Here is a 106,713-nt window from a genome sequence, read left to right as displayed (position 1 = left end):
CAGGCCATAGTAATACATAATAAGAGTAATTTACATGTGCCTGTCAGTTATTGGCAACAACCAGTCACCATATAATGAAACTGTAACTACTTAGGCCATGTTTCATTCACCAAGAGATTTAAAGTTATTACACAATGATGTCTTTCATATACAGTAGCTGGTGTTAGTTATCACTGCCTAAATAAACTAACATGTATTTTTTTTTCTAATGTGAAAATAATTCCCCCTTTTTTTCTCGTACGTGACTGTGTAGCTGGACTCCACCTCTTCTCTTGAATAATAAATAAACGCTCCTTACTCTACAGGCCAGCACATGACCCAAGCAAGACAATGACTAAACATTAAAACAATCACAGTGACACAAAGCGTGTCTCCGTGAAATGCAGAGTCAAACAAATGAGGTTGTGTGCTGAGTCACAAGCGTTCCTGACACGGCTGATGGCAACAGCTCAGCTCTGAAGGAGTTAACGGGACTCTTGGCTGTTATAGTGAAAGTTTTTGTGTGTTTTCTCTGCAGCTTACTCAAGTTTATGATACACGATAAGTAGAAAGGACGTTTGTTTCGTTTTTACTCAGTGCCGTTTCCAGCAATCTCAGATCCAGTTTTCAGAAAGTATGAGGAAGATGTTGAGTATAAAGTAGAAGTGGGCCAGTCGTAGTAGAGGCGGTGACATCCTCCACATACTGGATCCTCACCTTTAAATACAGAGGAGCCCTTTGGCATCAATGAGGAACTGAGTTTGTCACATTTCCTGTCAGGTTGTCGGATATTTATAGCTGCCCTTTTGTTCCTTGTAACTTTAAGATAAGTTTGTTTTGTCCCTGATGTGATGTTTGCCCTCTGACATGGACGAGTTACTTGGTTTGTCCCGTTTCCTCCGGCTTGTCACCTTTGACAGACACCTTTTGTGCTTTTAACCCTGTAGCTTTAAGACAGATTTATGCTCCTGTGTTTCTGACATGGGGCTGTAAGGTGGAGCGGTGGTTAGCACTGTTGCCTCACAGCTAGAAGGTTGCCGGTGAGGACACCCAGGATCTTTCTGTGTGGAGTTTATATGTCCTCCCCGTGCAGCGTGGGTTCTCCGGCTTCCTCCCAAAAAAACATGTTGAAGTTAGTTGGTGATTCTAAATTGTCCGTAGGTGTGAATGCCAGTGTGCTTGTAAGTGTAGCCCTGTGATAGACTGGTGACCTGAGTCAGCTGGGATGGACTCCAGCCCCCCTGTGACCCTAGTGAGGATTAAGCAGTGTTTAGATGATGGATGGATGTTTCTGACATGGTTTTATTGGCGTGACATTTGAACACTGACTGTGGTAACATCCTGTCCTGGATTTATCATCCAGTAGATCAGAAATCTTGTTTAACCAATTATGCAACAGCAACTATACATCTGATTTGACTTAAATATATCTTTTCCCTTCTGTATTTTTTTTCTTCAAAACTTTAATCAGTGCAGTACAGCAGGTCTGCATTTCACCAAACCCAACATGCTGTTTCCTTCCAAGCAACTGTGCATTACACACCAGCGGGCGTCTGGATGTATGGGCGGAGGGGGCACCTTGCAGCTGCATTTCTGAGAGATCTGCGGAAATATGACTGACCTCAGATGTCTCCGCGAGGAAATATAAAATGCAAAAGAGGTGCCAAAAGTGAAGGCAGCACAATCAGACCACTGTGCGAGGAAGCCTCAGGGGGGAGTTCACTTGGCCACTCAATTTAGTAACATCTGTGAAATCAAGTTCTCCTAAATAAGAGGAGGCTCGCCAGCAACAAACGCGTCTTTGTGTTTTAATTAAAGAGCAGGAGAATCCAGCCACTGGAGCGAATGGCGATGCAGATGCAGCGGAGCATCTTCAGCATAATGGTGCCCTCTAATGTATGGTAAGCATACTGCCTGCTGTGGATCAGGCTGCTATTTTAAGCACAATACAAAGCTCCTCAAATCTTTTCCTGGGAGACTATAATTACGTTCTAGGACTTCACATCTGCAGTCAAGGACTTTCCATGAGTTCCCATGATAACACAAACTAGTGGCCAGAATATTTATTTGCACGTCTGGTTTCATGAGATGAAAACCACGGATCAAACCAAGGATACGGAACGACACTCCCGTTGCTGGTCCTCCCTATTTAATAACTTCATGTTCCTTTAAATCTAAGATGTAAATATTTCAAAACATCTGTCTCGTATTCATCTAACAGCAGTTTCGCACAAATGGAAGCCAACATGTGATTCAAGAGGCTGAGTATCAAACTATATTTATTGTATACAGTATAGGGACAACAAATAATGTACAAATAAAAAACAAAACAAAACTGTGGAACATCTGCCAATGTCGCCGTGCAAAATCTAAAATGTTAATTTTTAAAATGCAGGTGGACATTCTTATGCAAGAAAATTTCTACCAACACACAAGCATTAAACAAAGAATAAGTTGAGAATGCTTGGATAGATTTTTTTACAAACTTATTCAAATTGGCAACACAGCATGTATACGTATAGACCGACTGAAATATTGAACCTTAGATGAGGCTGTTTCTGGAGACATTAGGTGTTTTTCTACAGTCCTGAAAAGGTACAAACAAGTCAATTTACATGTTCGGCCCCCTGTTTAATAATATCAACCACTGAGTTACAGCAACCTTTACATCTACATTTTTATATTAACCAAACATTTTTTTATAAAAGAACCATTTCCATGGAAGATTTTTGGTCCAAAAACCTTACCACAGTTTATTAACCATTCAGGTAAATCTGCTTTGAGGGTAACAGTATTGAGGTAAATCATCCATATAGATCTTTCCAAGCACAAGCATTGTTGAAGGTAAATTGGGCATGGACCCCCTCAAAATATATCGAATGGTCCTTTGAAAAGAAAAAAGAAAAAAAAAAACCTACAAGTTACATAAGAAACATGTTGTAATGTCTTTCCCATGTGTAGACAGATAACCACCGTCAGCATCCTGGTTTAAAATCGTTATGCCCGTTGTGACTTTTAATGCTTACAACAATCTGGAAAACTTAAACAAAATAAACATTAAATTGGCATGTAATCCAGCTCATGATTAATGAGACATGCAAGAGGTCATCTCAACATCACAAGACCACGGTGGAGGTTGTTTTTTTTTTTTTCATTACAAACCATATCTGATTTGAGACGTTTCCCTGCCTTGGACAATTTCAGAATCATCCATTAATGTGAATAAAACATGTTTAAAAAGTTACCCTGCATCTCAAAGTCAAGATTTGGCCCGCAATGAAAACCTTTGTTTTGTTGTAAATCGTCGTTACATTTAGCCAAGCACAGTGAAAGAAAAGAGAAAAGAAAATGAAGTGTTAAGGAGAAACAGAAATAAACAAATACAACATGAGAAAAAATGGTGTCGATGTTCTTCCCAGACGCAACATCCCCCTTAAGAATGGACTCCTCCTGTCTGTTGCTGAAATACATCAATAGTGTCCTCATCCTCCATCTCCAGCTGCGATTAAGAAAAATAAAACTCACATTATTCATTCTCAGAGCACAGAAAAAAAAAAAAAAGAAAACAAAACAAATAGCATTTTTTCTGTAATGTTTAGTTTGTGTTCGTTTTAAGCAGGGTTTGTATTAAGTCCTACTAATAGTTTGGGACCAACTGAAATTGTTCCACCTGAAGAGAACTGACAGCTACTGAAAGTACATTTGATTTTTTTTTCTTCCTGCTAGTTTTGCATGTAAAAATCAGCATGACTGCTGGTGTATGTAGGCACATTTCTTAAATGGCTTTGAGTGCTGAATTAAAAAAAGACAAGACATTATATTTCTCAAAGAAGGCAGTCAAAGCATTGTGGGATAAAATAACCAGCAGTAGGATTGAAACAATTAACTTCATATAAAACCTGTTTAACCTTCTTAGACTTGTGTGTTTTAAATACACCGATCCACAAAAAAGCCGATGGAGGTTGACAGATGACATCTAACATGACGACACGAGCATCTGTTTCCTTTATCACCAGTTGCTTCGTTAGCTGAACGTGTGCAAGAGGGGCACAAATGAAAACGGCGACCACAGCCACAGGGGGAGGGTGAAAGATAACTTTTAAGCTCAAGAGTTTAAAAAAATACAAATAAATCTGGCACGTTGTGGGCTCTAAATCAAAGTGGAAGTACATTCGATTTTCCGGTGAGACTGAAATCATCGTACTATTAGATAGTCCCAAACTATCCTCATTCAAACATGACTTATTCATACCATTATTCTACCATATTTGTACCATTTATTTTGTCGTCGATTGGAGCAAGCAGCTGCCTCCGTATACCCAGTGATGTCTTTAATGATGCATTCGCAACCTAACAGGTCAACAGCAGTTACGATGCGGCTACGTGCTGAACTCAAGTTACATCAGAGGTCATAAATTTCTATTTTTAACAAAGTCCATTTCACAGCATTCCAGCGCTCGCAACGGCAAACAACCAGCATGACTGACAGCGAGATGCTGGTCTTCTTACGGCAAGCAGAATGTGTATATTTACAAAATAAGGACAGCTTTACTGTATACATCAACACAATAAAGGAGGACAAACAACAGATGCATGATTGAGGCTGTCACGTAGTATTGTAAGCCACTCAGATATACTACGCACAAGTACATCAACTTTACATGAATCCTACAGTCGAATTTGTTTACTCATGTGGTCTGACAACGTTCACCTTGTGTGGGAGCGAAACAAAGTCATCTGTTAGTTGCGTGTAGTCTGAGTTTTGTAGTTTGAAAAGTTATTTCTAAATTAAGAGCAGAATTAAAGCTGAATGGCCATGTTTAATTCCACTTGGAACATGATGGACTATGCACTCCACAAACACATAAATGTAATCACTACTGTGTCGTGTTTCACCAACCTGTGCAGGTGTGTCTGTTTCATTAATTGGCTGTCCATCGAACCTAAACCTTATCTGACGAATTGACAAACCCTGTAGAAGAACAGAAAAAGAATCCAGTTAACGAGACACAAATTATATACATTAGCTCAAATCAAACACCATCATAATGTTAACAATGAGCTCAAAAGTCCACCATCAGCACAGAGAATGTGTAGCTTCTATTTCAACTTGCCTGTCTTTCGCAGTACGCCTTCATTAGTTTGCTGAGCGGAGTGTGCCTCTTGATTTTGAACTGTACGACCGAGCCATCCTGACCAGCTACCTTGAGGTTAATGTGGTCGTTCTCCGTCTTCACTCCCTCCTGCAACAAATCAGCAGAAGCATCACACATGTGCTGTGCCAAAGAAAAATCAAAATAATTCGTCTGCCAAAGTCTGATTGTGAGCTACATATTCAAGCAGTTTAAATCCATCTACAGCTACTGTTATCTGGATCAGTCCTAACCTGGAAATGCACAGAAGCTTGGCCGCGGTAATCACAAAAGTGTGTTTTTATCAAACTTTAACATTTCTTGTAAATGAATCATCACGACAAAATAACTGTGTGTGGTTAAAGTGTAATATGTCATGACATTTATGTTGAATATAGGCAGAATAAGAGTGATTGTTTCTGATGTTTAGGTTGTATGTGTTTGGTATATCTAATATCCTTCTAAAGACTTTATTTAAATGATTTATGGATGGGTTTTATAGAAGAAATAAGGAAATTATCTGGTTTTTCTAATATCATATGGGCTATTAGCTTTGAAATATCTCTCAATAGTGGAATCAAGTAATTTTTAAGCACCAATAATATTTCTGTCTCATTGTAGGGTCACTTTTTAGCAAGAGGAAACCTGCACTATATGAGCTGAACTGGTCCTTTAAATCTAATCCACCCGGTAAAAACAACTGGATTGATTAAAATCCAGCGCACAGGGCAGGTAACACAGAGCAGAGCCGTGAGGATAATTGCTCCCACGGAAGGCAATCAGTTTTTTGCAGACGATCACTTTTTGGCAGAAGCCCGGTAACCGGTAGTGTAGCATTAATTAGTTAAATACAACAGCAGCTAACTCAAGTTAGCTCCTAAGCAGAGTAATTAGCGCACTGTGGAGGCAGGGTTCTCCATCCAAAACACCTCAAACATACACAGTCCTTTAGGTTCTCCCAGTGGTTAGCTTCGCAAGCTAGTCCAGTGTTAAACTGGCGCAGAAAGCCACAATGGCGCAAATGATAGAAAAACACAAATCATTCATTTCACAGGCAATCTGTGATGCCGACATTAGCCAACACAGTTTAAGTGAAGGGTAAATCGTTGGATAGTGACAGCAGATATCGGTTATCTACAATAAATACAGACATACAACTGTGCGCCTAAAGCCAAAATATCCGCAAATCGTTCCACCTTTGTTTCCGTCTCCCCGCTCAAATGGGGAGCCTGTAGCCTGGGAGCAGGGCTAGCTTAGCACGCCGGGCTAACGTTAACTTGCAACTGACATCATTGGCGCCTAAAGGTGGACACGAACGAGGCGTGCGTCGGTCCAAACGCGGTACTGACCTTTGGCTTTTCTTCAGACATTCTGCGGTGTTCTCAGGTGTTTGTTGGTAACGTGGAGGCAGGCTGTGGATGGTGAAGCGGGTTACCAGCTCCTCCGGCTCTCTCGTTTGGAGGAGGAGCGCGCACCGAAATTTAAAATGTAATTCGACCAAAACGGTCACGTGTTCCACTTTTCCTCGGGGTCGCGGATTCGTGAGCGCGTAAGATAATTTGCGCGCTCCCGCGAGATAGGTCAAACAAAAGGGCCCTTCTGCTGAGCAACCCATTAGTGCAGGCCTCAAAGGCTTTGCATCCAACTAATGAACCAAATAGGTGGTTAATTAATTCACTGCTTGCTTTTATCTTACTATAATAAAAAACTGGTATATTATATGGTCAACTTGATACTCCAGGTCCACATGCAACTCTTGCAAAGTCAAATAATTTTGGGGGTAAGCCTCATAAAATAATACAAATGTTTCATATAGCTACGCCTGTACGCTTGCAGCTATATTCACAAATAGAGGACTTAAAAAAAAACAGGTTTGTGTTCTATGAAGTTACATTTGCAACATACAGCCTTCACTGTATGTTGAAAAAAAACAAAAAATAAATACACTGTCATGTATTAGATGTGACCAGACTGTTTTTAATGACCTGCCCTGTGGACATGCCCTGAAATCCAACTATTCTTAATCAAAGAGTCAGAGTGATGCTGTGGATGTCCCTGGTTTGCACCCTGTAGAGGACTGCAGCATGTCAGAGGTTTGTGTCACTGAAGAACTGGGCCAAAAAGCCATGATGACTAAACAACAAAATAATGTGAGGAACTGAAAGTTTCAGATTCAGGAAGGGTTGCTTCACATGAAGGGTGTGAAACAGCTCGAAAAGTGCTTCCACAATAGCAATGAGGCGGAAACACACTGATGATATTGATTTTAATGTAGGTTTTACCGTTTATTAACTTCTCAATTTCTTGTTTTTATGTGTTTTTCTTCTTTCTATCTGAAAGTGTGAAACTGCCCTCTGTACCTGTGTTTGTGTAGGATGGGGATAACAAATTGTGGAGGATGTGAATTTGGAAATTCAGTTACAATTATAGGCTGAAGTATTTGGTGAAAAAATAAGAAAAAACAAAACTTCGCTTTTTGAAATTGATGATCACTTGTTTTTAATGGCTACAGAAAATTCAGTCGATCCACACGTAGTTTCAGTGCACACATTTCTTTTATCCAACACAGTTATGAAACTAATTCTGATATTTATCAAAAGCTAAAACTGGAAAAAAGTAAAAATTTGTTACATGAACAATTTATATAAAAAAAGAAATACATGTTGATCTTTAGACGTCCATGACAGTAAAATAGTGTGCATTGCAAATGTAGTATAAAAGTGAATCTGCTGGTTATAAAAGAAGCATCAGAAGCACTGTTTGTTCAAAATAAAACTAAATGTTTGCATGTCATGGTGGACAATGTCTTCATCCTGATGTTGTTTTGCGTGTGGACAGAAAACAATGTCGGGTTAAAAGTCCAGTTAAGGCTGAAAAAAATATTAATCCTGAAAACCAAAGAGAGCTGCGTGTTGTCTTAAGTTTTTTTTTTTTTGCAAACACTGTCGCATCGAAATCAATCCAGATAATCACAGTTTATCAGAAGCTATTTGTACGCTGTGTCTCGCTGTTACTGGCATCAATAAGATCATTTGAAGGAACCGTCGCTGAGATTCTTCCTAATGATCGTCCATACGGGCGTACGGATTATCCTTTGCCAGACCTGAAAAGAACAATGGAGAAAAAAAATACTGTCATCAATATCACTGAGAGGAATGTAAATTATTCAGATGAGTTGAAATGTTTGCGTACATTTTGAAATGCGGGTTAAAGGCAAGTAACATAGTTCCAAAATCCAAGTTTATGACGGATCACTGAGGTAAATACAACTACTGGATTTAGCTCTGTTTCCATTACAGTAGTTTTTCTTATATAGATATATTTATATGTTTACAGTATCTGCCTCACAAGCTCTTCTGTGTACTCTGGTAGCCAAGCAACGACATTTCATTGCCAGATTTCCGGTTTTGTTTTTGTGCAATGACAATAAAGAAAGTCTAATTTGAGTTCATCTGTGGTGAACAGTTTAGATTTTAACCAGTAGATGGCACTACTAGATCACGTTTTCCCCCCCATTTGGTTTATTTCTCTCAGTTTATAAAGACCTTTTTTTTTTTAAATGTTGTGCCTTTTTTCTTCAGCCAACATTTCATTATCTTCATCCCATTTTAAGTATCTTATCTGTCCTCAGCTGGTTTTGAGTCACAGTTTCTATTCATTTTGCAGCCGTCTGATCACGGCGCATGTAAACTAAGCATTGTCAAAACAACCCTCTTTTGATATTTCAAATGCACATTTATTAACCCACTCAAACTACACAAACAAGAAATGAGTCTCACCATATTTCTGTCTGATTTCATCATGCCTCAGCTGCATTTCTGTTCTCCTGAGGGGCACAAACAAAAGACAAATTGTTAGACAACAGAGAACACTGGCAGCACTCACGCCTACACTGTTTGAATTATGGCTTGAGGATCAACACAAAGTACCGCTTTGATGTGGCGATAATATCTACCGAAAACCCAATTTTTACTTTTTCGTCAAACAAAAGGCACGCTGCTTTGTATATTTAAATTTCTCTGTAACTGTTCCAGGCCAAAAACGATGCACATTTAATAAAAAATCTCCATAATGAATGAGTGAATTAATGAATGAATAGTGGTAGTGTAGGAGAGACCCTCCCCCAGCCGCCCGCCTCTGTTAGATGATGGGTATTGTTATAGTGACAGTAACAAACTATGAAGGAATTACTTTTTTCTTTTTCTGGGTTTAATTGGCTCTTGTCAGACACCTACTCAACAGCCATTCACCTCGCTTTCTGACGGGCCTTCCTCGCTCGGGTTTGTCGCTCCACTTTAGCGTCTTCCCTCCTGTTCCTACAAAAGGAGGATTTGCATTCGTATCAATATTCATGTTTCCGTCCATAAAATCTTACATTGCAAGAGACAAAGTGAGATGTGAACTGACAGACATTAAATGCAGTTTAATAATCTGGCTCCTCTTCACAAAAAAGGCCTTAGTTACAACCTTCCTCTAAGTGTTTTTATTTTTCCTTTATGTACGCAATTAATGGCACATAACAGACACTGGACTCCCGCTACAGGCAAACATCAAGACCAGCAGATGAAAAAAAGACAAGAAAACGTGGACCATCGTCTTTACAATATCAATGAAATGTTAACAGATGTATGAACTTTACCCTTTGAGGATCATTTGGATCCTAAAGTTGCGAAACAGTTTTGTACAACTTCAGCATAATCCTCTCCAATAAAATCTATGACGGGACTCCAGAGAGACAGAAAAAAAAAAGTGATGTGATATCTTCTAACTAACATTATAAGATTAAGGTGCACAGTAGCATCGGAGAGTTTTCTTATGCCTGTTACATAAAATATAGACGATTAAGCTAAATATGACAATACACAATGGATGACATGATATATATATATATCTTTTCTATGTATCCCCATTCAGAAGCCCATTCTCATATTCTGTTTGCACTTTTCTCTTTTTATGTGTGCTTCATGCTTGTGTTTGCACTATTTCTTATATGTACATTTTTCTGTCTAGTATATTTGTATCTCTGTGTGTAATGATGCTGACAACAATCTGAATTTCTCCACTGTGAGATAAATAAAGGCACATCTTATCTTATCTTATGACACTTTCTTACCAATTCCAATCCAATTTTTTTTTACCAATTTCTACACAGAGCTACATTAACTGCACTCACACCAACATTCACTGTCATATATTAATCATGCAAAATGGAGTATTTATGTATATTCTTCAACTGAATTTTGTGTGATTTGTAAGTGCTGCCTACTCGTTTACTCATCTACGTAATTGTTTTCTAATGATGATAAGTAATTGTAGTTTTAAGGTCATGATTGTCTGCTGCTGACAGTGCTGATATTACTGAAGGAGAACAGTTTCAGATAAACGCAGCTGATTGCTTTTCTGTTCCGCTGACAGATTTGGGGAAGAAGTGAGTCAGACCAGGGCGCGGTGACCTTCCTTATATTCAAGATACTGAGTTTAAAAAGAAACTTCCAATTAGTAAAAAACTGAAAAGTGTGTCTTTGATTAGCCAGTAGTCTTTTAAAGTTGGATTTCATAGTGCTGCTTTAAGAAAGATCATTTGTCACCTGGATGTCAAGTGTGCTCCAATACAATATTAGAAAAAATCTGAATATTTTCTGCTGATGGAAAATGTTTATCCCACGTCCTCAGCATGTTGCTTATCTTCTAACACTGACGTTATTATTCAATGTTTAAGATGCCGGAGTCCATCCTCCTAATAGAAAGAGCAAAGATACTGCCACAAATTCTGGCAGGCTTCTGGAGATAGCGGTATCAGCCTAGCCTGACAGAATAACAACCCATTGTGTCCCTCCTCCTCCTCCTCCTGCTGCTCCCATGCTGAACCAGATTTCACAGCCAGCACTCAGTGTGACTTAATGCTCACCCGATTCGTTCACACTTGCAGCAGCAGAAGCAGCAAACCAGAATGGCGATGATGATGATACCGGCCAGCACCGACATGGTGATGATCAATATCTGGAAGTTGACTGGGAATCAAAGGCGGAGACACAGAGAAATGGTTAAAAATATTCAACTAATCGTTAGTTTCAGATGCACCAATGGCACTGGAAATTACACAGAGGGATGGCTGTCCCCTTTAGTGAACTACTTGGTGGTTGGAATTCTGGTTTACTGAGAAATATCACTCATTTAGAGGTTGAAAATGCAAGAATATTATCAAGTTTTAGGCTTATGACTAAACTATGGCTTTCTGTTTGTTAGGAATGCCTTAAAACTAATGATTCCTTTAAAATAATTTGATTTGTTTGACCTCTAAAGTGGAGATAAATGTGAAACTCACAATCTCAAACTAAGACAATCACCACAACTGAGAAGCTGTCACTACAGAATAAACTAATTGATTATGATACCAGCTGCAACTTCATTTTTACTCCACATTCATCTCACATACCAACACATGCTGGGTTTGGCTTTAGCGGTTATTGTTCTCCAGTCTTACCCCAGCACAGCCCCCATCGTGCATCATTCAGCGGACAGACACTGTTGGGGGGCAGGATGTTCCTCACCGGGTAGTCGACGCATTGCTCGGTCGGTATGCACCACAGACACTGCAACAAATACAGCCCAGAAGTTCTTATCTTTGGTATTTATGGCAGCACATCACTAAGAACACTGAGCTGAACAGCTGCAGTAAGTGAATTCTGTTGCACTGCTGGAGACTCACTGTGACATTCTGCAGGCATTCAGAGCAACTGGTGTTGGATCTGGCAGCACAAGGTACTGAAAACAAACAAGAGTGAAGAAGAAATGAAGTAATGCAATCTTGAGGAAAAGTTTGCCCACAGTCATTAGAGATGCTCACAACAACAACAGAGCTGACAGTGAGTGACAAGGACAAGAGAGAAACTAAAGTCTGTTTACTGGGAACACAACAAAAGTCTATTTAGGAAACAAACAGGCGAGACGCGAGTGATTCTCTGTGCCTCTGTAATTACAGTAAATCCATTTGGCTGATGTCATGTGACAGCCTCCTGATCGGACTCAAAACTCAGCAGCTAAAAGAAAAGAAAAGAAAAGAAAAGCAGAAGTCTCACCCGGAGCCGGAGCAGGAGTGGTGGACTGCGCCTCTGTAGCGACGATAACAGCGCACAAGATGAGGGCAAAAACAGAGACGATAAATGTGGAAACTCTGGACATGGTGACACGAGTGAAAGCCCCACGGCTGCGTGGAGGAGAAGTTTGTAATGAGACCGAGTGAAGGCTGGACCTTTGGGTTACGAGGGGTGACGTCAGGAGCTCCTGACGCCGGAGTCATGAGAAAGCTGCAGAGTGAGACATCTTCATGACAATCATCTGTTAGTACTGACAGAAAATAAAGATAAAGGAAATACACTGATGGACGGCGACAGATCAATGCACTTATCTTCACTTTATAACATTCTAAACGCACATGTTTGCTCCACCAGTTGATTGGTATTCACGAGTTGATTCATATTAACCTCTTAAGACCTGGCGTCCACATGGACATCACATCTTGGGTTATATGACCACGGTAGTTAATTGTTTTTACTTGTTTATAATAATAATAATAATAATAATAATAATAATAATAACAATAATAAACAATTATTTAAAAGCAATTACCTTATTATTATTATTATTATTATTATCATCATTATTATTATTATTATTATTATTATGTTATTTATTTGTATTTTGATTTTTTAAAATAATTTTTATATTTTTTTACAAATCTATTTTTAATTTCCTTTTTGTTTCTCTTTGCTATTTGATCTGATCAAATAGATAAAGATAAAAAAAAAAAAATCATATCAAACAAGAGCTCTATTCTTAAGAGGTTAATAACACACACAAAAAAACAATCAGCAAATAAATAATGATCACTCACTCACTCATGACACCCAGCAGTAACTCAGTCTCCACCTTTCCTATGTGAAATGTCACTTTTTTTTTTATTTCTTTGTTCTAGAAACATTCTGAGAAAGTTCTGGCAAGTTCAAGTATTGCTTATTAGTTATTTTTTTAGTTCCCTGAATGTTCTTCATAAAGGCAGGATAAAGTTCTCTAAAGACTTTTCCTAAAACATTTGCTGAATGTTGCATTGAGAACATCCTTAGGAATGTTTCATGGAAGAGTTGTTGCCTCAACAACATCCCCAAAACATCGTCAGAATATTCCAGGCAAAATGTCCTAATTGGCTGATGCACTTGTATCAGCAAAAGTCTTTATCACCATTTATAAATGCCTGTTGCTATGTCATGTGTGTGTTAACACCTGCAAGCACTTTACATGTACCCACCGTGGACTGGTTGGAAATGGAGTGTACAATATAGTACATATTCTGTAATGTTGTCTTACATGCTATGAAGTCATTTTTGTATAATGTCCGTTCGTGCTTTTGTGCCACTTTACTGACTACATATACAAGCTAGAATTAGTTGATTTCTTCTTAATTTTCTCCGTATTAATTAAACAGTTTGAAGAAACAAGAAGTATGACATTATAAGGCAGTAACAGGAAGACTTTTGGAACATTTCTGTAACAACTTCTTCACTTTCATCAACAAATTATTGCAGAAATCCTGGATTATTGGCTGTATGTCACCTAACAGATGACTGTTGCTGACTGCTTGCTGGAAATAAAGAAAGAAACCTGAAAACTTTATCAACATTATTTGTTCGAATCTAATGTTAGTTGCTTTTTGCACAGGGGTGTTTGTAGTTTTGTTGCATGCTGTGTGGATCATAAGCGAACACCAAACTGCATCTATCAATGATGTTTAGAGGCTGTAACTGTTGCATGATGTGACCTCGGACACAGTAAAGCACTCTGTAGGTGTAAAGTAAGGAGTAGCACAACTTATATTAATTTCATCATCTATTTTGTTGCTCTTCTATTATCCACAAAAAAGAAGAGAGTCACTGGAAGTACATACGAGCAGCTTTGGGGTTTCAACCAGCATTGCTTTTAACTGTCTCATTATGATGCATTTTGTTGTTGGTAAACTGTCTTCAGACGGACTTACTGCACTGTACGTGATAGAAGAAGAGACAACAACAGCGTTTGAAATACAATAATTTATTAAAGCATCTTTAAACTCTGATACAAAACATTTTTATGATTTTTTTCTTCTTCAAAACAATCAGAAATCTCAGAAATACAGTCATCATCAATAATGGCAAGATCAGTCTCTGGTTTGGCCGCCGGCAGCTGACCAGAGCGCCCAAGTGAGTAATGATTGGAGAGCAATGGAAGACAGTGATGTAATGTGAGGTAAATACTAAGCTCATTATGCTGAGATCATATTATTATCGTGGACTATACTGTAGGTTGGTTGGCATAGGTTGGGTTCCTTTGGGTTCATTTACAAAATCGGCGGGTTAGTGGGACAATAACAGGAACTGAACGAGTTGGGTGGTGAGGGCAACAGACTTTAGATATTTCAACAGCGATGAAAACTCGGAGACAAATCGACAGGAAGTAATGAACAGCTGGTCTCTTTCTGAATCTTTTGTGTCCCTGAACGCACAAGTAACAGAAAAACAAAGCGCTAGCAAGTCGCATGGATGCATTTCAAGCACGCCGTTCGCTTCTCTGAGCTTATCCTCATTGATACTTCAATAGATAAATACCCTGCCCTCACATGACTGCTGACATCGCTCAAAAAAAAAAAAAAAAGACACACTCTTTAGTCACAGACGCACTGAAAAGGCGTTTTCATGCTTGCTTTTTTACAACTTCAACATTTTGGATGTTTGAAAGACTCACACTCAGCTCACAAATTGGATCAACTCAACACAGAGGACTCGTTCTAGGAGAGAAGCACAAATATTATGACTGGTAGTGTTGATCATATGAATCGAGTAATCAACCGGCGCCTTTTGAGAAAATCCTTGACTGCCATTTTTATAGACCTTACATCTCCAGTGATGCAGTGGTTATTCACATTGAATTTCCTTGTTTGTTTCTCTGACTTATAAAAGGCTTATTTTGTTCTTTTTGCTTAAGTTAGGGACGTGCTTTTGTAGCACACGGGCTCCCATGGAAGCTACCAATTCATATTCTGCTCCTGCAAGGCCACATCTGCACTCCCGTATAGCTACATTATTTAAATAAGGCAAGATGAGGGAGCTAATCTCTGTGGGAAGATGACAGTTATTTTATGCAATAACCTGAGGGAATCTCCATTTCGGAGAACATTCATTATAATGGGCTGCAGTATTCCATTGAAAAACAACTTAAGTAAAGGTGCCAGCTCAGTCAGTGTACGTTTACCACAATGACACCTTCGTATAACTTGTCTGAGATTTCGCTTTGAAAGAAATTCACTTCTGTAGAAATAAAAAAAAGTTTTTTGGGGGAAAATGAGCCCGAAGCTCAGTCAATAACAAACTCCATGAAATGACACCTGCATTACTTTTCAAGTAAGAAATGACCAGTGTAACAAATGAGAGCAAGTAACATATTTGGAGGCTGCATGGAGGGAAGCAACATCAGGGACAACTGTAAAGATGCAGACCGTTCCCACATTTGCCCTAAACGGTTAAGAATAAACATTGCTGTGTCTCTATAGGAAGGAATCGTTCTGGATGGAGATTGCCCTTGTTGCTACATCGTGAGTCAAAACCTCCCAAGAAGCAATCTCTGTTGAAGGAATTCGTTCCTCTCCTCAACTCTGCAGCTTCTCTCCGTGCTTGTGTTCAGGTGTTCGGTAGCATATCGTGTCCTGTCCGATAAATCACCTGATCCAGTTGCTTCCGTAGCTGGACACGGATTTCACGCTGCAGCGCTTCTTCACAATCATGTTTATGTAGGCTTTCATGATCTTTGTGATCTCTCCAACCTGCCGATGTACAGATGGGGGGAAAAAAAACATGCAATCAGCAAAGGTGGGTGTGTTAAAGTGGAACAATACAGGATGATTTACAGCTGAAGTACAGACAAAACTGCTGAATGTCCTTTAAAAAAACAATGTAGATGAAGGGTTCACACCTAAAAGTGATTTAATTTATAGCACACATGAAGTGACTATTTTCTCTGCATGAACATTTACTTTAAAATCTTTTCAAATCTTCAACCTCATGTGTTTAGAATAGCTTCCTCTTACAGGAATAAGGATAGGAGCAGGAAAATTAAAAATAAAGTGTACCTGTGGTGTTTCAAAGAACATTTCTCTCTCATCCACAGTGATCTTGTAGGTGCAAGGCTGTGGAGCACCAAAGAAGATGATGTGCTCGTACGGGAAGGTCTCCAGAGGCTTTGGCTCTCCTCTCTTGTAGACAGACACATTCTCAGCACTCACACTCAACCAGAGATCATGAGGGAAGCCTCCTTCTTTGCACTGCAAAGACACAAACACGGGACTCTCATCACAGGCTGATACTGAAAGCTCAAGTGTGGTTTTTTTTAAAAGTATAAATGAACATCTGTTATATTCAAACCAGATGAGTTCACACAGTGCTGATTAAGCCCATCAGCGGCAGTCAAATCTCTTTGTAGTTCAGTGTACCACAGTTTTAAATCTGGTGTCTAGCAATGTGTTTTACATTAACTAGCAATGATTGGATTGCCAGAGCAGAAGAGTGGAGCAACCATAGCAACGGAGACACGACAGGCCACAGAAACTGAGGACCTGGTGGAAAAAACTAAGAGGTGAGCAAAAAAAGTTTCTGATGCTTCAGATAAAAAAAAAGAAACCCTGCATTAACAGGAAGGATTACAGTGTAAAGGAGAAAGAGATCAAAGGTGAGGTGTACAGTATGTCACAAGCAAGTTCCAACTGTGTTTGTGTAATTACTCTCACTGCCAGCAGGGGGAGACATAAACTCTGCACTGCAGGTTTCATGCAATTTCTCAATTGAAAGGTGTAGCTACCACCTAGACTCAAAACATGGCAGATTCAAAGCAATCATGAAGTAATGGTCAGATGAAAATAACCACAAGGAGTTCCACATGGTGTATATATGAGTATATGATGTGTTGTGTTTGGAGCATTTTGAGCATTTATTTGGTAGTAACACCTGAGAGAGGAACAGTGTAGGTAAAAGAGAGTAGGGAATAAGAAGCAGCAAAGCCAGCCAGGAACTGAAATGGGAACTTGCTGCTCAGGGGATCTACAGTCATGTGGTATGAAGCCTAACCACTCAGCTCAACCACTAAAGTCTATGAATTTTATGTTTAACCAAAAAGACAACCCCTGTATTGGATCACTACTCAGTATCTGCAGAGAGGACTGCTCTGTATCACACTACCTGATGAAAACGCCACAGTCAACTTACCTCAACATCAAACAGCGTGGATCCGTATCCAGGCCACTCTTTGATGATGGTCATGTATTTGAGCATGGCCTGGTGCTGGTCCAGACCTTGGAGGCGGGACCACTTCTCCACGATGCTCGCCCTGGTGGCAGACATCTCCTCCTTTATCCACATCTCCAGCATCTGCTCCTCCTCCATGCGCTGCTTCTTCATCGAGCCCGTCTTCAGCCCCCGACGCAGCGTGCCGTCCAGGAAGCTGGTCCTCCGGCGCTCCAGAGTTTGACCCGACCCCGAGGCTCCGCCCACCTTGGTGAACTGCAGGATGCGACTGCGCAGGCGGCCCACGGGGTAGACGTTCTCCAGACTCCACGTGACCCGCGCCTTGTCTCCGTACAGGAACTGCAGGCGCAGAGCGGCGAGGTGCTGCAGGGTTTCTTCACGGGCAGGAAAGTGGCCCCGCGTCAAACTCTCATGAGCCTGAAGGAAGAGAGAGAGAAATAATGATACCAACTGTGTATTCAATTAAAAGACTTTCCATGCAAAGAAACACGATCAGCTAAACATACCTGCTCAAACATGAAAGCAAACTCCACTCCTTCCTTCGGCATACTTTCCACATCCAAGAAACAGTAGAGTTTGAAATACAGTTTCCATTGGCCTTCATCCTGAGCTTCCTCACTGCCAGCCAGTCTGGGGAGGAAAGCCATAAATCTGTCACTCACACATCTGCTTTTGTCAAGTGTCTTCTTTATCATCATCATGCCAATTAACCTCGAAAGGCGTTAGTGTTTAAGTGAGCACAGAATTTATAAAAATGTGATGACACACATTATCTTGTTAAATAAAACAACCCCAAACAACCCTTGTGGTTTATAGCATACCTTTCAAATTTAGCCAAAACATCAGCCACAAGAACCCTGCTCTCCACCGCTTTGTCGATGGTATTGTTGTGCTCAAAGAGCGCAAACATGTTCCTGCTGTCCTCCATAGCCAGACCTCGGATTAGCTTCTCAACCACCTGAACCAAGAAAAGAAGAGTCCAACCACATGTTTATTAATTATCAGTGCGGCTCCTTTTCTTGCCACATTGATAAACAAACAATACTTAATACCAAATAATCAGAGTGAAAGCTTGCAGAGGAACGTTAAGTGCTCTCTCACCTCTCCAGCAGTGGTGTGTGAGTTAATAGAGATCTTGCAGGAGCCTCCTCCGTGGCAGTAAACTGTGGTGGTCATTTCTTGTCTGGTGAGCAGTGCCATGATTTCCTCTTGGGAGGGAACAAACTCTCTGGTCTTGGTCTTTTTCAGAGACTCACCAATGAAATGAGCAAACATTTCAATTTCAGTGCCAGGGAACAGCTCCTTAATTCTGAAAAAACACACAGACACAAAGACAAATGAAGTAGAACCAGTTGAAAGACTTCATCACTAGGTTGTTATGAGTTAAAGTTATTTTCCAAAACCGGCCCGCACCTTTTCAGGTGAAACTTGAGGTAGCGTAAGATGCCCCGGCTGGGCAGGAAGGTGCAGCTCATGCAGGTCAAGAGATGCCAGTGAGCGCGATTGGCAGGACTGTTGGGGTGCGGGACGTGATTGGTTTGTTTGATCAGCTGACAGTAAACCTCGTCTCTTAATGGCCTCAAGTCTTGACAGGTCTGCAGGATTCCCTGGATGATTGGCACAGGGTCTGACACGGCCTCCATCTCCTGCAGCGAGTTGAATATCTTCACCGCCTCGTCCTGCAGGCTGGTGTAACCCTTTTCCTTTTGCACTGGGAGAGATCGTGAAGGGTAAAATTAATTTTCAAACTAGTTACTTTGCCAAATTATTATAAGTATTGCACACCTACATGGTCCACTGTGGAAGTGCATTACACAGGAAACTTTCTCATCATTGTAAAATTTACACTTTTGTCAGACTCTGCTAAATAAGACCCACATAAATTGAATTGTGCATGTAGAAAGGTAGATGTTGCAACTAAAAAAATGCTCAGCTGAGTGGTTGTCATCTAGTACTCGCCATTAAGCAAATCTATCAATAGTTTGCAAACAGCGGCTGCAGGCCAGAGCACTCACAGTGGATGCTGACGTCTCCATAAGGCAGAGGTAGAAGAGGGGAGTGCAAAGGATGCTGGGTGTATCTCAGGATGGGGTTCCTCCAGTACGTCTGCTCCACGGCCTCCACATTCAAACTGCTCTCCTGGACAGACAGAAGGCTGGATTCGTCATCTCATCATCTTTATTTACCAAGATAACTTCCCTTATTTATATCAAATGAGTCAGCGATATAAATGATGCACATCAACACTGCAGTAAATCTCACAAATGGTTGAATATATGGTAAGAAAAAAGTTTTGAAGCAAGAGAAATCCAGGACTAAAAGAAAATCACAGCACACAGGGAGTGAGTGCAAGTACCTCACTTTACTACAGTGTGTGTCCCTGCCAAAGGTTTGCATGACTGAAAAGAATTTCAGTTACAACAACATCAGTGGCCGTATGTTAAGAAAACGTTCAGCACAAAAACAGGTATTAGTGCATTTGGTGAGACACATGCAGCATAAATTTATTAGAGTTATGCAAGAACAGCAGCTCTAACAACGAAGGTTTATTACCTTGATGTCCCTGATGAGTTGCTGTGTGGGTGTTTCGATGGGAACTTTGCTGTCTATCGCTCCCTGTATGGCGTTCGCCCACCGCATGGCTTCATTCAGCATTTTGGTATAAAGCCGATAAGAGTGTTTCCTCCCGTGGACGATTATGTTCCAGTAACCTGTGTGAAATGGAAAGAAGGTAATTAGACAAATCCCTGGTAGAGCTTAGGAAAATAAGACATGCTTCTCCCTGCTGAAGATAACCCGTGTTAAATTGTGTAAAATGAACAGACAAGAAACACTGTGCAATATGAATATTAGAGGTGAATGACTCACAGACATTGAGGAGACAAAAGTCTGAAACTATTAACATATTTCCCTACAGATCAAGATAAGTGTGAATAAACTGACCAGTGTCCTTGAAGACTTTCTCATCGGGCTGGACCACAGAGCAGAGGCTGTTGAGGACCAGCGTTCCCAGTTTAGAGGCACTGCGCTCTGATGACTTGTAATAGTCCAGGGAGTTACTGGTGAGGACAAACCAGCGCTTCTTCAGCTTCAGAGAAGTGCTTTTGGCTCCTGACTTCATTTCTTTATGAAGCCAGCCTGAGAGGATTAAAAAAAATAGAGGTTTACTCATTGATTCCTTATGGGAAAAAAAAGTATTTTAGAATTGAATTGCTTTTCTTTTATTTCATATGTTGTAACTGTTAATTCTCTTGAATGCTGAGTGTATCTGAGGGAGCAAACCTGAGCTACACCAATGCATATGTAAGTACATTAGGGCTGCACAATGTTGAGGAAAAAACAAAAATTTGATTTTCTGCTAACTCCAGAATGATCAGGGTGATTTTGTAGTGAGGTGCATCTGCATCCAAAATTAAAAAAGGAATGGAAAATAGCTAAAAAAAATAATAATTTAAAAACAAAAATCCCTTTGGTACCTTTCTCATATGGTGTATCACTGGCAAAAGCATCCAAAAAACACTTTTTTACTTTAGATGGATGCGGATCTGAGTTTGTACTCGTCACACAGAGCTTTGCGGCGCCAATTTAAAATAATCGGTGACAACAGCTGCAAGACAATGCCAACAGAGTACCTCTTTTTGGTCAACATCATCCTTTCTGTAGCCAAAATATTTCCATACAACTGACATTGCATTTCTTTTTGCAACCAAATCTTCCTTTTAAGGGTTTGTCTCCTGTTCCTCGCTCATTGTCGCTGTGTGGAGCCTGGATATCAACAAACTCTGTGTGATGTAAATAAAGTTTGTGTATTCAAGAACCTCCGAATCAAAATAAAAAATGCTTTCTTGTAGATCAGTGATGGGAAATGAGAACCGCACCAAGCAACAAAAATAAGCGGTAACATGATGTTACGCTGCACCTCCTGTGATTTGACTATTGCGCACATTGTGATGTTGGTGCTGAAACAATATATTGTGCAGCCCTTAAGTACAGAAATCAAATCAAAATCAAATGTACTAAAATCCTGACCTCTGACTAGGAACTCCTGTCCATCAACTCTGGTGTCTCCCTTAGATTTTTGCAGCAGGCCTATCCAGTGGTGCATCTCCTCGGGTGTGTCTGTGTTGCAGTGGATCACTCGGTTAGCCGTGATGATCACGAACGAGTTTGGTCTGGAAACAGAAAACATCCCACAGACGTTTATATTTTCCATATATGCTGTCAGACCAAAGTCCACAGCTTAGATACTTCTCATAATTACACAACAGTTGGGTTTATTGGCCATTGCTCACCTGTCAGGGTTGTCTGATGCGCAAACGGAATCAATCAAGCCCACATCTAGTGTTCCCTGGACACAGAAAAAAAAGGTATGAATGAAAAGATGTTCACCAATTACACACCAACTGTTTCTGCCTTCCATTAAGAGAGGAACCGTAATAGAGCAGTTGCAGCCCAAAGAAATAAACTACGAGCTGAAAGTCACTATAAAGCTCCGGTTCAGGTGGTTATGACCCCGTCACTGTTATTTGATATTCTGCTATTAAAGTTCTGTATTATCCTTATTTTAACTTCTACATCTTTGAATGCTATTAACTGCCCCACAATCTTTTATGTCCAAAAACTGTACAATGACACACCAGTGTGTGCACTTTTCTGCCTCATCTTAAATTACCATGTGACCCCGATCTGGACCATCATACTACAGCCGATTTAGTTACACGCTGCTTCACTACTGCTGAAAAATGGAGTTGAGGCTGGGGCCCAGGCAGCAGAGAGGTAAAACAGCACTAACCACTGCATTCTTTGGGTTGGCCTGTTCATGGTGCATCTCCATGAGCTGCTCCGGGCTGGCGCTGTGGACCCGACTCAGCACATTGAACCAACCACTGGATGGGTCAGAGGGAGTTCAGAAAGTGAAAGTCAGCAAACATGTAATTGAAAATTACACCATGAACTTCCACTGGCAACCACAAGGGGGAACTTTGTTTCTACACATCAGTTTGACAGCGAGATGATGACAAAGTAAATCACTAGTTACAAAACAGTTAGTTCTATACCTGGCATCTTCTGGGGACTCTGCATAGATGTGGTAGGTCCTCTCCTCTGTCACAACGTTCAGTGCATTTTCCTTCTCATGATTGTCCACTATCTCCCTGCACGAAGATCAAAAATAAACCAATAGTTAGTGGCCCGTATATTATTCAGTTTGTTGCATGCAAATGATGATTTTCTAACCCCACCGACGGAGAGTCTTACTTGGCCGTGCGGATATCGATGGTTCCTTTCAGCTTCTCTTCGCTGTCATTCTCAAAGTACATGAGTTTTGACTCGCGCAGCACAAACCAGCGCATCTTCCAGTTGCGCCGAGACAAAGTGGACATTCCTCCTCCTTTCTTGTAAAGCCAGCCGGACTTGAGGGAGTCCTGCTTCGCCCGGAACCACATGAACGTCTCGTCTTTGAGCACGCACCAGCGACGACGCCACGGGATCATCAGGCCACCTGAGAGAAGGGAGCAGAGGCGAGGCAAGGGACAAAATAAGGTTAATTTATGTTGTTTCATGTGAAATCTCACAATGACAGGAGACATTCTACGCCTCCCATCAACACCCAGACATCACAATATACGAACAGCTCCCTCAATATGCATAAAAAACATTAAACAAGGACAGAACCCAAAATAAGCACGATGGAGAAAACAAGAAACAACAGAAACCTGCAAAGCTTTTTCCCAAATAAACATAAAAGCTGCGTCCAGCTGCTTGCCTGCTGGGCAGTGCTTTGGGACAGCTACTTACTCTTCATGTAGAGGTAGCCGTGGAAGTATGGAGGTCCGCTGCCGTTCAGGAGATTCACCCTCCCGTTGGAAACTTCCTCATCTGTGTCCACGTAGCCATCGTTGTCCTCATCACTGTCGATGAACTGAAGCAAAGACACAAGCCTTCAGGACGGTGCTTCATAGCCACTCTTGGCAGTCACTTTTAAAGTAACTGCAGCTGATTGTATAAGCAATTTATATAATTACACAATTTATATAAGCAATAACTGCAACCCCATTTTTTTTCTCCTCATTTTCTGACAACAGGTCAAATCAAGTCTGCGTCCTCATTCTGCATTTTCAGTGCCCAAAATCTGTCTGACCTTGTTGCCATTATGTCCTCAATCACCCTGAAAACTGGTTCATACACACCCACACAGACACGCACGTTCGCGCATGCCAACACATACACCATCCTTCTTTCACTTTGACATTTTGCTGATCTGACAGTGTTAGGTCTGAGCTCTCTGCTTGACTTGCAGTATCTGCGCACAGATTCGCATGCTCATCAGCAGAGCCAAAACAAATAATTCCAACAGCGTTTCACTGTGATTCTGACATGAGCTGAGCCCTCTTGATAAGATCCAGGCTTGCACAAATGCATTCTGCCATTGAGTATGCAGCTCAGGACCGTCTTTCTTGAGGCAACGAGTGGGAAGCACAGCGCACACAGAGGAAACTCGAGGTGTGTGTCAGTGCATGAGAGAACAATGGCTTAAGTTACATCTGACATGGAAATGGAAAATTCAGCGATCCCATGTTTGGGTAAACTTTGAGGTTACTGTTTTTTTTAGTTCAGCTGTAATTAATTTAATTTCTCCGTAAACATGACATCTAATTTCTGCAGAGGTGATTTCCTCTTTTGCTGTGATTTACTGGCTCTACTTCCAGTGAACCACAGATGTTGCTCCAAACAATTCAACACGTTTGAGTTATGTCATTAGAAAGTGCAACTTTTGCACATTTTCCAGGCGCAACAACTCAACAGAATTTGACAGTAATGACTCTCAGCTTGTTATTTCTCACCGAGTCCGAGCTGCCTCTGAAGGAGTCCAGGCTGTTTTGGGTGCACGAGGATTTTCGCAACACCTCCTCATCTGTGATGTGGCCATCGTTAGTGCTAGCGCCTGAACTCCCATGAGCCTCTTCAAACTCTTCCTGGTCATAGTCTGACTCTGTGTCTGGCACATTTGCGTGGGATGGCTCCTCGTTCACAGGCTCAAAGTCTGATCCCCTACTGGCCCTCTGACATGGTCGCTTTTCTCCATTAGTGACTAAAGGAGAAGGAAGCAGGGGGTTTTGGGAGTCTGAGCGGACAGAGGCATGACTCAGTCCGTTGGGGGTAACTGGGGTGAGCTTTCCCAGTGCAGGAGAGGAGGCTGAAGAGGGGGCGACCACTAATCCTTCCGCGAAGGCAGGTGGTGGCGGGGGGATACTTTGGAATACTTCCTTGTCGAGAGGAACCACAGCCGGAGGAGGGAAATCGGGCAGAGGAATGCACTCGTCCTCAGCGTGGAAACCCTCGTCCACCTCCTCCTCGGCCAGAGGAGCGGTAGACTCGGTTGGGTCGTGGAGGTTCTCCTCGCTTGACAGGGATGGCTCTAAACCACCAAAGTCCAGCAGCTCCAGGAACTCGGTGGCCACTCGGGAAGCCTCCTTCTCCAGTCTGTAGATCTCAGCGTCTCTCATCTGGCGAAGCTCCTCGTGTGAGACGTCTCCGAGCAGGGACACACCGTCCTCCTGCTGCTTCTGCAGCCGCTCGATCTCCCTCTCGAGTCGCAGGATCTCCTCCATCTGTCGGCTCTCCTCCTCAGAGGTGTGGCTGTACGACAGAGCCTGAGACAGCTCCTTCTGTCGACCAGACAAGGAAAGAGAACAAGCAAAGTTAGGAGTTTCATGGGACTGCATCCGCACTTTGAATGCACCTTTAAACATTTTTGCAAATGGAGTTACCTTTTGGCAAGCACCGTTCACCAGAGAGTTCCTAAAGACAAAAAATCAATGCATTAGTTATGGTTTATGTTTATAATGGATTTCCTATTAATAAACACATGTCCTGAAAATTCTAACAATGAACCCCCAGTATACCTCGGCTTCTCCCCGTTTGCTGCAAATTTCTGCTCTTCCTCTTTCTCCTGAATCAGTCTCTGCTCCTCCTTCCTCATCGACTCCTCTTCCTCCGCCCTCCTCTTCAACGCCTCGTCCATTAGTCTCTGTTTCTCCTCCTCCTCCTTCTTCCTCCTCTCCTCCTCCATCCTCTTCCTCTCCTCTTCTACTCGCCTCCTCTCCTCCTCCTCTTCTCTCCTCCTTCTCTCCTCCTCCTCTCGCTTCTGCTTTTCCTCCTTGAGCTGGCGATGGAGGGATCGGGCCAGCTGGCCTCTGTGATGTTTCTGCAGGACGATGGTGGCGACGCGCAGGCGCAGGAAGACGCGTCTCCAAAAGTGAGCGCGGTAGTTCTTCTGGATGGTGACGACGCTGGACAGAACCCTCTTATACTGTTTCCTGGTGAGACAATCAAACGTTTGTCGTCATCAGACATCATCTAGAAACATTCTGTGTCACCGCAGGCATATTTGTAAAGTTGCACAGCCCTACATGGCCTCCTCCTAACGCCCGCTGGCATTCTCTGTTTAAATAAACACACTGCTGGTAAAAAAGCCTGTACATTGTGAGCTGTGCAATGTTTAGAGTCTGATGAACTTGCGCAGCTCCGTTGTGGCAGTGTGGGCTGCTGTGTTTAGCCCTGTGACTAAGCCCCATCACCCACACGCAGCACATGCATCGAATACACACACACACATATAAACATGCACACAAACACACGTGATTTTCGAAGGACCACACACGCTGCTCTGACTCCCTGACCCTTAGCCCGACCTAGTCTCCGCAGCAATCACTTCACGGCCTTCGACTGGTCTCAGGACAGACTCGGAGCGGAGATAATGTTACATGTAATAATACAAAGGCTTTACTTGTGTCTTTGGGGAACTTCCCGAGGCTCTGCCTTTAGTAGGAAGGGAAGGAAACCCACAACCTGAACACTGTCATCAGTCCCATTATAGTCTCCCAACGAAGCCTTTCAGAGGACTGTATGTAACCGTATATATGGCAGCATGCAGGTGAATTACAGTTAGATTACATGCCTAAGGGCGTCTATGAGAGCAGATTTTTCAACCACCGTAGTGATGGATGTCCTGTCTATCAAGCGGAGCGGGGAGGCGAAAAACTTGTTGCTCAGGCAGGCTGGGAAGACAGATTTATTCGGTGAAGAAATCAGCTTTAACTGTACACCTGATACTGTGCCAATAAATTAGAGCCTTGTTCATACTTATAAAACACGACATGATCGTATCAAAATCGTGTCTTTGTAATTGTGTTGTAACTAAGAGGCATGATGTGTTCATCAACCCAGATCACACTGTCTTCTCAAGACACACTAGTCCGGTGAAAGACGCATTTTAAAGTGGAATGATGGCACTTTTTTGACCTGTTTTCACCTTAAGAAGTTGGTCAAGTGATGTTAATAACTGAAGCTATAGGACAGAGACACAAGTGAAACACAGCTACACTGGATCATAAGGAAATATTTTGCATGCCTTGTGATTTATGTTCAACACATTTCTCCAAAGAATAAAAGATAAATAAATCCAGCATGCTTTCAAACACATTTTTTCACTTTGTTAGTGGCTTTTTCTGCCTCAGACCTTGAAAATGGAATTTTAACTGAAAATAAAATCATGCAAGGTGGGATTTTGCAGTAGTAGTTTATGATTTGTCCTATCTGTCTATAAGACTTTGTAGATAACAACAACTTTGTAGTAAACGAGACATATTTCTCTACAGTCCTGCAGGACACAACACTAGATGAGGATTAAAAAGTTTTGCTTATCTGTTCATTTGAGCAACGATCAGCTGCACAGTTTGTAATAACTGACCCACCGGTGAGTCGGCAAGGTTCAAGCCCACATAACACACACACACACACACTCACACACACCCAAAGGTAAACATATGTGCACAGGCATGCACAAATGCACATAATCCGCCCCACCGCCACCACCACCAGCATACACACAGGCTGCACACCTCTACTACAAAACAAACACTGACAACTGTCGTTGCCACTCACCCACCCGTCCCTCCTCCACACTCCCCCACTCACCTTGCCACATAGCTGAGGATGTGGGCGCGGATCACCATGCCAGCCCTGCGCCGCACCTCTTCCCTCTCCTTCTCCAGCCTTTGCTCCAGGGCCTCCTTCAGGAACACCTGCGGGACGAGCAGCGCCACGGCCGAACAGGAGTGACAGAGACAGAGAGAGACACAGAGAGGGATGGTTGGGGGAGGTTGGGGAGGAAAGGCGGTGAGGATGGTGAGAAAAAGGGGGGGACGAGGTTAGTTCCTCTCCTTGGTGAGGCTGCAAAAGAGGGCCCACAGAGATGTGAAGGGCCCCTGTTGTCTGCTGGCAGCACCCCCGTGCCCACTGCAGAGGAAGCTGTGGTGCAGCTGAGGCTAGCAGGCTAGCCGCTCTCTCTGACTGCAGAACAGAGCAGAAGGGAGAACTGGCACTGGGACTGCAGTGTCGCTGCTAATGCTGCGGCCGCAGAGCCTCATTGTGTTCAGGCGTCCTTCCTGAGTGTTTCCCTTCTGCTGCTACTGCTGCTACCGCTGCGTTTGGTAGCTCGACTGACGTGCACAGGCAGAGAGGCACAGAGCAGGAGGGGAGGGGAGAGGTAGGGAGAGGAGGGAATGAAGGGATGAGGGGGAGGGATGGTGGCTGGTGTCCAGATAGAAAGCCACACCCCTCCTTCTCTTATGAAGGAAGGAGAAAAAGAGTTGAGTTAACCCTTCCCTCGCTCCCAAGCACCTCTTTTTTAACACCGTCTCTGCAGGACGTTTGCAACTCCTTCTAAACTAAAACAGGAAATCAAAATACAGCAGCAGCAGCATTACAAAACATAATCAGATTGTCTGGCTGGGAGAAGCAGCCAGCTGTGTGTGTGTGTCTGGGTTTACTGCAAGATCTGTTGCTGGTTCGGAGGATCAACAGCTTCTACGGAGGGGAAAACCTTTGAGTAGCTGTGTGCATGTGTGTGTGTGTTTGCGTCCCAGATGTTCCACTAATCAAAGGATCCCACAGCTGCAGCCCTGCCTCTGTAAAAATCTGTGAGAGAGGAAGACGCTTCCTCTTCGTCCACATCCTTCCCTCATCACACACATACACACAATCCGCGCAACATCACCCAAGCCCCCTAATTCTGGGCACACACACTTCCTCTGCACACAATCAGCATGTATATAATTACACACAGATTGTTTCTCCAAAGGAAATGTAGCCCCCTTCCCACAAGCCACACAACATTACCCTAAACCCAAAAATATTGAGCTGCCATCAAAAACACAAGCACATGCACGAAACGACACATAATCAGCCTCACTACGCATTTTTTGGGTTTTGAAAAGCTAGCCTCTCGCCCCGTCTCTTTCGATGTATACGCCGAGCACAAGCGAAGCAGAGTCAGCCAAAGGTCTAAGTGGCGGATCCTGGAAGTGTAACGTAGTTTTAGCCGCGCAGAAGATATACTGCTAACTTCACAGTAACTCAGAAGATTACAATCTGCGTGCGTGTGTGAGAAATTCAATATAAGTAGGCCTGTGCACATTAGCATAAACATGTGGCTCACATCAAGCATCTTTGGTCCTGATGTATATTTCAGCATGCCATGTGTGCAGCTGACACCACTCACGCCAAATCGAGTATTACAGCAAAAGCGTCCTCAAAGAGAACCAACAAATTCGAAATGTCTCAGTGATTTAACAGCAAGCCACAATTTAGAGCAGGAAGTATCAGCGGGTCAAATGTGGATTTAGCTGATTTCTAAAGAACTCCATAAAACCCCGTTTTATTTATATCCTCTCTCCCGGCTTCGCAGGGAGCTTTTATGCTGAGCATGACATAAAGCAAACAGGTTTCGCTGTCCAGATAAAAGTTAATCATTCAATGAAAGAGCAGGGAGAAGAGGAGAGGGGAAATTGATGATTGTTTGAAATAAACGGCCAAGAAAAAGAGGGACGGCCACAGATAATAGATTCGCCGTGAGCCTCGTTGCAGCAGATGGAGATCACGGTGCTATAATAAGTTTTCTGGGATGAATGCATGAGATGTGACTTTCCTCTAACCTCTGCTCAGCTGCAGCATCTCATCACTGTAGTCTGCCTCCAAATCACTCGCCTGGAGTTTAGTTTATTAAATCAACAGCTCAGTGAGTGTCAAGAGGCTAACACTCTTCCAGCTACAATAAGGCTGCCTCAGGATTACTGTAAGCCCCCGCACTGGGTTACAGTTACAGTAACAGTGTCGGGGTTTTTAGGAGTAGCCAAGTAACTCTGCGGTTATCAACAAGAGAGCCGCGGCTTAACCACAGCCGGTCAGAAAAAAATCTTTGGGACATGAGTCACAGCGACTGTGGTACACATTAACAGCTTGGGAATGACAGCAGCTTGACTTCTTGAGAAAAAATCTCTGCCGGAAGATAACAAAATCTTCAATCTGTTTTCTAACAGACTGAAGATTTGGAGATTATCTGCACACTTTCTGCAGAGCATTTGTCTTTGCTGAGCATGTTTTCATGTAGGTGCCTGACTGGAGCGCTGCAGAGTCCGTCTTACAGGAAAACATAAATTGACATTTCACCTAATCTCTCAGCCTGTCCAGCTGCGTTCTCGTCTGCTTTGAGCCTGCAACTCTATCCTGCCCGTGAGTCTGTACTTGTATTAATTACATCGTGGGGACAAATATTCGTTCACACAGACGCATTATGGAAACTCGCTTCCCATCGTGGAGACATAAAACTGCTCCCCAGAAAGTAAGACATTGCATTTTAGGGCTGGGGCTAGATGTGAGTAGTGGTTATATTTACTGGAAGTATCCAGGGCATGTAAGTCAATGCAATGTCCTCCAAAGTGACAAAAACAAGTCTGGGCTTGTATATGAATGAATGCATGCTGTACCTTTGTCTTCCCCAGCTGCCACTCTGTCTTGGCTTTGTCATGAAGGGCGAGAAGCTCTGAGCAACTCTGCTTTTCGTCATCTGAGCGGATTTTGTTTTTCAGGATCATCTTGTACCTGCACGGATTGAACAGACATAAATGCATAAGAAACCGTTCCTAGCTTTAGCTTTTTAGCACTTAAGCGGCTGACTCTTAATTTGGCTGATTGGTCTGTACATCATTTTCTGACCTGCTGTAGAAGTCTTTAAAGGTTCTGCGGACAGGGAATCCAGCCCTGCGGATTTTTACAGTTTCCAGCATCCCGGAGTATCTCAGCTGGTTCAGGACGACGTCGGGATCGAACTGGCTGGCCTTCTGTAGGTGACAAACAACACATAAGAACACCAGAATGCCTTTTTTATTCCTGTCACATGATGGAAACACAGAGAATTCAACACTTGTTTACGCCATTTTTGTCTTGCAAAAGCTGTGCATCAAAGGTGGACCTGCACAAATCACCACAACCGATGTTTTAGTGTGAAACTATGTGTTCTCTAAATATAACCTCCCCGACTGCAGTAAGTGGAAGATGGCTAAACACTGCAGGCACACCTATTCAAATAGCCTTACTGCTGAGTCAAGTTAAACTTGAACTAAAAAGTAAATTACCATGGTGAGTGCTATCATTTTACATTAACAATCGGGTTACTAAAAAGAAAACACACACCATCGGAGAGAAACCCGAACAGTGTTGAGCAAGACCTCGGCAGCCGGGGGGGAGGCCTTTCTTTCTCGAATAATCAGCCGCATTGTTCACAGCTCGCAGTGTTACCAATAATCCTCGGGCCTACTTATCAGAGAGGATCTGTGATGTCTGCCGCCTCCCTACACAGGCTGCCGGATCGCTCAGGTCCACACGAAGGCCATTTGTCACCCAGAGGGCACACGGTGCTGCATAAGCCCCACGCAGGACCACGGCATTCCTCAATGTGTCAATCTAATTACAGGCTAATGCCCCCTACGCATGGAAACAGACACACTCGGGTACAAAAGCCACTCGCACGCTCGCATGTGTTCAAGCTCATAATCAAACACACACACACACATAAACGTGCGCCCCTCTGAGCCCTGAACTCTGCTCTTTAGCGGAGGGTTTAGGCAGCCGAAAGAGGTACGACATGTTGACTCGTTTGAGTGAAAAACAAGCTGACCCTTCCCTCAGTGGCATTCATTCCAAGAAAAGTAGTGGATGTAAATCACAGGAGTACACCGTTTGCGTGGGGGGGTGTCTTATATGTATTTACATGCATGTAATCATGCCAGAGGACCGCGCATGCCATCCTGTCACACTGCAGGATTAACGGAGGCACGGCTTGTTCCATCTTGACCAGCCGAAGCCAGGTGAGCGAATGCGAGGCACACTTGCCAATGAAAGCAGGGGACACTTGAGAGAGGAAGGAAGGAAAAAAAAAAAAAAAGGAGGTGGGTAAAGAGTAAAGAGGGTGAGAGGATAGTGCAGTTTCCATGCTAACAAGTAAGCGAGAAGGTGTGGAATGACGCATAGGGAGTGGGAGGTAAGGAGCCGAGAGGACAATCACCACACTGTGTACAATAATAACAGTAACAGAGAGAATGCCACTGGATTGCATGGCAGCCAGTCACACAGACAATAAAGAAACATAATATAACCAACACTCTTAGCTATCCAATATTGGATAACAGTGATTTTGAAACGGCTTGCAGTGATGTGGTAAAGAGCAGCGAAGGAATAGAGACGTAGTAAATAAATGTCCTGCTAGATGAACCACAGCCACAGCGCTGTGGTCTTATCTTGGCATTCCACCGATGCAGCCAGATCAGCGGAGCATCAGCCAAGCCGCTGCAGCTGGAGTGGCCAACGGCGACCTCTGACCTCTGGTAAAGAGGCTAAAGTGGCAGGAATGCGCTGGTACACAGGCCTTTTATGTGAGGAGTACAATGAGAATCTTTGCACCAAAGCGAGACAGTAATATGAGTTTATTAGCAAGGAAAGGAAAAGTTACTTTTCAATGTGAATCACTTATATGACTTTGAGTTAATGCCCGTGATTACACTGCAAATTTACTCTCTTCTTAGCAGGGCTCACAGGCGCATAGAAACAACAAGACTAAATATTAGCTCGGAGCAATGGGAACTATGAATAGCACCAAGGAGGTTTAACTTCTCAGGCGCTGACCTTGAGAGGACCTGGCAGAGATTCTGACATTTTTATTTTTTTTTTTTCAGTGCAATGAAATTTGCATGACCTACCTTGTCCATGTTTGGTTTGATGCAGCGTACAAAAAAGGGATTGGAGGCACTTAGTGTGGCCATCAGGGAGTGGAGAGAGTCCTGAAACACATCAGCAACAAGAGGATAAAGACCGAGGAAGCAGAGAAGACAAACGTATAAATGCATGTGTAGATATTTATGTGTCGTTTGTTCTGTGCTTTTCTTCTTTGCTCTGAACTTTTGTCTATGTGCATCATTAGAAAGGATTAGTGTGACCAGTTTTGGCATGAACAGAGTTAGAGTGATTGTAGTTTCCATCATTTACAGAATTACTCAGTCCATGTTTACCTTAAGAGACACACATGTACAAACACACACTCGGAGGACCCTTGAACCTCACAGCCTCTTTTCAGCCTCGCTTTCCTCCCTGCCTCAGACAGTCTGTCTCCAGCGAGGACTGGCCTGGCAGAGCTGAGCATGATTGGCCCCTGGTTGGCCCCTCTCTGCCCAGCCATCAACCCTAATCCCCTGGCTTTAGGAGCTGTAGGCCGGGGCAGCCTGCCAAATCCTCCCCTGCTCCTTCTCTCCATATTGCAGTTTGGGACATGCAAAGCTAAGTCCTCCACCTCTTCCCCCTGCCCCCCTCCCCAACCTAGCTCACAGCCACATATTTCACACAGCTCATCACCCATCATCCTCTGCAGATCAAATGCACGGACAGCACTCTCCTCCCTCCCCCTTGTCATTTCAAATCCTCTATTTTCTATCCGTGCCCTCGCGCTCATCATGCCAAGACAGCAGGCGTAACATTCAGGGTTAAGTGAGTGATCGCTCCGCGCAGTAGCACATGGGGGCACAATTAACTCGTTGTCAGCGCGATGACACAATCGTACAGTCATGAGCGGGGAAACTAGGAGCGATATCGAGGTCACGGGAGCTTCGGTCTCACCCTGAACTGAGAGCTGACGGTGGGCTTGCGTCGGGCCGTTCCCATCTTCAGGGTCTCGTCGCCGCTTCTGCTGCCGACGCGCTCAAAGAGGTCGTAGATGAAGTCGAGCCTGCAGACAGACATGTGATTGTAGACACTGGATCATATAGGAGTGTGTTGAGCATTGAGAGGAAAAGAGCTCACCTGCTGTCTTTGAGGATGAACAAGATGTCGTCTCTGAAGGTGTCTCTGTTCTTCTCTAGGATTCCACGCACATCGTAAAGCACCTAAACGGATGTAAGACAACACAGACGCATTCATAAGGGCTAGAAAACAGACAAAGAACTATCATAAATCATAAGCACAAGAAAATAAATGTCAGTGTATGAATTTATGTGAGCACAAGTAATGAATTTTCAGCATTATAAAACCTGGTTTGGCTTAATTTTTCTTATTTTTCCAGTTATTAAAGTCAGTGGCTAATATCTGTAGAGCTGAATAAGATATAAAGAAGGTTTTCTGTTATAATTTACAACCATGGCATATTTGTTCCTAGGGTGTGCAGACACTTTGTGCAAAACGTCAATAAAAGAAAATTAACCACGAGTCTGTTAAATGTTTTTGCAAGTGCAGATGATCCAAACTTCCAAACACACGTCATTCAATATAGGCCTTGAATAGTCAAAGATGCATTCACACACAAAGTGGGACGCGAATGATTTACAGCCTCGGCGTGAGCAAAGACGAGGGAGGCGGGTCTCGTCTGTGCTAATGCAGTCACCTGTTGAGTTCATCTTTGCGACGCGCCACCTCTACGCTCACTCTCATCCACAGTAACACTTTTGTGTGTTCATCTAAAATATATTATGCCAAAAAAAAACGTGCTGTAATCTGTATCTGTATGCAAATACGTGTACATTTGCATACGTGAGCTTCTATTGACAGCTTTGTGTGTGTATACAACAATGTAATAAGAGTCCCCATCCTCCACTGCCAAGCCTCGAGGCCTCACGGGGAGCCATGAGATCCGAACTTGACGACACTTGTATTTATAAATTGCAGACGCACTAATTACACTGCATTGCTCTTTCAATGGAACAGACTCATATAACAGGCTTTCTGTGTCAGTTCTGTTAACTGGGATGGTCTCACGATTTCACAGCAAAATGGGTTTGTCAAGGAGAATCGCACACAGAGTCGTCATAACGCAATAACTCACGGTACAATTTATATACAACACTGTGCTGTTACTGTCGTTACCAGTGAGTTCACAAGATGTGGTGTCTTGTTTTTTAAGGTTTGCGTCAGACAAATTAGGGACTTAACTTGAATTAGCTGCATGTCTCTGGCACCGCACAGATAATCAAATCTCTGGGAGGATGCTACAGTTTCCCCCACTAACCTCGCAGCACCATTTCAAGTAACAGAAAGAGCTTTCAGAGAAATGACTACGCACTCTGGAGAGGCACGCTGGCGGGAGGGAGAGGGAGAGGGAGGGAGAGAACAACTGGCTGGCCTGGCTGTCCTCTCTGGACCAGGTCATTACCATAGTCATCCATGCCAGGCTTGTGACTGAGCTGCCACACTCACACTGAGGAGACCTTGTCTGAAGCAGGCTTCATAAAGCCATTCTTTATGAAGGCGAATCTTTCTGCTCTTGCCCCACATCCCACCCCCATGCCCCTTCCCCCCCTCCCCCCTTGCCCCATTCAATCTCTGCATTTGTCCCTCTGCCCTGATCTCTTCTTGCCCTTTTCTTACGCTTCCATCAGGAGCAATCATCGCGTAAGCAAAGGACGGGGAACATGACGGCCTTTTCTCCTGACTCAGGGAAAAGACAGTGGAGGAGGGGTGAGACATCAACATCCCGTAGGAGATTTTTGGCAAAGAGGATCCCGCCGCCCGTCCAAAAAACTACCTCACTTCCCCAAACTGTTAATTCAGGAAGCAAAAAAGGAACAGGTTTTCGCTCTGACTCTGTATCTGTGTGTGTGTGTGTGTGTGTAAGTGCTGTTAACTACCTCTCCAGCGTAGTGCTTGATGCCAAACTGGTGGTCAGTCACTCTGGGCTTCACATAGTATGGGTTTGTCTGGGGAAGAGAGGACAAAGAGACCACAGATTTTTTAGAAATGCAGTTCATGTCTATTTAATTAGTTACAATCAAATGAAGCAGAGCACAGAGGACAATGAGTCCTCCAGGAGTTCAGAAGAAAACTGATCTGGGGCAGCAACAAATCATGTTTAGACTGATCAATAACTTTTTGTTCATCTTTAAAATGTCCAGAAAAAAGCCAAAAAATATCTGTCATAGAGCCTGATTTGATGTTTCGCTTTGCATTGCAATGCTTTCGTATCCAAAAATCAGTACATATATAGGCTATGAAAACAGTTTTTGAGGATAACGAGAACTGATTTGCAAAAAAATAGTGTTTCAGTCGCTACAACTTTCTGTCCATGTGAGAAAAATCATTTCTGCAATACCTCGATACAAAATGAATGTGGATTAGCTTCTTTTTTGAAACCTAACTTGTGCATATTATCGGTTTTGTTCAAGATTTTAAACTAATCAGCTCTACTTTTCCCTTTTATTTCCTGTTTTCTATCTAATTCAATCCAATTTTATTTATATAGCACCAATTAACAACATGTCATCTCACAGCACCTATGATAGTAAGGTACACAGTCAGGTCTTAGGCATTCTGTTTTTTTGTTGGGAATTTATATTTCTACACACCAAGATTCATTACATCCATATTGAGAATGCTTCTGTGTCTGCTGAGGTGCTGAAACATGAACATTTTAAAACCTATTCAAACTAAACTTCACCCATCCATTAGCAAAATTGTTGTTTATCAGTTTAACGACCATGGACTAATTGTTTCCCCTCCCTTTGCACGACGTGAGAGAAATAATCTCTAATCCTGAGACCGTGACCTCAAACCGTAACACCTGGATCAGCAGCGAAGGTAAACACCTCAGGGAGAGGTCAGGCGTTGCTAAGGTCTCACTCTGTGGCTCTCTTGTTTTTTCCGTCCGCCTTAGAAAACTCTGCGGGGTTTTCTGAGGACACTCTTTTCTCCTGCGCACAAAAGCCGATCAGATCTGCAGAATGGCTGATCGCATTTCAGCATTGTTGTGTTTGTACGTGAGAGCCCGCGGGGGCGTGTGCAACTGCTGCACAGACGTTCAATGCAGCGGGCGATTCATCAGCCGGGACGGAGGTTTAACTCTTTGAGGCCGTCGTCTGAGCCGGCGGGGTGGCGAAGGCATTTCCTCAACGCGGGTTAAGGAGCTTTGGTTGGACGGATATGGGTCATTTTTACGGCTTTATGAGTTTCTGTCTGGGAGGGACGAGGGTGTGCTGCTGCTGCTGCTGCTGCTGCTGCTGCTGCTGCTGCTGCTGCTGCATGTGTGAAAGAGCTGTGCCAGTTTTCATGCGTGCACTCACTGCGTGTCGACTGTGCAGTTTCTCCAGGAGGGTGTAGTCGGTGCCTTTGGGGAAGCGACTCTCCTCATTGATGAGAGCCAACATGCCCAGTTTCTAAAGGGGGAGACACACAGAGAGGGAGAGAGGAGCAGAGAGAGAGTGAAACTCACCGCAATCATGATGGAACTAGTTATAATCCCAATGGGGCACATCTGGCAGCTTTTGCTATAACAATACATCAAGGAAACAGCAAAGTAATTCATTCAATTTTCTCTTTTATATCTGAAGAGAGGGTTCAGTGAGCAGGCATGGTGTTTAATTCACACAGTCACTCTAACGTGGCAATCATCTAATAATAAAGCAAAAATCGCAAGTATATGTGGGGACAAACAGTCGTAGTGGGGTGTTTTTTGTTTTTTTTTTGCTTCCTCTGAACCTTCCAAGTTTGTGATTTTAAACACAAGCCCACCTTTGTAGAGGCTCAGCTTTAACATCATTATAACTATGGTGGTAAAATAACACAAATTGTCCTCATGCTTTACTTCAACCGTACCTCCAACCGCTGACTGGTGTGCATTACTGTGCAAACAACATGCAAAATGAGACTATATAATGATAGACTGGGAGATGGGAGTCAGTGTAAGCACAGTGTGGCGTCTGGGTCAGCCAGCCTCTGGATGGTGGTTAGCGGTCGATCCTGGTGATGACTTTGCTCTCTCAGGGTCCGACTGTCTGTTACCTTTTCTATGAGATCCAGACACTCGGCGTTATCCATCCAGTCTATGGCTTCCCACTGGATCCCCTCCCTGCGAGGACAAACACACACACAGACACACCATGCATATATATATAAATATAAACAACTAGGAGGACACAATGGGAGTATTATCCAGCACAAACATGTGATGAAATGAGCCATGTCCAGGCTGCTGGCCCATTATAGCAGAAAACAACTGGCTGTGGGAGAAACTGAACCGATTCCAAACGTCTGGCAGTTTGCCTGCATCGTCATGAGGGGGCCCAACCCCCACACTCAGCTCTGTCTGTCTGTCTGTCTGTCTGTGAGACAGCCTCAAGTGCATGCAAAGTCTTGGTCTGCTTCCAGTGTACAAGCCTACAAACGTGTAGATATTTCTTAGACATATAAAAGCTTCTGACCTGTTGTATTCCAGCTGCTCCAGTGAGAAGATGTGCTTGTTGAAATACTCCTGGAGTTTCTCGTTGGCGTAGTTGATGTTAAATTGTTCAAACCGGTTCACCTGCAGAATGGAAGAGCATGATTTCATCAGTTCTGCAGCGAAAATATACTCTACAGACATTTGACACATATAAAATATTAAATGCTTTCAGTGATATTTTGTATTTGATGTGTTTTTGGGTTTTTTTTGCACAAATAACACTAAAAAGTCTGTTTTTGCCGTTTCATTGTCATTGTGTATGCAACGAAAGTTTCAAGTGTTGGATATTGGACCATGATTGGCTTTAAAAACTCACAGTGATATCACAAACTCATCCCTGTACATGCTATGCAAATGTTGAACTCAGATTTGAGGTGAGCACTGAGCAACTTTCCCCTTCAGTGGATTCATGTAAATGAAGTAACAACAATCCAAATGCACTTTTGTGTCATCTTTCATCAGTTCTTCTTTGCAAATCGCATAAATCAACAAGTCGTTTTGTTTTACTATTTGTAAGTCTTAATATGATTAACGGCTATAAATTTGAAATCATTAAAATAAAGTTGGAAATGATGATTTTAAATAAAAATTGGCTTCAAATTTTAAATGTTTACGTCTAAATAAGTTACAAACGTCTGATCCACAAGTGGTTTCTGGCCTTTTTCTCCTCTTGCACCTCTATGGAAACAGCATAATCATGACTAGAGGCAGATAAAACTCAGCTTAGTGCAGTATGAAAAGGTTTTGATGCCATCTTGATTAGAACAAAACAAAAAAGTTTTAATTCTTCTTATTTATCAAAGAAATTCAAACTTGAAATCAACATGTACAACATTTCTCCCGGTACCCAAAGGTGTTACAGATACTTATGTACTATGTGCTGTGTTACTACTTTCACCATTTTTAACTCATTTCCATGCTTTTCTCCCGTCTGCTCCGTGTAAACACAGCCTGCAGTTCACACCCAGTTCCACCAAAAAGTCCCTGAATTTTTTTCCCCTGAATTCGCTTCTTAGTCACAGCAGGGAACACAGATTGGTGTTTTTCACAAAATCTGGTGAGAGGGCATAGTTTACTTTTTGGGAAATGTTTAAATGAGGCATGTAGAATAAAGTGAGCATGATCTTAAGCTTAGATGTGGTTAAGTTTTCTCACAGAACACCATGTCACAGATGAGACGTTCAAGGACCATTGGAAGGTTCAAAACCTGACTGTTTTTTTGCTTTCGGGCTCTGAGAAATGATGCCAGTTTTGTGATCTTAAATGCAACAACCTTTTAAATACACCCACAGGTTTTGGAGTAGAGAGGGTAAAAAAAACAGCTTTAGGTGTGATATATTTAAAAAAAGAAAAAAGAAAAAAACAAACAAAAAAAAACTCACCTGCCAGTGACCAAACTTGCCACAATCTAATTTTGATTACAATTTTTTAGTTTTTAAAATTTTTTAAAACTTTTTTCATTTTATTTTTTTTAATATATTCTTATATAATTATCTATTTTGTGTTGCTACTGTGATCAGATAATTTCCCTTGTGGATCAATAAAGTTTATCTAAGTCTAAGTCTAAAAATACAAAAAGGTGCAGCTGTGGGATGTTTTACTACATGACATCAACCTTTTCCAAATTTCTCAAACTGGAAAGAAGGCCACAGAGAAAAAAGGAATACAAAAAAAAAAATGGCAGAAAGTTTGTTAGAAATCTAAGTTACGTTACCAGGAGATTTAAATCAGGAATATGGATTTTTTGCTTTGTTGTTGTTGTTGTTGTTGTGCTTAAATCAAACGAACGGCGTTTCACCTCAAAGTTCTCAAAGCCGAAGATGTCCAGGATGCCGATGGACTTGAAGTTGTCTTTGCCTTTGATCTTCTGGTTGATCCTCATTATGATCCAGGAGAAACACTGCGAGTACAGCGCCATGGCGACCGAGTCCCGCGAGTCCACTGCCTGCAGATCATGACACAAAGAGATAACGGTTACCATGGATACCAAGTCAGGCATAAATAATAAAAGAGAGGAAACCTTGCAGACTGTATCCTAAACACAACAGCCCAACTCGCACATTTCACCACGTCTATCGGATGGTGGTTAAACAGGTTAAAAACAACACGGTGGCCTGTTTCACTGACGGCTGTGTGTGAGGCCTCAGCCGTGTGTCCCTAAAACAGATAGTGGCTCGAAGACAAAGGTGTGTTATGTCAGCGTCTGTCTGCAGTTAAGACAACGTCTGTTTTCACAACATACAGCGGCGCTTATCGCCTACAGATCTGAAGCGTGACGCACAGCAGGCGGCATTGTTGTGTTACAGAAATCCAGCGAAAGTAAAGACAAATCAGAGTAACGCACACACAAGCTCGCCTCTAGTTTTATATTCTGTCTTTTATAAACACAGCAAAAGGGAATAACACCTCCTCAGATACTCCGTCCACAGAGACACAAAGGTTATGCAGCCAAATAGGGTCACGATGCTAGAAGGCAGATGATACCAGAGGTGGAAAGCATCTAGGAATATTTCTAGGCATTTTATTAGAGCATTTAAATGCTTTTTTTTTTGCCATCTTGTACTTACATTCTATTATATTTCATTGAGAACTTTCACTGCAATACATTATTTAACAGCTACAGTTCCTCGTTACTATTAAAAATAAGATTCATGACAGAAAGTAGCACAACCATGACTAGAAGTAGATAAAATTTTTAAAAATATATATGTTTTGTGCAGTATAACACAATTACAATGCAAGAAATTATGAAAAATTAAAGTTTAATTTCTTTCATTATTTACAAAAATGAAAAAAAAAAAAGCCATGTGCAGTACCCCCAGGTGTTACCAATACTGGCAAAACAATAGTGGCTCTACATATTGTAGATATTTTACAACACAAATGTTTTTAATTCGTTTCCATACTCGTCTCCTCTCTGCTTTGCACAGACAGTCTGCATTTCAGCCCAGTTCAGCCAAAAAGTCCCTGAATTTTTGCCACATGTCTGTCGGTCACAGCTGAGTCAGTAATAGCTTCAAGGTTGAGACGAGGAGGACCGAATTTTTTAGTGTCTGGCTGGTACAAAGGGAATACACTTAAAAAAAGACATCTTGAAATGAGACATGAGAACGAGCTGAGATTTGATTCTATTTTCCGATGGAACAACATGTGAATGAATTTCAACAACACTGGCAGGTTTTGGGGTTCAGAGGGTTAAAAAGAATCCCATATTTCTGAATTGTTGTGTTGCTGCATCGACTTCAGTAAAAGTCAGGACAGAGGATGTAAGTCGGTCAAACAGGTGAGACTTTTTCAAGCAGAACACACATCTCTGACAATCATGTTTAGTCTGAGAACAAAAAAAAAGATCTGCTGATTGTGGAAACTGTCAAAGTTAAATTTAAAGCTTCAATTGATGTCAAGTGCTAAAAATAACAGAGAGTCTTTTATTGGTATTTGCTGGGCCAGATCAGGCAGTCCGAACAAAATCAAAACAGCTCATTTTTTTGCCATCTATTCTATTAAAAACTACACACATAACTTCTCTGTGATTGACAGGATAAACACTATAATTTGTGACACTCGCTTAAAACTCCAGAAGCAGAATCTATTTCTAATCACCATCTGAGTCGACTCTGATTTTCTCCCCGCTGCCCGTGAAGTCTGCCTTTGAGCCAGACATCATCTGTGTGCGAATACAAAAAGCTGGAGCTCGCCAGCTACACTTCCTCCACAGGTATTGTGCTCGAATCGAAAACAAAACAAGCGTTGTGGCGGCGTGTACTGTATTTGGGGCAACAATGCTCCTGGGCTTTTGAGTAATCCATCATGCCCAGTCACCTCTTGCAGCTAGCGGGTGTGAACCGAGCGCTGGTGGCTCCAGGATCTCCGTCACAGGGGTGAGAAGAATGGCTGTTTGTCCAGGACGGAGGGGTGAGGAGGGGGAAGAGGAGGAGGAGGGCTACTGCAGGCAGTCGCGAGGGGGAGTGACCCCTGGCCGTTGTGAGAAGAAGTCATTCTTGCCGACTCCAGGACTGGAATAATGAACTCTATTAAGAGACAAGTTGCTTCAAAGGCCAGGCAGAACAAGCAGCAGCAGGGTGACAGCACAAGTTCTTTGTCTGCTGATGAAAAGCTTTCTTGTGACTTTCGTGTCCCTGCGATAATAGTAAAAGGTCCATCCTGCATATTCGCTGACATTTACGGGAACGAGTGGGCCGAGAGGGCCGAGCTCCGCCAAGAATGATTGTGTCATGTGTCAGAATGTTCTTGCGGCATATGGTGAAAAGGATAACACATGCAAAATGAAGACTTGTGAAATATTCACATTAATTACAGACTCCAGCGTGGACAATGGAAGCCCGGGAAAGAGGCGAGTTATTAAGGCAGCGTCTCGGTGCCTGGCTGCACTGCCTCCAGAGGAGAAGACTCTTACTTCACCCCCAGTCATTGGGGCTATTGTGCTTTTGACTCAGATCACTATCACGATGGCTTTATTGTGCCTGGAATCTGGCAGACAAAAAGCAGGAAATGGCTGGGAGTCACGCAAGGGATCTGGGGAGGCATGTGGTGGAGAGCGCCGGAGAAAAAGGCTGTGTGTTAGTGTGTGTGTGTGTGTGTGTGTGTGTGTGTGTGTGTGTGTGTGTGTGTGTGTGTCACCAGGACGGGAGAATGGGGTGAGGATAGGGGATGGCAAATATGCACCGACTGTATGTTTCTTGATAGTGTAGAATCCCTACCAGCCAATCCTGAGCTTATTACACTGACATCTGGGAACTAGAGGAAAGCAAATGTTCTTTTGCATTAATTGCATGATTTATGTAGCGAGCAGCAGAAGAGGGATCGGATTGGATGTGTTGCTACCTGCTCCACGGTGAGGGGGGAGCAGATCTCCTCTCCTCTGAGGATCATGGAGCGCTGGGTCAACACCTCCGACAGCTGAAAGGAGTCCAGACCGAGCAGGTCGCTGACGTTGCTGACCACTGAAACACACACACACACATGCACATTGTAGGGTTTGTATAATTCAAGCGGAACACAGACAGTTCAGGTGACTCCTATTGATGTCGAACAACAGACGTGACACACAGACAGCGATCCTATACGGTCTATAGGAAACTTTAGTCTGTCGGCTGCGCTGTAGCACTTTGTCGTCACTGTAGTTCACAGGTTCTTTGGAAAAGAGGTCAGACACAGCGAACAAAGGAGTCTTGAGCTCGTGTTACAGCCTGTTCAGTGCTCTGTCTGGCGGTACAGTGTCAATCAAACTCTCAGGCATAAACAATACTGCAGAGTGGTCCAACATCACGGTGGAACCAGTTATCTGCTCCACAGAGTCTCTGCTTGATAAATCTTGCATTTACTTTTATCTGCTATCAGCACTTTAAGTTGCTGTTTCCAATATATGTACACCCTACAACTGCTGCTTTGTTTTATAATCTTTAAAAACTGCCTAGAATTTTTAGAAGTTAACAAAGGGGTGCGGACTTTAACAGTTACTACTGATGATCTCACAAAAAAGGTCGCATTAGAAAATCGATGAGCACTTTTTCAAGGGAATGAGGGATATTAGTGACACTCTCATGTCTGTAGTTTCCATATCATGTCCTGATGATTTCCTCAAAAGCGTTGATGATTTCATTTAGTCCACATTAAATGGAAAACAGGAATTTACTCCGTCTTACTGAAGCCCAAGTAAATAGACGTTCAATGTTAATTTAATAATGGAAACTTTCCTGTTTGTTGCCTGGAGGCTAGTTTCACAAATCTTAGCTCATGTAGATATATTACCTATAATTAGCCCCAAATTACAACCAGCTTTCTAGGAAATTATTTAAAAAATGACAGAGATAAATGACAGCCATAATTATTATCGCTACTTATCTGTGTCCTTCAAACTATTTTGAATATGGCGACTCTAACAGACTCTGTGTAGTGGGTGTATCGCTGCCTTATATCCTCTTTCTACCTCCTTTGGAAGTGATCTGAGCTCCACCAGCTGTCATGAATTCAATGTTGCCCATCTGTAGGACGGCAGACAGCAACTTGAACACGTCTCTGATCTCCTCCTCCGTGAATTCCATCACCTTCAGAGCTTCCTGCAACACATCAAGTTGCACAACATGTCACAATGTTAACTCCAGAAACACATTCGATCCATGCAAGTCATGACAGCGGCTCAATTTAATTTGGTTTTTCCTTCGAGCTATGAAATAATTTAGAACGTAATGCGAAATAATGCGCCTCCGAAGCCAACATGACACAATCGAATAACATGTTTCCCCAAGGCTCGTGTTTTCTGGAAGTGATGGGTGTTCCGCTTACGGAGAAGGGTTATGGTGCCATCTGGGGTTGAGACAAAGCATGTACAGTAAAAAAAAAAATCTTACCATCACACTGTTAAAGAGCTGCTGGTCATCCAGGCTGCTGTCCTGCACGCAGCCCGACTGGCTCAGGTAGTGATACGACTCGGGACCTTCAGACAACAGGTACATGTCTGCAATGCAGAGAAATGAAGCTACAAGTTCTCCATAACCACACAAAACAAGTGCACCAACTATTTAGTATCTAACTAAATGAACTAGAATTTAAAAGGCAGCTATAATGCATGTGTATATTTCAAAATGTGCACTTAAATTCAATGAGGAATGAGCTTTAGTGAGTAGTTTGTTGGCCACTGCAGTCATTTCCTACCTACTTGAAACAGCTGGATGTCTTTATTATATGTTTGTCTATTTGATTAGTTTACTTAATACTTGTTTTAGCTGTAGTGATGCCTGAAAGCAGATATTTCAGGATTTGTTCTGCTGGTGATAAACTAAACTCTGTACAAACCAACCTCTGTGGTCCCTGTCTGCTCCGGCTAACAGCGCATAGAAGATGTGGTAGTTTCTCTCGCCAGGATTCTGCCGAACCACGCGATTCTTGGAAAGAGAGGATGGTTGGAAAAACTTGTTATTCCTCAACCCAATTACTGAGTTAAATATTGGTGCCATTAAATATGAAACGTTCTAAATACTTCACCACAGCACAAACCCACCTTTTCCAGCAAATCTGATAATTGACAGTCAAGGAGAACAGTGAAGAATCACAGTTGATCTATCTGCCATATAAAACACTGCAAACATCTAATTTCTTTACAGCGGTAAATATTCAAAAGATACAGTCAATGATGCAGCCTCCCTGGATGTTTCCGTTCTGGGAAAAGTGGAGCTGTATGAACTTCCCGAAGCGACTGGAGTTGTTGTTGTACACAGTCTTAGCGTTCCCAAACGCTTCCATGATGGGGCTGCAGACAGAAGAAAGACAAACGTGCCAATTAAATAATCTTCATTTTCCATTTTCCTGTGACTGACATCATTGTTTCCACTTTGGTGCTGATGTGAATCCAGATGCAGAATATATATTTCTTAACATTTGCTGCAGTCTTGATAACAGTACGCCCTCTGTGCTGAGCTCACAGTGTTTCTGTGACTAAAAGATTTTTTAATATTTAAACAGAATTTACTCCATGCAGGGATTTCCTAACATGAATGACTAATGAATAAAGAGTCCATGTTCAAGTTCATGAAACTTTTCATTCATTGTTTAAATTCTGTGGTTTTTCAAAGGAAGTAATGCAACCCGTGGTGGGATAATCAGGAAAATTCTTTTGAAGGAGGCTGTTAATCACTGCAAAGGCATTTATTTCAAAATCACAAGAATGACAGCCAAGAGAACAAAAATAACCACACGCAGGGTTGAGTCGACTCCACTGTCACTGCAACAAACATTGCTGGAAACTTGCTTTGGTGAGTTCACAGGGCAGAAGGAACAAACACAAAAACAAAACAAGCAGAAAGAAGTAAAATGCAATCAATATGAAAACTATGCTTACAACGAAATATACCTTAAAGTACAAAATGTTTATGACACAAGAAGCTAAATATAAAATAATTTAAATTAAATATATTCTTGCTGTTGATATTTTAAAACGTGCACAAGATACACTCCGGCCACATATATACATGTTGGAGAAACCCAGAAAAAGCTTCGTACATAGAATTCTGGCAAACCTCAGTGAATCAATCTTCTACCAAAGTCCTCCGTCTACGGTTCCGTCCACCAATCAGAAGCAGTCTAGCATTTTCTGACTCAGATTATTGATTACTCTGATCCTCCAGTGGTTGTAAGTGTATTATACTTGTACCTGTGGTGAGGCCTTTCTGTTTAACACGTTTAATTTCACACTGATCTCACTCAGGGGAGATATGAAAATACACCACTGCTTTGCTCTTAGAAAAATATACACGTATGTAGAAATACATGTGGATAGTTGTGGATAATACGAATAACTACACTACACATGTGCCTTGGATATAGATGAATGTGGACAAATTGGACACACGTGTATAAATAAGTGAATACGTGTATCTGGAACCACACACATGAACAGAGTCGGGGTCAGAGGCTGGGGGTGGTACAGTACCTGCTCTGGACGAGGGCCTGCTCCACCCTGGTGGTTCTCTCTGACAGAGGAGTTCCTGCTGAGTTCTGACTCATCACCGACAGAAACTTCAGCAGCAGCTTGGTGCTCTCTGTCTTCCCAGCACCACTCTCCCCACTGAAGACACAAAGACAGACAAGAGCAGATACATAAACGGGTCTGTTAAACCTGTCAAGCGTATTTATACTTTTTGGTAATGCAGGTAAATGTCACATGAAACTCAATATACAGAGATTATTTCAGAAGTCGAACGATGTTTGAGGTCAAAAGAAGTCAACTAATCTATCCTGTGCATTAGTTTCATGCTGTTTCTAATGATTTTGTAACAGTAGAGGAGTTCAAATTGGATCCAGCATTTCTGAGAGGAGTCCTCACCTGATGAGGACACACTGGCTGTCGTGCCTCTTCCACAGGCAGCGGTAACACTCGTTGGCCACGGCGAAAATGTGAGGCGGCAGCTCCCCCAGCTGGTGTTTGCTGTACAAGTCGACCGCAGTGCCGTCGTACAGGCCTGCTATCTGCTTGTAGGGATTTACTGCTGCCAGAATTGAACCTATGTTGGTCTGAGGGAGATAAAAAAAAGTATGAGAGAAAGAAGATTATTAGTGAGTTGCATAGGACTTCTATATAAGATCTACAGTGCTCTTACCTAACACTGTTAATTCACCCACCTTCCTCTGACACAGTACCTGCAATCAGTAATACTCTTAAACTGCTGCGTATGGCCTAGTTTGCAGTCAGGCTGCTAATATTTTAGGACCCATTGGTCCTGCTCGGGTAATGCGCTTTGGGGAAAAGTGCCTCACAGAAGTGTGTTTGTGGGTCATCATTCCACAATGATAGCATTCTGCGATGCCATGCAGAGACGCTGGGCGAACCCTCTGAGATGAGATTAGGAGATAGGATTTCCAGAAACACAGTTACCATGTGACTGTGGGCAGTGATTATTTTAATAAAGCCTGGATAGTGTTTCAGTGGAACCTCAGCGCTTCACTGTGAAAGCAATCCTGGGAGTGAAACTGGGTGAAGCAAACAAAAAGGAAATCCAGTTCTGATTGCTCTCACAGAGGTTCACTTTATCCAACGCTTCATCTGTATCATGAGTGTTGGGTATCATTTTATACTTTATAAGCATTTTATTTATACGAGGTGTGTCAGAAAAGTTCCAGGACTGGTGACACAAAATATGTATTTCAAACCCAAACTACAATCCACAAGTTTTCCCCTTCAGACGATCAACCAGCAGGTCTACAAAGAGATCCATGTTTGCTTTGTTCAAAAGAGGCGAGAGTTGTGGTAGGACAAGTCGTAGCTGCTTCACCATGACAACGCGCCTGCTCACGATGCCCTGAGCATCCCACAGTTCCTGGCTGAGAAGAACATCATCGTGCTGGAGCAACCTCCCTACTCACCCCACCTGGCTCTGTGGGATTTCTTCCTCTTCCCCAAGCTCAAGGGGGTCATCAAGGGGACCCGTTTTGAAGACGTGGACGACATCAAGATGGCTGTGACGACGGAGCTGTGGAGGATCCTGGAAGAATCCTTCCAGAAGTACATGGCAGTTTGGCAGAGAAGCCCGAGGAAGTGTGTTAGACTCCAGGGGGATTACTACGAAGAGGAAAACTTGTAGTTTGGATTTGAAATCTATCTTTTGTGACACCAGTGCTGAAACTTTTCTGACACACCTCGTATATATTTTTTAAAAAGTCTATAAAAACCTTTACTCGGCCTGCTTTGCTTTTTTGTGTTTCAGATTATTAGACTTCTGATTATTTTCCACAACAACCACATCTGAAGGTGTCCTGTGGTTTTGGGCACCAAGACGTTAACAGCAGATCCTTCAAGTCCTGGAAGTTGCAGCTGTACGACCTCCATGGATCAGACTTGTTTTCTCCACAGATGCTCAATTGTACTGAGCTCAGAGGCATTTGGAGCCCAAATCAACGCCATGAAGTCTCCGGCATGTTCTTCAAACCATTCCTGAACTATTTTTGCAGCGTGGCAGTGTTCATGCTGAAAGAGGCCCCCGCCATCAGGGAATACAGCCGTGATGATGGTCTGCAACGATGTTTAGACGGGTGGTGCCTGATGAAGTATTAGCCACATGAATACCAGGACCCAAGGTGTCCCGGCAGAACTGTTGCTGTCTTATGATAGCATATCTATGTGGTGTTCTTCTGGTAGATACTAACCGCTGCATACCTGGAACACCTGACAAGATCTTATAAAGATGGTCTGACCCGGTCGTTCAGCCATCACAGTTTGATTCTTGTCAAAATGGCTCAGATCCTCACTTTTACCAATTTTTCATGCTCTCAAAACATCATCTTCAATACCTGACTTGCAGCTTGTGTGTGGAGAGGAAAAGTGTATCAGTAATAGCAGAGAAATAACAACAGTGTAAATGTTTTTTTCCAAGTCATGAGGTCTTGGTCATGCTGCTTACTGAAAACACAAATTATCTTGTTGTTGCATTGCTTCGCCTCAAAGAATTGACCTTCCCTGTTGTTGAAGCTGCTTTGAAATTTCTTTCTGGCTGTGCTGCACATTATCGGCTCTCAGAAAAACAAGCGCACAAACACGCGGCTGAAAAACACGACAGGGCCCACAGGTGACAGGCACCTCATGGTGGCATATTCAAAACGTGCACACAGATCAGGACTTACATAGATGTTGTCTTTCTGGTAGCGCAGAAAGAGGTTGTGCATGATGGCAGCTTCGTGCAGCTCGGCCAGTGTGGACATGTCTTCTACCCCGTGGATGCTGCTGGGGTGCATCGGGTACACCATCTCTCTGCTCAGCTCCTCCTTCTGCAGATAGATCGCCTGCAACAATGCGCGCACATATCTCAGCATCGGTGTTGAAAAGTTAATGTCGTTGTTTGAATTTGATTTAGAAACAATAAGGAACATGAGTCCTTATCCAGAAATAGATGGCATATTGTGCCACACACAACAGCTGTGCATTTTTTTCTTTTGGCTTGTTTGAACAAGAATAGGACAGAAAACTATATCATATATGTACAGACATCTAGCAGGGCAGTGTTGGTGTATGCTCAGTGCTCAGATTGTATCCCTGCTGCATTGTTAGATTAGAACATTGTGGTTTGATGTGTCATATCTCGCTGTATTACTGAAAAAATGCCTTGGTTAAATGGACAAACAACAACATGTGGACAGACATCAAAGGTCAACTACTGCTACTGTCTTCATTTTCAATTCGTCTGTCATTTTTAGAGATTTCATTCTCCAATTTTTTGCCTCGTTTATATAGTGACAGTGAAGAGAAACAGACATCAGGAGAGAGAAAGTAGAGGAACGACATGTTGTAAGTTTTCAGGCCAAGCAGGATTCAAACCAGGGACTCGCTGCTGATGGCATTTGTACCCATGTGGTATGTGTCCCAAACCACTCAGCTGTTGGGTCACCTCATTAATCCGTCTTTATTAGTTTTATATTTGTCAATTTTTCATTTGGTTGTTGCAATGAAGGAAACCATCCAAAGCATTCTCCACGAGCCCAAAGTGGCATCTTACATTTGTTTGTTTTGTCCGATGAAAAGTTCAAATCCTAAAAGATATTCAAGTTAGAATGATATAAGAAAGAAAAGAAAGTTTATTGATTATTGCTAATGATGAGGACAGCAAAACGATATTTGAAACTGATACAGATTTGCAGTAAAGATTATCACAAACTCAGTACTAAATTTAGTTGAAATCAATGTGTTTGTTAATGTTTTATATAGATTGAATTAAAAAAGAACTTTTAAGTATTTATCTTTCAGTGATAATCAGCTGTTCCTCGTGTCGTGAAACCAGTCAGATGGTGCGTGGGCTGCTACAGGTGAGTGCATTTTTAGGTGTATTTATCAGATATCAGTAAACAAACAAAAAAACAAACAAACAAACAAAAAATGCTAATTATATAATTACAACACAAATAATTAGAAACATACTGAATATCGGGTGCAATAATCACGCAGGCTGACAATAAGTCAATCCTGCATATCAGGGATTTGAACCTTTTCAATTTTTTGCATTTTTTTTGTGTGTAAAATAAAAATTCAGCATCAATTTCTGCATCTGAGTCACCATTTTACACACCTTGTCTCATGACAGATGGTGCCCTATGTAATAATAATGTTAAACCTTGTCTAAATTGCTGATGATAAGTTTTGTGCTGATGGGGGGCCAAAGGGTTGAGCAGCCGACCATGAACCATAAACGGTGCCGATGAAGTAATCAACTAATTCACAAATGATTTCAGGACCATAATACACAGCTGTGGAGGGAAGCTGCCTCCTAAATAACTTTACCAACACAGCTAATTATCTCATTCACACTTTCAGTCACGTCGGGGTTTGAACGACGCCCGTGCAGAAGTCGGGCAGGTAGGCAAGTCTGAGATGATAATCAAACTCCTGAAACAACATCAGCCTTCCGAGGCGTGAACTGGTGACAGGCTGATCCAAGACACGATACGGGAATAACTGAGGGGAAAGAAAACACGAGTGAATGCCTGATGCGTGCCTGTCTGTGCCTGCTGCCGGCATACCTGGCAGGCAGAGAGCCCCCCCGTCTAATTCATGCCCGGACCGCTCTCCAACATTTGTTCAATCCACTGCTTGGGTTTCTATACAGCAAATCTTTCACCATGTGACATTCCTGCAACGGAGCAAATTAGAACGTGATGGTGGGAGATGCCCTTGCCCTGTCAGTCAAAGTGAACGATCAAGGTGGGGATAAGATCTAACAAACAAGAGAGTCTCTCAGACTTTGCGGCTATCAGGCCTCTAATGTACGAGACATGAGATCAGAGAGCAGACGGACTACTACGGCGTTGGTCACTTGATGGGAAGCCGTGTCCGGATCAATACTGATGGACACGAGGCTGGGGGTTGTGGCGTCCCGGTGCATTACTGCTGGCTCTGCTGGCAGTTTCAAGTGAGTCCCAGCTGGGAGCAGACATTGGGTTTCAAAGAACTGCTGAGTCAGCGCAGACTGGCTCTGTGGGAGATCATAGTTGAAGGTTTGAAAGGGTTCAGCTGATTCTTTGAAAGCAGAATTCATAAACGTGAAGTGTGAGCTGTTTTTGTGTCATGTACGTTTTTTAAAGAAGCATCCAACAGTGTTTGGCCACTTGGTGGCAGCAAAAAAAGCCTGCTGCAACAATCCTGACATAATAAGGCCTTTTAAAATGTATTTACTCGAGCAGAAATGGAGCAAAATTGACCGTTTTTTCAGCTCTTGATTCTTATTCACTAAGTTACACAAATTAATAAGCAATAAGCCGTCCAGTTTGGAGCTGTGCCGGCTGCGTACGGTGGGTTTTTGGTCTGAAAATAACTGCCTACTTGGGCTAAAAATACAAGGTAAATAAGAGTGGTGGGTTTAAACCAGAACAGTTGCTGGCTGCAAAAACAAGCCAATGAGCTAACAAAACACAAAAATGCCCTCCAGAGCCAAGAGGAACAGCTGAGTCAGATGATGATGAACTCTCTGTGGATTCTTCAGTGACACCTTTAATAATGAAAGAGGCATCCTTCATTTTTCTCTCATTTACTTCCCTACGTGTCAAATCAAAAGACGCCCCCAGCGCCAAGCACCAGTGTTATGCAAACTCATCTATCCATGGAATGGCCCTATATAGAGTTTTTATAGGGGGGGGGGAACAAAGACAATAAATCTATCGATGAATCAGCTGCAGAAGGATGAAGGATGTGACTGTGGAACATACCTATACAGTGAGTTTGTGTATTGTTGGTTTGGTTTCATTGTTAAAAAGCTGAATGTTTTAAAAGTGGTGGCGTTGTGTGAGTGGATCTTTATCTTTTGCATCTTGACGCAGTGCATTAACTTAAGTGAATCAGTATAAAACATTGAAAAGCCCATCTCCAGTAAGTGAAATGATAAACTGACTCGTCTCTGCTGGACATCTCCATTTCGTCTTCAGACGGCTATTAGAGGACGGGTGTACGCCGAGACAAAAGCACAATAACAATGCAGTTATCAGTGGGCTGATGCATGTTTCTGTGGTATTAGGGTTTGTAAAAGGGTGAAGACCTCGAGGGGAGAAAGGCAGCATGTGCGGTGATGTCATCCATCGAGCAGAAGCTCACAGATTTACAGCCAGATGTCCCTCAACATTTGGCTTCAACCCCACCCAGTCTTCTGGCAAATTGGGCCAGATTCCCTATAGGACCTGAATGACTAATAAACAAAACCGGCTTTTTTTTTTTTTTACTTGTAATACATAATTAGTCAGCATTGTTATTTCACATTCAATTACATCAGTCGCTTAATGTTGTTGATGCCCTTCTTAACACCTGGGGGCTGCTGAATGTCGTCATCGCAAAAATCTATCGGAACATTTTCAGGACACTGAAATCTAAAGCACAAGGTAACTCTACATATCTGAGCTCAACAACATGATTTTAAGTGGACAGAATATCAATTAAAAGCATCTACCAGAGCCCACTCATGAAAAGTGATCTCACTGCGGCTCTTTAGCTGAACAGCAACCAGCGTGGTCGCAAGTGGCCCTTACAGAATAATGGTGAATGTTAAAATACAACAGCAGTGGAGAGGAGTTGTAAACTCAACAGTCAGTAACATCAGTTGTACAGACAGTTTGCTAAAATTAACCGACACGAGTCAACAGGAGAGGCTGCAGCTGTAAAAGCAGGTTTGAGTGAGTTAAACAGAGTAATCATGCGTGAATAACATGTTGTTCATTCAAAAATAGTGTGACGTTAAAGATAACTCACAAACAAACCTCTGTTAGCAGCTGTTTGTTAGACTGTGTGTTGGATCAAACACAGTAAAATGAAAGAGACACTCAACTCTTAATCCTTTCAATTAAAGCTGAGGTAGGCAGTCGGTTTTTTGGCTTCACCGGGCAAAAAAAAAAAAAGAAATAAAACTTTCAGCATTTTGTAATTAAAGTGGTCTGCAGGAAACTAGAGTCCTGCACCTTCTCTTGGCTCCATTTCCAGGTTTTAGGAGATGTAGCCCCTGATGGGAGGCTTTGGCCAATCACAGCTTTTTCAGAGAGAATGAATTCCTGCTGGCTGTTGTACAAATGCAGATGGTGGAAGCCTTATTCAATTGGCAGAAAGTCCTTGCTATTTCAGCACTGGCAACAACCGCCTATGATGTAAAGCAATCCCCCCCAAAAAGGAAGAAAGTTCTATCAAAAAGAGAATTGGACAGTAAACACACAGGTCAGTGTTGGTGAAGCAGACTCAGAGGTTGTGGGGTAAATTAATTCTCATGTTTTCCTTTGTTTGTTTTCTGTTTTGCCCCCTTCTAGATGCCTGCCTACCCTAGCTTTAATTTCTAAAAAATATGCTGTAAAATGATAAATATCCACCCCCCCTCTCAGATCTCAGGTTTCTGTTGGCACTGATGACCAGACACTATGTCCAAAACCCACTCAAACAAATCACAGCAGCCTGCGATACATCACCGGCATGTTTAAGCATTCTTCACATTCCCCCAAAGCACAAGTTCAAAGGGACACTGAGGTGGAGTTAATACAGGTTAACAAACAGCTCCGAGAAGCAGCGGTGCATGGTTACACTCTCAATTTCAAGTGTCAAAGGAGGAAAACAAATATGGCCGCAGAGAAACACACAATGAGCCACGTACTTGGGAAGCACCTTCAACAGAAAAATATGACAAAAAGGGAGAATAATCTGATTCTATTTTCATGTGAGGATGTAAAAGTGTGCACGCACGCTTTGTTTCTGATCTTCTTTAAATAACTTACTGTTCAGATTTCACAGCGCGAGCCTGGGGGACTTTTTCATGCCCGAAACATCAAGGATACTCAGAGGAAACCGAGCTGGAGTTTTCAGCATCAAAAGCAGTTTTGCATTCCTCCGCTTTGCCCCCTCTGTGGTCTCGGTTTTATTGTTGGTTACATTCCTGCCAGATAAGTCACTGAACACTGTCCTCAAAGCCGCAGCGTTTCTCACCAATATTTATTAATCTCTTGATTAAATTTGCTTCCCAGTGATTTATTGACAAAGCAACATCCTGCGTTGAAGACCAAAAGGAAACTTAGATCAACCGTTGGATCAATCAATAAAACACACTAGAACAATAATCCTGTATGGAGTCACATCCCACATGATGCTACCGAGAAATTACAACACATCAGTTACAGCAAAAGCCTCACGAACCCTAACCCAGCAGTGCGTGATCTGTTATTGATCTGAAACTTCCAACAACCAATTGGCACCAGCCTCATTCTAGGAAGCTGCTTTGAATTTATAGGTAAAAAGGTTTATAACATTTTGCGTAAAAAAAGTGGATGTAATTAACTGATTTTCTCCCTGATCCTGATTCCAGTCGTTACACAGCAGGCCTTCGACAATTATCACAGCGTCTGTTCCACGAGGGGACACGGCTTCATCAATGTTAATGACCGGAGTGCTGTAATGATGGCTGGAGACTGTTTCATGCCACTTACAACAACATGTGATTCAAGATTGATTAGCAAAGTTGTTTGCTGCACAAATCAATCCTCTCCAAATGGAGCCGGGCGTTGACATTATCAAGCTGCGCTGACGGCCGCATGGTGGGAAGCAGAAAAATACAAAAAAAACCCTCAACACTAAATAAAACTAAATTGCTGATTTTAACAAAAATCTCAAGTTTCTGTTTTTCTTGGGATGTGTGAGGAAGCTATTCGAGCAGCTCAGCCTTTCTTTTGTTGGTATTTCTCTGTCTTTCTTCATTTATTTCTTCCTTCCTTCTCAAATAAAACTACTCTCCCTTGAGCAAAAACCCACAAAATTTTGCACAGCGGTTTGGTTCACTCTGACGAATATTTACTCCAAACTGCTAAACTGGAAAATTTTACATTTTTAGATTTGTTTTTCAAAATAAAAATCCATATACAATCAGGTATGCACAACATATATTTTAAACAGGCAGGACATTTGACTTCAATAGAAACTAAAATATACAATGAAATAAAAGTGTTCTGGACTATTAATTAGGGCTAAAACAAGAGGCTGACTAATTGATTCACAGATTAACCAACGATTTTGATAATAAAAGTCATTTTAAAGCAGAAATGACCCACTATCCTCTGGTTCTAGCTTGTAATTGCAAGGATTTACCATTATTGTTGTCATGTGTGATACTAAACTGAATCTGATATATCTGACTGTCTGCAAAACAGCTCATTTGTTGATCGTGTAGGGCTTTTCATTCCTTTCCGACAGATGAATTAATCAAGAAAATAATTGGCAAAATAAGTGATAATCCAAATAATTCAAATTATTAGGCTAAGAAGGTCACAATAAATCCTAAAGGGCTGATTTTTTTTTTCTTTGCAGCTTAATTCTTTGGACAGAAATTCCTTCAAACTGAGCCAAAATTCAAAGTCACACCAACAACATAAAGACTAAACTGTGGCAGCATTTTGTTCTAATGAGTGCAATAGCAGCCAATTGAATTTTAAACTTTCCTGCAGCTGTAGCGTTCTCGCCTTTTGTTTCCTGTCTCAGTGAAACCACACCCTGCTGCTGCGCTTTGTTCAACCAGCTCTACTGAATATTCACAAATAGGTGGAGTCAGGCTCTGTGGCTCAGAGGACTTCTGTTTCACTGTCAGACTTATTCAGGCCTTCAGGAGTGACACATGGATAGAAACAAAATCACAGGCTTGTGGATACAGACACAGGCTTGTATTTCACTGTCGGGTTTTTGCCTCTCTCTTTCTCTTTTTCCTTTTTCTTCTACACTCTCTCTGACTCCCTCTGTCTTACAGTGAACCCATCTGCTGCAGGGGGATCCCGCCCAGACCCGAGAGAAATGGAGGGTGCAGAAGGGGGGGATAGGCTTATTAAAGGGGGATATTGTGAAAACAAACAGAAGAGGGAGGATTTTACAGTATAGCTTGCTAAAACTAAACATTCATATCCGTATATATCCGTAAAACCTGCAAATATTTTTGTTTACCACACAGAGGGACGCTGACAGTAATGTTTGTGTGCGCTTGTTGTTTCTGTGAGCTCACTCATGAATGCCTCATAAAGGCTCACATAATGGCTCCATTGACTAATTATCAAGAAAAGACTGAGGGGCCATCAATGACCTATTTTAAACCACAGAGACTGCATGTCTACAGGCTGTGGACAACTTCAGGATTCACGCTTTGTAGGAGTCGGATTTCATCTCTGTCACTTGGGCTAAGGATAACAAACATATTAGTAGGCTTTTTATTTGTTTTTGGTTTTTTGGGCACAAAATGACAAGACATAAACTTTTTCTTATCATCAGTCCTAAAACCAGTTTAGAAAGGAGTCTAGTTTGCTTGTTCCATCCCTCTTTAGTCAACTAACCATTAATTTAGGGCTGCAAACAGCAAATCTTTTCATTTCTTATTGATTATTCCAACTATTTTTTTTAAAATTAATCTATTATTTAATGTATAAGATGAAAGAAAATTGTTTAATCACAGTTTCTAAAAGCTCAAGACGTCTTTAATGATTGTTTGTTTGGATACTCAAGACTTCCAACTCACATCAAATCCTCATAATGTAGAAATTGTAACTCTGTGAATCAATTAATGGTTGTTATCTGACAAACAAATGTGTATATGAGAAATATTATGTCCTCCACATATGTGTCAGATCATTGGTCATCGGGTAATCGGGTGTGGAAGACTGGTGCAGTTAAAGATCAACTCATTGCTCAGTGAGACAACAATGACATCATCAGTAGCAGGTATTCAGTTCAGGTGGCAGATCCTCTTCCTGCATCTTTTTTTTTTACATGCACACCCCTCGGGGGGATAACTCGCACACTGTTAATCCAGCTGGTGCCATCTGGCCACAAAAAAGCACACACACACATACACACAGATGCACTCAAACACACAAAACCCACAAGACATCTCGCTCCCCATTTCAATGCGTCTGTTGTGTTTTTCTCGTCCACTCAGGGCCTCGGTGTACCGGGGATGAGACAGTGATGAATGCTGATGCGATGCTTAATATGACAGCAGCCGGGTCAGCCTGTTAAAACCGAGGCCACGTGGGTAACGGCGCTCCGGTGGTGCTCTCTGGAGTCCAGCTGAGCACTCAAGTAGGGAGCTGCACCTTAGCACGAGCACTGAAGCAATGGATAATGGTATAAACCACCCCCCTAAGTGGAGAACGCTGCCAAAATACATTTACCAAACCACCTCTGACGTGGTCCATAAAAACACAAGGAAACAGACAAAGGCGACGGGGCAGACAACAAAAACGCATAATACCCTGAGCTTGATTGGAAAGCTGGATTAAATAAAAAAGATAGTGAGTGGATCAGGAAATGCCAATAAACCTCAGAAAATATATCATCCAGGAACAGGGGATCATGCGAGGTCAGCCAGAGATCCAGAAGGTGGAGACGGTCTGTTTCTCAGTCTCACATTCCTCTCATTCTGGCTCAGGAGACACCCATATGCCTGGCCCGATAACCGACATCCTGAGCTCACATGTCAAGATCATATGAGAGCCCAGCTTCAGGTCAGCTGCAACTCTGTGGTCCCACTCCCAGTCATGAAAAACGTGACGTCACGTTGGCCTAATGTTTTTTTTTTTTTAACTCCCACTGAGGGTGTTGAAATGTTTCTGGACTGAGGGCAGGTCCTCTTCGACAGCACGTGGTTCACTCCTCACACTGCAAGCATCCCCACCGCTGACCACAGAAAACATCACAGAATACGCTCGGAGGGTTGGATGAGTTCATATGTTCCCCCTCAAACATTTTTTTTATGACTCCACCTTTTACCCACCACTGTGCTCTGAGTCCAAGAAGTTCCACAGAGAGCCTCAACCCAGCAAGCCACAGAAAACACACATGGCCCTGCAGATCAACTACTGTGTAATTTCTTGTTCATGTGATCATCTGCTTGTGGTGCACGTGGACCTGACTCAATACAAGCAGCGTGAGTTGTACAGATAATGGAAAATAAATGAGAATATACCATTACAGATGACTAATAGCACGGCTAAGGTTATTTAGTTACCTACACTGCTTTCTGCATGGGAGGACAGAAGAGTCTGTAGGTAGGGTAATAGGCAACAGAGGTTTCCTAAGGCAAGTATCTTTCACCACCCATTGGGTTATCTTTGGGCGGCTGTATTTTGAGCAGTTACCATGCTGAGCAGTTATGCAGTTGGTGGGTATCTTCTCAGTGGTGGATCTAAGGTGACAGGTGAGCCCTCTTCAGTTTCCTGAGGAATCTCAGCTGTGTCTTCTTGACCAGAGTGGAGGTGCTGAGAGGCCAGGAAAAGTTCTCTAGGATCGAGAACCCCAAATACTTGAAAGACTTGAAACACTTCGAGCCCATTGATTTAGATGACGAACAAGATTTCCTGAAGTCCACTAGGAGGTCTTTGTTCTTCTTGGCCTTTCAAGGTCAGATTGTTGTTTGCCAGGTGTTGGACCTTCTCCCTGTCGATCCATTGTAATTGCTGATCAGGTCAAGCTCCATGATTATGTCTGCAGACTTGATGATGGTGTTGGAGCCATGAAGAGGTATGCAGGTTGTCTAGTATAATAGACCGGATGTGCGTCAGGAAGTTTAGTGTTCACGTTTGCAGGAAAATGCTAATGCTAAGATCTGGAAACTTGGCATCCAGCTTGGAGGGGACAAAAGTGATGATGATGATGATGATGATGATGATGATGATGATGATGAGAAGAAGTTGATGAACAGCAATCTCACGTCATTGTTGAGTTGTTGCATCCTTTGCAGACCTGTTGGTGCGGTAAGTAAGCTAGAATGGGTTCAGTGCAGGAGGCAAGCAGATTTACAGATGGAATCGGAGCAGATGTTTGAAACTCCTCATGATGACGGGGATGCAAGGTGCTGAGACTGGCCAAGGCGTCATGCAGCAGAGTTCTTGAAGATGTCTCTGGTTAGGTGTCCAGCACAGGAACTAAGCAGCCAGCGCTGGTCCCTGATCTTCTGGTCAAGCAATGATTGGTTTTTGTGTGGGGGCATTATTAATCCAAGTGTTGAAGGGATCAGCATCAACACTTGCTCTGTGTTGAAGGTGCATCTTGTCTGTTCCTTAAACTATTATAGAGAACCAGAACACCATAATCCAATGTGAGAACAAGACTCATCTGTACCATATTTTAGCTTAAATGTTAGGAAACATTTAAAAACAAAAGTCTTCTTGAAATGGACACAGATGGGAGTGATGAGAATGTTTCACCCCGTAAGTGCAAAATGCTGGAAAAACCTCGGTAGAGCTAAGAAGTGCTGTGTGATCGTTTTGACATGTTTGTATTAAAAAAAATAATAATTAAATGCCCGAGGCCTAATTTCCAAATGAGAAAACTGCTCCTCCTTAGAGGTCTCTCCTATATATGCTGCCCTTTTAAAGAAGAGCTCTATAACTGTAGGAAAAATACTGGGCTTATGGCTTATGGTTAGGACGACGGCCATGTGGCAGAGGCTGTGTTTGGAAATGATGAGGCTGTGCGAGGAAATGATGCTATACGTCTTAATCCTGTGGACAGAAACGGTGCTTTGTCCTGTAGACCTATGGCCGAGTTTAAGTTTGGACACGTACCAAATGCACAGAGCTAAAGAGCAACTCAATGCAAGCTCACTTTTGATCTACAGTCTCTGACCCACAGACATGAATTCTTTTTTTTTTTTTTTTTCAAATCCATCGCCACCTCTCTCTCCCTCCCGCTCACTGTCTCTCTCTCTTGCTGCCTCTCTAACAGGATTTCCTCCAGACACAAAGACCACCGTGCCCTGCCAAACAGATAAGCTCTGGCCAATGACTTGTCACAGGGACTCCATTCCTGTCATTCTTACTTTATTACAAAAGGTGTTGATCCCACCGCAGAGCCCTCAGATGAAACATGTGTTCAAACAATTAGCTCTCTCACTTAGACACAATGAGCCAATGTCCACTCAGATTATAGTACCATCCGGTGCATGTTAACGGTAATTGAGGGGAGATTTTACATGTACTGTGGCCTAGAAGATATTGTTAGGATGACAAGAGGTTTATTTAAATATGTTGCAGAATGGATTTTGCTTTCTTGGTTTCAGGATGGGCTTGCAAACACCAGATCCTTCATGGTGCAGCCACGCAGTACAGGTACGAGTCTGGGGCAGTGTCCAAAATCACCCACTGTACCCTACATAGTTCGCCGTTTTGCAGTGATGTCCGAATGTTAAGTTACAAATACTACACCCTACATCAGGGAACTCCAACTCTGGTCCTTGTGAGCTACTGTCCTGCAGGTTTTAGATGTACTGCAACACACTTGACTCAGATTAATGGATCTCCAACAGCTTGTTGTCAAGTTCTACACAAGTCTGTTAATGATCCATTAATGTGAGTCCGGTGTGTTGCAGTACGGAAACATCTAAAACAGGGGTGTCCAATCCTGGTCCTCAAGGGCCACAATCCTGCATGTTTTAGATGTGTCCCTCTTCCAACACACCTGATTCAAATGATCAGCTCATCATCAAGCTCTGCAGAAGCCTGATAACGATCCTGATCATTTGAATCAGGTGTGTTGGAAGAGGGACACATCTAAAACATGCAGGATTGTGGCCCTCCAGGACCAGGACTGGACACCCCGATCTAAAACCTGCAGGACAGTAGTTCACGAGGACCGGAGCTGGAGATCCCTGCCCTATATAGTGCACTCAAAATATCCCACAATGCATCGTGAAAAGTAGTGTACAACCGATGGTCACTAACCGAGCAATATGGACCATCATGCATTGTGGGAAAGGAAATGCAAACTAGCGTGAAAACTTGTCGTTAAAATGTAAGTGATTTCCTGTTTATGTTTTGTTAACTTTTATTTTCCCCGTTTCTTAGCTATGCAATAAACTGTGAATAATAACTGTAATCAATAGCTCGAGTAGTGTCTAAAATGTTACTTTGCCAAGGTGCTCCCGACATAGTTCACTATACTGTGGTTCCTATACAGTGAGTAGGGAGTGAGTGGATGATTTCAGACACAATCTGGGACAGTCTAAAGGAAAACACCAGAGAGGGAGAGAAGTCTTCTTACCTTTCCATAGTCAGTGGTGAGAACCAGGGACGAATCATCACAAGAGCTGACCGTTGAGGGGAGGAGCTGCTCTTTGTGTCTCAGCCAAACACGGGCTCCCTGCAACACAATAGTCAGCACAACAACCTTAGCATCTGGACACAGGGGCTGCATCGGAATCATGTAGAAAAGTAGTGCTCATTTGCATTACAATTATTTCACTGATGCTCTTGACCATAGAAATGAAGAAGTTTGATACAGAAAAAGAGATATCCTTCATGATTTAGGTACAATACAGAAGTCCTAGCAGAGTAACAGCAGATATTTTTTCTAGAAAAACCAAGAATTATACCCTTGGTTTGCTTCTCTCACCGTCTTTTTCCATTCTCTCTTCTTCCCAACATCGCTTACCGCTGTGTGCCACATAGCCGCTGCCTTAACAGGACTGGACTGGCACAATTATCCCTTTTTTTAAACTGTGATCTGCCTTTTAAGTTGTTTGCCAGGCCTGTGCGCTGAGGGCGTGACAGAGACTCAAACTACTACTCAGAGTCATATGCACTCAGTAAAACTGTCAAAAAGGCTTTCAGTCTTTGGTTCTGTGGCTGGTTTACTCCATAAAAGAGAAGATCGTGGCCCCAAATGAGCGTTCGCCACTTTAGCAAATCAATCAATACAAATATTTCTCTGCCCACAGTCCTTTCTTCCTGTCTATGTTTCAGACAGGCAGACCACAACACGCTCCTCGCCATTATCCCCCGATCACATCCTGGTTCCAGACAGAGAGGTTAACACCAGCGCTACAACCGATGTGGGCGTCCGGGTCTCCTGTGTTTGTGTATCCATGTGGAGTCACTGACCTTCCCAGACATGTTTGTTAGCAGCTCGGTAACCAGGAGCAATAACAGGAATCTGAGGCTGATTGCTCAGACGGACTGTCATTTCCTTACAGTGGTGGAGGACACATTCATAGAGTGGCCTGCGTTTGATTGACTGCAGTGGATGAGGAGTTATGCCTGTGCACTCTGGGGTCTAAATGGTGAATCTTTAAGGATGGCTAATTTGTAATAAAATATTAAATCCCATCTGATAGCCAATCTATTGCCTTTAAAGGACCATTTTGAAGAATATACTTGTCTTCTTATAGAGCTAGACGAGGGAGTCGATACCACTCTAAAATCTATCAATCAGCAGACATAGCAGTCGGTTAGCTTAGCATGTTAGCAGCTAACAGTTAGCTTCATTAAAGATCCCATATTTTGCGCATCAACTGGTTTATAGTTTTACTTTCAGTTGTATTACTTCAATAGATTTCCATGCTTTAATATTCAAAAAGCACATTATTTTTCTCTTACTGTGCAGTATGGCAGCACCTCTTGTCTGAAATGCTCCATTTTAGTCTCTTTAAGAGAGAAAGTGTTTTCCAAAAGCTTCTTTAGTTTCAAGTGAAATTGACCATTTTTCTCAAAAGATCCATATGAAGGTAATTTTTTTTTGCATCTTTGTCATCACATCTTTGACCAACTAAACGCCATAAATCATTAAGCGCCACCACCAGCGTGGCCAGAGCAGCACGGAGCATAAGCAAATTGTGGGTCCAGCAGAGCATAAAACCGAAGAGATCAATATGCATGAATTCCACTGGGAAACCTTATACAAGGTCACCACTTCCAGACATCAATCCTCATTAACTATTAACAACAGGCTGCCACGTGTGCACACACACACACTCTCATCCATGGAGCACAAATGTGTTTGCCACCAGGGTCAGAACAAAGATCAAGATGCTCTTGTTTAATGCACCAGCTATTTACGTGGGATTTAATCTGCTGAAACACAAAGAGAGGGAATTATACAATAAAGATTTAATCCATTGCAGAGATCATTAAATGAACTTGCTCAACAGCTCAGGGTGATGATTGGTCTTTGATCTTTTCTTTATTTTGTGATTCAGGCTTCTTTCTCGGGCAAAGCGTCACTCAGTCTAACCAGCCGGTGTAAAAAAAAAAAAAAACCCACTTCCATCATCAAGGATTTTTTTTCTTTCAGTCAGCAAATGGAGCACGGCTAAATGTGGCTCTCAAACCACAGGGGACAGCAGTGAGTGGGATAAAGGGGGTCGTGTAAATTAGGAAGAGGAGGCCGAGGGGGAGCGAGAGGGGAAAGAGGAAGGGTGCGGACAGCTGATAATGTCCCGCCTCCTATTGTCTGCTGAAAGAGGCGGACAAACAGAAACATCAGGATGCAAATATAACACAGGTATTCTCCGACACATGGCTGCACGTTAACTCAGTTTCCATTTAATGTGAAACCACTGGTGACCTCCATACCAGTGACCGACTGCATCTGCCTGGTACCAGCTTGGCGTGCGCGGCCTATTCAGGGAAAAGCTGCTTCACGTGAGTTTGCCGAAGTCCAGTAAGGAGATTAATATTATTTAACTCCGAGGAATCTAAGAAGATCAGTCGGTGTTATGTAACTGGAAATTAAAGGGGCTTGCATTCAGAAGCATCTTCTTGTCAGGGTTCATTGTGCTCATGACGCCGACAGCGACGGTGACACAGACAGAAAACACGAATATGGCGAAACAACATGTGGATTACATGAAATCTACAACAGAACAGGACAAGTTGTGACCTGGAGAGGGCCGGGGTGGCTCATCACACTGTAATTTTCCACACCTCATCTGGTATTGCTTCAATAAAGAAATTTCAGTGATGCACATTTAAAAGGAAAAAAAAAATGTCCATGTCGTGAATGTTGCAATTGCTGAGTCAGAGTCTAAGAGGTTTTCCACTCATAAACAAAGGCCTTCTCAAAAGCATGCCCCGTCAACATCTTATAAAGACCAGCCAAACAGCGTGATCAGTGCACACAGCCAGAAACAATTAGATAGAAGATACAAATTTAGAATTCACATAAAAGTTCACGAAATGAGTCGCTGTAGACCAAACGTCAGCAACAAGCCGGCCCAGGAAGACACTAATGCTGGCTTGGCCTGCTGCACCAGTTGGCTCAGAGGGACTTGCTCTCTAGAAAACTTCCCACCAAGCACTGTAATCAAAATTGGGCAGAAGCGGCCCAATGTGATAAGATGAGACACTCTTACTTTGCAAATATTGGATTCTCCGAAGCTCAACTTTACTGCAGTTTTTGTAAATGAGGGGAACATTTTGACATTGTATTTGGAACCCTGCCTCACAAAAGTGCTGTTTCTAGACAACTAAACGTATTTTTCTCCCCTAAAGGTAAAACCATAACATGTTTGAGGCCATATCTAATATATATATATATATATATGAATGGCTGGTTGAAAAGAAGTGACAGTAAAGCAAGAGCGATAAGATATGCTGATTAGAAACACATCTGCCATACATCACAACAAACGTAATCTGAAAGAAAATCTGTTTCCCTCAAAACATAATTGGAGTTTAGTTGTGTGGGAACATAACTTTCAGCCAATAGTGTTGTTTTTTTTGGACACAATCCACAAGAATAATAATTTATTTATATTTAAATTTATTACCAAGCATGAAAGCCTCTCAATTTCATATTAAAAACAACACCCACACCCTAAATATGCCAGAAAACTATCCAAAATTTGACTAACTTCTCTTTTTAAACTTCCAGTTCTAAGATTTCTCAGAAGTACTACTGCCACGATACATCATGGAGCAAAAACAGACATGAACTCTAGGTTTAAATCAGTCTGTGTGATTTTACTTGGGAGAAGTTTTTCAGTGACCGGAGCACTCAGCCGCTGCACATCAGCTGTGTTTGTCAATTTGTTTCCGTCTTTGTGCGTGAGCGTACGTGTGACTAAAAAGTCTGAAGCCAGAGGGTATAAAGTCAAGATGAATTGTCTCAGCAACAGATGGTCCAACTAAAACTCCTCCCCCTTGTCCCCTCCATCTTCAGCAGCTCCGTCACTAAGTTAGGACAAAGGCAACCACCTCTGACTGAGGGCTCAGGAGTTAACCAGGCGGAAATATCCCAAACAAAAGCCAGCTGGGACACAAAGGGGCACGGGTATCAGCTCGTGTTAAGTCCCCCCCCAGACTTGAATTACCTGCCGCAGCACAACTAACCATCCAAACTAACCCAGCGATACAGTGCGACTGCTGCTTCTCACATAACAATCACTGGAAAGTGCACTTGGTGAGGCGGCCCAGTCATCACTGGGTTTAATTATCAGCTGTCAGTTCACTCCTGTGCTTTGGTAACCACATGTTTTAATAGCTCCAATAAAAAAAAGCAAAGCTGCTGCCGTGACATTTCCAGCTCAAGCTAATTTCAAATTCTCAATGCCGCATGTCACTGAGCACGTGTAGCGCCGCTGAGGCAGAACCGACTGACAATAGCCACCCGAGCCACCAAAACAGGCTTCACGCCGACGTCCCATCGTGCTCTCTGACACAGAAACCACTCGGGCTGAATGATGTGATCCCGGAGTTGGAGGCTTAAGTTTCAGCAGCTTGTATAATGACATCCCGCTCAGAGATTTGCTAATGAATGTCCCTTAAATATTTAAGGGCGTACACTGTAGAAGGTGCCACGGCTCTTTCTCCGCCGTCTGCTGTGGGCATGAGTGCAAGCAGTATCAGGTGATGGCATCAGTCAGAACAAAAGAAAGCTAATTAACTCAGCCCGACTTGGACGCGGTCGAACAATTAGTTATGATAGGCTAATTTCTTGCGTTATGGTGTGGTTCTGGAGGGAGGGGGTGAACGAACACAGCGGACACCAACAGACAGCTGCTGGTGCTGCAGGTAGGACCGACGCCCGCGTTCGTCCAGCTGGATTCCTGACAAGCATATCGTTTGTTGTGCTCAGATGTGGAGGAGGATAAACGTAACACAGGAACGCGTCCAGCCGCAGCACATTCGTCCAACAGAAACTCTAGCTGTTGTCGCTTTCACTCGCCCGCCTCGAATTTCCTCGCTTTCCTGCTGAATAATTATTTGGTTCGTTTGCCTGAAATCTGTACAAGTTCTCGCTGACTTACTGCATCTCAAGCAGGCAACACATCTCGCTTTCGTGCATCGGACCGTGGCCCGGGCAGATTCATTTACACCTCAAATACCCCAAAATGGCATTATCATAACAATAGAGAGACATAAGGCCGAGTCAGTGCCCTCCAGACAGATGTGCGGCTCTGAGGACTGACAGGAGGGCCTGCATTTAATAAGGTCAATACTAGGGGCCATTGTCTGTGTTTTCATGATAATAGGTCTCTTGTAAATGCAAATACCTCAACTGAATATGTGACATTTTGAAAATTTGCTCATGGACAGTGGATGGAAGCCAGTGCATCCATCGCTGGACTTGTGTATTAAGCTGGAATAAAGTAGCTTTCCTGATAAAAACATCTATTAGACAAAATAACTTAACACAGAAAATAAAGCGTAACAGATATGTTTACAAGAAGAAGAATTGAGGGAAAAGAAACATGCAATACTGGAGCAGTTTATTCCACAAAAGGAAGCAAGTTCAGGGGTTGTAATAGCACCTCCTGAGTGAATGGAATGAGGAGGAATCTGCCAAGTAGCTGGTGAGATTAAACAAGCAATCTGGGCAAAGGTCCCTCTGGGTCTTTGGCCACGAGATTTCCAGTAGGTCAGAGCTGTAAGTCCTACAAAACAGCAAAAACCTCAACTGGGTATAATTTTTCATCACCAACACAGGATGCCGGCTATTTATTATCCTGTTCCATTTGGAATCATCTTGATCATTAGGATGAATTGCTTGCAAAATTAAGAGTTAATTAATGTTCTCTAAGGCTCTTGAGCTCTTGAGCGGTGCTTGTCGAGGGAAGGAGAAGTGTCCCATTGCACAAAACATCCAGAAAGACAGAATGCCTAATTTGGTTTATTAAATGTGTTTCTCTCAATGTTTCTTTGTTTCCTGGCTGCCAATGCTCCACATGGCAGCACCAAGCGCCAGCAGCCATCATGGGGGTGCGAGGGCGGGTGAGGGCAGGGCAGGGTGACCGAGGGGAGAAATCAGATGATTAAAGGCAACCTCTAGCATCTGTGCTGGAAGACGTATGAATTAATGATGGAGAGAGCAGCTGATCAGAAATTAGCTAATGGTGGAGGAGGAGTCCCAGAGGGGGTGGGGGGGGGGGGGGAACAGGGCTTCCCCAGTCTGTGGCGGAGGGGAGGGAGGGAGGGGAAAATCATCAATTGTTCTCGACTCCAAGGAACAGCCTGAACCCCCTGCTGAGGAAGCTATAAACAGACATAAAGGAGGACGGCCTCCAGGCTACAGCTCACTCATCACTCGATGATGTCATGCGTCGTTTTCATATTCAAAAACAGTTTTTGTTAACGGGCCGAGAGCGACTATGTGATAAATGTTGAATGGAAATCAAACAATTCTCTGTCGTCGCTGTCAATTATCATTATCACACTTAATAATAATGGACCGGAACGAGCCGACATTAATCTAACGAGTACATGCAGGTCTGTGTGTGTTTGTGCAGGATTACATGTGTTTGTAAGTGTGTCTGTGTGTCTGTCAGTCAACAGACAGACCAGGGAGGAGGAGGAGGAGGAGGTGGGGGGGAGTTACAAAGCACCTCCCCATCATACCCTGACAGACCTAATCTACTGTGTTGCTAATGAGTGTATTGAAGAGAATTTGCATAACAAATTATGTCTTCAGGAGCACAACAGAAAAGAGACGAACACTTGACTCTCCGCCACCGACTCCTGGCACAGCGTCCTGTTTTACATCCTTATCCTGAGTGAACATATTTTCATTCACTCTCCACTGATCAAAGTGTAGAAACTTGCTGCCGGGGGACTCTGGGTCACGACGCTTTTTGACGACAGAAAAGGTTTGCGGGACGGGGGGGCGAAACAGGCGACAAATGATGTGATTACTGTACGTTTGATTGGATTCTCCGCTAAGCTTCCTGACTTAAGAATATCGACAGAACCACCTGCCAGTCGTCCCTCCTGTCTGCCATCCACATGTCTCACCCTCTCTGACTGCTGCGGGGTCACACAGCAGGAATCCCCGGAGATATTTCAGGAATGCTGCTCAGTCAGGACGGTCAAAGACTTGGGATGTGTGTGTCTGAGGCTTCTGAGGCACGTTCGGAGGGGTTGTGAAGGGTCAGTGGACCAGCACAAGGTAACCAGGATCCTGTTAGGCTGCCTTTGACCTTCACTCCTGTCTTCGATGGTTTATTCATTTTTTTTTAATGTGAAACTATTTATTATTTCGCCACGATAAAAAAATAAAACTATGACAATAGTGACAATTGATTAGTCTTTTAGTTAAATACAGCTTCTTAAATACTCGTCCGGCTTTCAGTTCTGTGTTTAATATCGTTTTAAATTGCACACCTCGGGGCATTTTGTGGGTATTTATCACTTCTTTAATTAATCTAGCAATACATTAACAGATAGAGAGCTAAAAGAACTCTGTTATATCGCTTAAATATAAGGATTGGAAGATTTTCTTTTACTTTTACGTGACAGTTTGAGCGGCGGGCTGTTACTAGATTTTTAAAAACTCTGCATTTTAACCAATCATAAATATGATGAATGAACATTTTGGAACTTCTTTTAATGCTCCTAATGCAGCTCACACGCTGCGATATTCACAAAAGATGCATCAACTACTCATTTGAATATGATTTAGTTACGTATGAGGCTGTGCAGCATGTAAAAGTTCAGACAACGCAAACCTTCTTGAAACTATTGAACAACGATTAAGCAAAGCTGCTCTAATGTCTCTCCTGCTTGGGAATGTGGATTGTCTTCTCGGGATGAGGAGGATGTGAAGAATGTAACACCGTGGGTTCAAGTGGGAGAGATAAACACTTATAGAGTCTTGAAAACACAGAACATTCCTCCTCATGTGAGCCTCGGCGTCTCAGCGCTTCATCCTACAAACAGCCGCGGGCCCAGCCACACACACTCACGTCTAATAAAACAGACTGAGAACGGATGGGAAAGCTAACATGGCATGACTGTGGATTGTGCCATGCTGCGTTGTTTGCTCCAGCCGGACTCTTCAGACCGTGGCAGTCATGGCTCATGCAGTGTGGGATGTGTACTTAAACCCCGCGGGGTGTTCGCACTGCCAATTAGTTCTGAAATTACAAGCGTGGCCGTAATCTCATCATGAGGGAGCCAACGATTTAACAGTTTTGTGAAATATTTTTTTTCACCTTAGGGTTAAATTGCCATGTGGTCGCTGCAATGCGTTTAACCCAGCAGTCATAGGATTGTGTAAGTTAGAGACACACATGCTCCCATCCCATAATAGGCTGCCTCTGTGCGGAGTAATCATAGGGGGCTAAAAAAGGAAAGTCAACATCTGGGCTGGGAGCAGTAATCACAGGTTGGCTGTTATTAAGCTGCCAGACGAGACCTCTGAACCGGGAGGATTTGAGCGACACTCATTACCATCTCACAGTGTCCGTCAGGTACAGGGCGGCCAAGGTCAAGGCCGACGCACAGGTTTTTGTGTGTGTGAGGGCGAGCAGAAATAAACAAAAAACTTTAATTTTCCCTCCGGGGGCGAATCCAGGACAAAAACACTGCACGCAAATCTGGAAGGATTGATCTGTGTGTGGATTAGAGTCCGGATTCACCGGCTGGAGATGCACAAAAGGCATCGCCGGAAGCCTTCTGAGATGAGGAAAAGGAGACAAGATGGCATCTGTGACACTTTAAACGGTAACGTGAGCGTTTCACGAAGACATCAAGTCGATATGAAAAACTTCAGAAACATCTCTGGTGGCGGAGCGACTGCATTACATCACTGTGGAGATGAGGAAGAAAACTGTTTGGCATTTTCGGAAAAAACGCGTCAGGTGTTAGATGAGAAGGTTGATGACACTTTCATGTTCGGTAAATATGACGATGCTATCTGAGCTTCATGAGATGGAGTCCAGCATATAGTCCTGCCCAAAATGACAATTTATCTCATTAAATAAACAAGAGAAATGTTCATTGGTGATCTTGTGGGATACTGGTAGACAATTTTGCTCATCTGTGTCACATGACTTGATTAAATTCCCCAAACGTCAACTCAAAGCATTTGTAACACTGACATGGAAATGAAAAGTCGCCCGTCGTTGTCTTTTTGAGCAAATAAGCCACGTGTACTCTTCTGCGTGCGCTCCGACACTGATCAAAGCCGGTACATAGCTCTGCGTGTCTTCAGGAAATCTTCATTTCACTCTAAAATTCACAGATTTAGCAAACAGTAGTTGAGGATGTTCTCTTTCATCACAGTCTAACTGACACGGCAAATGTTAGTGATTTGCCCAAATGCCCTGAAGTGATTTATATTTCAGAGAAAGACACACCCAGAGCTGACACACACACACAGAAACAGGGAGGGCAGGAAGGATGGGTGTTGGAGAGAAGATTAAAAGTGCTTTTTTTTTTCTTTTTCTTTTTTATATGCAGCATGTTGTGACCATGTAAAGTTAGATAATCTTCTGATAAGTGGTGTGTAACGGTAGAGGGAGGACTGGAACCAGAGAGGTTAGCTTTTAAAGAAATACCTTGATTTTTGGGTGGAAATGTTCCTTTTTGCTTTTGTGCCAGGAGTTAGATGAGAAGATCAGCACCACTGTTGTGTCTGTATGAAGCTATAGCCAGCAGCCAGAGAGCTTAGCTACGTAAAAAAAAAAAGACGGGAAACAGCCACCCTGGCTTGTTTCAAAGGTCAGCATCTCTAAAGCTCATGATGTTTTATCTCTTTTATAAAGCCAAATTAGGTAAACTACTGACAGTACATGTTTCATCCAGTCTGGAGGTGCTGGGGGTAGCTTCATGCTGACCGTACGGATGTGAGAGTGCTATCGATTCCCAAAATTAACTATTTAAAATGTTTTGAAGGTTCAGATCAGACGAGACCACGAGAGACTCCATGCAGCAATTGTTTGTCCATCATCATTAGCTAATAGAGAGGGCGGCTCGCGTCTGCGCTTCGGTAATTGTCACAAGTGAGCATGCTGTGGACAGATGAAGATATATTGTCCTTTTAGAACCACAAACACAGACAGCGTTGTCTGAAGAGCCGGGCGATGTAGCAGATAAAGCTAAAGTCAACAGCGGGGTGTCACCAGGAGGTTATCACAGCACCGAGTTCCTTATATGACGGTCAGCCTCCCTGATAGACGGGGCTCAGGTTACTGATAGAGTCACAAGAAATGCAAACACAAGCTGGAGAGGTGAAGAGGCTGGACTCAGAGCTGACTCTAGTTTCAACGTGGGGGTAAAATGTCAAAAATGACCTTAGAATGGAAAATCCAAATTCAACAAATTCCAAACTGTTTAATAAACGAACCCCAATCAGCTCCACTAACACTGCAAATCTGTGTCATTACGAGAAAAGGATAATCCATGTTTTCTGGTGAGTGGTCAGACAATGGCTGTTGGTAATTAGCCCCGGCGCTCTTGTGACAGATTAAACCACCTCCAGATTGCACCAAAGCTGCAGGAGTTCTGCTGACGCACACACAAACCGCTGCCTTAATAATACCTCCCTCTGTTTGCTCATAAACAACCAGCGCTATTAAGTCACCGCAACTTCGAGATTCTCAGCAGCCTTGTTTGAAAATCCCCTAATTTGATGTGATAATACACACAATAGCCTCTCAGTGTTTAATTATGAATTAAGAAACCTGCTCAGGGAACACTGAAAAGGAATGCAGCAGGACCCATTAACCCTTTTCAAACATTTCCTTCCTTCCTTACATCCTCACTTCACTTCCTGGCTCGTTTCCTCACGTGGAAGCGGAGAGCGGTGATCTCAGATTCTCGGCTCTTTAAAGCAGCAGCTGGAGGAAGTGACAACTGGGCAGAAAGGGCCGTGCGATCGCGAGAGAAAAATAGTCCACCGACTTCGGCAGGTTGGCCTTTCTCACGTTACCCGCCTCGCCGCAGAATTTTCACTGGGCATGCCGATCAGCGGCTCCAGCTTCACAGAGCCAGACATAAACAGCACAGAAGGCCGTGAGTGATGTTTCAGGACGGGGAGAATGCGTCTGCGTGAGGGGGCGGCAGCGGCGACGGTGTGAAACCCAAAGCCTCCCCACCACACGTCTACAATGCACGGATGACAGGCGGCCATGACCGGGAATTTGCCGGGGTCAGGGCTGGGGAATTTGGGATTCCCTCTGTCAAAGTATCTTTGAAAGGAAGGAATTTGGTGTGTAATGCAAGGAAGGAGTTAACGGGTGTGGAAAGCTCCTAACGTGGCTTTACAGTGTGTAGCAGCTGCTGCTATAAAGGAACTGATTACCAAGTTTAGAAAATAGCTGGGATTCAGCGTCGTCAACAGGATGTTTTACAACGACATAAAATATCCAATTGTGTGTGTGTGTGATCTCACAATGTTTTCATCTGGATGAAAGAGAGGAAGGGAGATGAATGTAGCTTTAACAAAGTCACACAAAACCTGCGTGTGGAGATATGCAGGATATAGTGTCGACAATCCCCCACATATGAAAATCCAGCAGTCTGGTTGCTATAAAACACTGACAAGATCGCTGACACACTCCAAGTGTTGGTGTGTGTTTGGTGGGTCACATCCATTGAACTGGGTGTGGACTAAAGGCAGCAGTGCTGAGGGGTTTATGGTTCTGGTGTCAGCTCCGGGGAGGTAAGCCTGCGCTGATGGACAGGATGGACTTTCAGGATAAAGCTTTGAGCACACACCCGTGGCCCTGCCTCTCTTCTTACTCTGCCACACTTTCCGCCCCTGTCACCATCTTCACCGACACCAGCAGTGACATGCAAGGAAAAGCTGATACCAGGATAAAGAGACCGACTGGCATGATATGAAAAAAAAATAAATCTGATTATTTTTGGCAGATATTAAGATTGCGATATGAGTCACCAGTTCTTTTCCACTTAAAAAATATGCTGATGTGATTTATGTTGTGGTCTCAACCCAATAAAACGTTCCCTTACATTTGGAAAATATAATTTATAGGCCGGGGCATCTCTGTATCACCGCAACGCTTCTTACATTTATCAAAAAAATTGCAACTCCTGCAATCCCTACACTGCACTTGTCCAGATTAATTTCAATGAACCTGATCTGCTAATGAATCCTCCTTCTCCTCAGATATAGAAGCAGATCTTAAACCGGGTTAAATCAGTAACGTGCAAAAGGTTAAAAGGGCCACTCATATTACCGATGTGTGGAAATCTACACTGTGCACGCTGTCGACCTGGAGATTCACAGTCATGAATCATGCATGAGATTTATTCTGCTGCACTTGTTTTCACAAAGTTGAGTTTAATCCTTGTCTCACTTCACTTCCAGAATTCCCGCTTAATTAAATCCACAGTGTTGCACAGTGGCGTTCAAGAGGCTGGCTTCTCTCCATGACACCAAAACGCACTTTAAAAACCAGGACAGTTCATTCATTTGTTCCAGCTCTGATTAGAGGATGTAAAAGATCGGTACGGACACAACTGGTGCGCTGTTTTGGTCCATTAAGGTTTTCTTATGGTGAGAGTTTTACTAAAAAACAAACTTTCATCGTAAAATTTTTAAAGGTGTTTAAGTACGTGAATTATATGTAAGATGTTAATTTGTTTTTCTATGTACTCCATGTATATTAATGTCACTCTGATATGCTCAAAATTGGTCAAAACGGCAACAAACTATTGTCATCGTGAGTCAAATGAAATTTTTCTCCTCACATAAATACAACAAACTGATATACTTTGACCGAATTACACTTGTTGGCTCTTTTCAATGATTTCTATCGCTCAATACCGAGTCCAGCACCTTTGCTTATTTGATGAACACTCCATAACCACATTAGACACAGATGAGTGAGCCAGTTGAAATAAGGCTTTGTGGTAATCTCACTCAGTCGGTAAAGGATGACAGACACACGGCAAAATTACTGGTAATCTGAAATAATAACCTTACTCTGTGCAGCATATCACTCTAATAGAATCAGATTATGAGCAGAATCCAGCTCACATCCATCTGTTCTCTACACGGTTGCTTCATACCGGAAAATACAGTTTTGGCGAAGCATGAAGTCTTTTGAAGGCCACTGCTGTTAGTGTGACCAGAAGGAAGTAACTTATAGAGAAATACTGTTCAGTTTAGTTACTTTTCTTGCAAACATGACAAGACTTTAGTCATTTTCACAGCTTCAGACGATGTGTCCACTGATATGTTTTTCTCATATCAACTACTAGTAATCAATGAGACTAATAAGTGATATTTATTTGTGTTTGTTTGGTGTTGTTTGGCCTTTTCTCCAGATATTACAGATTGTGCTGTGGACGGGTCATTGCTCAAAAACACTAAGTGGTGACTTCAGACAGAACAAAAGGCAACATCAGAACAAAAGTGGCACATTTTGGGAACATAAACAAAAATAAAAATACCAATATTTGGGAAAATGCTGAGCGTCTGAGCCGATATTTGATAAGTGATAATCAACCGTACCTTTAAAGCTGCTGGTTTCTAAAATTAACCAGAAGACAGGATGAGAATTTTAAAGGATAATGACAGCTGTCATAATTTATCACTTAACTGAAAGTAAAGAGAGGCACCTGGAACTGGCCTGACCATGGAGGTCTGCAGCCAGCTACTCTTGAAAGTAAATAATGAGCACAACTTTTATTCCTGAAGGTTTTGAATGGTTCTGATCAAGCTTAACTTCACTTGATCCAGTATTATCCCAACATAGGTCTCACACAGTCCTAATAACTTTTAAAGAAAACATACATGCTGAACAAAGGGAAAACTACCTCGGTGACTAATGTAATGCTCCGTCACAACTTTAAAGCTACTGAAAAGGAGACAATATGAAAAAAAACCTGATCCAGGAGTCGCCTCCCAAATCGTAAACCTCCAGTGAGTCACAGCACAGTGCATCAGTGAGAGGCAGACACAGCTGATGCTGCCAGCAGAGGTACAAGAGGTGAAGGAGGGGAGGAGGCTCACACACTGTCTGTCTGTCTGTCTGTGAGTGTGTGTGTGTGTGTCCTCCTGTGAGTCAGAGGGGGATGACAAACGAGACCTGCAGTCAGTGTTTGAGTGAGGTGGTGTGTGTCTGATTGGCAGATGACACATCCAGCCCGCATGGGGCAACCACGCTCAGCGTTTACAGGCAGATCATCATCAGCCAAATTAAAAAAGACAAAAGAGTGCAGTCTGCTGCTGTCACATGAATGCTCAGTAATAAAATTATCCGGGCACAGATTGTTAAAGTGGTGCACTGCAATAGTGGTGTGTATCAGAGGCATTAAAGTTCCTCCTGCAGCTGCATCCTGTAGAGCAATCACACCACAGATAGTAAAGGAGGCATGAGTGGCCGAGAAAGCATCATAACCACAACAAACATTTAAATGGGTAAAATATGGACTGAGTCGTATAGAAGCACACAGCAGCAAAACAAAGACAGCAAAGGTCCCAAAATCATCACCATCATCATAAAACTACCCCAAAAAAGTACTTTCTGCGTGGATAAAGTCGAATAACTCACCTCCAAATAGAAAGTATCCATCTTACGCAGCGCCGACCTCTCGTCTCTTTGTAGTCTGACTTCAGGGTACCACAGTTGAGGAGGAGAGAAAGCTGTATTCCCAAATAATTTCCATCCGCTTCGATGAGATTAATGAAAGCTTTTTTTCTTTCTTTCTTTCTTTCTTTTAATCGGCAACTTGCTCACAAGACTGTGCCGCTCAGAAACGAGGCATTTTGCGCTCCTATTTTTGGACACTAGTTGTTTTCTTAACCGCGTCTTGTGCGTCCCGACGAGCCGCTGCTGCTGCTGCCGCTGCGCTCTTTCTGCTGTCTAGTCGTTTCAATGAACCCGGCCGGCACATTATGCAGAGAGGAGGAGCCTGCAGGGACACAGACCCTCCCCTCAAGCATACGCCCTCTTTGTTTATTCCTACAAAAGAGTCTCTGGTTTGAAAAGGATGTTTGGCCCGGTGTTTTTCAGCCACAAACGCGTGTATTGTGAAATATTTAAGGCCAGAATTGATGCGTAAAAAGTAGGAACCCACCCTTAAATGTAAGATTGCTTCAACAAGGATTTACTCCCAGTTCCATGATGCCAGACAGAGCAAGCACGGTCATTATTTGGACTTCCTCCTTAGGGAAAAATAAACTGAGAAGGAAGAGGAAGAGGCAGAAGTAAGGAGGGTTTATTTTAGCCAAACTGAGAAATCACCCACATCCATGTTGCAGCCTTTAGCCTGCAGTCTCTTCTGCCTCTTTTTTTTTTTTTTTTTTGGTTTAAATAAATAATAAACTGTCTGTATTGTTGTGCCAGGACTCTAACCAAACCCTCATGAAGCCATACAGTCATTTCAAAATCTCAAACAACCCCAAAGTAACCTACACTACAAAAGATCAGTGGCAGTTTTGATTTATTTTCTCTCGCTTTTAGGTTTACCCGGCTGTTTTTTGCATTAATCGCTTGCCTGGTTTTACTCAGTTTCATCTTTAACCTTTCTTTTGACTTTGCTTCTGTTCTACTTCTCTCTAAAAAGCTCTCCTTGGCCATCCTGTTCATATTTTTGTCCTAAAACATGTCTACATTTGACTTTTTTGTGATATTTCTCCCTTCCTCAATGCACTTTTCCATGTAATTGGTTGGTGTTTCCCCCTCTCTGCGTTTATGTCCAGCTACAGAGTGGTCTTCTTGATCTTGCTGATTACTGGCTTCACCAACTTTCTCAGTTTTAACTATTTTCTTCTGTTTTTTTCAGTCTTCTCTTCACTCTCTCCCCACCTGGTCGAGGCAGACGCCTGCCCTCCCTGAACCTTGTCCTGCTCGAGGTTTCTTCCTGTTAAAAGGGAGTTTTTCCTCTCTGCTCTCCAGTGTGCCTGCTCCAAAGTTGGATTTCTTTGTTTAATATTGTAGTCTTGACCTTAACTTTAAGTCTGTATGGTATATATTACTGTAGGCTCTTAACTAGCCTCACATACCAGAATGGTCAAGCTGCACCTCATCATTATTTTTGGAATTGGGAAGAAATAAAACGCTCTCGGTTTTTTTAAAGTAAGCACAGTCATCGTGGGTGGAGCTAAGAACAGGATGCGGCAGTGGTGTCACAGAATAGTGAGGGGCTAATGGTTTTGGTGAAACATTTACGAGCACTGTCATTAAAATGGCTACTGTATGACTGGAAAAAGAAAAGCAGGGCTGCCTTCTGCCAAATCCTCTACAAAACCAGAGGTTGTCGTTGTTGTTTCCCGCAGAGAAGACAATTTTAATAACATTAACACATACATAACCGAGGGGAAGAACAAAGCTTTGTGAAATCCATGTCTGGTGGCAAGCTGCAACCCTCATCCCAACCTGTGGAGGCAGACAGCCGCCCTCCCTGGACCTGGTTCTGCTGGAGGTGAATCCCTGTTATAAAGGAGTTCCTCCTCTACTCAGCTGCTAATGTGCTGACTAAACATGTTTTTTTTTTTTTAATTCATAGGGTTTCTCTGTATGTTTTTATAGAGTCTCAGCTTTAATTTAATTAGGTCAGGCAATTGGTACAGTATGTAATATTTTAGGCTCTTAACCTTGAATATTTAAGTTTGTGAGGTAAAGTTTTATTACATTTAACTGGAAAGCACTTTGTTACAGCGTCTGTTGTTTAACATGTTCTGTATAAATGACTTGACTTGTTGAGCAACACAGATGTTTACTTTAGAGTTGACGAAGAGCCAAAACAGAAGTAAACAGAGAGCAATATCTGAAAACAAAACCCGTCTTTCTGTGTAGTATGTCTGCAGATTTGAGACATCCCTAAAACAGCAAATGTATAAAAATGCAGCCGAGTCAGGTGTTTTCTTCCAGTCTCTTCTCTGCTCTTTTTTTTCCCAATTAACAAAATGCATCTTTGCAGTTTTATCAATAAAAATAAAGTTGCTTTCAATACACCAAAATACAGATTGAAATTGGAATTACGAGTCAAACGGCTCCACATACAGTCAGAGTGACGTGTTTGTGACTGTCTCTGGACCCATAGGTGTTTGTGCACAAGCTGGTAAACTAAACAGAAATGCATTATTATTGTCGGCTACGCTTTCTCCGCTCTCACCAGATGGAATTTTACCGATTGTCTCTTAAGCTTGTACAATCAGTTCCAGCGAACGGGAGCAAAAAAAAAACACGAGCTTTTTAATCTGCGACCTTATGCCAGTAAGATCCAGCACCCAGTCATGATCTGTAAATAACAGTGGATAGACGGACACGTTAATCTGTATTGAACATGCAAGAAGTCCAGACTGGTAAATTGTGTGTCGTCTGTTACGTAATGCAGTGCTGATTGTGTGGTAGCTAATATAGGGCATGGCAGAATGCTTTACTCACAGGGTATGGATTTACTGCAGGCTGTGCTCCCATCTGAGTGCTGGAGCAGAAACAGCATTAAGTGTTTTGTTGTTGTTATTTAAATGTTATAATTAAAAGGTTTAAAGTTTAAATGGCATCACGGTAAACATACTAATGTAGTTTTGCAGATATAATTAATAAGTAACCACTATAGGGTTTTATATTTCATATTAATGTCATTTAGAGTAACTTAATTAGCAATATGGGATTCTGGATGTTGATTAATTCTACCCACATGTCCCTAAAAGGTGCCATTTCTGCAGTACTTCTCCAACCAAATCCCTTAATTGTACCTTAAGTTCTCCTCATTACTGTTTACAAGTAAATGATACAGAAAACAAAGGAACAACCTAATTTTTATACTCAAAAGACCAAAGCACAATCCCTAAAGCTTGCTAATCCTCTTTAATATGCCGTTTAATTTGCGTAAACCCAAGGTATTTTTTCAGGGGCTTCCCTTTATTCATTATATTCAATTTATGGATTTAAGATAACCTAGAAATACAAAAAACAGTCATGTGTATCACTCGGCTTCCCATGCTAGTTTATATGTCAATATAAAAAATGAATAGCATTTTTGTCAGCGTGAGATTAGACAAGCTCGCTGTGCTAATACGTTTAGCAGCAGCTTTCGTAAGAACAGTCGAGTCACTGTTTCGTGCTCCTTTAATAGGAGAAATACTGGAACAATCTCGGTGCAGTGCCAAAGCTAGTTTGCCATTCAGAGGCCCTTTTGGCTGGCGGTGCAGACAGAGAACTTGTCTTCTCAGCATCACCTGATTCCAAGTTGAAAACAAGACTGCCAGCTGCTCTGATGCTCTGCTGTGGCGCACAGGTGAATCATAATATGTACAGTACAGATCGTACAGACCAGATCATCAGCTGTATATGCAGAGGAGCAGACAGATTCTCCTCCATGACTCAGTGCAGTTTTAGTTGTTTCTGAAAAAAATATTCCAGTGGCAGAATGATTAGGGCAGCAGAGTCAGACACTCCGTTTGACACATGGCCAGCTGGACTTTTACTGCAACTCATTCCCCCGGTTTCTCTCTCTCTCTCTCTTTCCCCACATTTTCTGCGTGCACTGTCAAATGGCCAAATTAATCTTACAAAAAATAAAATATAAAACTATCCTCTTTTTCTAATATTAACTGTAAAACAGACAGAGTTCACATCTCAGTATAGCAAAAAAAAAAACAACAACAACAACAACAAAGTGGGATTTAGAATAGATTTGATATGAGCTCAGTTAAAATTTCTTACATGCATTATAGAAGTAGGCTATTGGGTATCAAAACAACTGCGTGCTTAGAAGAAGTTTTGGGATTTGCGAGCGATATGGGGCAGCACCAGCTTTGCCCAGGGAACAGGTCACATCATGTCCCAGGTGTTTGACCTTAATCATAAAAGTATATATGAAAGCCAGGTCTGGCTGAGGTCGCTGGTTGAGGATATTCAGGATTGTATCGACTAAGCTTTACCGACTGGACATTTGCCAGAACTCAAAAAAACAACAATAGTGAAAGAGCTGCTTCACTAATTTAACCTCTCGTTGTGAAAATGTGGTAAGTCTGCAGGCAGAAGGTAGACCGTGCATAAGTGCAAAGCATTGTTTCAGTCTACCTGAGAGGACAAAGGGAGTAAGAACAAAACATCCATTTGGTCATCAGGATCCCCAGAGGGACGGGGGGAAGGGGATCATAAGAGCTGCTGTTCTTGTCTCCTGCAATGGTCAACATATGCTGGTTTGGTCCTTTGAGGTTAACAACTGTGCAGGTGGAGTGTGAGCAATGAGTGTGATCTTGTTCTGAAGCAGATTCCCTGTTCAAAAGAATGAAAAGGATCGTAGCATCAGGAAAATGGCAACCACTGGTGATCATTAAAGCAGGCACAGCAGTATTATGAGAAAGCCAAAAACTAGAAGCTAGTGTTGTTTATTCATTGAGTTACTATGCAAAAACCTGGAGCAATATAGCCATAGATGTAGTCCAACATCCAAGATTCTCTTGAACCAGAAGTGCAACAAAGATAGTTCATTTTCCAGTCGCAGCTTAAGGAATTATTTCATGTTATCTCTACCTTTTTCTACATAGTGCTGTCGTTTTTAGGGAGATTAAGGTTAAAAAAAACAAATGTGTGACCCTACATACCAGCAAGGAAACACCAGGACCACCACAGACTAAAAAATGATCACATGTGTGAGGTTTACACTGTGTTGTACAAAGAAATCTGTTTTCATAGTGGAAGAAAGTTATCACTCCTTCACCGTGCAGTAGTGACCAAGCTGATCAGTGGCTCGAGGTTTTATCAGCTAAATGAAAGGTTCAAAAGAGAAGCATGAGTGTTTAAAAAAACACAGTGGTTATGAGCAAAACGATCTTTTCCCCCCACATCCTGCTCTTACAGCGTGTGGTGCATTTGTGGACACATCTATGGCCAGACTTCTGTGACCACATGTGATGGCACCAGCAGACTTAGTCAGAGCAATATGCATGACAGACCGCTGCTATAATGGACTCCACTGAACAATATATCACAGTGTGGGGTCACAAGACCATTTCTGAGCAATCTAACGGCTCTAAAATGTAAACATCTGATTAATTGCGAAAATAGAGAATGGCATATGTGTGTGGAGGGGTAATGGAGACAGAGTGTCTGTGAGGACCCCCCCTTCACTGATAGAAAAGACCTCAGGCAAAGTCATTCAGGTCAGCTCAAGGACCCTTTTGCAGCCTCGTGTCAAATAATGGATAAGTCTGGTTTGTGCACATGTGATGGAGGTCCCACTGACTGTGAGTGACTGATAAGTCTCTGTTCAGCCACGGGCTGTCAGTCACAACCAGACCATGGTAATCACTTAACTGGAGGTGGTTTGAAAAAGCACCCATCCATGTATTAATGCCTGAACAGTGGGCCGGCTGACCAACAAGCACCAACAAGACCAACAAGCACCGCAATTGACCCACCCTGAGTTGTACCATAATGGTACCTGCAGTTTTTCATCATTTAAGTCAGCAGCAACATTATCAAATTCAAATCCAAATGCTGGCAATCCAGGCAAAGTTACCAGTCAGTCTGAAATATGATGTAAGCATGTCTAATGTGATGTGGTTTTAACTAAGACTGGGCTTAAAATCTATGGAATACATTTGAAAACTTGATGATGACAAATGATTGCAATTATACTAAAGTACAGTAGATAGTAAAAGATGCCAAGAAAATATAGTCACGTCAAGTAAATGTTTTGCAAATACAGTAAAATCAAGAATGGCAAATTTGCCATCGAGTGTTTTTCAATCTCTTCACAATCACATATCTTTGGACAATTTGAAAAAGTATAAGCACCAATAAAGAGCTTGATAGAGAAAAAAACAAAAGAACAGCAGCAGAGGAAGGACACATGTGAAGCAGATGTTGTAGACTTTAGATATCAATGAACAGAAGCAACGGTAGTACCGTAACAATAAAGAGAAGTGGAAAATAAGGAAAATACAATACAAACATGTAATAATAAATAATAAAGTAAGTGCAATAGATGTAGTTACTTAGAGCAGAGTATAAAACTGCCTGTAATAAAGACGGACATAGTGAGTTATGAGATTAGTCAATTCATTTAAATGAGAGTAACAATATCATGATTTTTATTGGCGAATTTCGCTAATGAAATTGACGTGGTCATTGCTTATTCATGTGTCAAGGTGGGGGCTGACGTGTCAGGGGAGCAGTGAATCAGACTATTGGACACACATGGGGGGTTAAATTGATTGAACCAGATGAAGTTTAGCCAAGATGGATGAAAAAGAGAAGAGCAGAGACACTGGAATAAAAATGGAAACGTCTAACAGTATCATCAGACAAAGGTGATTCAATCTTTATCACATCACTCTGGCAGGCAGCAGCGCATTAATGTGTAAATACGGTCGATGACGAATCCTGGTGCAGCATTTATTGAATTATGTGACTGATCCTGGAACATCACAGAGCCAATTGGTCTCCAATTGAAAACATTACTCACACCTATGTCAACAATCTCTGCTGGTTTCTTTTTATAAAAGTGGGTGCACGATGAAGGGACAAAAATATTCTGCAAGTGATAACAATTCAGCAGATTTGATTATAGATGATTACGTTTCAATAAAATGTTATTGCTTTCTTCTTCTTGTTTTCTACACAGGTGCAAACACAAGTTATTATGCAAACAAATTTTTATTTTGGCAAAAAAATTAAAAGTGAGAGTTGTGTTTTATGGGGCATCTAAACAGATAAAATAAATCAAATAATGAAACCAAGAGTTAACAGTCACGTAAGCAGCTCTATAGAGCATGCTCACAATGACAGCGTTACCATAGTGACGTGTATCAGGGGATTTTTATGGTGGTCATTGTCTTAGCATATCTTGTGTTAAAATGAGCTAATTAGCATTAAACACAAAGTATTGACAGGTGAGGCTGATGCCGGCAGAAAAATAATGGTTCTTAAATGGATCTTTGGAAGGCTCTCTAGTTCTTCAAAGCACCATCACCAATCGAAGGACCTCTTTATGGAGGGGATGGCTCTGCCTGTACTCCATGTGGTTCGTTAAAGGATTAAAAGGTAGAAAAGGTGATAGCAAGAAACTAGAGCTACAAATAATTATTTTCATTATCAATTAATAGCAGATTTTTTTCTCAAATAATCAATTAGTCATTTGCTCCATAACACAGAAAACAGTGAGAAATTCCCACCACAAATGTCACAAACTGACAAATTGCTGTTCTGTTTAAACAACAGTCCAGAACCCAATATCCATCCATCCATTGTCTATACATCACTTAATCCTCACAGGGTCATGGGGGGCTGGAGTCTATCCCAGCCGGGTCAGGGCGAAGGCAGGGGACACCTGGACAGGTCGCCCGTCTATCACAGGGCTACACTTAGAGGCAGACAACCAAGCACACTCACATTCACACTTACGGACAATTTAGAATCACCTCAGCATGCTTTTGGACTGTGGGAGGAAGCTGGAGAACCCGGTGAGGGCCATGTTGCACAGGGAGAACATGCAAACTCCACACAGAAAGATCACAGGCGTCTTAACCGGGATGCGAACCGGGGATCTTTTAGCTGTGAGGCCAACAACTGTGCCACTCATCCACCGTGCAACACAATATATTAGAAATATTATAAGGGATGAACCAGAAATGCTCTTACATTTATGCTTGAATATTACCTAAACAATTAAAAAGTCCTATCATCAAAATAGAACCACATGGGGCCTCTAACAACGATCTTGAAAATGGTTCCTTAAAGACCCTATTTTTGCTGAATTTCATTGGAGCACCATTTCTGGCGCCTAAAGGGACCAATTCTTTAAAGTTTATCGAGGCACCTTTGGGATTTCTGTTTGCATAAATGGCTTTTTAAAAAATCTCTTGCGAAAAGGTTCTTTGTGGGGTTCTACTACAGCATCACAGAACCCACTTATGGTTCCAGTTACAACCTTTATCTCTCTCAGTGTAGAGACACATTTACATTTGCAGATGTTTGATTATAAAAGCTTTGGACTAATGAGAGATGGCAGTCAAAGGATCAACAGAATCATATACATTTCATGACAGTTTAACCAGTGGTTGTTGAGCTAGCTGGAGGCATTAGCGAAAAGGCCCAGAGATCACCAAAGTCAGGGATTAATCCTCTGGGAGCCACAAACATCTGTCAAAAACTTAATGCAATCCATGTGATAATTACATTCCTCAGTCGAAGCCAAAGTAATGGATGAAGTGCTGTTGTAGAGTTCTGCTGCTAGTGTTGCTCAAATATAGACACAAATAAACTGAGAGAGTTTAAGGACTGGCCATTTGACCATACTACTCGAAAAGACGTGATTGCTGTGATTAATTTGATATTATTAGCCTCTGCATCAGCTGTGATGGATTTCAGTGGGTCCACCGGAAGTAACGACCAAGCAGCAGGAGGTCACCACACATATCTCACCACAAGCATTCCTCCTGAGACACGCTTTCATCCCAAATACATACCATACCTTCCTCATGAATGAAAAATGGGAGCCAGCTCACACTCTTCCCATGCTCCCCCACACTGTCAACTTCCTGTTTGTTTATGAAGCCTCATATTTCAATACTCCCACAGTCAGATCGCATTTGACTCCCTATCTGTTCTCGTTTGTGGCTCGACTGCTTTACAAAACCTGGAAAATCATGCCAAGCATGCGAACAATCCCTGAGTTAAATCAGGCATAAAATGCAAAGATAACAGTAAACTTTTGTCGTGTTCCTGGTATGTTTTTGTTTATTGTTTCGTTTCTCAGAACCAATCCTTCTCAGATTCCACGGTATTAGGTTTAGTGTGCCCAGCAGTGACTCACTGGCCATTCAGAGCCTGAGAAAACAGGGAAGGTACATTCCTCAGAGTATCCTGAGTTCTGGACTGATATGGAGACTTGTGGGGAATTCTGCTGATCTGTCTCACGCCATATGATTCAGCTGTGTGAATCACAGGCAGCTCAGCATTTAGAAAGCATTTACGTATCCTCTGACATCACTAATCAATGAGGTTTACCTTATATGTTCAGAGCTGGCAAAAAGCAACCATTGGTGTGGAGCAAGCAAGTCACATAATCAAACTTCAAAAAAAAATATTGCTGCAATTATATTAATCATTAGTGGAGAAAGAAGTCTATTAACATCTAATAATAAATCCTTTACAAGAATAGATTTAAAATAAAACACCAAGCCAGTTAACCGGAGATTTTCCAGTAAACTATTCCAACTCCTTGGGGCCTTGACAGCAAAGGATCAAACGGTTACTTCTGGTCACAAGGTTTGCTGCAGGCACGATCAATAGCACCACCATGTAGGACCTGAGGTACATGCCAGATCAAAAGTTCACCACCATAAGATGGGGTGAGACCACAAAGGCTTATATATGTTAAAACATTTTGTAAATCAATTCTAAAAAATTACTGGGAGCAGCGGAGGGCAGCGAAAATCAGAGTGACATGTTTGTGTTTCCTTGTGTTTGTTACAGGTGTGTTTTTTGGTTGAGCAACATATGTATGACTCATTTAAGGTGTTCAAAAAAGCAAGAGTCTAAGTCAAGTAGCTTACATACGTTTTCATCTGAAGGCTCAGGATAAGATGATGGATTCCCCACTGTGAATTTCTCAGAAGTGGAGTCAAATAATCAAGGGAGATCAGTGTGTCATCAGCGTAATGATGGTATGAGATTTTACCCTGTCAAATAATGAGAATAAAAACATTTAAAAAAAAACTAGTGGGCCTAGAACTGACTCCTGTGGGACTCTATGGTTAAGCTGTGATGATGCAGAACAGGTATTACCTGAAACAACAGAACACACTGAATCACACAAACATGTCAAAAGCAGATTAAGAGCTGAACTGTTCAGGTCAACCCAACTTTCAAGGCTATTCAAGGAGTAATGGTTTTCTGCATCCAGATCTAGGACTAAGACAGAACAATCGTCACAATCGACTGCCACGAGGAGGTTGTGAATAACCTTTTTCTGTGCTGTTTTGCATTGAACAAATATGCCACGTTTGTGTATATGTATTTTTGTTTATACTACTTTAAATTCCTTTAATTAAATAAATGAAATAAATAGTGATTTAGATCAGATCAATTAGGGCTCAGTGTCATGTATATGCCTCTTTAATAAAGGCTGAACTATTGCAAGTTTGAGACAAACAGGAAAGGAGCCTGTGGTTATTGAGTTATCGATTGATGGTTAAAGGAGGGAGCGATGATATCAAGCTGAGTGAAAACTGTGGAGAGCCGCAAGAATGACTGACTGGGGGGGATTGAAGTCTGATATTCTCAACTGTATTTACAAAAAATATATAATGAACAAACTGTCCACACTCAGGTGAGTGATCAAAATGCAGAGCATGGGAGGAGCGAAGGATTGAACTAATCAACCAAGCTCTTGAGTTACACCTTTTGTTTGTTTTTGTCTTTTAGAAGCAGGCAGATCTTGCATCTGTAGCTACCTGCTCATATTCTGTGTTTAGGTTTCTTTAGATGTAATGTTTCCATTCAGGCTTCATTAATGGCCTGTTCAGGGAGCATATGTATTTATTTGTGAAGCATCTAAGTAGTCTGATTTGATTAGAAGCTCTATTGCTGAGCTCATGACTTAACCAAAAGTTTTTATTGATATTAGAATTTTTAAAAAAAGTTTCTGCAGCCAAACAGCTTGCTATTACTGCTGCATTCGTGTTTAAACACTATTTCAGTGTTGTACCTGTTTGAAGCTGAGCTAAATTTAAATATATAACTAGAATGTTGGCTTTTCAGTCTACAACGGTGCTTTATATTTGCATAAGTGCATCATTTTATATTGAAAAGTCTTCAAGCAACTGCATCTGTTAAACAGAATAAAACAGAACTACTCAAATTAATTAAGTTCAATATGCGAGAATGTATTTATTTACTCCTTTACAGAACTACTCTGCTTATTTAATATCACACTACCGTAAAGTTATTGGACTTGTAAGAGACAGGCATGAAAATGACCCTGAACATGTTGCAGGAGTCATAAAGAAGCATCTTCAGCAACAAGAAGAACATAGAGGCCAAGCTTATCCAATCAGTCTTACGTTACAAGAAGAAACAGAAGATAGTGAGATGGTCTATAGGCACAGAAGAAAGCTCTTGAAGGGGCTTTAAACACTGCCACAAGGAGAATAGATGCTGTTTTAAAAGCCACAGTGGTCCCATCATATATTGATTTGATTGAGCTGTTTTTTCTGGTGTTAACAGATTCATACAAAACACTCTTGGCATTATTTCTGAAAGCATCCTCACGTCTACATTTAGCACCTTTCACAACACTGTGCATTGTTTTTTTTCCATGTAGTTTTTAAAAAATCTCTAAAAGTCCTACAATGTGTAAAATCTCTTCCCCTCCTGGTGAATGTTCACATTTTTAAAACTTTTTCATTGCAGATTTATAAAGACCACGCCAAAGCCAAAATAACCCTGATGTCACCACTGTGGATGTAATCTGTTTTCATTAGCTAAGTGGTGAGCAAACTGACCTTCATATGCATAAACGGTGGAGTTCCCCTTTAACATCAGCTGTTACGAATGAAGTAAACTGTATTTGTGGGAGGTGGGAGTGTTTGCAGGCAGGGGGTAGCTATCTGAATCCACCTGCCTACACCAGAGACAACAAAGAGGGCTTATTCTGGGGGCGGCGGGACAGAGGGGATGCTTCAATCTAATTACAGACTCTAGGGAGATGACTTCATTGAGGTGACGCCCAGCCCTAGGGTGAGTGTTTTTCTGTCTCCCATCACATTAGGGGCAGGTCCCTTCAATCAGTGTAGGCGGGGCTGGTCTACACCTTTAACTTGTACAATAATTAAAAAGCAGAAGATGGAGTTCAGGTCAAATACAGAGTTTTTAAAACCATGTAGTGAATGTAACCTGATCCAGTCTGATAGTAATGAGAGTTAAGCAGCGTCTCTGGTGTTTGTATTGTTCTACATCCCTTCCGTTAGACGTCCACTTTCGCTATAGTGCCTCGGTAATTGGCCCTCGGTGCATTAGTCACTGGGATTTTTGTGTGGTTTCAACATACATTTCCCACAAGCTCGGGGGATTTAAAGCTGGGATACTGACAAGCTCTCCTCGGGCACCATCGCGCTCATAACCAAATTACGAGCCTATGTATGTCGTCCTTCCTCTCATTCCCGGGACAATTAACTACATCTGACTGTGGCCTAATGAGCCACAGAGCCGGAGCATTCGTCCTATCTGCAGTTGGGATCATTTGCCATTAGCAGTTGTGAGCACCCCCCTTTCAATTATCTTAAAATGGAGACTGATGAACAAAGAGGCAGGAAATGAGATTAGAGTTTAGACATCATTACTGCAAATTAACAAAAAAACAGTAAAAGCATCTGTAAATTTGTGTTTGTACATGAATATAGTGACGGGCCAGCAGGCGGAAGCAGGATTTATTAAGCCAAATTACCAGGATTAATTGCTACGTGTTTACATGTCAGATAAATTGGTGTTCCCATCACACATTACGACATCTCCCACTTTAGTCCTTCTTAAAAGCCCTCTGTAACCATAATGGTTTGCAGAGCAGCAGCAAATATGTCTTAGATGCAACCTGTCAACACACTTAGAGACATACAACTGCCTCAGACAAGATGAGGACAAATCTCTCTCATTATGTGGAAAACTTAGTTAAATAGTCTCCAAACAAGCCATCGTGACTAGTAAGGAGTCACAATATTAGTAATTTGTGCCGATTTGAATATACCAACACTTTAAGCTAACAGTTTGAGCATTTAAGTTTTTACTGCTGATATGCTGTGACTGTTTCCGACTTCAGGCTTCAACATATAATAAAACATGTAATTATTATTTTTTTTATGAGACTATGAAAACCTCAGACATGACTACCAGTGCAGTTCAGTTCAGGTATTGAAGCGCCATCTAGTGTCAAGAAAAGAACACAGAGGTATCACAGAGGCATGAGTATTATTAGATGGCTCCACATGAACTGGATTATTAAAGTAGCATCGCTATCACAGCCTTATCGCCAAATTATTAATGTGTGTCACAGCAAATTTCCAGAGGAAATGAAAAAGCTCTTATTTATTAAAGTAAAAAACACACAAATCCTTTGACAAACATGTCAGCTTCAGTTGACGTAATTATCTTTCAAACACCATGAAAACACAGACACAGAGCCGTGTCCTAAAGCTGTTATAATAAAGCAAACCGTTCCTGAACTGGCTGCTTTGTTATGTTGCCGTGGCAAACACAAAGGCAATTGTTCTCAGTGTACATAATGTATAGTATGACAACATGTTGTGGATGCATTATATCCCACGGTGGCTGACTTTTTCCTGTTTTATAGTTAGTTTACGTTATTTCCTCATTATGTAAGCAACCTTGGCCTACTTTGTATGTTGACATGTAGAGGTACAGCTGGGCTTTAAACAGTTTGTACACCGTGTTAGACATCTTCTAGAGTATTGTTATGTTAGTTATTCTGGGATATTGTTTTTATTCTCATAAAAATGAAAAACTTAGTCCAAACAGTGACATCTTGAAGTCAAACTATGAGCATGATTGGTTAATCTTAATTATGTTGTTTATTCAAAATTCACTTTGAAATCCATTTTTGCCAGTTTGAAATGATAACATGTCTTGGTTATTAAGAAAATAATAATATGTAGGGGATTCAATTCACTAATTAAGTTTTATCCATATAGCTCAATTCACAGTACAAGTCACCTCAAGTCACTTCACATAAGAAACTGAAGACCTTTCAAAATTATATTATTGATAGAATCCCAACAAATCCAAAGATTCCCTTTGAGCAGCTGTTTGGTAACAGTGGGAACAAAAAAAATCACCACTATAACAGGAAGAAACCTCCAGCAGAACCAGGCTCAGGGAGGGCAGCCATCTGCCTCAACTGGTTGGAATGAGGGTAAAAGGGGGGAAGAGAAAAAGGAAAGGAGGGACAAAACAGAAAAAACTGTGCATAAGGGAACAATTACCACCAGGGAGGCTGGTGAAGCCAGAAACTGCAAGTCAAAAACAAGCAGCTCTGGAGCCAGAGATACCTACAGGAAGGATACGTCCATCGCAGTATTTGTTATTATAAATTGAATTTAATTATATTAGTATTGATGTGAATAGGTGCCACATAGACATTAAAAGAGGCTACTTCCCCAGACAAAAGAGGACAAAAGAGCAAATTATTTCTGTGTGTTGACTCAGCAAGGATAGTAATGACTTAGAAAAGATGATGTATACAAATTAATTTAAGGTTCAGTCAGCTTAAAAACACATGTTCTCCTGCCACTTTAAAAATGTTTTCACTGTACTGTAATTGAATAATTAGTTATTATTTCTAAAAGTCATCTTAAGAGTTGTGAAAGTGTGAAACGAGTTAAATTAACTGAACTTGAGAAAACAGGTTGAATAAACTTAAGATATTAAGTTGAATCAACTAGTCACACAGACAGTGGTTAAATAGACTTGCTTTACGTTTTCAGTTTCTAACTTTAAAGAGTTTTTGTCTTCATCTGACATTTAGAACTTACAGCATTGGCTGCTAAAGCAAGTTCAGAGTCTCCCAGTGCATCCTGGGAAGTCTGCTTATGTACTAGATTTGATTCTTAAAAACTTAATTTAATCAGTTGAGGGAACTCTCAGCTGTTCATTTGTTAAACTCGTCATTTTGAGTAAAAATGGCTCATGATAAGAATCCAGGTTTTTAAGTTATATAGTGGCCTGAAGATAAAAAGGAAACCTTTGAAGTTCAATGAACTACAAATATGTGAAACTCATATTTTTACATTAAACAAACTAGAAAAGATGAGTTGATCTGACTAATTTCCTTTATGATGCTTTACAGAATAAAAATATACTTGAACGTAATACAGAATGCCTGAGGGCCTTGCTGCATTATACTCCACTATGTTCTGAATTGTCTTAACATGAATAAAGACACATCCACCACAAAAGAAAATTCACATTGGGAATATCCACTCTGGACTTACTGCCACAGATGATTCTATGAACCCTCCACAGCTCAGTTCGAGGTGAACCTGGCGGACTTTAGGACCCAGCTGACGGCCAAACAGAATCACATGACTGCGCCTGTGCAGCGCTTTGGCTCCACAGTGAACAGACATGCAGGAGTGAAAGGCGTCAAGCCAAACATACAGACAATCCTAGGAGAATAATACGGGTCAGCGATGAGTCTGTTTTAGGACTTTAAGACTTTACAGGGAGGCAGCGACATGGCTGCTGCTGCTGCTGCTGCTGCTTTCTTACTTCTAGTTGCAGTGAACCTCGCCTCTTCATCTGTCAGTGGAAATGTGGTAAGCAGGAAACTACAAGTTAACTAATATAATAATTCAGTCAGCTGATCCCTCATTGTCTGCCTCACTGTACCAGTTAACAGAGAAACTCATCTCTCTCATCTATAATTAGCTTTCGACTTCACAGTTGATGGACTCTATAGAAGTTACAGAGTCACTCAAGGATGACTAAGTGCAAATTTCCAACACTTGCAGGTCTCTGGTGAAAGATCCTTCTCTATAGACTACAAAAACGACTGTTTCCTGAAGGATGGGAAGCCTTTCCAGTACATCTCAGGCAGCATCCACTACTCTAGAATCCCACAGTACTACTGGAAGGACCGGCTCCTCAAGATGTACATGACAGGACTCAATGCCATCCAAGTGTAAGCTCATCACATCACATACTTGAATATATCATCTGTGAGTGTTTGTTTCGTGTAATTTTGCTTCCTACCTGCACACAGATACGTCCCCTGGAACTTCCATGAAACAGTGCAGGGCGTCCACAACTTCACCGGGGACAGAGATCTGGAGCATTTTTTGGATCTGGCCAACCAGACGGGTCTTCTGGTCATCCTGCGTCCAGGACCGTACATCTGTGCTGAATGGGAAATGGTGAGAAAAGTTCAGTTTATGTCAGTATACAAGCTGAATTTACCAAATGAATTCACAACATCACCACATAAAGAAGAAAAAAGACAACTTATACATACATTATTTTTTAAAAGTACCAAAAATTACAATCTGACATTGTGGAAAAATTAAGAAATCAACTAATTGAAACAAGAATTACAGAATCGTCCAGCTGTTTTCATCATTAATGCCTCAGATTTTTGGACTTTTATAGTTAAAGTAAGTACTTAGTCAACTTTATGCTCTATACTTTGTCACTAAATAATAATGCATCTATTACTCTACAGTTGTATGGGAATGTAATGTCAGCACATCAAGCAGCTATTTTACTGTAGTTGTGGAAGAATATATATATATATTTAATGTGTTCCTCATATGTTTGAAAATGCAGGCTTAAAATAGATGCGGTGCTTTCTGACAGTGCACTCCAAAATAGTAGTGAGACAAAAATAAAAGAGACTGACTCATCTTATAATAACTTCCTTTTGTTCTCAGTCATCTCACTGAGAAATAAATGATTTCTGTATTCTGCATTTCCCTCATTGACATTTTCTGTTCCAGGGTGGACTGCCAGCATGGTTGCTCCAAAAACCGAACATCATACTCCGCTCAGCAGACACAGGTAAAACAGTCAGCAGTGTCTTTCACTTTCTTTTCTTTTTTTTTTGTGTAATCTGACACACATTTTTTTCTCTTCTGCTCCAGATTACTTGGAGGCAGTCAGCAACTGGCTCGCTGTTCTCCTCCCCAAAATGAAACGTTGGCTTTATATCAACGGGGGCAACATCATTACAGTCCAGGTAGAGCACTGAGTGGGCCCTCATGAGTTTCTGTTTTAATATTTAGTGTGTTATTATTGGTTTTAATGACTCATCTTAACCGCAGGTGGAGAACGAATACGGAAGTTACTTCTCCTGCGACTACAACTACATGCGTCACCTCAGAACTCTGTTTCGCTTCTTTCTGGGTGAAGACGTCGTCCTGTTCACCACTGATGGAAACACAGACAGGGAGATGACATGCGGGACTCTGCAGGGATTATATGCCACAGTGGACTTTGGCACAGGTTGGTATTGTGTGCTCAGGAGATAACAGTGTCTGCTTTTCTATATTAGTTGTAGATAAAGTCATAATTTCTGTATTTTTTTTACTCAGACACGAACATATCTCAAGCCTTTAAGAGGCAACGACGATTTGAACCTCGAGGACCTCTGGTTCGTTACATCTTAAATCACTAATTATCTTCACGTGCAGTAAGAGGAAAAACAGTTGAAGCATGTTTTAAATGATGCTACAGGTGAACTCAGAGTTCTACACCGGCTGGTTGGACCACTGGGGAGATCCGCACGCCGTGGTTGATACTCAGAAGGTCAGCAGAGTGCTAGGAGAAATGCTAACCATGGGGGCCAGCGTCAACATGTATGTCTCCCCAAACCCTCGAGCCTTTCAAGCTTTTCTCCTCACTGTAAAAATTTGGTTGAACAAAAAGATGGGTGTTCTGCGTTTTCTTCTCGTCAGGAGTTTTCATGTTTCCCAGCATTTCAAGCTGCCTGCCCTGTTTGTGGCCTGTATATACAGTCGTCCTCAAATTTATTCATATCCTACCATTAAAGAAGGAAAAACTGAAATTGACAAAAGTAACAATAAATAAAACTTTAATGAAAATCATGATATTGCTTTTAAATTGTGGTTCAACAGAAGAAAAAAAAACAAGCATGATGGGACCTGTAAACTAATATTTTGTTGAACAACTCTTTGAGCCAATCACTGCAATCAAGTGTTTTCTGTAACTCTCAATCAGACTTCTGCACCTGTTGACAGGTATTTTGATTTTACTGCTCATCAGCAAAGTGCTCTAATTTGTCTGGGACAGTTTTTTTTTTTTTTTTTTTTAATTATTCTTTTCAATCACAATTCGAAAGCAATGTTTTATTTCACTAAATTATAATTTAGCAAATTTTTATTTATTATTACTTTTTCAGTTTCTAGTTATGTGATTGATTATTGTGAATTTTGCCTTTTCTTTAATGGAAGGGTATAAATAAAGTTGAGGACGACTGTAGCTTTTTTTTTTTTTTAATTAAGTCTTATAAGTTAATCAGTTGGGCACTGTAGTTTTTAGGAAATATTTAAGCAAAAAGTAAATACAGCATTTGTTAGACACTGTTTTCAGCTGTGGATTAATACGCATATGAGCTAGTGATTAGAACTAGATTTTTTGTTTGGCTATATCAGGTGGTTGTGGGTTAAATTTGTTACCAATAAGATGAATACAAAGTCAACCACCTCACTCACCAACATAATCTAAAACTGCCAACAAGAGGTTGATAGAAAGTGATGTTTCTTTCTCTCTAGTAATACAGTTTACCTCTCTCTCTACTCAGGTACATGTTTGAAGGAGGAACGAACTTTGGCTACTGGAACGGTGAAGTCACATGTTTTCGTAATCAGTATCTAAATCTTATGAGTGGTTACAAGCTTTACAGCGGTCTCTTTTAACTCTCTGCTGTTCTCGCTAAAGGTGCCGATCATGACACCAGGTTCCGCTCAGTGGTGACGAGTTATGATTACGACGCCCCGCTAACTGAGGCTGGAGACCCCACAGAGAAGCTGCTGGCCATCAGAGACGTCATATCGCAGGTACAGCTGATTGAACAGCCGCCCGCTGAGGTTGATGATTGAGATGATGATTAATTAATTTCACTTTCTCATCAGTTTCGAGTGATTCCCTCTGGCCCCATGCCACCAGCAACTCCCAAGTTTGCCTATGGCTTTGTGACGCTGCAAAGGGTAAAATCACTTCAAGTCGCTGATGACAACAATCGTGTCTTAAAATGTGTTCAACTTTTTAAAAAATGTACTCCTACAGGTTGGAAACATCAGCGGTCTGTTGAACACCCTTTCACCTCTGGGGCCGGTCAAATCTAAGTATCCTCTGACATTCGAAGAGATGAAACAGGTACGATGTCCGTCTGACGGCAGCAATGAAAGAGACTAGCACTGACAGTAAACCCCTTGAAACATGGAGAACTTCTAGACTGTTTTGTCTGCAACCTGTCATGTCTATTGTGTTCAGTACTATGGCTACATGCTGTACCGCACAACGCTACCCAGGGACCTCTCAGAGCCCACGCCACTTATCTCTCCGCTGAATGGGGTTCATGACCGTGCATATGTGTCCGTCAATGGGGTAAGGGCTCACAGTCACCTTTTGTTGTCTAGCCAATCAGGTTTCCAGGTCAGGGGGGGGAAAATATACACAGGTGAAGGTAACGCTTGAAATAGGTGTTTTTAGATTGGGAATTTTAGAAAACAAATATTCAGTTTTATGTTTGTAAGCATGCTGAAGGGTGTCTGTTTGTATGAACAGGTTTTCCAGGGCCTGCTGCAGAGAGACACTGCGCTGGTGATGAAAGTCACCGGACAGCAGGGGGACACAGTGGACATCCTCATTGAAAACATGGGCAGGGTTAACTTTGGCAGCAAAATCAATGACTACAAGGCAAGGAATCAGTGTCAAATCCCCTACAGAATAAATTCTTGAAGCCTGAGGTCTCAACAAGGAGTAAACAGAACATACAGACTGACGCAACCAAAGTTCCAGGGACGGTTCCTTTTAGAGTTGATAACAGGCCTGATAAAACTCTGAAAATAACAATCATACTGTTGATTATTACGTGATAGATATTGTTAGTAAAATTTCCGTGCACAGAATATGATTGATGGCTTGTAATTGGTGTATTTATTCTAGGGTCTGTTGAGCAACCTGATCCTGGGTAAAGACATACTGACTGACTGGAAAATTTACCCTTTGGACATTGATGGAGCCATTGCCAGTGGGTGGCCTCAGTCAGGCAATCAAAAGTCCGTCCGCTCCCCTCAGACAACGCCTCCGGCTGGACCAGCCTTCTACATGGGCACCTTACAGCCCAACGGCCTGGCCTGGGACACTTTTCTCAAGCTCAGTGAATGGACAAAGGTAATGTTGACACATCTGGGGTTATTCTGAAGCCAGAGGAATAAAATGATCTAAAATAACTGGATGTTAACGTTGTCTTTTTTCGTCATCAGGGCCAGGTGTGGATTAATGGCATGAACATGGGCCGATACTGGCCAGCCAGGGGCCCTCAGCAGACTCTGTACATCCCTGGACCTCTGCTCAGCACCACCCTACCCAACAACATCACAGTGTTGGAGCTGGAAGGAGCCCCGGCTCACTTGCGGGTTATGTTCATGGATCGGCCTCAGCTCAACTTCACTGCTGGAAAGTCTTGACACTGAGTTTTGTTGCACGATTTAAAAAAACAAAAAAAAAAACACTGTCAAAGCATCCGTATAAGAACCCATCAAAAAATCTGACTAAAGCAAAGCAGAAGTCGTTCCCTGAACAGCTGACCCTGACACGAGGAAACTGCTCAGAGGAACAACGCTTTGTTCCACATTATTTCTGTGACTTTTTTATTCCAAAATACTGCAGATGTCAACGTTTCACATGTAGACACTTCTTTATCAGACACAATCCAATGTCAGCTTCTTTAACTTTTGGCACGGCAGCTTCACAGTCCAACAGTGAGCATGTTAATCTTGTCACTGAGTTTTAATATTCACTAAGCCTGTGGGAAAATGACTGACGCATAAACAGTATGACAATGTTTTTATTGCATTTCATTTTACCTTATCCACCATTGCTGATCATGTAAATAAACTGTACATTTATTTCATTACATTTTGATACAGCACGTGTATCCAGTTGTCTGTGATTATCTACCAAAATAAAGTTGTATTTGAAATGAGTGTTTACAGTGAAATAGGAAACACAGAAAAGACTCAGTCTTATTAGTGCTTTATAAAGACAAATTCACATGTAGTTTCAGTGAAATGATTCCCCTCCAAATATAAAGTTCCTGTATGGGTGTTAGGCCTTGCCTGGAGGAGCGTTTGTTTTTCGATGTGCTTGGACACAGCGAGGACTGCAGAAGGAATAATCCAGGTACTGAAATGGGATCTTCCCAAGCAGAGACTCTCCACACAACCAGCATCTCCTGTTGATAAAGATGAACACACAGACATGACACCAAACTTCAGTAAAACCCTTAAACATGTCCACCATTGTCTAGTGTAAATGTGCATTATGACAAAGCTAAACGACAGTGTGGCTTTTCAGGGACTTACTTCACATTAGAGATGCTGGCTCCTGCTGCAGCCACTTGTTCGGCCAACCTCCTCTCTGCTGCCAGAGCTCTCTGCAATCAAAGAGAAAAGTATTTAATATTTCAAAAGTTTCAGACAAGAAAACAGATCAAATGCACAGTTTTACCTTTTCTCGATCTGTCAGAGATGCAAACTTCTTCTTTTCCTCCACCTCCAACTCTTGTTTCCTCTTCTCCTCCTTCTGCTCTTTTTCTCGCTGTTTTTTCTGAGCCTTTTGGGCCTTTTTCTTCTCCATCTTTTTGGATTCAATCTCTGCCGTTAGTGGCCCAGGGACCTTTGGTTGCACAGAAGTAAACCGTAAGTTCTGTTTTTCAGTTGATGCAATACGTGTAAAAAGTTGGTCCACTCTCACCTGTGCTTTGCCGTAGTCGTATTTGTCAGGATTCTCAGCCATGTATTTACGAAAGACATTCCTCGTCTCTTTGTCGGGGGCTACAACATACGGGGTCTGCCCTTTGTTATCCCTGTAAAGGAATATTCCACAAACAGTGCTCAAGTGTGGGCATAGGTTCGCTGCATTTACAACAACTGCTGCACTGAAATGACACTTGACCAAAATGATTCTTTTCACCTGCAAGCTGGATCTGCTCCTGCGTCTAACAGCAGCCTGACCACTGCCTTCTGTGCAGCTGCTGAGGCAACATGCAGCAAAGTGAACCCTGATGAGTCTATGGGTTTTTTAAGGAGAGCTTGAGGACTCGAGGCATCAGAGGGATTGATCTCTGACTGCTCCTGACTCTCTGCCATTTCTCCAGGTAGCTGAAGCAGTCCACATAGAGCATCCACATCCCCGACCTTGCAGGCCGTAAAGAGCTCATCTCTCAAGCCGTACTCGCCTGATTCATCGTCAACAGTGTCTGTAAGGACACAAGAGAAGTATGTAGGTTTCTTGAAAACGCTGCATTACAGAGCTTTGCGAGATTGAGAAGCAAGTGCAAGATAACAATCATAGAACAATATAAGGCCTTACTCACCATCCTGTTGTTTCTTACTCTGTGCTTTTCTCTTCCTCTTTGTCTTTGATTGTGTTTCTTGAGGGGTCTCTTGTGCCGGCGTGGTCTCTGGCGCACACTCGTCTTGATTGTCTGCCTCAGAGTTACTTACTTCTGTCCCAGATGGATGAGAGGTTTCATCAATGTTCCAAAACATTTGCGTGACACATAAAATTCCTTTGGTTTCTATAGCTACATATGTGATGACACTCTGGAGCAGACCTACCCTCATTTTGCATTCTGGCATCCTCTTTCTTTTTCCTCCTTCTTCTCTTGTGCTTGGGAAGATAGATTTCAGACTCTCTGAGGTCCAGGGTTCCTAATGTCAGCTCCACCATCTCCAGCTGGATCTCCCCACCGTTATCTTCTTCTGAGCTGTCGTGGTTTTCTTCTGCTGATGCCGCCAATAAACAAATAACCTCAATATTGCCATTTAATGCCATACTTTAGACTTCAACAGAGACTCATAAGCCTACCTTTCTCTTGATCTGTGTTTATTTGTGCTGTAGGTTTGACGGCTTTTTTCCAGGTCTTCTTAGATGGACTGAAGACTGCTGACATGTCTGTGTCTTTCCCTTCAGTAAGAGATTTTTGACAATACAACAATTACACCCCGGCTGTACAAGAATGCGCAGGCAACATGCTATTACTCCAAGCATGTAATTCGGCTTACCGTACACGCGGACAGTAGAAAGCACCTCATGGACCCTCTGGACCTCTCGAAATGTTGCCCGGCGTGTGGCGAAGGGAAGGGTGTGGATCCTGGGATCTTTTTTGTCAAGGGGAGCTGCACGACCACCAAAAAAGATGGTCCTGTTGTAGCTTGGGGCTCGTATAAATATTGCAGAAGCCTCTTTCAAGTGTTCGGCCCAGAGTAGCAGGAGATCCTGAATGTCCTGCAAAAAGTTACAGAAGTGTTGAAGAAGCTGCATGTGCAAAAAGCCACAACTTCAGTTTATGAGTGAAGTACTAATAAGCTTAGAAAACCGTATACTGTTACACCATTTTACATCTACTGTTTGTAGCTTCTAGAATTGAATACTATTGTTTTAAAGCATCAAACGACAATAATATGAACAGCATGCATTTATCATCAGTGTGAAATATTGCTCACTCAAAACTGAAAAGCCAAATGTGGCCAGTCTCTGCTGTTGTTGCCTTAAAAATAAAAAAAACAACACTGAAGTCATCCAAAGCTACAGTACACAGATACATTCTACATTTATTACAGCTTAACACATCTGGGAGCTCTGAGAAACCTCCCTAAATCCTGCTCCTTGCATAAACCTCCTTCACGCCCCTCCCTCTGCAGCCTCAAAAATGATTACATCTGTTCTGTTCTTCACCGCACTCATACCACATCCTGACTGCCTGTCACTCATATGCATGACACAATATTTTAGTCTTATCTTGTATAATAGAACATGAACACTTAATTTTCATGATTACAAAACATTTTAGCATGAAATTCTGGATTATATTTATTACACTGAACATCATCTTGTTTTTTTAGGAGGAGCAGTATTTAGGTTGGTTAAGGAACCACATGTGTCTGTCACCTTCGTAATCAATGACAGAGCTGTCCCCCCCCCCCCGACGGTGTGCGATATGTTAAATTAGGATGCATGGCAAATAAGAACTTAATAGGTTAATCTAGTGAAGCTGCATTTGGGTGATTTTGACTGCGGGCCCAGGGGACCTCGATATATTGTTTTTTTGTTTTGATTTTTAAAAGGACTGAACCCAGAACGCTTAATTTAGAAAAAAGACAATGATAATGAAAAACTGGAATGAGAAAATGAAGCATCTGAGAGATAGGATGTGGTGTACCTCTGGGGTCTGCAGGGACCACAGTTGATAAGAGAGATAAAGCCTGAGAAGTTTACTTTGTTTGTAGAACAAGTCATGGCTATCACTGTAAGGACAAAATAACGGTGCTGTTAAATGGACTGTAATCTTGCCTTGACTAGCGCTGCCTCATTGTGTCGCCTCAGAGCAGCTCCGGCGGACTTCGGAGTGTGACTGCGGTTCTGAGAATCTCGGAGTCCCTGAGCGGTGCCTCGCTTTGCTCGCACTGTGTATCTGTGGAAAGTCTTGTGCTGCAGGACTTGTTTTCTGCAACATAAATGAATACGTTGTGTTGGGTGGATGCTTACACACAAGTGAGCTGGCTGTCTTAATGTGCCATCCACAACTTGTAATCTTAATCGCTGAAAGCAAACAAGCAAAAAACAAAACACAAAAAAAACCACAACCCAAACCTGTCCACTTACCCTTCGAATACAGCACCAGCAAAGTGTCCTCCACCTGTCATGAGAATGACCCACACAGTCTTCTTGTTTATGGCCTTCAGGGAGGCGATTGTATTGTGCTCATCGTCTGACTGAAACATCACAGGAACAAACAAAAAATTAGAATTTTAAAAAACCCATCTAAAGCTTTTGTCCATACTGTGCCTGCTGAGCCTTACCTTTCGTCCCTGCAGGACGCAGCGGTAGACTGATACATACTGTCCCGCTGCGTTCTGAAAAAACACCTTGCTGGAGAGTCGGCCAGTAATTAAACCGGCATCAAGTGAGCTCTCATTATCTGTGCCAGTGACGTTACCACTTGTGCCCCCGCCGCCGCTGTCTGAGTCGTCTTCCTCTGAATCAGACTCTGAGCCGGAGATACTCGACAAGTCTCCTGTAAAGGGACAACTGAAAATCAAACACTTCAACTAGACCTTTTTCAATTTACATGTGTAGAGGCTCAATTTAGTTTTCTGTTCTGAGCCTCCTTGCCTCCTCTTTCCTCCTGACTGTGACCTGGAAATCAATCTTGAAGAATGTCTTATTTCAAAATGCATGTAGAGAAGACAGGAGGCTTGCTGGAGGAGCCATTAGCAAAGGTGCAAAGGTGTATTCTTGCTATAACTTTTGTGGACGTGTGACGGATAAAAGAGGCGCGTCATACAGCTGGAATACACAAACCATGTCAGGAGCAGCACTGACAAATGTGTACATAATAAACATCATGGAGTCATAATAAATGTCACGTTTCATTTGTATAGTACTCTTTTNGATGAGCTGATCATTTGAATCAGGTGTGTTGGAAGAGGGAAACATCTAAAACATGCAGGATTGCGGCCCTCGAGGACCGCAGTTTGACACCCCTGATTTAGATGTTTAGAGGCTCAATATAGTTTTCTGTTCTGAGCCTCCTTGCCTCCTCTGTCCTCCTGACTGTGACCTAGAAATCAATATTGAAGAATGTCTTATTTTAAAATGCATGTAAAGGAGACAGGAGGCTTGTTGGAGGATCCATTAGCAAAGGTGCAAAGGTGTATTCTTGATATATATTTAGTGGACGCGTGACGGATAAAAGAGGCGCGACATACAGTTGGAATATACAAACCATGTCAGGAGCAGCACTGACAAATGTGTATATAATAAACATCATTGAATCATAATAAATGTCACGTTTCATTTGTATAGTACTCTTTTGTGTCACTTCTCTTGCATACGTGACTCCACGTGTGTGTGTACGTGTTAAATAAAAATTCAAAATGTATGACATCCATACATTCCTGTCACACTACACCACATTGTGAATTGAATTACAAGTACATCGATGCTGGAAGTTGTCAGGAACACTGTTGTGCTCGTCTGACAGATGAATATTAAAATAAGTGGTGGTTTAGAAGAGTGTTATATTTAACTGGTGACGCTTTAAAACAACAGCTCCAAGGTGAGGAGGTCTAATTCTGTTAAATGCCCGTTGCATTGACTTCTCTCTCTCCTCGTGTCTCTTCCTTGTCTCCTACGCTCGCATCTCCTTTAGGAAGACCTGAAGAGAGAAGTCAAAGAAACGAAGAATGATTTCCTCACCAGCTCCAGTCTTCTTCTCAAACTCCTCTGCCGTGAGCGGCGGTAATCCTGCCATCTTCTGCCTCAAGTTGAACCGATGCCAGTCGAGCTTGTAGTGCTCCGTCTGCAACACACAAAACATTCTTATCCGCTGGTTTTTAATGCACCAACGCATCTTTTCTCATTGAATGAAGCAGCGTTTGACATCACCTGTTCCTCACGGTTAATAAAGGGGCATCTGCAGGCTGAGCAGACCATCTTGTCCGACACCTCTCTGACCAGGTTGGACTCTCCTGGTTTGTCATCCTCTGGACTTTTGTCTTCCAGACCTGCAGTGAAGAACTCATGAAGGTTCTGGTTTGAATTAATTCAGGGTAATGTCTTTAACACAAAACAAAACTCCTACTTACAGTCTGAGGACGTGCCAGTGTTTCCAGCCTGCTTCAGGACCGGGTTCACCTCTTTCAGTCCAAACACCTCTTCATTAGAGCACAGATCAAAGATGGATCGACAGTCGGAACCAGATGTCATGTTGTTTGTTGTTGTTTAATCTCACTCTCTGCCTGTGAGGAAAACAGAACACTTTTACTATTATTCACAACTCAGTCACTTCCTGTTTTCTGTAAGACATGACGCCATTGCTCACAACAACATGTAACACCGGCGTTAAACTGTTTTGGATCCACTAACATTATTTTGCTGATGTAAACGTGTTGTTTGAACGACACGTGTAGTAGAGACCGATAAGAGCCATTATGTTCCGACACGAGCGGCTCCGTCCACCTTCTCTAAAGGCTCTTTAAGGACAGTACAACTAACATAGCTTACGATAACTTAAAAAATAACAAACGACTCACCTTAACAGGGGTGTAGTAAAAGCAGAGCCGACGGTATGCTACACTAAGCGCCCTCCTGACATGTCTACGGAAGCCCGACAGAGTCAATATTACGTCATCGAGGTGCGTTCACAGACCAAAGGTTGCGAACCAGCTCAGCTTGTCTCCAGCAATAAATCCACTTTCACACCAACACACGATTCACTAAGAACATTTATCTGAAAAATTTTTTAAGGAGCCAACAAATGCCACAAATTATACAACAAAAGAAGTAAAAAGCATAAACTTAATAATAAGAAATAATATTACGATTTTCACATATAGTAGACAAACATAACTGTTTATACTGTAAGTAATTAGTAAAAATACGTTACTTGCAGCTTAATTTCTTGTATTTTTTCTCTTTACTGGCTTTTTTTATTTGAACATTCCCACCGGAATATATTTTTTTTAATTTTTCAAATTTCCTGTTCTTCTATTGACTTTTAGAAAATATGTCAAGTTTATGTACAGTCATCCTCAGATGTGTTCATACCCTCCCATGAAAGAAGAAAAAAAACAGCTGTCACGGAAATAAGTTGAAATTGACAAAAGTAATAATCTTTTTTTTTTTTTTTTTTTTAATGAAAACATCATGGCATTTCTTTTGAATCGTGGTTCAACAGAAATATTGAAAAAAAAATAATAATAATGAAAAAAAAAAAAAAACAAGCATGATGGGAACCATAAACTAATATTTTGTTGAACAACCCTTTGAGTCAATCACTGCAATCAGGTGTTTTCTATAACGCAGACGTCTGCACCTGTGGACAGGTGTTTTGAGTTCACCCCTCATCAGCAAAGTGCTCTAAGTTGTCCGGGACAAATTTTTTTTTAATTATTCTTTTCAACCACAATTCAAAAGCAACATCTTATTTCACTGAATTATAATTTAGTAAATTTTTATTTGTTATTACTTTTTTCAGTTTCTAGTTGTTTGAGTGACTATTGTGAATTTTGCCTTTTCTTTAATGGAATGGTATGAATACATTTGAGGACGACTGTACATATATGTACAAGCCTACATAGTGGTAAATGCCAAATAAATTTTTTCTAGAGACAGAATGTAACCTGTAAATTAAATCCCCTTTTATCTGCTGAGACTGAGGCTAAAATTGAAAGCAGTGTAGAAGTAATGAGTGAAACTGGCATCAGCTACCACTTGACACGATGTGACCTGATTTAGTGGTAAATCATATGGAAGGTATTGTTAATGAGTTGTTTGGGCTGACAGCCAATGTGACAGTGCAATAAATTCACTTAACTGACTTGATGTAGGCTTTCATTTTTGACACAGTCTGCTGCTGAAGTGTGTTTTTATCTTTCACTTGTCTACATTCCCAAAACTAACCGCGAACGTTGCAGCCACCATGGACTTTACACACCAAAAAACAGTGCTGTGGTGGTGATGCATTTTTTAGACATTAGCACAACGTCTTGCAAACTTTTATGCAAAATAAGTGTGGTTTTGTTCCTGCTGAAACCTAGCTTCTCAATAGCTGCTTTACTTGTTATTTTCCAAAATTACTGGCCAGAAATGAAGCACATTTTACTGAAAAGTGTGGCCCTTAGATCGCCTTATATTCTGCATTGAAAACAGAAAACTAGTTTTATCTTCAGTTTCACTTAAATCACAAAGTTTTTCTTTATCTTCAGGAATATCAGTAGACCTACATGGTACTGTACCTGACCCTGATTCTCACAATCATATGATGATTTCGGTTTGTACCAAACATCAGACAGTCTTTGTTGGGAAACAATTTTTGCAGAGAATTATGAATATTGTTCTGTAACTTGTAAATGTAAAACAATTAAATATGCCCCAGACGTTCTCAAACCCAGCCCAAAACATCTGTGAAGTGGGAGAAAAATACTTCTGGTGCAAGATCGAATCAAACTTTTTATTTATTGTTAATAAATATATACACACACAAAATGATTTCAAGTTAATAAAATAAGTCATCTACAAAACACATTTTAAATGATTCATTCAGTTGATTTCCTGCGATCAAAGCTTATCCTGTTGACAAAGAAAGACAGCATGTTAGAATCTCTTTCAAATACAAATTTACCAGCTTGTAGATGCCTCTAACATTTCCTGTACCTTCCACATTACGAGACTTGACGTCTGCCAGACGCTGTTTCACCTCCAGGATTTCAGCAGCAGTGCGTCTCAGCGTCTCTGTGGCATGCTCGCTTCTTTCCTGTAAAATACTCATTTCTTTCCTGAAAAAAATAGAAATAGTCAGTGAAGGTTTGTGCATTTTATGTCTCCTTCCTTGATGCACATACACAGCGCTGTGCCAGACCTATCTGCAGACGCCTGATCATTCAGTTGTTCAGAGAGACTCATTTCCTCTCGCAGGAGATGACCCAGCTCCTGCAGCGCATCAACAACACTTTTCTCTCTCATCAGATCTGCTCTCCGCCCAGTTTCCTTGATACTGAAAGAGACCGAAACAGATCAGACATTTAAGAACTGCACAGAAGTCAACATGCTCGACTTTTACACAGAGTCAATATTGCTCTTGGTCGTGCATATTTAACTGTTACGCCAAACTTTGGTGAGGCCAGAACCTTCTGGAGTAACTTTACTGAGGAGCAAAAAGCTGTACTTGTCACAAGGTGTCAAATTCAAAAGTTAGTGATGTGGTTCCATTTGGAATCAGCGTCCTGCTTGTGCGTCCATATTACCACAGCGAGCTGGAAACCAAACTCGTTTCACAAATACATTTAATTTCAACGTTAACTTGCGAGTTTTCTCCACTAACTTCTAAATAACAGGTACATAGAAATTAAAAACAGGAAGAGTCTAATGGATGTGCCTGAGTGAATTTCTGATCTTTCCTTAATATGTTTCACAATAAATCAACTTACAAGTTTTCTACATTAACCTCTGTCCCATGGATACTTACATTAAATGTAAAACCAATAAGAATCTGAATGGATCTGCCTGACTAACATCTTCCTTACTGTTAGTAGTGGGTTGAGCTATTGTCCTGCTCCTCCTGCTTAACTTGTATCTCCTGCAATGTTTGATTTAATGAATTCATTGGAGTTTATTCCTTAAAAGACACCATGTTCAAGTCGTCCAAATGAGAGCTTTTGAATTAGAGTGCTGATACTTTTGATTTTATGAGTGAGCTGAATGAATGGTGGGCCAGAGGCCTTTGAACGTGACAGTGATTTAAAAAGTGTTTCATGACTCTGGATAAGCTGGAAGCTGGAATCGCTAGTATTTAACCACTAATGATAATCTCAGATATTATCAGATTAATTGAGCTGCCACATAGACGGCTGCACGGAGAGAAGAAAGCGTTGAGGTCTGAGCGCGTGCCAAAGAGGGCGTAAGTTGAAACAAAAATGAGTAGAGTAATTTATGGCAACAAGAAAAAGATGCCCTGAGGT

The 106,713-nt window shown here is 42.1% G+C and overlaps 5 protein-coding genes across 8 annotated transcripts; 1 reads left to right on the top strand and 4 right to left on the bottom strand.

Annotated features, from left to right (window-relative positions):
• Nucleotides 1-2,231: 2,231 nt before the first annotated feature.
• sumo3b (small ubiquitin like modifier 3b) lies at nucleotides 2,232-6,572 on the bottom strand. The gene is made up of 4 exons (XM_008299151.1): nucleotides 6,461-6,572; nucleotides 5,094-5,222; nucleotides 4,880-4,951; nucleotides 2,232-3,478 (listed from the first exon to the last, which is right to left on the bottom strand). The coding sequence occupies exons 1-4, from the start codon at nucleotides 6,479-6,481 to the stop codon at nucleotides 3,413-3,415; spliced, it is 288 nt and encodes a 95-aa protein (XP_008297373.1). The 5' UTR covers nucleotides 6,482-6,572; the 3' UTR covers nucleotides 2,232-3,412.
• Nucleotides 6,573-7,583: 1,011 nt separating this feature from the next.
• pttg1ipb (PTTG1 interacting protein b) lies at nucleotides 7,584-12,349 on the bottom strand. Of its 2 annotated transcripts, none has more exons than XM_008299150.1 (7): nucleotides 12,191-12,349; nucleotides 11,821-11,876; nucleotides 11,596-11,704; nucleotides 11,020-11,122; nucleotides 9,362-9,427; nucleotides 8,891-8,937; nucleotides 7,584-8,214 (listed from the first exon to the last, which is right to left on the bottom strand). In XM_008299150.1, the coding sequence occupies exons 1-7, from the start codon at nucleotides 12,291-12,293 to the stop codon at nucleotides 8,171-8,173; spliced, it is 528 nt and encodes a 175-aa protein (XP_008297372.1). In that variant the 5' UTR covers nucleotides 12,294-12,349; the 3' UTR covers nucleotides 7,584-8,170. The 2 variants fall into 2 exon arrangements, 1 of the variants encoding a protein (XP_008297372.1); XR_520876.1 differs by having other exon boundaries at nucleotides 8,170-8,214; nucleotides 9,347-9,427.
• Nucleotides 12,350-14,519: 2,170 nt separating this feature from the next.
• Nucleotides 14,520-76,339, bottom strand: myo10l3 (myosin X, like 3). The gene is made up of 41 exons (XM_008299149.1): nucleotides 76,028-76,339; nucleotides 61,552-61,650; nucleotides 49,158-49,316; nucleotides 46,867-47,054; nucleotides 46,474-46,608; nucleotides 45,170-45,294; nucleotides 45,046-45,059; nucleotides 44,845-44,929; nucleotides 44,396-44,502; nucleotides 43,975-44,104; nucleotides 42,870-42,988; nucleotides 39,823-39,969; nucleotides 38,005-38,105; nucleotides 37,586-37,652; nucleotides 36,868-36,960; nucleotides 35,440-35,508; nucleotides 33,623-33,705; nucleotides 33,440-33,548; nucleotides 32,530-32,610; nucleotides 30,491-30,615; nucleotides 30,262-30,376; nucleotides 27,413-27,519; nucleotides 25,339-25,752; nucleotides 25,204-25,234; nucleotides 24,277-25,101; nucleotides 23,231-23,354; nucleotides 22,691-22,934; nucleotides 22,492-22,587; nucleotides 22,227-22,320; nucleotides 21,727-21,782; nucleotides 21,464-21,606; nucleotides 20,378-20,572; nucleotides 19,988-20,145; nucleotides 19,450-19,573; nucleotides 18,848-19,145; nucleotides 18,536-18,743; nucleotides 18,256-18,392; nucleotides 17,941-18,064; nucleotides 17,396-17,851; nucleotides 16,267-16,458; nucleotides 14,520-15,960 (listed from the first exon to the last, which is right to left on the bottom strand). The coding sequence occupies exons 1-41, from the start codon at nucleotides 76,046-76,048 to the stop codon at nucleotides 15,856-15,858; spliced, it is 6,303 nt and encodes a 2,100-aa protein (XP_008297371.1). The 5' UTR covers nucleotides 76,049-76,339; the 3' UTR covers nucleotides 14,520-15,855.
• A 15,227-nt stretch (nucleotides 76,340-91,566) lies between these two features.
• Nucleotides 91,567-97,169, top strand: glb1l (galactosidase, beta 1-like). Its single transcript, XM_008299145.1, has 16 exons — nucleotides 91,567-91,764; nucleotides 91,960-92,129; nucleotides 92,211-92,361; nucleotides 92,941-93,001; nucleotides 93,085-93,179; nucleotides 93,265-93,445; nucleotides 93,535-93,593; nucleotides 93,677-93,798; nucleotides 94,764-94,804; nucleotides 94,901-95,019; nucleotides 95,095-95,169; nucleotides 95,249-95,338; nucleotides 95,456-95,569; nucleotides 95,750-95,881; nucleotides 96,131-96,358; nucleotides 96,451-97,169. Exons 1-16 carry the CDS (start codon nucleotides 91,684-91,686, stop codon nucleotides 96,652-96,654), a joined length of 1,923 nt encoding a protein of 640 aa, XP_008297367.1. The 5' UTR covers nucleotides 91,567-91,683; the 3' UTR covers nucleotides 96,655-97,169.
• On the bottom strand, nucleotides 97,019-103,354 carry ankzf1 (ankyrin repeat and zinc finger peptidyl tRNA hydrolase 1). Of its 3 annotated transcripts, none has more exons than XM_008299146.1 (16): nucleotides 103,288-103,354; nucleotides 102,841-102,993; nucleotides 102,641-102,759; nucleotides 102,452-102,554; nucleotides 101,053-101,267; nucleotides 100,856-100,965; nucleotides 100,544-100,697; nucleotides 99,256-99,478; nucleotides 99,059-99,157; nucleotides 98,809-98,976; nucleotides 98,565-98,696; nucleotides 98,162-98,447; nucleotides 97,943-98,054; nucleotides 97,697-97,864; nucleotides 97,552-97,622; nucleotides 97,019-97,421 (listed from the first exon to the last, which is right to left on the bottom strand). In XM_008299146.1, exons 2-16 carry the CDS (start codon nucleotides 102,959-102,961, stop codon nucleotides 97,295-97,297), a joined length of 2,208 nt encoding a protein of 735 aa, XP_008297368.1. In that variant the 5' UTR covers nucleotides 102,962-102,993; nucleotides 103,288-103,354; the 3' UTR covers nucleotides 97,019-97,294. The 3 variants fall into 3 exon arrangements, with proteins under 3 accessions (XP_008297368.1, XP_008297369.1, XP_008297370.1); XM_008299147.1 differs by having other exon boundaries at nucleotides 98,565-98,693; XM_008299148.1 differs by having other exon boundaries at nucleotides 98,809-98,973.
• Nucleotides 103,355-106,713: the final 3,359 nt, after the last annotated feature.

Source organism: Stegastes partitus, unplaced genomic scaffold, assembly GCF_000690725.1.
Source record: "Stegastes partitus isolate 25-593 unplaced genomic scaffold, Stegastes_partitus-1.0.2 Scaffold1383, whole genome shotgun sequence".
Taxonomy (NCBI): Eukaryota; Metazoa; Chordata; class Actinopteri; family Pomacentridae; genus Stegastes; species Stegastes partitus.
This window is presented reverse-complemented; position numbering and strand designations above follow the sequence as displayed.

What these genes read in the sequence shown, in the direction of transcription:
- sumo3b (XM_008299151.1), bottom strand. Translation starts at nt 6,481, where the DNA reads ATGTCTGAAGAAAAGCCAAAG. An exon ending in AGGCGTACTGCGAAAGACAG is followed by an intron (nt 4,952 to 5,093) that starts GCAAGTTGAAAT and finishes GTTCTTCTACAG; the next exon opens with GGTTTGTCAATTCGTCAGAT. An exon ending in AAACAGACACACCTGCACAG is followed by an intron (nt 3,479 to 4,879) that starts GTTGGTGAAACA and finishes TCTTAATCGCAG; the next exon opens with CTGGAGATGGAGGATGAGGA.
- myo10l3 (XM_008299149.1), bottom strand. Translation starts at nt 76,048, where the DNA reads ATGGATACTTTCTATTTGGAG. An exon ending in AGCTCTTTAACAGTGTGATG is followed by an intron (nt 44,105 to 44,395) that starts GTAAGATTTTTT and finishes GATGTGTTGCAG; the next exon opens with GAAGCTCTGAAGGTGATGGA. An exon ending in TCAGATCACTTCCAAAGGAG is followed by an intron (nt 42,989 to 43,974) that starts GTAGAAAGAGGA and finishes TGTGTGTTTCAG; the next exon opens with TGGTCAGCAACGTCAGCGAC.
- ankzf1 (XM_008299146.1), bottom strand. Translation starts at nt 102,961, where the DNA reads ATGACATCTGGTTCCGACTGTCGATCCATCTTTGATCTGTGCTCTAAT. An exon ending in GCTGGTGCTGTATTCGAAGG is followed by an intron (nt 100,698 to 100,855) that starts GTAAGTGGACAG and finishes TTTATGTTGCAG; the next exon opens with AAAACAAGTCCTGCAGCACA. An exon ending in GAGTAAGAAACAACAGGATG is followed by an intron (nt 98,448 to 98,564) that starts GTGAGTAAGGCC and finishes GTGTCCTTACAG; the next exon opens with ACACTGTTGACGATGAATCA.
- pttg1ipb (XM_008299150.1), bottom strand. Translation starts at nt 12,293, where the DNA reads ATGTCCAGAGTTTCCACATTTATCGTCTCTGTTTTTGCCCTCATCTTG. An exon ending in AAGGCCCGTCAGAAAGCGAG is followed by an intron (nt 8,938 to 9,361) that starts GTGAATGGCTGT and finishes TGTGCCCCTCAG; the next exon opens with GAGAACAGAAATGCAGCTGA. An exon ending in TGAAATCAGACAGAAATATG is followed by an intron (nt 8,215 to 8,890) that starts GTGAGACTCATT and finishes TGTTCTTTTCAG; the next exon opens with GTCTGGCAAAGGATAATCCG.
- glb1l (XM_008299145.1), top strand. Translation starts at nt 91,684, where the DNA reads ATGGCTGCTGCTGCTGCTGCTGCTGCTTTCTTACTTCTAGTTGCAGTG. An exon ending in CATCTGTCAGTGGAAATGTG is followed by an intron (nt 91,765 to 91,959) that starts GTAAGCAGGAAA and finishes CAACACTTGCAG; the next exon opens with GTCTCTGGTGAAAGATCCTT. An exon ending in ACTCCGCTCAGCAGACACAG is followed by an intron (nt 93,002 to 93,084) that starts GTAAAACAGTCA and finishes CTTCTGCTCCAG; the next exon opens with ATTACTTGGAGGCAGTCAGC.